Source organism: Panthera pardus, unplaced genomic scaffold, assembly GCF_024362965.1.
Source record: "Panthera pardus isolate Hobbes unplaced genomic scaffold, ASM2436296v1 HiC_scaffold_27, whole genome shotgun sequence".
Classification (NCBI taxonomy): Eukaryota; Metazoa; Chordata; class Mammalia; order Carnivora; family Felidae; genus Panthera; species Panthera pardus.
In genome coordinates, this window is record NW_026526843.1 from 16523358 (window position 1) to 16667536 (window position 144179).

The 144179-nt window shown below is 40.6% G+C and overlaps 2 protein-coding genes and 1 non-coding gene across 16 annotated transcripts; all 3 read left to right on the top strand.

Moving 5' to 3' along the window:
* The first annotated feature begins 12652 nt into the window (after positions 1-12652).
* Positions 12653-59262, top strand: FMR1 (fragile X messenger ribonucleoprotein 1). 14 transcript variants are annotated; one of them, XM_019435736.2, is made up of 17 exons: positions 12658-12963; positions 22949-23001; positions 26117-26210; positions 28657-28728; positions 28999-29147; positions 29827-29920; positions 30006-30122; positions 32326-32496; positions 32587-32665; positions 36268-36377; positions 37362-37496; positions 38037-38099; positions 40389-40475; positions 42973-43168; positions 44710-44892; positions 45603-45685; positions 58944-59262. In XM_019435736.2, the coding sequence occupies exons 1-17, from the start codon at positions 12913-12915 to the stop codon at positions 58980-58982; spliced, it is 1776 nt and encodes a 591-aa protein (XP_019291281.1). In that variant the 5' UTR covers positions 12658-12912; the 3' UTR covers positions 58983-59262. The 14 variants fall into 14 exon arrangements, with proteins under 14 accessions (XP_019291290.1, XP_019291275.1, XP_019291286.1 ...); XM_019435729.2 differs by lacking the exon at positions 58944-59262 and adding an exon at positions 48294-50703 and having other exon boundaries at positions 12659-12963; positions 44746-44892; XM_019435728.2 differs by lacking the exon at positions 58944-59262 and adding an exon at positions 48294-50703 and having other exon boundaries at positions 12660-12963.
* A 13464-nt stretch (positions 59263-72726) lies between these two features.
* Positions 72727-106792, top strand: FMR1NB (FMR1 neighbor). Its single transcript, XM_053891528.1, has 6 exons — positions 72727-73126; positions 86955-87074; positions 91570-91710; positions 93087-93183; positions 104997-105148; positions 106626-106792. Exons 1-5 carry the CDS (start codon positions 72805-72807, stop codon positions 105112-105114), a joined length of 798 nt encoding a protein of 265 aa, XP_053747503.1. The 5' UTR covers positions 72727-72804; the 3' UTR covers positions 105115-105148; positions 106626-106792.
* Positions 106793-122753: 15961 nt separating this feature from the next.
* On the top strand, positions 122754-122881 carry LOC128773999 (small nucleolar RNA SNORA70). The gene has a single exon (XR_008418479.1). It is a non-coding gene; the product is annotated as a small nucleolar RNA SNORA70 (small nucleolar RNA).
* Positions 122882-144179: the final 21298 nt, after the last annotated feature.

Sequence of the window (144179 nt, forward strand, 5' to 3'; positions counted from 1 at the left end):
ATGTAATCAAATGTAACCGTATTGATAAATGGAGCCACACGTGTGACATGTACCGTGCCAGTACTACTGTAGACGGTGACAGCTGGTAACCTCTTCAAATAACCTCTTAGGAATCACAGGCATGAGAAAAATACCAGGAGATAGAAGATGGACGATATTTCACACTTCAGTAAGGATGTACAGACCTCCAAGCTTAGTCAATTCCTGAAGGAACTCTAAACACGATTCTTACTAAACAATCGTATGCTTCTGAAGGACTTTACTTACTGCTCTCCAGGTTAAAGTTCACTTAATTTTGCCAGCTCAGTGAGCCCAACTAAATGATCAAATCAAGGTCTACTGTAATTTAGAAACATTTCCCTGGCATTAACAGCCCTTCTTGGAATACTCCTTGACGTGTGAAGAACAAGCCGGTTATGTGTGTTGCTCTCCAGAGTGAGACAACGTTCTGTGTGAGTTTGTGACTGGTGATGGCAATATAGGCAGAGGACTACGTCCACAGCCTAGTCCTAACATTGTTGATACAATACTCATGGTATGCACACACTAGTTAAGCTTTTCTTTTTTTTTTTTTTTAATGTTTATTTATTTTTGAGACAGAGAGAGACAGAGCATGAACAGGGGAGGGGCAGAGAGAGAGGGAGACACAGAATCCGAAACAGGCTCCAGGCTCTGAGCAGTCAGCACAGAGCCCGACGCGGGGCTCGAACTCACGGACTGCGAGATCATGACCTGAGCTGAAGTCAGACACTTAACCGACCGAGCCACCCAGGCGCCCCTAGTTAAGCTTTTCACATAGGTTATCTCATTTAATGCTCACAGTGCCCCCAGTGAGGTACACACTATTATTATCCCCATTTTACAGATAAGGAAACTGAAGCACAGAGAGATCAAATAACTTGCCCAAGAAGACTGGCTAAGGAAAGTTCTCTTACCCCTAATTCAGATAGTTTGAGAAATCTATCTTTTGGTTAATTTCATCTGTGCATCACTGGGACACTACCATAGCCCCACCTCCTTGAAAGTTACCCTTTTCTCATGCTACTGGTCACTGGCACTTTGAACTTACACAGAATCAACATTCCCTCCACATCTCCCACAACGTATATGTATAACGAATGACAATCGCTATTTCAACATTAAGACTAATCCTTGCTTGGGATGCCTGGGTGGCTCAGTCAGTTAAGCACCCAACTCTTGATTTTGGCTCAGGTCACGATCTCATGGTTTATGAGTTCAAGCCCTGTGTCAGGCTCTGCGCTGACAGCATGGAGCCTGGTTGAGATTCTCTCTCCTCTCTCTCTGCCCCCCCCCCCCACTCACATTCTCCCTCTCTCTCTCAAATAGACATTAAAAAAAAAAACACTAATCCTTGCTTTAGTTCTTTGAATACGTGGGTGTCAGCATTACTCTTTCATTGTAGCCAAACTTACTCATGCTCTTCCTAGTGCTTATCTATTAAATGGCTCATTTCTTAGTTTTGTACCTCAGACTTCATATAGGTTAGGTGCTCCATGAGTTAGAAGTTCATATGTCTATAGGTTATAGAAAAGCCACCTTAAGAAGGCCCAACCAAATAGAGGTTTATTTTCCTAACACAAGAAATCTGGTGGTAGGTGGCTCCTGGCATTGGTTCACTGATGCTATCTGGCCCTCCCCTCATGGTTTCCCTAGCTTTAGGTAGCAAATCCACAATCAAGGCAGATATTATGGAAGAGTCCACACCAGCCAAATGTGTCCCCTCTTTTCAAAAAAGCTAATACTTTCTCAGAAACTTCCCAATAGTCTCATGTTTGCATCTTACTAAAAAAAAAGAAATATGTCATGTGGCCATTTCAGTCTTGGGGTGGCTGGAAACATGCATACGTAGGTTTTCTGGCCTCTGAGGTGGGGCAGACAAGGGAGAATAAGGCTGGGAATGGAAGTGGAGTTAGCCAACCCGGTGCCCGCCACACATTGCACGCTTATTTGTTCTTAATGGATAAAAAGAAAATAATATAATTATCTCATAATGAAGTAGATACTGAACTGACCTTGAAAACTAATAGTTGTACTTGTGCAGGCTTATTGGTGATGTTTGGGCTATGAATAGGGCTCCTGACATTCAGCCTCAAGGTGCAAGAGAAATCCCAACTCAAATGTCTAATATTGAGCTCTGACATATACAGAGCTTATAAGTTGTCACTCCCAGCCTGACAACAAGAAAGATGCTAAGCAAAAAGAGAAGCATTGACTGTTATTAGACCCAGAGAACTCAGGTCACAGGGCAAACCACGAGCCCAAAATGTGGAGAGGCAGGTGAATATGGAGAATCACAGCAGAGATTACCTAAGGCAGAAGCTGCTGGAGCCAATTATTGGTAGGAGCACTGAAAAGGTGGTTTAGATGAATTGCTTGAGGCTGGGTGTAGACTTGGTTGAGAGTTAAAAACTCCTGAGGCACCAATCTTGGGGGGACGCCTATATTTTCATGGGCTTTGCCTCCAGGAACCCACCAGGTTCTCACAGTGAAGATCAGAGAAAAATTCCCTCCTGTTTCCTGCAGAAGGTGGGGAAAAGCAATCATTCTAAAATACAGTCTGTGTTCTCCATGACAAAAGCCTGCCCTCCGAAGGAAATTACTTACCAGAGCCTGTCCTGACCTGAGAGAGGGGCTATATGCCAGTACCGGTCCCCTCTAGCCTTCCTGTATCACCTACAGGGAGAAAAAAACTAAGAAGTGCTTCTGAAGAAGACACCCCAGGGACTCAGGCCCTACTAAAATTTTGGGAGGTAATGATAAGATGATATAATGCTTCCCCTCCCTAACACCTTGCCACCACACCAACAGGGCTCCAGTGTAACAGTGCAGTAGAACTGAGAGAGCTGAGAGACAGACTATGTAAGAAGGAGTTCTTAGGGAAACCCAAAGATAACAAAGGTCACACATACAAAAAACAAGGACACTAGAGGAAACTAAAGCATCTGCCACCCACAGCTGGAACAAATAGTAAGCACAGCTCAGCTCCTACCCGAATTAACATAAAACCTCAACCTAAAATCCTAATTAACTCAGTTCCTATTACCCAATACATCAGGCCTGAATTCCAACGAAAAGTTGAGAGGCATGCTAAAAGGCAAGAAAAAGTCACGGTGTGAACAGTTAAAGCAAACACAGGAGTAAGACTTAAATATGACACTGGTTTTACAATTATCAGATAGGAAATTTAAAGTAACTATGATTAGTATGTTAAATATTTAATGGGAAAAAGGAGACAACATGCAAGAACAAATCAGTGGTCAAAATCAGATACCATATGCTCAACTGGTTTCCAGCTTACAATTATTGCAATTGTCTCTAATCCTGTTTTTCCTGCCCTTATACTTTAAAAGTTCCAGCATTACAGTTTTAGTGTAAATTTGAGGAGCAAAAATATTTTCATGAACATCAACAGTAATGTAACAAGCAGGAACGGAATGCAGTAAGAAAAACACAGCATCAGGGGGGCCTGGGTGGCTCAGTCAATTAAGCATCTGACTCTTGATTTTGGATCAGGCCATGGTCTCACGGTTGAGATTGAGCCCCATATTGGGCTCTGTGCTGGGCATGGAGTCTGCTTAAGATTCTCTCTCTCTCCCTCTCCCTCTCCCTCTCCCTACCCTTCTCTCTCTCCCTCTGCCCCTGCTCCTGCCCCTGCTCAGTGTGAGCACACTCTTTCTCAAAAAAACATTTTTTTAAAGGAAGAAAATATTGCAATCACTTCAATATTACTACCAAAGATGTATAAAACTAAATCTAATATTGGCAACATATAACATAAACTCAATTTGAGTAACACTGTACAAAACAAGTATCCTATAATCTTGAAATGTGTTAAAGGCATGAAAATCAAGGCAAAACCAAGTAACTATTGTAGATACACAGCAATTGAACGTAAAAATATTATGGTAGAACTGGACCCTTTGGCTATAAATAGCTTTACTGAGATAACTGGCCAAACTTGAAAAGAATACCAGGATTAGACAGTAGTATTTTTATTGTAGCATTTTATTCATATTTTATTATCAATGCTAATTCCTGATTTTGATGGTGGTATTCTCTATGTAAGTATTTGGAAGTAATGGGCATCAGCTCAGCAGCTTACCTCCTAATAGCTCAGGGAAAAAAGGACTCTGTATTGTACTCAGAATTTTTCTGTAAGTTTGATACTGCTTGATAATAGAAATAACTAAAAATGTATATGTATGAAGTATGAAAACGAATGAATCAGTAGTGCAGAGGGATGAAATCTCTAGGCAAAAGAAAGAACCAAAAAAATGATAGAAATGAATAAAAACATATTGTCACAGAAATGAAGAATGCCTTTGATCGGCTCATTGGTAGACTGGGCGTGGCTGAGGAAACAGTCAGTGAGCTTGAAGATATGTAAACAAAAACTTCCCAAAAAGAAATGCAAAAAGAAAGAAAACTTCTGGAAGAAAAAAAACCAAAAGAGAATATCCAAGAATGGGGAACAACTGCAAAAGGTGTAACACTAGCATAATGTGAATAACAGGACAAAAAGGAGAAAAAAATATTTGAAGTAATAAAGGCTGAGAATTTTCCAAAATCAATGACAGACAATAAACCACAGCCCTGGAAAGCTCAGAGGACATCAAGCTTAATAAATACCAACAAAATCCACATGTAGGCACATCCTGTTCAAACTGAAGAAAACTAAAGACAATACTTGGAAGAAGTCAGTGGGGGGTTACCTATGGAGGTGTAAGGAGAGTTACCTCAGATTCCTCATCAGAAGCCATGCAAACAAAAATAGAGTGCAGCAAAATACTTAAATTGTTGAAAGGGGAAAAAAAACCCTAGAATTCTGCATACAGTGAAATTATCCTTCAAAAGTGAAGAAGAAATAAAAACGTTCTCAGCTAAAGACAGAGAATTTGTAACCAGTAGGTTTACCTTGCAAAAAAACATTAAAACTTCTTTGGAGAAAAGGAAAGTGATGCAGGTCAGAAACTCAAATCTACATAAAGACAGGAAGAGCTTTTGAGAAGGAAAAAATGAAAGTAAAAAAAGAAACTCTTGTTTTTCTTAGTCTTAATTGATCTAATACATGTAACTGTTTTTTCAAACCAATAATAGCAACAGTGCACTACTGATTTTAGTATATGAATAAGTGAAATTAAATGACAAGGCAGAGAGAAGAAACGAATTGGAAATACTGTATAACAAGGTACCTGAACTACCCATGAAGCTATTTGGTGTCATTCGAAAGTAAACTTAAATTAGCTGTAAATATATATTGCAAATTCTAGGGAAACCACTAAAAAATGTTAAATAAGTATAATTGATATACTAAGAGAGGAGAGAACATAGAATCATATAAAATGCTGAATTAAACTCAGAGAAGGTGGAAAAAGAGGAAGATAAAAAAAGAAACAAAAAACAAGTACAATGGATAGAAAACAGTTACAAACATGGTAATTAACCAAATTATATCAGGGGCACCTGGGTGGCTCAGTCAGTTGAGTGTCTGACTTCGGTTCAGGTCATGATCTCACAGCTCATGGGTTCGAGCCCCACGTCGGGCTCTGTGCTGACAGCTCAGAGCCTGGAGCCTGCTTTGGATTCTGTGTCTCCCTCTCTCTCTGCCCCTAACCCACTTGCATTCTGTCTCTGTCTCTCTCAAAAATAAATAAACATTTAAAAAAATTTAACCAAATTATATCAATAATCACCTTAAATGTGAATAATCTACAAAAATGAATTAAAAGATGGAGACTGTCAGGCCACCTGCATGACTCAGTTAAACGTCTGACTCTTAATTGCAGCTCAGGTCATGATCTCATGGTCATGGGATGGAGCCCCGCATAGGATCCCCTGCATGGGATTCTCTCTTCCTCTCTCTCTACCCCTCCCCATCTTGCATATGCACATGCTCTTCCTCAAAATAAATAAACATTTTTTAAATAAATAAAGAATGGAGACCATCAAAGATATAACCTCATGTTTTCTACACAACATCCACTTTAAATATAAATACAAATCAATTAAAAGTAAAGGGATGGAGAGAGATATACTAGACTAACACTAATCAAAAGAAACGTGGAGTAGCTATATTAATTTCAGATAAAGTAGACTTCAGAGCAAGGAACACTATCAAGGATAAAGAAGGGTATTATATAATGATAAAGAGGTCAATTCTCTGAGAAGACATGAAATTTCTCAAGGTCTGTGCAGCCAACAACAGAGTGTCAAAATATATGAGGCAAAAGCTGATAGAACTACAAGGAGAAATAGACCAATGTATTGTTATATTTGAAGACTTTAACACCCTTCTGTCAGTAATTGATAGATTGAGCAGGCAGAAAATCAGTAAGGATATACCTGAACTGAACAGCTCCATCAATCAACTCAATGTAATTGACATCGACAGACTACTTTATCCAACAGCAGGAGGATACACTTTCTTCTCAGGTTCACATGGAACATTTACCATGACAGTCCACCTTCTGGTCCATAAAACATACCTTGACAGATTTGAAAGAATAGAAATCATAGAATGTCTGCTCTCAGATCACAATGCAATTAAAATAGCAATCAATAACAGAAAGATAACTGGAAAATCCCCAAATATTTGGAAATTAAACAACACACTTCTAAATAACACATGCGTAAAAGGAGAAGTTTAAGAGAAATTGAAAAATATTTTGAGCTAAATAAAAATATAGGACTTATCAAGATTTATGGGTTGTGGCAAAAGCAGTGATTGGAGGAAGATTTATATATGAGCAATGGACAACTGAAATTTGAAAACACAATACTATTTACTTCAGCACCAAAAAATGAGACACTTAGGCATAAATGTCACAAAATATATATAGTATCTATATGAGAAACACTACAAAACCTTGACGAAAGAAGTCAAAGAAGATCTAAATGGAGAGATATTCCATGTTCATGGATAGGAAGACTCAATATTGTTATCATTGCTTTCCAACTCGATCTATAAATAACACAATTGCTATCAAAATCCCAGCAAGTGGGGCACCTGGGTGGCTCAGTGGGTTGGGCATCTGACTTCAGCTCAGGTCATGATCTCATAGTCTGTGGGTTCAAGCCCTGAGTCGGGCTCTGTGCTGACAGCTCAGAGCCTGGAGCCTGCTTCAGATTCTGAGTCTCCCTCTCTCTCTTTCTGCCCCTCCCCTGCTTGTGCTCTGTCTCCCTCTGTCTCAAAAATAAATTTAAAAACATTAAAAATTTTTTTTTAAATCCCAGCAAGTTATTTTGTGGATATTGATAGATTGATTCTAGAATTTATATGGAAAGGCAAAAGACTCATACTAGCAAACAGAATATTGAAGGAGAACAAAGTCGCTGGACTGACAACACCCAACTGTGAGACTTACTTTAAAGCTATAGTAATACCATACAGTGAGTATGGCATTATTAATGAAAAAATAGACAAATCAATGAATGCAAGAGAGAGACCAGAATTAGACCCATACAAATATAGCCAACTGATCTTTTCCAATGGAGCAAAGGCAATTCAACGGAGAAACAGTAGTCTTTTCAAAAAATGGTACTAGAAGAATTGAACATCCATATGCAAAAAAAAAAAAAAATCTACACACAGACCTAACACCTTTCACAAAAATTAAGTCAAAATATATCATAGGCCTAAATGGAAACTGTAACACTATAAACATCTAAAAGATAACATGGGAAAAAATCTAGGTGAACTGAGCTTTGGCGATGACTTTTAGGATACAATGCCAAAAGCATGATCCATGAAGAAAAAAACTACTAAGTTAGTTGTTTTTAAAATTAAAAACCTCTGCTCTGTGAAAGACACTGTTAAGTGAACGAAGAGAAGCCTCAGACTGGGAGAAAATATTTGCAAAACACAATCTGATAAAGGGCTGGTATCGAAAATATACAAAGAACTATTAAAACTCATCCATAAGAAAACAAGCCAATTAAAAAATGGGCAAAAGATCTGAACAGAGATCTTATCAGTGAAGATATACAGATGGCAAATACAGATATAAAAAGTTGCTCAACATCATACGTCATTAGGGAATTGCAATAAAACAAGATTCCTCTAGACACCTATCAGAACGGACAAAATGCAAAACACCGATAATACCAAAAGCCTGTGAGGTTGTGTAGCAACAGGAACTCTCTTTCGTTTCTGGTGGCAATACAAAATGACACAGTGCTTTTGGAAGACACTTAGCAGTTTCTCACAAAGCCCAACATAGTCACCATACAATCCAGCTATTGCACACGTAGGTATTTACCAGAATGAGTTGAACACTTACATCCACACAAACCTGCACATGAATGTTTAAGGCCGTGTTTTTCATCATCAGCAAAAACCGGAAGCAACCAAAATGTCCTTCGACAGGTGGATAAACAAGCATGTACATCAGAGGATAGAATATTATTTCTCAATAAAATGAAACATGCTATGAAGTCATGAAACGAGGTGCAGCAATCTTAACTGCATGTTGCCAAGTGAAAGAAGCCAATCTGAAAAGGCCCCGTACTGTATGACTCCAAGCACGTGACATTCTGGAAAAGGCAAATCTGTGGACACAGTAAAAAGATCAGTAGTTGCCAAGGGTTAGGGGGTTGAGCTGATGAATAAACAAGTGGAGCACAGGGATTTTTAGGGTGGTGGAATTATTTTATATGATACTGTAATGGTGGAGGCATGACATCACGCATTTGTCAAAACTCATACACCGTACAACACAAAGAGTGAACCTTAATGTCAACTATGGACTTCAGTTAACAACCATGTGTCAGTATTGGCTCATCAGTGACAACAAATGTATCACAATAATACAAGATATTAATAACAGAGGAAACTGAGAGGGGGTGTTAGGAAACTGATATGGGAACTCTCTCCTATTGCCTCAATTTTCCTGTAATTCTAAAACACAGAGATTATTAATTAAAAAAAAACATTTTGTTTCTAATATCTAGTTTGAAGGAGAGGTCAAAGTGAGGTGAAATTGTCAGAGAATGCGTCATGAAAGAAGGGAAGCTTTAGCTGGGTCCTAGAGGATACATAGGATTTCTAGAATTAGAAAGGACAAAGGGCATTTCAGCTGGGATTGAGGCATGAAAAAGACTCAGAGGGCTCAAATTGCGAAGGAGCAGGAAATAACACAGAATAAATCAATGCAAAGACAACAGGCAGCAATTTAATGGAAACTAGGGGCTAAGGCAAGGCTAGAAGTGCTGAAGCATCAATTCCAATATCAGATAAACACGGGCATGGGAGCAGACTTGATCTGAGTCCTCAACACGTATTCATTCATTCATTCATTCACTCATTCATGCATTCATATGCATTCATTCATGCAGTCAATATTTAGTAAGCACCTCCTATGTTCCAAACACTGTAGTGTTTAGGCACTGGGGACAAGCCGTGAATAAAAGAAACAAAAATCTCTGTTCTCACCGAGCTTACATTCTAGTGAGAGGAGACAGAACTCACCTGGTGTTTTGAAGAAACAGCAAAGAAGCCAGTATGGCTGGAATGGAGTGAAGGAGGAGGTAGAAGGTGAGACAGATAAGACGCCAGAGTATGTAACGCACTGAGTCCAGAATAAATAAGCACTTTAGCTTTTACCCTGAGACACTTAGGGAAGAACTTGGAGGGGTCTTAAGTGGCAGAGTGTCTTGACAGACACCTGAATAGGGTCACGGTCTCTTCTGTGTTCAGAATAGACAAGAGGGTAAGAGTGGCTGCACGGAGACCAGAGAAGCTGTTACCCTCATCCAGGTAAGAGAAGATGGGGGCTTGGAACATGGTCTTAGTGGCACAAGTGGTGACAAATGGATTGTAGACTCCGAAAGGATTTGCTGATGGGACTAGGTGTGTGTGAGAAAGGGACAAAATGATTTGGCTTTAGGCCTGGGAAACTAACTTGAAGAAAGGGTTGCCAGTGACTGAGAGAGAGAGAGGATATGAGAGGAGCAGGCTCACAAACAGAACTGAGTCCGTGTCTGAATTCAGCTAAGCTGTCTTGAAACGGGGCGTTTCAAGAGCTAGAGATCAGAACAGGCTGAGACGGAGTTAAGCGGGCAAGACTAAGAGCACGTACAGGAAGTGAGGCTAGGCAGGTATTCAGTCATCAAACATTTCCTAAAATCAACCACTTCGTGTCAGGAATACAAAGAAAACTAAGACATCTTCCCTTCCTGGAAGGAACTCACAGTCCGGTGAGGGAAACTGAAATACAAATAAGTGATCATAGTACATCAAGCATCCCAGGAGAGGTATTTCAACATTTACCGAATCCCTGCAATGTGCCAAGCAGTGTGGTGAGGAAGCAGGAGATATGTACAAAGTTCTGCGAGAGCACAGACACACACAAATTCTTGCAAAGGTTCGTACACACATTCACAAGGGTTTTCACCACAGTGTGACAGCAGGGAGTCGGCAGTAACCAAGATGCCCGGCACTAGGGAGATGTATCAGTAAAATCTATGGAATACTCAGCAGCAGGAAGAAGCAAAAAACTAGGTGTACACACAGCAATGTGGATATAATTCGAGAACACAGGGTTGAGCGAAAGCAGTGAGAAAAACATTTCCAGTCCAATACCATCTCTGTAAATGTAAAAGCATACACAAAACACTGCAGGTCTTAAACTATCAAGGAACTATACCAACACATTGCAGTTGGTATCTAGAGGAAGAATGAAAGTGGGTATTAAGATGAGGGAAAATAATAATATAAAATAATGTAAATGGGACAGGGGCCTGGCAGGGACTGATGATGATAATGTGCTGCGAATTGAGGAGCAAAGTTAACTGAATTCCCTGCACCTGAGGTAAAATAACTGGCTAATAGGAATCCATCTGAAAACCCTAAGGAGAAGGGTGGTTCTGGAAAAGCAGAAGTGTGTGAGTAGAGACATGGAGGCATGAAAGTGAATCATAGGTTCAGGGAACAGCACCAGGTTTAGCATGGCTGGTAGAGGTTGTGAAGAGCCGGTAGCATTTGAAACTCCTGGGTGAACTGAATAACACCCTACACGTGCAGGGTATGACCATTCTAATCAATCTGTCCCCTTTCACTACATCGGGGTGAAAGAGCATATGCTCTGCCCCCGTCCAGCCGTCCTGCGGTCTTCACATCTTGTGACTATTCCAGTGGGTCACTCCTGTGTACTGTGGCCTCAAGGAATGTGGCCCTTGATCCGCCGCTGTAAAACTGGAGCTCCACCCCAGTGACACTGCTGCTCTGGCTAGGAGTGGGGTGCGAAGGGAACCGGAGGCCCAGGCGTGCCTCTAATTCTGGGGCATCTGCCTGGGGTCCGTTCACCCCACCTCCACCAGCTCAGGGCTGCCAGTTAACTCTCTCTGGTCACATTCTAGCTGGAGTCATTTCCCAGCTCTGACTACCCCTCCCCGACCCCAGACTGGGTCCTGTCCCACTATTCTAGGGGTATCTAGTTCTTCATAGCCCTTATCACAGTTGCAACTCGACATTTACTTTTCTGATAATTTAGTTATGTCCACCTATGCCTCTGGATTCCCAGTTAAATGCTGGCAATCTTTTTTTGTTTTTCTCTTCACCAATTTCTCACTAGTACTTATCACAATGCCCGGTATGTGGTAGGGGCTCAATAAACTTCTCAGTTGGATAAAAGCCTTCCAAAAGAAACCTAGGTCAAAGTGGATACAAGGACAGTGCAGAAACAGAAATGAGAAAAAGCTGGGGTTTGTTGTACTGTGGGGTGGGGGGGGCGGGTAAAAGGGGAGAGCTGCAAGGAAACAGGTGCGCTGTCCCTGGTAGACAGGTCACCTGACTGCTGTACAAACGCCCACCCCGCCGCCCTGTACAGGGTGGGTATACAGTAGGGGCAAAATAATAGGAAAATAAACTGTAAAGGAATTAACAAGTGCTTAAGACATTCTTTTTTTTTTTCTTTTTTAAACGTATGTCAAGTAAAAGTATGAAAGTGAATTGACGGAAGGGAAGCACGTGGGTCAGTGCCGGGTCTGAGGGAGGGCTAACATTTGCAGAGGTCCTGACACAATCCGCTGTGTCTCAGAGGACACAGGATGTCTCCACAGGACAGACCAAAATCTCTTGGGGGAGGGGGCGGCGTTATTCTCACCTTGCGCCTCTAAGGGCCACACAAGCCTGGGTCACCGTGGTTGCCACTGTAACTAGTTCAAAGTCGTCTTCGATCTAATTCTTCACCTTTAAGCTTGACCCATACTCCACCTCCAGCTCAATTAGACTGTGCCCCACTTAAAAAAAAAAAAAAAAAAGCCTCCAACCCAAGCCAGCCGAGACTTCGAATAAGTGAATACACTTGATCACTACAGGAGGATCTTTCCCACGCCTCCACCTGACCCTCTACAGGAATAGGCGCTCTGGCCCTCGCCAGGCGCCACGAAGCGGCGCGACCTCAGCCCGCGGAGCGACCTGTCACCGCCCTTCCCGCCTTCCCGCCTCCAACGAGCCCGCGCACGCCTAGCCCGCGCGCAGTACGTGTGGCCCGGCCCCCAGCCTGTTTCCAAGCAGCGCGCATGCGCGCGCTCCTGGGCCCGCGGGGAGAAAGAGGGCGGGGCCGAGGGGGGCCAAGCCCGCGGGGGGAGGGGCGGTGTCGGTCACGTGACGCTGTTTCACTGTTTACACGCGGAGCGGCCGGAGCTTTCGGCCTCAGTCAGGCGCTCGGCTCCGTTTCGGTTTCACTTCCGGTGAGGGGCCGCCTCCGAGCGGGCGGTGAGCCGACGGCGAGCGCGGGTGGCGGCGGTGACGGCGGCGCCGCTGCCGGGGGGCGTGCGGGAGCGCGGCGGCGGCGGCGGCGGCGGCGGCGGCGGCGGCGGCGGCTGGGCCTCTTGCGCCCGCAGCCCACCTCTCGGGGGCGGGCTCCCGGCGCGAGCAGGGCTTTCGAGAAGATGGAGGAGCTGGTGGTGGAAGTGCGGGGCTCCAATGGCGCTTTCTACAAGGTACTTGGCTCCAGGGCAGGCCCCATCTTCGTCCTTCTTTCCCTCCCTTTTCTTCTCGGCCTCGGCGGGAGGCAGGCCTGGGGCCCTCTTCCCGAGCGCGGCGCCCGGGGGTCACGGTGCGCTCGTTGGGATGTTTGGGAGAGAAGAACCGGACTTGGGGCCTGTAGGAAGCCCCTCGAGCCCCGCTGCCTCTCCTATAAGAGGCCCCGGCGCCTATCGGAATGAGAGCGGGCAAGGAGAAGAGCGTGTCCTCTCGGGGGCCGAGGGAGAGCTGGGGATGGGCCAGGGCCGGCGGCAGGTACAAGATCCCGGCGGGAAGGGCCGGTATCCGCGCGAAGTGACGGCGACGGCTTATTTCCCTTTCCTAAATCTCCTCTCACCGTGGGATCCGGGCCTGACGTGTGGGTAGTTGCTGAGTAGCTGGGGGCGCTTCCGTCGAGCCGCCTCCTGCCTCTCACTGAGGGTTTGAGATCTCTTTTGGCTTGTCTTTTCCGGTGGTCCAGCGTTGGGACTTCGGAGAGCTCCACTGTTCTGGGCAAGGGGTGTGAAGAAAGAGGAGTAAGAAGCTGTAGTCGGTACCGAATCACAATGGCAACTGATTTTTAGTGGCCTCGCTTTGTGGATTTCAGAAGAGATTTTTGAGATCCAAAAGTTTCAGGAAGACCCTGACATATCCGAGTAATGCATTAGAGAAGTTTGTAATCTTGAATATTGGCGGCCCCCTCCCTTGTTATAAATGCGGCCAGATTCAGGAATACAGATGCTTCAGCGTCTGAAAACATTATTAGCAACTCTGCTACTTAAGGAAACAATTTTTAACCCTCCAAAGGCCTGAATATATGCCATGAAACTTCAGGAAATTAACTGAGAGTACATTATTACTAGAGAATTTCAATTCGCGAATAGAAATAATTGTTTTGTGCTCCAAATACTTGACTATCTTTTCTCAATGTGTAATGTTGCAGTGGACAGTATTGTTGAGGTTTTAAATAGGCATGCATAGTAGTAATGTGGGGTTTTCTCCTTTAAGTTACATCATTGCAGATCTAATATCTTACATTTTCAAAAGGAGGATTTAAAACATTCTTAATGTATCAGTAGGGCATCTGTTGGTAGTAGTCACTGTAGATCTATAAATTCTTGTTTTCTCTTGAATGTTTCTCTGTAACTCCTATAAGTAAAATTCCACTTTAGTATTTTGGCAATAGAAGGTACATATGGAAGGAAGTGTGGAAATTAGCTATTGTCATTGTCCAACACATTTCTTAAATTTATTATAGCATAACTGAAACATTTCAGAGAAGACTCAGTTGTCTATGGGAAAATTAACAAGTGACTTCATACGTGTGTATTTACCAATTCTGTGGAGATATTTGGGATCAACGTATTTCATAAGTGCATAAAGTATGTAGACACTTTTAGCCAAAAGATAAAGCCCAACTATGAAAGGAAAGGAAAAACCCAACATTTATATTGTTAGTCTCACCAATATAAAATTGTTTATGTTGACTCTGTAGTCAAAATGTTGGTCTGCATTTATTTTAGTGATCCATAATAATTTCTGCTAGTTAGTGTGGAATCAGTCTGGTTCCTAGATGGGTAGTTTTGCTCACCAGATTTGTGGTGCCGACTGTAGTCAATATAAGCCAGGGGTTAATGGTTGGGCAGTGTTCTAATAGATCTCTGATATTAGCTTAGATTGGACACCACTCTTTACCGTCTTTCAGTGGAGTTTGCCTGCTATGAGAAGGCAAGTAGCACATCCTGGTCTTGAAGGATTTATTGTTCCCTTCCAGCAACCTATCATTTGCTGTGGTGATTTTGCTTGCAAGCTGATTGGACTATAATAAGAAATGCCCTCTATCTTTGCTCTTAATCCTCCGTTTTAGTTGTGTGTGTGTTTTTTTTTTTTAACGAATTTGCTTAATATGAAGGTAAATAAAAAGAATGGGTTGTCCCTTAGTTTCTTGAAGGGAAATGTGAAACATCAAATACGTGTAGAGAAATTGCTATTACGTTTACTTAATTAAAGTTTATTTTTAAGAAAACTTCAAATGGTCTGTGCTGGTACAAAAATAGTTTCTATAATGAAGAGGTTTAACTTTTCATAGGACTCAAAATATTGTCAAGAATTGTAAAGCAAAAAGTAAATCGAGTTGCTTGTCCAGTGAGATGGACAGAAAAGATGGGAAATAAAAGACCAATAAAAAATGAACTATTACGGAGAAACGTTACATTTATGAAAAAGATAGGAACCTGGTTCATCAAGAAAAGCCTTTAAAAACTGAACAACTCCAACAACTTCAGTATAAGTGAATTCACACTTCTATTTGCCTAACACAACCACCATATTGCAAGGGATGATTCTCTATCTTCTGAGCACATGGTCCAAGTTTACAATATAAACTGGATAGAGTATAGCTGCAAATATTTGGATTCTTTTCTCTGCAAAACAACTAAAGTTCAAGATTCAGAATTAACAGAATCATGAAACCGAAACTCTAAGATTGGAGAATTCTTTTCTATTTTTCCCTCTAGTGTTTATTCTTAAGAACTTGAAAGTTACATTTAGTAGTTGTCAGAGCCACTACTTTTATGCTTACTTATTCCTTTGACTTGGAAAAAGTCTCATGTACAACTTAGAGTCTTATGTTATTTAAGACATGAGGACACATGAACAAATGTCACAAAATCTTTCCAAAGCATCTCCTAAACAAATAATTTTGAAATAGGTTCTTTATTCTAGGGGCATCTACCTAAAATAGTGTAGTGGTGGCTTTTGTTTTGTTTTGATGTTAAGGGTTTCTTTGGGGGGGGGGATGAGAGTTCTAATGTATTGAGAATATAGAACGAATGTCATTCTGATATGAATGTACTAGTATATCCTAAAGTTCTTAGGTTTTGGGTACTAGTATGAATATTACTAAAGATGGATAAATCATGTGTTCGAAACATAAGATAGTTTTCTGAAACTATAGTGACATCTGATTCAATATTGTAATACGGTGTGAATATGCTAAATTGTATTCTTATTTTTAGATTTTAATTTAATACATCTTATGTTTTTAAGTTTGGTATCTGAGGACAGACTTTAATGTGGTAAGTAATACTGTTGAACTAGCCGCTATCTTATGACAAAATGTACAATCAGGAAGAGGTATTTTTAATGAAGACATTAGTGGCCCAACATGTCATGTTAGCTACATACATAGCCTGCTAGAAATCAGTGTTTTACTACAAATAAACTTGCAGAAGGCATTATTCATGTTTATTCTGAAGTCTCTACATCTAACTTTGCATTATAGGTGTTCTATACTTCAAGGAAGTGGGTTTTTCAGGTCAACCACATTTTTTTTCTTCCCCGAGTCTAGCCTTTTTAGGGTTTGATGTCTTTGTGGAAGCACCATTTTTCCCCTTTCGAAGTGTGCATTTTCCAACTTCATGCTCACACATTCTAGAAACCTCCAAATTATTACTTAAATACAAAACTCAGTAGTATAATAATTGGGTTTCTGGTTCCTGTCCACTGTGGGAATGTGTTTTCTGAGATGGCTGTGATCATGATCATGACTGTTGAGAGGTACTGAGAGCTTTCTAGGTGCCAGGCACTATTCTAGACACTTTACATCTGTGAATAATTTATTTAATCCTCTCCCACAATCCTGAGGTGCTATTGTTATTCCCATTTTGTAGATGAGGACAGAGATGTACAAAGAGGTTAGGTAAGTGATTTACTACTGAGCCTCATAGCTAGTAAGGGTTCTCAGGTTCGTGATCTGAGATCAGATAGCATCATTTCTGAAATGATGAAATTTAGCTTGAAGAAATGAACTGGACTTGATTTCCTGCCCTTTTTAAAATTTCATTATAACCTTCCGATTGTATCTTGTTAGTGTAACACCTCCTTAGTACCATTGTAAGAGTTGCAAGGTGATGTTACCACTTTTTACTGTTCATACAAAGATGCCATGACATATGCAGCTTCTGTATCAGCTTTTTATTAAATTACCTCTTGCATCTTGATATTTTACTATGTAATTCTTCCTGTGAATTCCTACTAAGGAAAGAGAAAGTTGGAAATCTTTGACCTCACTATGAAATTGCTTTTGTCGTATGGAGCATATAAGAACTGAAGCATTAAAAAGTTTGAATACATACGCACACAGGAAAGTTAATACTATTCTCTCTACCTGTGTGCTATCTTAGAGTCAAGATGAATCAGAAAGAGTGCATTTTTCTCAGAATTTGTGGTAAGTGCCCAAGTAAAGTCAAGTAATCCTGGACATGTGCTGTGGTTGGAGAAGGGTTGTTGATGAGGTTAATTGTGCTTTTCCCTTTCTGTTCATTCCTTTATGTTGTTAGGGCCCACATTCAAAGGGTGACAAAATGATAACCCCACTCTATATGTGAAGCCTTGGGTTTGAATTCTATATCCCTATGCTCTGGTCCTGTGGGCTTTCTTTAGGAGGGACATTTTGCCGTGCTCTACATTTTCTCTAACGAGAATTACCATCGCACTACATGTGTTGTCTTCAGTGATGGTGTAGTAGCTGTCTTCTGTGGGGGTCAGGGGCTAGCACTGAAGTACATACAGGTTGTCTCTATGATAACCACTCTTCTGACTAGTGACTAGTGAGTTTACCAAGCGAAGACGTGTGAGTTGGAAGGTAAGAGTTCACCCAAATAGGGATGGACTTCTTAGCTTCATCAGTCCTGGTAGTGTAATGTTTGAATTGTCATTGCACACTTTTGGTAAGTATGATTTCTGTTACTGCTTCTTTGATCTAGTTGCCAGTTAAGTTGGGGATCCCATAATGACTTTTTGATTTCTTGTTTCTTCTCCTGATGAGGAGCCTGTGTCTGTCTTTAGCACTGCACTTTAGCATCTTTCTCAAACCCTAAAGGTTTTCATTACATCTTGTCTTCTCAGAGTCTAAATAACCTTTCAGTATTTAGTATCTTTGAGGAAATAGTCTTTTCTTTCTGTATCCCAATTTTTAAATCTTTTTTCTTTAGTGTGCTTTTGTTGAGATGTAACTTTCTGAACTGCAAGAGTATTTATGGTTCTGCATCTTTTTTTTTAATTTTTTTAACGTTTTATTTATTATTTTTTTTGAGAGAGCACGAGCAGGGGAGGGGCAGAGAGAGAGGGAGACACAGAATTCAAAGCAAGCTCTAGGCTCCGAGCTGTCAGCACAGAGCCCGACGTGGGGCTTGAACCTACAAACCGTGAGATCATGACCAGAGCCGAAGTCGGACGCTTAACCGACTGAGCTACCCAGGCGCCCCTGTGGTTCTGCATCTTTCATAAAATACACCCCTCTCTGCTTTACCTCTCATTTATTTAGTGCCAACTGTCCAGGCAGGCATTGTGGTAGGCACTAGACATGTGCGATTTCATTACAACACCCTTATAAGGCAGATCCAGTTCCCCTGTATCCATTTGTTACTAGCAGTTGAGGAGTCTGAGGCACAGAGACCACTTGGAGACTTTCACAGCTTATCTGGTAGAACCAAAATTTGGAGCCTAGGTCTCCTTCACAGCAAAACTTTTTTTTAAATTTTTTTTTATGTTTTATTTAATTTTGAGAGAGAGAGAGAACACACAGGAGGGACAGAGAGAGAGAGAGGGAGACACAGAATCCGAAGCAGGCTCCAGGCTCCAAGCTGTCAGCACAGAGCCCGATGCGGGGCTCGAACTCGTGAGCTGTGACTGTGAGATCATGACCTGAGCCGAAGTCGGATGCTCAACCCACTGAGCTACCCAGGCGCGCCCCCTTCACGGCAAAACTCTTAACCACTAAGTTTCCTGAGTCCCGTAAGAGCCCTGGCTCTCAGTACAGTGCAGCTCCCTTTGTGCATTCTATTCAAACCCCTTCCGTCTGTCGTCTTTGTAACCTCAGGGATCCCCCTGAACGTATCTTCTCCCCTGATACCAACTTTGTTTGGTGTAGATAGGTGGGGATTACTAGTTTTCCAGGTTGGTGGTGGGTAGGGTGGTAATGCTCCGGACGTGTCCACGGAACGAGGGTGTATGAGTGTTGGGGTAAGGGAAGGGTGGCCAAAAGAACGGTTACTGGAGAATGTTGAGCCGCAGGAAGATGGGACCCTGGTTGGACGTGAACAGGTTAGTAAAAGGCCTCAGAAGTCAAGGAGATGTTTCTCCTGGGTGTGAGAGCAGGCCAGATGCAACCAATAGTTTCTTCTATTCAGCTTGTTACAGCAGCAACAAGAAGGTATTCCGTGCCTTCTGTATTTACTTAATATGCAAACAATGACTAAAAATGACTGATTTTGGAATAATCCTACAAACATCCACATACAAATAAGCCTCATTAACTAGAAAGCCAAGGGCTAGTAGGCTGTGATGATTATTCAAATCATTTCTGACACTCTACATCCAGAATTGCTTTCAAAGCCTTTGAAAGCTTTTGGTTGTTAATAGTCACAACAGTTGCAGATCTTCCTGCTTCGAGGGAACGTTTGATTTTTAGGAACTAGGCACATGTGGTGAATGAGTATGATTAAACTGTGCAATAACTTTTTGGCAAAGAGAAAAATAAAAATAACAGCAATAAAGCAATGAGACTGACCTTTAGAGTCAGTAAGGTGGATTTGAAAACAGTCCCCAACATTTGTAAAAAAATGCTTTTAAATCAGTGCCATCCAGTGGAATTTTCTGCGATGTCGGAACTGATGTCTACCTGTGCCGCTCACTACAACAGACACTAAGGCATGTGTGGCAATTGAGCATTTGAAATGTGGCAAGTATGACTGGGAGACTGATTTTTTATTTTATTTAATTGTAATTAATTTAAATATAAATAGTCACATATGGCCTGTGGCTGCTATGGTAGACAGCATAGTTTTAGAATAGAGCAATGGTATTGGAAAGATGCCTAATTAAGTGAGAACAGTTTTTCATTCAGCTGTAACAAGGTTCTCTTGCCTGACTAAAGGACTTAACATTTTCTGCATAGTATACAGTAAGGAACTAATGTTAATTACTGCTGCGGCGACATGCAAACATAAAACTTGAGACAAGAATGAAAACAGAAGCAGGACACCTGGGTGGCTCAGTCAGTTGAATGTCTGAGTCTTTTTTCTTTTTGTAAGTTTATTTATTTGAGAGAATGAGCGAGCAGGAGAGGAGCAGAGAGAGGGAAAGAGGAATCCCAAGCAGGCCCCGTGCTGTCTGCGCAGAGCCGGAATCGGGGCTTGATCCCACGAACCACAGGATCATGACCTGAAACGAAATCAGTAGTCATAGGCTTAACTGACTGAGCCACCCAGGTGCCTGGAGCGTCCGACTCCTACTTTCGGCTCAGCTTATGATCCCAGGGTCATGGAATTGAGCCCCATATCGGGCTCCGCATGGAGCATCGAGCCTGTTTAAGAATCTCTTACTGTCCCTTTGCCCCTCTCCCCCAGCTCATGTGTGCTCATGCTCGCTTGCACATTCTGTCACAAATAAAAAAAACATTTTTTGTAATTGAAAACAAATCATGCCCCTTCTTGGTGAATAAGGGATCACCTCGTAATAAGAATCTTGATTTGAGTCTTTGATGGATTCCCTCCCCTCAAAAGTGGATTGTATTGACTATCAGGTAAAGAGAAAGCAGGAATGGGGGGGGGGGGGGTCTGCTATTCCCATTCTAAACTAAAACATCATGGTTAGTATTAAACTAGAGTTTTCAAAAGATGCTGTAGAAAGTGCTCATGATTTAAATATAGCTGAGGAAACATGATGGGAAGAAAATATGGATTCCTCCCCACCTTTAAATCAGCATCTATAGAAATATATGTGCATGCTGAATTTAGAAATAATAACTTAGCCATGTTGGGTATAGCAGAACACTTGGATTCCATTTTATAGTCCCTTTTGATCTTATAAGGGAACTTTTTTTTAGCATAGCTTCGCTTTTATTCTTTTCAACATAATTGCAGAAGACTGGTGTCTCTGTTTATGTAGCTTCCATATAAAAGTTTTTTAGGGCCCTGCTTCACCTGCCATTGTTTTTCTTAAGAGCAACTAATTGATACTTGACTGATACATTTTAATTTTGTATCTGGAGAAGTGTAAGTTTTTGATTAAGCCTTTAGCTTCAAGCCTTGGAAGACTTTTACCAAGACATTTGCCTTGGATCACTTGTTTGTTTATAGTTTTAGGTCTTACATTTTGGTCTCATACATTTTTAGTTTTTTGTATGTGGTCTAAGAGTCAAAAACTTCTTTTTCTGCACATGGATATCCAGTTGTCCTGGCAGCATTTGTTGAAAACGCTATTCTTTTTCCCTATTAAGTTGTGTTTGCTTCCATGTCCACAGAGGATTTCTTTCTATCACACCCCACGCTGTTTCTCCAGCTCAGAGTCTTTGTTCCTATTTTCCGTTAGGCCTGGCATGCTTCTTCCATCTTCCGCTCCCTTTTGTGTTGCGGAGTCTTCCTCAGTCTTCCAAGTTTGATAAGAAAACTCACCTTTACTTTGTCTTCCCTGATGAACACAACACACACACACACACACACACACACACACACACACACAATCTTTTCTCTATGGGTAGGATAGGAACACCTTGGGCAATGGTCCATTTCATTGAGTTCTTAGTAGGTCCTCTGAAGTCTGAGAGTAAATAAAGTAAGACCTTAGGAAGCTTACCGTTAGTGGGGAGACGAGCAATAGTAATATAGTGGGGTGAGTTTATAGTAGGGGTGAGCATAGGATATGCTGTAAGAATGCAAGGACGGAATGTAACCTAGTCTGGGTTTGCGCATAAGCGGTGGCATCTGAACCAAGACCTAAGAGACTAATAGAGGTAGCTAGATGAAAAGAGGGAAGGACAGTGGGTAAGAAGGAACAGCATTTACTGAGAAGCCCAACTAGTTTCGCACTGCTGGATCCGCAGCCTCCAGGGATGTGAAAGATGAAGCTTGGAGAGGTGAGGGGTGGGGCCAGGTCACGCAGGGCCTTTTACAGCCAAAAAAGGAGTTTGGCCATAATCCCACAGGCAGGGAGAAAGCATGGAAGGAGAGAAACGTGTACAGAACAAATTTGAGTAAGAACCTTAAATCTCTCAAGCCATTATAAAATGAATTAAGATATAAAGCCCCTTTGGGTTTCTTTATGCTTTATCCTACTCCTCTAATGGTCAAAACAAAAACAAAAACCTTTCCTGCACCTATTAAAAACTTAATTTTATAGAATTACGGACAGCATGCTGCTTAAAGAATTCTTGATAATTAGTTAGCTATTACTTTAGTTATGTCATTTTATAGAATTAAAGAACAGGCATGCTGATTAAAGAATTCTTGATAATTAGTTAGCTATTACTTTTGTTATGTCTTTCTGCAGATTACTAGCAATTGCGTCATCAGATTTAAAAGATTTAAACCTCTACTTTATATTACTGTGTTTCCCTCCAAGTGCCTATGAGATTGAGAATTTAATTAAACTCTGGTAATTGGACTTTTTAGTGGCATTAGCAGCATATTGCCGTTCAGGAAAATTTAGTGTGCTTGTATATACCTAGATTTGAGATTATACTTAGTCATTTGCTATTGTAGTCTCCTAAAATTGTATTAAAGAGAAGAAGATAGGTTACAAGAGATCTATACTGGCTGGCATGTGGTGCTGGATCAAATTTCTTAGTTTTCAATAATTTTAGCCTGAAGTGCACCTCGAGGTACGTACTCAGTACCTGCATTGTAATTTCCAATTACTTCACTCCTTAGATGCTGACCTCTGGAAGAAGCAGTTTTGTTTTCATGTTTTGTTTTAACTAATCCATATTCCTAGGACCTAGCACATAGTAGGTGGCCAACTAATAGATGTGATCCATGAATGAGTCATCCTCACAAACTGAAGCTTTCATTTGAAGCTCCATTTTATTCTTAAACAGAAAATGTTTGGTGTCTCTATAAAATTTAACTAAAAACAAATGATCTTTAAGCTTATAAGTTAATGTAACTGGTGTCTTTCTTACAGGCTTTTGTAAAGGATGTTCATGAAGATTCAATAACAGTTGCATTTGAAAACAAGTAAGTGTCTTATTTTAAGGTTCAGGTTCCTTAATATTTCATACTAATTATTCTTTTTGCTCCTCATTTTAAAAAATTTGAGTCTAGTTTGAGTGTTTTTCAGGAATGGATCTTCATGTTACTCACCAGGAAGATCCTGAAAAACTCAATATTAAAACCAATGGAATGACTGTTCCTGCTGTTAACCTCAAAGATCCCTTTTGTTTAACCTTGATCCCTACATCCCGGTCCCCTTGAATGTAAGGAAAGAAACCAGATTCTTCTGTATTAGTAACTTTGAGTTTGGATAGAAATATTTGTGATTGTTACAACATGAAAATGGATTCATGGGTATTGGTAAAATTGATGAGGGTTTTATAAAGTTAAATGTAAAATCGATGGTCTAATTGTCTAGTATATGTTATGAGGAATAATCATGTTTACTCATGAACTTATATCTGTTTCATTTATAATCAATAATAGCAGTGACCAATCTTTTCTGCTAGAAGAGTAAACAGAAATACTTAGGGGCCTAGGAACATTAGCTATACGAAGGTAACTGTGGTATAGATGTTGGCATTTTATAGGAAGAGACAAGTCTCTTGACTGAGTTTTTTTTTAATACTAATAAAGGGTATTTTCAGAGTAGCCATTCAAGATTCTAAAGTACATATGAACTCTGTAGCCAGAGTGTAGATGTGGTCATGATTTTAGGATTATGTTGAACTCTGAAGAATGGTCCACAATTACAACATTTTGGCTTCTGTGTGCCAAGAGAATTGATAGCATCTCAAAAGCAGTTTGTAGATCCATAGAGAAAAAGATGAGTGGTTGCTTAGGGCTGGAGGGGATGGGGAGTCCTAACTAAAGGGCATGGGATTACCTTTTGACGTGAAGAAAATACTGTAATATTGACTGGTAATGGTTGCACATACATGTGAATATACTGAAAACCGTTGAATTGTACATACACTTAAGTGGATGGATAATTTGGTATGTGAGTTATATCGGTAAATCTGTTAAAATGTATCTGACCCAGACATACTGCAATTTTATCGTTAGCAGATTCTTTGAGCTACCAACAGGACAAAGTAGTAGTAGTCTCAGATGCCTGCAACACATTTAGGGGGACAGGGATAAAAGGATTTAGAATATTGAACCCTATTCTCAGCTCTAGACACTAACCTCAGTCCAGAATATAAATTTGAATAACAGAGTAACTTTTTCTGAAGGCATAGAGCCAAAAGCTCCAGAATTTGCCTCTGCTGCTTCAAGTATCCATGGATTTGCATGGTTATACACTAGACAGCAGCATCACACTTTTAACAGAAGAATCTTTGATAACATGAGAGTAATTTTTTTGTAATTATACTCTTATCTGCTTGCTCCAATCACTAGACAAACACTGTTTCCCATAAAGGAAGAGTTATCTTTATTTGCCACTCTTTTAATTTCTCCTGTAGTCTTTAATCTAAGTGTTAAACAAACACTCGTTTCCTCTCTGCATTCAAGAATGTGTCTGGTTAATGCACTGTCTTATTAGATCAGTTCTCTTTTGTTTTTAATCAGATTTCTATTATAAATCTAAAATTACTCTACATTTGGACCTCCTTATTTTCTTCTATACTATATAGCTGCATAAAAGTTTTTCTTCAAACTGTCATTCTGGGGATTTGAAATAAATCAGCTGTATTCTTTGTGTTCGTGGAATATGTTTGAGATTCACCGCTGGGTTTGAGCACATCACTAGGGTTTGATAGGTCCCTACCAAAGTAGTCTCTGCCCATCCTTGGGTGTTTCCTTTTTGTTTTTCTGTTTAAGAAAAACTAATGTTTTATAGAACTTCAGACTATATCTACTCTTTCTTTTCCTTTCAATCATAAAGAAAGTCCTATTGCCATAATACCAGCTTATTTTAGATGTTATGTTTTTACTTTCCGTATTTCACATTTTTGGATAAAGAATTTGAATTTTTATCTCGGTACATTTAGGATTTAAGATAATTCTTCCTTCTTTGGAACCAAGAAAACTATATTTTGTATTATATGTTTTTGAAAACACACTTAGCAATGAATTTGTGACATGTTAAAAGTCATTAATTTTCAGTATATATAAAAAGGCTTTTCTGAAGTAAAGACAGCGTTTTCTAAAGTGTCATAATTTTCAAATGTGTATAATTCAGAGAAAGGGTTCAGTCTAATATAGACCTAATCAGATTTCCATAAATTCTAACTTAATTACCTACCCTCCTATCTTCTATATGGCTCTTCTTTTTTTTTTTTTTTTTAATTAGCACTTTTCTCAGTAGGATTTTACTAAGAAAGCTTAACAACAACAACAAAAAAACCAGAAATGACTGCAGCAGTTGAATCCCTCCAGTGTTTCTGCAAAGTTTGTCTTTTAATATTTTATATCATTTTGGATATAAAAGAATAACCTGGTGTTTTTCCAAATTGTTCCATATCATCTTAAATTTAAAGACATAGGCAAGTTACCAAACTCCTGTAGGCTGTCTTCATCGGGTTTCTGTGGTTTAGCAGACCTTACCAGGCCATGCTGATCAGCAGCCAGCTATCCATGGCAAGAATTGACCACCTCGTGGGATCTAAAATTTAAAGGGGGAAAAGTGAGTTGTGAATTGCTAATGTGCTGACTGCCCCATTTTGCTTGGGAATTAGAGGGCATTTAGGACCAGTTCCTGTGGTCCTTAGAATGTGGTTAAAATTCCTTTGCAAGTAGAAGTATGGTGATGATGTTATTAACACTTACGTATACTAACATTTAATTTAAGCATCAAAAGAAATTGCTGTTGTGGCCTTGCATTTAGCACTCTTAGAGGTTGAAATTACTGGAAGAAAGACTTGTTTGGAAAATTGTAATGTTGATCTGTTGTGTTTAGAGGAGTATTCCAAGTAGAACTACGAGGCTGCTGTGCTGCATGCAGACTTTGTTGAAATGTCTCTACGTTGCCATTAGGCCCTACTCAGCAAAATACTGACTATTTTAAAAGCATTTGCTTCTTTACACTAGAAAAACGGAGGTTCACGTTTGGCCGAGAGTTGATGGCAGTGTGGTGGTCATTGTTTCCATTAAACCAGAAAGCGTGTAAAATAATTATGTGTTTGCTTATTTGCAGCTGGCAGCCAGAGAGGCAGATTCCATTCCATGATGTGAGATTCCCACCACCCGTAGGTTATAATAAAGATATAAATGAAAGTGACGAAGTTGAGGTAAGTTTCCCCTGCCTTTGAGGAGTGGGAGCGTTTAATTTGCCGGAGCCTTTTGCACCCCTTCTCTTTAACACTGTTTAAAACTACCTTGAAAATTACAGCTGCGATGGACGTGTGCTTTTGACAGCCGAGTTGAAACACTATGTGCTGCTTAACTGGCTGCTTGAGCAGCATTCGGGGCGCATCTTTAGAAGTCACCACTAATTTCCTTTGCCTGCTGGTACTTCTTTTGTCCCTTCCTTCAATCTCTGAATCTTTATTAAAATAATACATTGTTAGCTGACAACTTTGTCTCCATTTTAAGCAAAATGGATTAGGAAAATTAGTAGTACAAAGGAAAAAAAGTCATGCCTTGCCTTGTAGTAGAGCAGCATTCTAGAATTTCTTTAAGTAGCAGCGAATCCTCCCAGTGTATTATTAAAAGCCCATCTATGAGTTTTAGTATAAACACATATAGGGAAAAAATCTTTTCACTGAGCATGCTGTGAACCTTGTGTTCATGTGCCATTCATGTCTTTGACTAAAATGTGCTCTGGAGATATACCACGTTAACAAAAACATTGTGTTTATAATTTCTCTAGCCACTGAAAATGCTTTTGGGACTTAACAGCACTTGGAGTCTGCTTTATGTTGTAGTTAGTCTGTGTTGTTTCCTTCCTCCCTCTCACACCATTTTAAGCTGCTTCTCTTCGTTCTCTACCATGCCTTGTTAATACTTGCAACTTCGTGAATATTTGTGGTATGAAGGCAGCGGCTAAATAGACATTTATATACAGGTAAGGTAAAGTGTACTAGGTCCTTGAATTCTTATTTCCTGTGCCAGGTACAGGTGGTACACGAAAACTGAAGAGTCTCCTGCCTTTGAGGTTGCATTCTAGTCAGAGTAGCTAATAATTATGGCAGATTAAGTTCTAAAGTTCTTCTCCTTCTAAAGTGGAAATAGAATCAAGTACTATTTATTTGCCAAAAATGTACTCAGTATCTACCAGGTATAAGGAGCTGAGCTTGGTTTTGTGAGGTGTCCTAGTAGGAAACACTAACACCATCAGTACCTGAGGACCTTTAGCTGTCCACTTCCCCAGGAGATTACAAGCTTCCTGAAGGCTAGGACATTTGGTATCTCTGTATCAGAAGTGCTCTAATAAAGTTTAGAGGGACAAAGGAGACTTTTTTTTTTTCCCAACTGAGTCACATGACAGGTGGTGACCAATAAGATACTGTAGCCTCATTGTGTTGCCCAACACTGATACATACCTGACTATATTGTATAACCATTAACTTAGGTTGTAAAAGGGACACAAGACCACTGGGTCTTTTCGTGTGTGTGTATAAGGAATGCTTGAAATAGTGATGGATTAAGGGAACTTTTCTCCCCAACTTAGTCACATGGCTCGTGGGGACCAATGAGGTGCTGTTCTCAGGATGACCTCACTGCATTATATAACAATTAACTGAGGTTATTCCTCTGGCTAGAGCAGAACTGTGAAGAAGTGATGGGGGCAAAAGAGAAAGGTAGGTTGAGTTAACTTGTCACTGCATTGTGTCACTGTTAAATTCAGTTGCAAAAGGGAGACGAGTTGGAGCCTTGAGTTACTCATTAGCCTTAGGCTCTATACCTCTCCTCACCTGTCCTCTCCTTCCTATCCCCCTCGTCCTCCCTGTTTGTTCCTTCTGCCTCTGAGTATTTGTCTTTCTCTCTTTTCATGTATACTGTGCTGTCTCTTTTCCTGTTAACCTTGATTTGCTAGTGTCATCACCAAAGCTTTCATGCTGCACATTGTAAGTGAACTTTGAGATCACTAGAGAGATGGGTTAGAAGAGCTATCCGGTATGTGAGAGCAGGAAAATGGTATCCAGAGGATTGCCAGCATGGAGTTGTCCAATTTTTGGAGTTCAGGGAGAGGGAGGGGACAGGAGACCAGAGAGTGACCCAGGTTCTGTTTGCTTCGGCCTCAGGAGACATGACTGCCAGGGTGGTATCCTTAGCGGGCTGAGTGGTCAGAGGCCTCACTCATTTAGTGACCATGCAGCCGGCAGCAGGCCAGGGCCAATAACTTCCAATCACTTAGGTACTTATTAGAGTAAAACAAAAACAAGTTTGTACATTTTTAGATACGTTTTTGTAGCTCACAAAGTATCCAAGGAAAGCATGCCCGGGTTTATGAACAGCCAGCTTTTCTTGAGTATTCATATGCAGAGAACTGATGATTACTGCCATAGAACAAAGAAAATAGGAAGGCGCTTTGTACAGGGCTTTCCCCAGTTAATCAAGTAGTTTCTGATTATGTATCTATGTCTAGATGTAAGGTTGCAGTCTACTTTGAGGCATAAAACATACGGGTTTGAAAGACACCTGGCTCATTTTAATAATTTTTTTCATTGTCTGATAATCTGTAGATTTCTGAATGTTAATTATGAAATAATCTATGTTGTAATTTTTGTGTAGGTTTATTCCAGAGCAAATGAAAAAGAGCCTTGCTGTTGGTGGTTAGCTAAAGTGAGGATGATAAAGGGTGAGGTAGGAAAATGCATATTTAAAATTTTTTATACTATTTTCCTTTTCTCAACTCATGTATTCTATTTCAGTGTGGATTTCTATTTTAAAGTGATATGTAACTTGTCATTTCATTAAAATGTTTTCTCCACATGTTCAGTATGTTTCATGTGTGTTAGTTGATCAAATACAATTTTTTCCCTCTAGAGAGCTTAAAGATAACTGAATTAGGTATAGCCTATTGTTCTTACTTCAAACATTATGACCAAGCATGACTTTATCTATTTCTCTCAGTTTTATGTAATAGAATATGCAGCATGTGATGCTACATACAATGAAATTGTCACAATCGAACGTCTACGATCAGTTAATCCCAACAAACCTGCCACAAAAGATACTTTTCATAAAATCAAACTGGACGTGCCAGAAGACTTACGACAAATGTAAGTTGGTATGCAAGAAATGCTGAGGACTTACAGGTGATATGCAATTAATTTAAAAGAATATAAAGTTTAAAATAATAGAATTCAAGTTTTAAATTCAGTGAACTTGGGGAAAAAATGGCTTGCATTTGTGTGTAAATTTTTGTGCTTTCCGATTCATATACATTTCCTTCTCGCCTGTAAGTTGGTCAGCAGTTTTTCTTACAGAAAAGAAGCAACCAAACAAAATTGGGTACCCTGCAGCTATCCTCAAAAGTTTTCAGCAGTTAACTCAAGAAAATTACTGACTAATCCTACATAACTGAAATAAGAAAGCTTGGCAGAGGAGAGTAACTCCCCTAAATAATGTCACCTTTGGTAATCTAAGACCACAATTAATCTCTTAAGAGCATAACTGGTGTTTTCCTTTCTCTAATCTCAAATGCTTGATTGGGCTGAGTATTACAGAGATGTACAGCAAAGGAACCTTTCTCTTTAATCTCAATTATTGGAGTGGACTAAGTATTTCAGAGATGTACGACAAAGGGGCTAAACTTTTAAATGGATACAGCATATTTTGCATGCATTATGTTTTCCATGATTTCACAGTTGTACTAGGTGCAAATCTCTGCTCGTATTTATGCTAGTAGTTGCTAATCCTACATCTTAGCTTCACAGTGGATATTCTTTTTATTTCTAGGTGTGCCAAAGAATCGGCACATAAGGACTTTAAAAAGGCAGTTGGTGCCTTTTCTGTAACTTACGATCCAGAGAATTATCAGCTTGTCATTTTGGTGAGTGTTTTTGACTTGGCTATTTTGGTATATTTCATTTGGAGTATTTGCTTTGATAATAATGGTATTGATTTATATCCGTTAGTCTATCAATGAAGTCACCTCAAAACGAGCACACATGCTAATTGACATGCACTTTCGGAGTCTGCGCACTAAGCTGTCTCTGATACTGAGGAATGAAGAAGCCAGTAAGCAGCTAGAGGTATGTGGCTTTCCCTAACGCTGCTTGTAAGGCTATCTAGAAATGATAACTGTGGAGTCATAAAACTTGAATATGGGCAGGTTGTCCTTTATTTACTGTTTCTTAGCAATTCCCTATATTTTATATTTGGAAAAATTAAATTCTACAAAGCCTAATCATACTAAAGTTTTTCATGCCTGAGGCTTCAGAGTTAAGTAGCAGTTGATGTATATTAAGGAACTTCTGGTCAACTCACTTTGTCTAGAAGTTCATCAAAGCTGCTAATAAAATGAGGCAATGCTTCTTCCATATAACATGTTATCATATAAGTACTAGAGAGTATTTAAATATCTAATCATATTCCTTTCATTATGTATGTTTATCTCTGTTTAAAAGGGTATAGAACTTCTTCATTCTAATTGGTTGTCACTCTTTAAAACTCCTGTCTTCAGATTCCTGCCAGAGGCTATTTCCCTAACTTACTATTGCGTCTCTTCAGGTGCATTTTATCTACTTTTATTAATCCTCCAGTAATTTCCATCACCATACATTTATTTTCATTGATAACTATCTAGTATTTCCATTCATTACCATAGAAACTAAATGGATTTTAATGTCCCAATTCGAGGTATTGTCAGATTCCAGAGTTCCTCATCATTATTCATTTCATTAGAGGGAAAACACCATGCAGTTAAAACAATAAAGAAAAAGAGTTCCAAATTGCATTTTAAGAGAGAAGGTAGTTAAGGCTGTATTCTTGTAAATAGCCTGTGAAACTTGCCACCTTCCCACTTGATGCGTGATTGCTGAACTCTTACAGGAGAGGAGACGTTCCTGTCTCCTCTTGCTACTTTGTTGTCCTTACGGCCATGGAGGTCTGTTTAATTGGTTTTTACTCTCATTCTTTATTAATGTCCCTGTGTTCACCCATTTGTGGTTTCTTTAGCAATTCTCTCATAACTTTTTAGGCAAGAAAAGCCTCCTTATTTTCCTTGTGAGTATTATGGAAAACATACTCCTGCCTCTTCTTAAACATCTAATTCTTCTTAAATGATCTGTTACGATACCTTTGGCTTACCATTTATCAGAAAATTATCAGTGAAAAGAATGAACCAGGACTCAGAAACAAGACTTCTTGAAAAGCCCTAGGAATATTTGATACATTTTGTTACTTTTAATCTACAAAATGGATATTATACTTTTAAAATTGTTTACAGTAGTTACACTCATACATTCAAGTTAGCAGGTACGTTGAATCCTGAGAAATTCGTGTGCATGCCTATCTTTCCTCACTACTAATATTAAAGAGATCCACGTATTCAGATACGAAATTTCCATTTTTCAACATGAGCCACTAATATGTTTGGTTTTCATTAATGGCATGCTAGAAATAAACATTACATTTTGATAATGCTGTTTAAAGAGAGCAATTATCCACAAGTTTGGGGTCTCCGTGTAAGTTCAGTCATGACTGAAGATTTGAAAGAATTCATCATACTTGTGGATCCAGATCACAAGGTCTTACAGACTCTGATCTCTTTTTAGGTTGCACGTGCATATTGCAAGATAAGTTGTAAATCTTTGACATTCTACAATCATTTGATACAATTTTTTATGATTCTTTTCTTCAGGTTGGGGAGGTGGGGGTAGGAGAGTATTGTTTTAATGTCATCGCTTCATCAGAGGGATATCTAGACCACAGTATTTAATGATAAGTTACAGAAATGGTGCAGTTGCCAGGGAAAAAAAAGAACAAAAAAATATGTATATGTACTGATATCCTTCAATAAAAATGAAGTGAATACAATTTTCTGAAAAGATGTTAAAACATCTTTTTTTACTTAAATAACATTGAGTCTGTCAGATCCAGTGAGCTGGTTTTTATTTGGGAACATTTGATCTGCTTCTTAAGTATAACATGGTTGATGTCATTGGTTAACTAAGGCAGCCCTGCAAAAGGTTTTCAAAAGTTACCTTGGAAACTTGTCAACAAGCCCTTTGCTATTAACAAAAATCTCTCAGATGGCATTGACCTTCAGTAACCCAAAAAGTATTTATGCTGTTGCGGGGAGGGCGGGGTGGTTCTCAAACCTTGAAAGTTTACAACTGAAAGTAATTTATAGGCCCCTGATACGTAGAGTCAAGATAATTTACATGGCTGACCTAAATACAGTTGTCTTAATAGTTGATAAAGCATATTAATCAAATGTGCATTTCTCTTCAGAGTTCAAGGCAACTTGCCTCGAGGTTTCATGAGCAGTTTATCGTACGAGAAGATTTGATGGGTCTGGCTATTGGTACTCATGGTGCTAATATTCAGCAAGCTAGAAAGGTACCCGGGGTCACTGCTATCGATTTAGATGAAGATACCTGCACATTTCACATTTATGGAGAGGTAAAATTTTACTAAGTAGTTTTTTTCTAAAATAAACAATATTTCATGTGGCTCATCTTTTGTCTTAAATCTGTTCCCCTTTGCTGTTAGGATCAGGATGCAGTGAAAAAGGCTAGAAGCTTTCTGGAATTTGCTGAAGATGTAATACAGGTTCCAAGGAACTTAGTTGGTGAGTCAGAAATTACGTTGACGTACACTACAAAAGCAACAGTTAAACAATTTAGTTATACCGATAGAATTCCATGTTCACCCACTTGGAGAGTCATTTAATTGAAGCTTTATCTTTGAAGTATGATCTGTTGTTACAGTGTACAGAAAACATTTGATAAATATGCTCAAAACTGAGAAGGTATACAAAAGATACTGCTTTGCTAATTCAAACCTACTAGTGCCTGGAAGGATAAATTTTGCACAGCCTCTTCGGTGTGTATCTTCTATATCTTAAATATATTTCCTTAAAACAAATGATATTTGAGGACTTTACAATTTGGAGGAGATTGGTATTTGATCTCTGATGGGCTATGAAATGATGGCATTCTTAATTATCTCTGGGTTGAAGATCTGAATGTAGGTTACTTAAATCTAGTAAGTTGCAAAGCTAAAAGTAACTCCGAAGGTCTCCGGGGCTTTTTGCAACATTAACAGTAATTCTCCATTTGGGGTTTGAGTGCTATTGTTTGATTACTATCACCATCACAAGTACCAGCAAATACCAGAAACTCTTCACCAGTGCTCTCAAATGCTGCAGATGTCTTTAGCAGAACATAATCAAAATAAGGTGCAGTTTTTATCTAGAGCACTACCTACGTTTTTAATTTATACGTAAAATTGGGACATACTGCCTATACATTTTTTATTTTCTGAACTTGATATCACAACCGATTATAAAAAGCAATGCCAGGTCTTTGGAAAGTTTAAAAAAGTAGAAAATAAGGATTTCCTATGCATTTTGTTCTCATAGTTTCAGTCCTGCTTAGCCTGCTTTTATTTTTTGTCAGCATAGAATTATAAACATCTTCCTATGCCATTAAAAACACTGGGAATAATATTCTTCTCCTGAAGAAAATTTGTTAAAGGATAAAGACTGGTAAAGTTAATGCAGAATTATTAATTCAACTGTGTTGGACAGACAGCTAAAGAATGTGATGTTATTGAGATAACTTGGACACCAGTTTTATGGATAGCACTGTCCTGATTTCCTAAGAATAAGTAGGGTTTTTAATGATACTTCTTTTCCTTTTGTTTACAGTTTTTCAAGCCATTGCATACCTTTTGTAATTAGAAAAGTTCTCTTAAATTTAGGAATTCTTATAAAATATAGCCAATAGACTGCTTTTTCAATAATTACCAAACAAAAACTTAGGTGTGAGATTCATTGAAGTTCATTTGGGGAATGGCATGATGCCTGTAGGGGAAAGTTCTCAGGTGTTGGATTTAGATTTCGGTCCCTCCTTCACTTTTTGGTACCTATTTAACCTTATAACTAATTCAGCCCCCTTGACTCTTATTTTCCTTACCTCTAAAAATGTCATAATAGTGTCCACCTCACAGGGTTGCTTTGATAACTAAACAGGAAGTTGTAGGAAGAAAGCTAGAGATAGATATACATTACCTTATAAGGTCTGCACGTAGTAGGGAACTCTGTAAATATTACCTCTCATTGAGAACAATTCCATCCAGTTCAGTAGAGCAGAATTGTAGTAAGCTGTCAGTTGGTATTTGGAAATAACTGTGTGATGCAGAATTGCATTATCTGCTATTAAAAGTAGGTTCTACCTGTGGTCTTACCTAAAGAGAAGAGGGTCCCAGAACTGACCTTTCAACAGAAAGAAAGCCTGCTGAAGTATGATCAGCCTGGGTTTTGTTTAGTTTCTAGTGAGTACAATAAGACAGTTCTGTTTTAGAGATTGTCTACTACAATACTGGGAATGTTGAGAGTTTTCAGAAAGCATTTTTGTAAAAGATTTGGCCAGGCAGATCTTTAGGGAGATGTCTAATTAGTATTGAATGAGTTTTCTTGGAGTCACACTGTATATGATTTATGATCTCTATTTTTCACAAACTCTAGTATGTACACGGATTGTCAATTCTTTTCTGAAAATTTGCTTGTTTTTCACCCCACTTTGACAGTGAATTCGTTTAATTATTTTGTTAGCTATAGTTAACACACAATACTCAGGATGGTTAAGATATTAATAGCAACATGTGACAAACTCATTTTTCTTTCCTAACTCGTTTAGATATTTATTAAAATCAGCATTCATTCACGAAAATCCAAATTTTCTAGATTAAAAATGAACTGTGGGATGACTCCATACAACTTCTCTCTCCCCGCTCCCCCCCCCCACCTCTTTCATTTGAAGAGAAGAGAAGCAGAAATAATTGATGAAAGGACCTACCTATGTCAGGAATCCTGATTTAGTGTCAGTTTTGTTCCCTGACCACTGACCAATCAAAAGAGGTTATGAGGGTGAGTGAGGCTGCAAGATACGGCTAGAGGGCCAAGGTTATGCTGATCAGATGAACCACAAGATCCTACTGTGAGGCCTTTTCCCTAGGTTCTGATATCTAGGATTAACTCCAAGCAAATTTGGGCTTCCAGTTTTTCCCCTATTCCTGCCTTTGCTAAGGTGGTAGAGCAAGCACGTGATGGACCTGGCCAGTGTAGGGGTGCCTTAGGTGCCTTGGGAGGGCCGGCTCTTAGAATCCCAGGTAATTCACATGTCAAATTCTAAAACCAGTACTTCTTTTATTTGTAGTGTCTTGCTTTACACTAATGCATGCCGATGGCTATGAAAGCAGTCATTTCCCGGTTAAGGCTATGATTGATTCAGTTTTACAAAATGAGGGGAAGAGTGCCTGTTAATTACTGATATTTGACGTCTTTGGAGTTTTAACAGATGTTATTGAACAATAGTTAATCTCAAACTGGTTTAAGTTTTCTCATTGTGATTTTGAGTTATCTTAAAGTGCGACTTCCTAATCTTTCATTCTGTGACTAATAAAAGATGAAGAAATCGTACCTCACCTTTTAATATACTGATAAAATCTATGAGCGATGCACAGAAGTAATATCATGTTAACACATTGGCCTCAAGAATGTGCACTTCTTTTAGGTGTTTGTATAGCTGCTTAAATCACTTTGAGACTTGGAGTATCTTTTATAAATGTGCCATATGAAACTCTAAAAATATTTACCATGGGCAGAAAAGCAGATTTAAATCAGGTACAGATAGAACTGAAATTGTTGAATGAATAAGCAAATGTATTTTCTAGTATGGGTCCTTTCCCTTAATTCCTTTCACAGAATTTTGCAGAGTGATACATGCCACTGTAGCAAGTTTCAAGTATACCCTTTTATGCAAAATAGGACCCTATCTTTGAACTTCCTTAAAGATTCAAAATTACCCCATCAGTTCATGAGATGTAAATACCTCTGACACTTTACCAAAATAGTTTAAACAGTGACAAGTTAACGAAACAAACCAGTTGAACTCTTTTTGAAAAGAGTTTCTGTTTTGGTTCGCTTTTGAAATCTTACACTTTTTTAAGTTTATTTATTTAGAGAGAGCCGACATGGGGCTTGGACCCACGAGCCGGGAGATCGTGACCTGAACCGAAATCCAGAGTTGGATGTTCAACTGACTGAGCCACCCAGGCGCCCTGAAATCTTACAGTTTTATATATAATGTGATAGTTTACAGTGGAGAGTGCTTACTGGTTTGAGATCGATTGTAAAACCAAACATGAATTATTCACTTCTTCACTTAGGCAAAGTAATAGGAAAAAATGGAAAACTGATTCAGGAAATTGTGGACAAGTCAGGAGTCGTGAGGGTGAGAATTGAGGCTGAAAATGAGAAAAGTGTTCCCCAAGAAGAGGTATGTTGTAGTGCATGTGTTTCTAGTCTGTCTGATAAAAGGTTTCTTTTTAAGTGCATTTACTTTGAGAGAGAGAGAGAGAGAGAGAGAATGATCAGGGGAGGGGTAGAGAGAGAGTGAGAGTGAGAGAGAGAATCCCAAGCAGGCTTCTCACTGTCAGTACGGAGATCGACTCGGGGACTCAATCTCACAAACCACAAGACTATGACCTGAGCCAAAAGCAGGATGCTTAACCGACTGAGCCACCTAGGAGCGCTGTCTGATAAAAGTTTCTTAATGTTTTATTCAACATGTACATTTGAGGCCTCTGTAATATGCACGTACTGGGAATGTAAGAATTCTGACAATTAACTATGCCAGTCATTGTCATAGTTGGAGAGTGACTTGGGACTAGTTACTTGAATCCCTTGAAATCTTCTTAATCTTTAAAATGGATGGTCATAAAATATGAAAGAAAAAAAAAAAAGAATATGAGGCACTTTTCAAATATTACTTAATGTTGCTGACAGAGACCAAGCTGGGACACTGGTTAGGTTTTCTGGCTTTCATCCTTTGGCTTTTTGAGTTTGTGTGTATGTGTGTTTATTTTGTGTGCTTTAAATTTTTATCTGGGCGTAGCATCTCTTCCCAGTCTTTAAATGTTATAATCCTCACTTTTACCTTCATGAATATATGCTTTTTGGTAAAAGTACTTGTGTGGGTTGGGGGAGGCAAGGACATACTCTTCTGTACAACAATACTGTTTGAAATCCCCCCAGATTGCCATAATTTTCGCATATTGTCGAATCTTCTTTTGTGAAAGGTTCTTTTACCTGATGCTAAATCTTTTGGGCGTTTTACTGCATAATACTTGCATTCTGTAATTTTTTCTGCCAAAAGTGTTTATGATAATTTATATTTGTAAAACATGGTCATTGATACAAAAATGGAGCTAAATACAGTCTTTTAAATTGGTCATTTTTTCCTTTTGTGTTTTTTACCAAGGAAATTATGCCACCAAATTCCCTACCTTCCAGTAACTCAAGGGTTGGACCTACTCCCTCAGAAGAAAAAAAACATATAGATATAAAGGAAAACAGCACTCATTTTTCTCAACCTAACAGTACAAAAGTCCAGAGGGTAAGAAATATTTATCACTTTGAATTATACTCAAAGTAATTTCTTTGACCCAGATGTCACAATTGGTGTTTTAGGTGTTTTCTCTGGTTAGGCTTATAAGGCTACGTCTGTTTTTTTTTTTTGTTTTTTGTTTTTTGTTTTTTGTTTTGTTTTTGAAATCCAAGTGCCAGCTTATATGAGAGATTACAAACCAAAGTGTTACCTACTTCTCAGTTTATTCACAGTGACAAATGTGATGCTATAAACATAAAATATGGGGTTACATTTAGTGATCACATTTTTCTTTTGAGGGTGGTCTTTCATTTTTTCATGCTGTATCTCTTGAGATTTTACAGGTTGTGGTAGCTCAAAATGTACCTTCTGTTAGATACATTAGTTACTACTTAGAGCCATATTTTAGAAACTGGTTTTCAATATTTGAACTAACCTAACTGTTTAGAAATGGGTTTAGAAGTCCTACAGTGAAAGTCCTGCGTTCAGGCTTCTGTGTATCATTTGTTATAGTTAATGACATCACTTGCATTCCTTATACTGCTTTAGGTGTTAGTGGTTTCATCAATTGTAGCAGGGGAATCCCAGAAACCTGAACTCAAGGCTTGGCAGGTAGGAAAACATTCCTTGAAAAATACATTTTAATTTTATATTTCAATGTTTATGCCCCTTGTTAAGAGAGACTACAAATGATCATCAGGGTTGGGGGATGGTGGAAGAGTGTTTGGGGGTATGTTCATCCATTGCCCTGGGGTGAGAGCTCAAATTCCTTCCTGTTGCTTGTAAGGCCTTGCTTTGACGCCCACCTGTCCACTGTCACCTCTTATCGTTCCTCCCATTTGCCCTCCAGAGCGGCTTGGGCCATACTGAAGTAGAGTTCTCTGAACACTGTTCTCTCTCTCTATGCATTTGTTTCCTCTGCCAGAGCGCTCTTTCCCCTTCCAACTTGCCACCTTGCTTTGACCTTTTTCCTTGTGCAGCTTTCTTTTGTGTACTTGCCACAGGTCCCCTCCCTCCAGAGCCTTGCCCCCTTCTGTGTTCCAGTGTGTTCATCCCTCTCGCAGCACATACTACATAGACATTGGTGAATCTCTTTGGCCACATCATGAGTTCCTTGAGGACAGGGCTCCCTAAGTGGCCAGAGAGACCTGTTTATGGGGAAAATGTTATGACTTACCAGAGATTAAAAGCAAAAATGCCATTTTATAAAGGGACATATAACCACAAGTGGATCGGATATTCCTCTCTGCTGGGGAGCCCAGTTCTTACGCCAGTCAGGGAGTCCCTTTCTCCGGGTGTCTATATTGAAGGCCACCATTGTGCTCTTGCCCATCTTTGTTTTAATTTACTATTCTGGTCCACTAGTGATGTGCTCAAATTAGAGTGGCACTTGGGTACAACAGTTTGGACATGGGGAAAAGGGAAAACGTTGTAAAATTATTTGCTGCAAAGTTGATCAGACTAAATCTGTGGCATAAGGTTTTAAGGTTTATTTTGGTCATACATGATCCAGAGGGAAGAGTGTAGCATTTCATTATATGACATTTTGGAAAATAATAAGATTTAACTGCTTCTGTAACGACATCAGTCGGGGAAAAAAACAGTCAAAAGTGTTTGTGAGGAAAGGAGATCTGATTCATAGTCCTGATTATTTCAGTAGTCTATGTGTTACTCAATGCAAACAAAAACCCATATGAAGCCCATGGGTCTTCTGTGGCACCTGACTCTTAGGTGATCGTTGCTACTAGGAAGCGGTGCCTTGCCTACCAAATGAAGGTCATTCTACAAGCAGTATTTCCTAATTGTTCAGTTTTGTTCCCCGTCAACAGCCAGGTTCATGTGGAAGGGAAAAGAAAAAAACCTGTTCCAGCCTCACATACATTTAAGATGCTGTCTACTGAGCAGGCAAGCAAAAGCAGTCACACCTATCAAATGAATGCTCTTTTTCAAAGAGTGATACTTACTAAAGAGACAGCGTCTTGGCTTTTCATACTTAGAAACTTTGCCTAGAAAATTATATCCTCGTCAAAGCCACCGTATGGTTTACTATAGTCATGTGTGAATATCAGCAATCATATGTATTTCTTCAGTAGTAAAATGAAGTATCGTCAAACTTTGAATGTCATAACTGCCAGGTATTAGTTTGCACGACACCTATAACTTGTGACTAGAAAAAATTTTTTTCTCATTTGTACTGATGGGCTAGCAGTATAAAATTTTAATATACTCCTTTTTAAAAATATATCTCTATATGAAAGTAGTACCATTGAGAAAAGATCAAATTTTCCATATGATTCTACCTTTTACTATTTTTAGAGTACAGTATTAAAATGGATCGAAATGCTAAAGTTTGTGCTCATCAATCTGCCTCTGCCCCTCCCCATCCCACACAGAATAATTAGTTCCTTTTAATTTATTCTAATTCTTTTTGTTTGTGTTTTGTTGGTACTCTTGACTTGGTTAGCAAGATTGATTTAGTTTTTACTTCTGTGCCCTAGTATTTAACTTTGAATTTCTCTTTAAAGAATCTGATCTAGATAAAACCTGTAGTATATTAATTATTTTATTTTATTTTAAAGTATCTGTTTTGTTTATGCATCTCCTGTCAGAGCTTGTATACTTTGGAATTACATAATTTGTGATTTTGCCAACATTTAATAGTAGTCTTTAAAACACAATAATCTGTTGCACTCAAGAGGTTGCCATATTGATTTATCATTACAGTAGATGTGTAAAATATACCGACTACTTTTGTTTCTAGATGTTGCTTTATATTTTCAACAAACATTTACGTGCCTACTGTTTGTCAGGCCCTGTGCTAGGAATTTAGTCATTATTTGCATTTTTTCAGATTAATCCATTATTAATATTATAGGATCATTGTTGCCATTTATTTTTCAGGGTATGGTACCATTTGTTTTTGTGGGAACAAAGGACAGCATTGCTAATGCCACTGTTCTTCTGGATTATCACCTGAACTATTTAAAGGTGAGAACAAGAAGAATTTTAACTTCTGATCCTTTTGTGCTAACATATAAAAACTCCACAGTCTATCTTTCATCAGTGAAGGTTCATTCTAGCCTATACATTACAATGAATGACCTGTAAAAGGTAATAGAGAAAATACTCGCTTTGTTTTGCTTATTATATTATATTCTTTCTGAAAACAAAAGTCAGTTTTCTGTCATCATAAATCTAAGGACCGGTATCCCAGTTCTCAATGAATTCCCTTATTTCCCATTATTCTTCTGTTTAACCCTTACACTCAATTTAGATACTCCTGTACATAGCCTTTTCATTCAGTTGATCCTTTCTAGCCTTTGTGACTTTTTTCCAGGCTAAATTTTGTGTCTGTAACACTTGGCTTTGTTTGTCCCTTTTATGTCATTTATCAAGGAAATCCCAGTGTTTTATGAAGTCCTATGTTTAAACGTTTACCCCCTTGTATTTTTCTCTATGCTCCGTTATACAGAATGTAAACAATTTGTGTCTTGTTGATGCTCGTTGTAGTTAGTATTTGTACACTTATGCCTCCTAGATTGCCAACTGGAAATCAGGAAGTAGGAGGCCACAAGGTATAGTGGAAAGAGCACTTTAATTGGCAGTGTAGTGATTTGCTTCTAGTCTGTCTTCTGCCATGAACTAGCTTATGTGACTTTAGGCAAGTCACCTCTCCCTATACCTGATGGTTTTTAAAATTTCTTTTGGCCTGAATGTTCTATAATTCAATGAAATGGAGTCTTACCCATGTCACTGTTCTAATTTCTTCTTTATATCCATATACATCAAAATTACAAGTGACTGGTACTAAATAGTATTTTAAAAATAATCTAACTTCCTATTTTATTTATGATGCTATCTTAACATTTTTGCTGATTTCTTGAAAGAAAGAAACAGTTTTGACTTGGATGCAAATAAGGAAGGAAAAAGTGCAATAGCTAGGCATTGCATTCCTCCTTCTGGTGGTCAGTTACTAATTGAAAATGGGAAGGTTTCATCCAGCAAGGTTTGCATGGGTAGGGTACCCCGTTGGTTTGCTTCTTTGTTTTTGTTTTAAAGTGTGTTTTATTTGTAATCTGTTGTATGTGTTTCTTCATATTCTTAGCTTACAGAATTCCAATGACCTGGAGAGTTAGGGTTGCACTGTAACCAATCCCTTGTTCTTTTGACTAATGTTCTTTTTTAGATCTTTTTACTTACTCTTCACAATTGAATATCTTTGGTTATCAGCAGCTGTCCTGTTGCCATTCTTTCCATCACCAGATCTTCCCTTGATTGGGCCTGGCATCTCTCACCAAAAGGTGACTGCTTTGCCCCAGTGGGATAACCTGGACCACCATTCTGTTTTGCAAGATACACCCACCCATTCCATGAGCTATAACTATACTCTTGGAGTAAGCCACTCACGCAGTCTCTCCTTTGCTCAGGTCCTTCGTAAAACAGAAATTCTGGTTCAGAGCACAGATCAAACTATCTGCCCTTTCCTTTCCAGAAGCTTCCACAAGCAAGATTAAGAACTTAGCTTAACACAGGGGCTTATCCAGTGACTGTCCACGTAGACAGTCCCTGTGATGGCCTGTGCTTTACTCAGACACCCGGTACCACTAGAGTTACAGATCCAGTTCCCTAAAGCCAGTAAAGGAGATGTGTATGGGTAGATTGAAGGACAAGGGTTAGAATTGGGACTTTATCTGGATATGACAGAACCCAGCATATCCGAAGCCCTGTGTGTAATGGTCTGTCAGTGGACCCCGGGTGTATATTTTGATCGACATCAATACTGTTCATTGTACTTGTTCTAGCAGGGCTGCAGTCTTTAAGAGGTTTCAAGGCATGATGTTAAGACCGAACTTGTTTGGTCAGCTCTTAAATAGTCGTCCCCCCGCCCACCATATAAGGCATGTGAGCATTTTTCAGTTCATTGGAAATAACTTTTCCTTAATTGTACAATTGCATCCAAAGATGTACCATAGGATATTTTCTTTGAAAGCAGACGATAGCTCAAACTCAGTGCTTCATAAATTAAGATATTAACTGGCAAATATATTTCAATTAAGATTATTTACAGTGTGTGATTTTTAAGGTTAGCTGGGTAAGCCTTAACTGTCATTTGCCTGTATTTTAGAGTTGCTTTATTCGATATCCTGTCATCAAGAAGTCCCCAAACTAGCGTATCTGTGCGTTAAGAGATTCTATTGGATTGTAGCGCCAAATCAAACGTCAAATTCTATTCAGTAGAATTTTAATGCTGAGTATTTTTGTTATATCTCTAATCATGATCATCAATAATCTGTTATCTATAGTAATTTTTCTTTGTAAGGAGACCATTCAATTTCCTGATAATTCTGTGTAACAGTGTTTACTATAAATTTAGAGCTGAAATTGAAATATTTCCAGTATATTTTTTTATCTGATGAAAAGGAGAAAGGTATTATTAAGTAAAATGTCAAATTATTTTTACTGTTATCTTGTATATTTTAAATAGGAAGTAGACCAGTTGCGTTTGGAGAGATTACAAATTGATGAGCAGTTGCGACAGATTGGAGCTAGTTCTAGACCACCACCAAATCGTACAGATAAGGAAAAAGGCTATGTGACTGATGATGGTCAAGGAATGGGTCGAGGTAGTAGACCTTACAGAAATAGGGGGCACGGCAGACGCGGTCCTGGATATACTTCAGGTACAAACTAAGCATTTTACTCAGTAACTTTATCTGTTCCTAGACTTAATAGCTGCTAATCTCTAATATTCATTAGAACCCCATTATAACGGTTTCTCACTACATGGTTTCCAATTCACAGTGGGTCAAATTGTGTTGCAAGAGACCTAGACTTAAAAACTGATGATACCACACACAGTTTACAGGGCAGGTGTGAGTTCTGTCCACGTTCTGACTGGGGATAAATCTGCTTTAAGCCCTTGTGTGTTGATGACTTTCTTAAGGCCTTTCCTGATTTTATTACTGTATAGCCAAAATTTTTTTCATTTGTGTACTGTGGCTCATTTTTTGTCAGGCATGTGCTGGTCATACTTGCTGGATGGACTGTGTAAATCAGGGCTCTGCATCCTATGGCTCATAAGGGGATTTTGAGTGTCATGGCCAGAGTCAGCCCTAGGCACAGTCAAGAAGCAGGCAGAGTTTCTCTTTGCCTTCCCAGCTCTTCTGTCAGTGCTTCTTTCTTCTCTCCCAGTACCTTTCACTGAACAACACTGTCCCCACCTGCCAGTGCCTACTGTCTTTCTTGCTCAACTGTGTATCTACTATGTAACTTGCTAATAATGGTATAAGGTATAATCCATCTCACAAATATTTGCATTTCAAAAAGGAACTCTTTAAGATGGAAAAGCCTTCAAGATCCACAGGAAAGAAGCTATAATGGTGAAGCTATAATTGGTCATTAGCTCCAACAGAGGAAGAGAGAGAGGTAGTAGAGTTGATATTCTGGAGTGGGGGAGAGAGACACCTACTCCTAAGGCCAACCTTGAACCTAACCCCTAACCCCTCTCCCAACAGTGTGTTCTTTTTGCTGTTGGAGTCCCACCTCACCGTGGAGCTCTTTTCCCCCACTCCCATCCCCTATATCATTAACCCACCCCTCACGCATAATGAGTTTATCTTAATAATGCCTTTATTAATGATAAATTATTCCAGTGGGAGTGGGAGGGAAGGTTGTGGACCAGGTGAGCACATCCCCCTTGAGCTAAGTTCAACCCCTGATTCCACAAAAGACCCTTCCCTGAGACAGTTGCCATGGTGGTCTTTGCCACCCTCTCAGAGGTGAGCAAAATGTATGCATTCCCCTCTGTCCCTGGGCCAAACCTTGTTAAAAGGAACTCTCTTTATAGAGGTTTTGCTTATCAAGGTATTGCATTTAACTGTTGTAGACAACTTTTCCTCCAGAGAGCGCAGATGTTTAAAGGAGCACAGCTGTTTAATGATGTGGCATACTCAGGTTTGAACTTAGATGGTTAATAAAATACCTTTTATTCTTCTTAACGAGAACCAAAAATGTTTAAAACCAAAATTACGTCAAACATTGTGAAACCCTTCATTTTGAATTTAAGATAATTAGTTTTACAAAATGGAAGGTGATCATACTCTTTGGGCTTATAAATTTGGGAAGAGTATTGGATTACCCCTGAAACGTCTCTGGAAGCTTCTGTTAACCTAACTTTTTTTTTTAAGTCGGACAACGGTATATAACTTTTAACTCTCGATAGGAACTAATTCTGAAGCATCAAATGCTTCTGAAACAGAATCTGACCACAGAGATGAACTCAGTGATTGGTCATTAGCTCCAACAGAGGAAGAGAGGGAGAACTTTCTGCGCAGAGGAGACGGTCGACGGCGTGGTGGTGGAGGAAGAGGACAGGGAGGAAGAGGACGCGGAGGTGGCTTCAAAGGTACAGAGGTTTCCATTTCCTTTCTTGTAATTTTTTTTCATTTATTTATTTCGAGAGGGAGACGCGGCCAGGGTGGGGCAGAGAGAAAGAGGGAGAAAGGATCCCGAGCAGGCTCCACGGTGTCAGCACAGAGCCCGATGCGGAGCTCAACCCACGAACTACAAGATCATGACCTGAGCTGAAACCAAGTCAGACGCTCAACTGATGGAGCCACCCAGACTCCTCAGTTTTCATTTCTTAATAAATAAAGGTGAATTGTCACAACTGTCTGAAGTTCTGTGAGAAACCTTGCTGATTCAAGGACGTGTCACTGAAACCCCATTTCTCCTGTTTTGTACTACTGGTCACCTGATGAAAGGCTCAGCAGTGATCGACAGAACATTAGACAGCCTTCCTATGGCTTGGGTGGCATAAATATACGAACAAACACTGGTAACTAGTTCAGCTTCTTTGGGGATTCTACACATAACATCTGATCGTTAGCACTGGTTGACCAATAACACAGTGGATGCAGAATTGTAATGCCTTTGAAATATCGTCTCCTGGGTAGCATGCTAGATTTCTAAGCATTGTGTGGCTGGAATCACTAGGTTGTTGATTATATATTTTCGATTCCGGGGTCTGAATAAGTTAAGAACATAGGGATAAAGAACTTCCAATAAGCATGCCAAAGTCAGTAACTGTTGATCCTTTTGAAAATGACCCTATAGGAAACGACGATCACTCCCGAACCGATAATCGCCCGCGTAATCCAAGAGAGGCTAAAGGAAGAACAGGAGATGGATCCCTCCAGGTAAAGCTGTGCGTCTCTTTACCTCTAAATTATTTGAATTGCTGCAGTTTGACATGTAGAAGTTGGTTTTGCTTGATTTTTAAACATGTTCAAAAGTTGCAATACTGGTACACGTGAAGTATTTTCCTTTCAACATCACAACTGTGGGCAATCTTAGATCTTTGTGACAAGTGTTCAAAGAAGATTTCTCTAGAGAATATGCAGTCTTAAGCATTTGTGAAGACTTTGAGAGCCCATTAGGACCACATTACCACATTGGTGGTTCCTCCCAATTCCCCTGAGCAAAGGAACATCCTGGAATGTAATGAGAGAGAAACCCAGGCAAGCCCTGTGGATCCCTCCTCCCCTGAGGTGCAGGGCTAGGGGGTCCTCTCTAGAAAGTGAGGAAAAGAAGGTGTCTGTCTCCTAGGTAATAATCGTGACAGACAGGGCTGATCATGTTCAGCTAGTACATGCTGAATCTGTCAGCTGCTTGTTCATAGCCAGTCTCTATCCTGAGAATCCCACCTCAGTGGGTCATCACCTACACTGAACCCATTGTTAAATAATTTTTAAAATTACCCGAGCTTGTCTGGCACCGTTCCTGAGTGCTTTGTGTGTGTGTTATCTCCTTCAATCTTACAGCAGCCCCCTGAGGTAGTTTCATTTGTCTATTCTATAGGCGAGTAAACTTGAAGCTTAGAAAGATTCGGTCCTTTGCCAAGAGGTCCCATAGTTAGCGTACAGTGGAGTGATATTTGAACCCTGGTGTCTGATTTCCAGAACCCATATTCTCCTCTACTTCTTTAACTCCTAATTCATCTTTTTTTTTTTAAGTTTGTTTATTTATTTTGAGAGAGACTGAGACAGCACCCAGCAGGGTAAGGGCAGAGAGAGAGGGAGAGAGAAAACCCCAAGCAGGCTCTGCACTGTCAGCACAGAACCTGACGTCAGGCACGAACTCACGAACCGTGGGATCATGACCTGAGCCGAAACTGAGAGTCGGATGCTCAACTGACTGAGCCACTCAGATGCCCACTTTAACTCTTAATTCTTAATCCAAGTAGTTACGGTTCCTTATTGACTACGGATTGGTTTGGGAGCAACACCCAAAATTAGTGAGATGCTTTTTAACAGCAGAAACTTCTTGACAGAATAAGACCTAAGTAGGTGTTAACTGTTGGCAAGTACTTAAGGAGCAGCGTAGAAAAGACCTTAGGCCTAGATAAAGAGGTTGCTGGAATACTGTACATACATGGGCTTTACAAAGATGTAAGGCATTTATGTGCCAATCTTGTCATTACCCACTTAAAGTGACATGTTGGATGAAGTTGGCAATCTGATCGTATGAGTTGAAAAGGGTGCATATTCATAATTATACTTCAGAGTAAAACAGAGCATCAAATAAAAAGGTTGCATTTTTGTGTAGGGGAATAGATCCAAATCAAAGCACTAAACCCTTGACAACCAAACACTTCAAAATATACACTGAGGGGCGCCTGGGTGGTTCCGTCGGTTAAGCGTCTGACTTCGGCTCAGGTCATGATCTCACGGTTTGTGGGTTCGAGCCCGGAGTTGGGCTCTCTGCTGTCAGCACAGAGCTTGCTTGGGATGCTCTGTCTTCCTCGCTCTGCCCCTCCCCAATGCTCGAGTGTGCGCGTGTGCTCGCTTGCTCACGTGCACGCGCTCTTTCTCTCTCATAAATAAACATTAAAAAAATACACACCGTAACCAACAGTTAAATGCACTTTGAAATTACGGCAAGCCATTCTGACATATGTAGCATTTGCACTTGAAACAGATCGATATTTCTAGTTGTTTTAAGCCCATTGGTCAATATTATCTTCTTTTTATACAGCATCTGGAATTCTGTTAGCAGTGTTTTAAGTGTTCCGTGTTGCTACTTAAACTGTTATACAAATCTTAGAATATCATTTCTGAATTACCTTCCTCTTTACACGCATCTTGGGAGTCCAGTCCTTCCACGCGTTAGTGTTATCAGATTTCCCTGTACCGTTACTATTCTTCAGACAGAGTTCAAATTGTACGATCATCTGCCCTGCCTTACTGAACAAGCTATAAGAAACCAACACAGATTTTTCTACTGTAAGACAGTGGGAGCCTCAGTAGAGAAAGTTGATCAGACCCATGGTAGATAATTAAGGTGTAAACTAAGGCTAGTTACCACCTTCGTCGAGTTCTGCCCTTGGTAAAGGTGAAATAGGAAGGCATCACTTTGTGTCCCTCTTGGGTTCCACAAACCCATTCTTTTGAACTCTGGTATTATAAGTATGTATTATCGTAATTGGTAATAGTAATTCATTTTAATTATTTCTTTCTCACCGTTTTCTTCTGCTTAGAAGAAGACACGGTAGGATTGTGAGTTTTTGTCTAACTTTGGACGCAGTGAGATGACCAGTGTGTTCCAGTTAAAGAAGAAGAGTGTTTTAAAATCATAAACTAAATAAAGCTCCTACCTGACCTTAATTTCTTGCACTTCTTCTATTCTCACCCACATTTCCCCTTTTAACACGTGGAACTTACACTTCAGGCTTAAATTTCTTGTCAGGCCAATTACAGATTACAATAGGATATGGTCTGTGTATATAACAACTATAACTTGTTTTAGATCAGAGTTGACTGCAATAATGAAAGGAGTGTCCACACTAAAACATTACAGAATACCTCCAGTGAAGGTAATCGGCTGCGCACGGGTAAAGACCGTAACCAGAAGAAGGAAAAGCCAGACAACGTGGATGGTCAGCAACCGCTTGTGAATGGAGTACCCTAAACTGCATCATTCTGAAGTTACATTTCCTATACCATTTCCATAACTCTTATTCCATATTAGAAAACTTTGTTAGGCCAAAGACAAATAGTAGGCAAGATGGCACAGGGCATGAAATGAACACAAATTCTGTTAAGAATCTTATTATTTTTTTTTTTTTTGGTATTGGCCATAAGCAACAATTTCCAGATTTGCACAAAAAGATACCTTGAAATTTTGAAACGTTGCTTTTAAGTATACTTCAGCACTTCAGGGCAGGATTTTAGTTTGGTTTATTTTTTAAAGTACTGAGCAGTGATTTTTTTTTTGTTAATTTGGACCATTTTCCTGCATTGGGTGAGAACTCGCCAGTACATTTCAGTTTTTCAGAATAAATAGCTTTTTTGGTAATCACTTCCGTTTTCAATCTCCTATAGAAGTCCATGAAATACTATGTCATTTCATGTCCTGTGTCAGTTTATGTTTGGTCCACTTTTCCAGTATTTTAGTGGACCCTGAGATGTGTGTGATGTGACGTTTGTCATTTTCATTAGCAAAAAAAAAAAAAAAAAAAAAAAAAAAAGTTGTATGATCTGTGCCTTTTTTATATCTTGGCAGGTAGGAATATTATATTTGGATGCAGAGTTCAGGGAAGATAAGTTGGAAACACTAAATGTTAAAGATGTAGCAAACCCTGTCAAACATTAGTACTTTATAGAAGAATGCATGCTTTCCATATTTTTTTCCTTACAGAAACATCAGGTTAGGCAGTATAAAGAATAGAACTTGTTTCTGTTTTTGTTTTGTTGCACTGAAGTTTGACAAATAGTGTTATTGAGAGGGATGTGTAATTTTTCTGTATAGACAGGAGAAGAAATAACTATCTTTTCATTTGAGAGGCTAAAATGTTTTCAGCTAGGAACAAATCTTCCTGGTCGAAAGGTAGTAGGATATGCCTGCTCTTTGGCCTGATGACCAATTTTACCTTAGCCTTTTTATTTTGTCCTCCCCAAGTTTTGTGAAGTTTTTCATATTTTAATTTCAAGCTTATTTGGGGGAGAACAGGAAGGTCATTTTCGTGTGTGCATAATAATCCTGTGAAGTACAGGTACTTTGTCTAAGAAACATTGGAAGCAGGTTAAATGTTTGTAAACTTTGAGATATTAGGTCTAATGTATAAGAGGATTTGGAAAGCAGACTAGAATTGGTTAACAAATACTTTTCTTTAGTTTTTTTTTTTTCTTTTGTTTTTTGATGTGTTGGGTTTTGGTTGTTTTTGAGTCATTTTTATGAATGAAATTTACTGAGGAAAAATACGTGAAGGACCTTCACTCTTAAGATGTTATATTTTTCTTAAAAAATAACTCCAAGTAGGGGTACCACTGAATCTGTACAGAGCCGTGCAAACCGAAGTTCTGCCTCTGATGTCTTTTGTGAGTTTGTTTCTTTGAATTTTCATTTTACAGTTACTTTTCCTTGCATACAAATAAGCATATAAAATGGCAACAAACTGCACATGAGTTCAAGAATATTAAAAAGTCTTTTAAAAGTATTGCCAAACATTAATGTTGATTTTTAGTTATTTATTCTGGGAATGTATAGTATTTGAAAACAGAAATTGGTACCTTGCACACATCATCTGTAAGCTGTTTGGTTTAAAATACTGTAGATAATTAACCAAGGTAGAATGACCTTGTAATGTAACTGCTCTTGGGCAATATTCTCTGTACATATTAGCGACAACAGATTGGATTTTATGTTGACATTTGTTTGGTTATAGTGCAATATATTTTGTATGCAAGCAGTTTCAATAAAGTTTGATCTTCCTCTGCTAAATTGATGTTGATGCAATCCTTACAAATGATTGCTTTTAAAATTTTAAGATAGGAAAAGAAATCTATAGAAAGTGTTGTTACAAAATGTAACTGTTACCACTGGAAGTTTCACATGTCATAGGAAGTTAGCTGTTCTCTACCAACATTCAAGAACTTGATCTTGTTCAATAAGGTGGAAAAAAAATCAAAATGGTACAAAAGCACATTGTGCCATTACAATATGCACTAAGTCTCTTTTTTTACAAAGGCTGAATTCAGCAAGGCGCTAACTTGCTTAAATGTGAATTAACTAACTTCTATAACTGTAATTTGATTCACATGTTTTCAAATGGAGTTGGAGTTGATTCGTATTACAATATTTGTGTGCTAAACGTGTATGTTTTTCAGTTCTAAGTCCTGATGTTTTTAAAATCTTATTAAAGTTTCAAAAATCTGAAGATTGTTTATCTAGATGTAAATTTTTATTAAAAAGTTGCACTTATGAAAAAGCAAAAAATTAGTCTGACAGATGTTTGCTCCTGGTCTTAAATTTCTAAATATAACAAAACTTAGCACTGTCGGGGCGGGGGGAGTTATTTATCATGCAAAGCATATATGCCTTGCAAATAATGTTTTATGTGCCCTTAAAAGGCAGAAGCATGGCTATTGGAAAATGGTTCTCCATATTCCCAGTTAAAGATTTCAACACATTAATTACATAGGGTACCACCAAACCATATTAAACACATACTCCTGTCTGTGCACGCATAAATATATCCTTCCACTTGGGAAATACTAAATGTGTCTATGTCGTTTAAGAAAGAAAGCAAAACTTTGGATGTCAGTATCTCCATAATAAATGACAGGTTTGTAGGTAGAATGTGCCTGAATTGCCTATTATGGTCACTTCAAAAAACTGGCACAGCCTAGAAAATAGGGTAGAAGTGGAGAGGTGATAGAGTCAAATCCAAAAATGATTTAATAATGCAGGACAGTGCCGACAGTGATGTCCTGCCTCTCCCCCTCACCCCCCGCTCCCCTCTGAAAAATCTTGGTTTTCTGCCTCTCTGGTTCTCTGCTAACTGTGCTGCCCAGTTCTGGGCTCTTCCAGGGCCAGAAGAGCTGAACACAGTACATTAGATGTGGTGTAGGCATAAACAATCCATGAGTGATTTCGTTGGGATTTTCTGGTTTCACCGTGGTTTTCAGTGCTACCTTATGAATAGCCTGTTTACGGCATCAGCCTTGAGACTCAACTTGGCTCACTCAGGCATTTCTCTCATCTGGTCATGATCTTAGAGCTCCTGGTGGGTAGCAGTACAGTGCCCTTTAGAGTCAGTATATTGACTTGATCCCTGTTGAGTCCATTTGTCCCTCATGCCTCCGGTAACCAGTTATTTTGAAATCGCCATTAGCAGATGCTAGTCTTAATTGCTCAGAAGGCTTAACAGGTACCAGTATTTAAATCTTGAACATCTTTTCCACTGTATGTTTGTTTCGGACTGTTTAAAAATTTTATTTGGGGCTATTTAGAAATTTTCTCTGCCATTTCTTTCTGAGAACTTGCCATGAAGAAATGGGGAAATCCTTTTTTTTTTTATGCTAAGGAATTTTGTTCATGGGAGAGGCATTAAAACTTTGCAAGTTGCACCTGCTAAATGATTAAAGCGTAAGCTTCAAAATTTAGCGCTTGAAGGTTTTCCCACCAATTTGTGTATACCATACACTGGATTGCAGGGATAGGTTGAAAATTGGGAGGAAGACTGAGCGTCAACAGAATATGATTACACAGAATCCTGGGAATTGGGGCGTGTGATGATCATTCAGTGTAGTTTGGAACTTGGATGGCTTATGCGGAGAGGAAAAAAATTCCAGTGTTACTTCTTCAGGTATAAAGTCACTTTGGTAAATACTCAGGGCATCTTTGTCAGATTTCCCTGGAAATCAAAACCTGTAAGATACTGCATCAAAGAACAGAGTACGTGTACATGATAGAAATGGACATAGGCAGTTATTCTGTGGAAAAGGGAATTGCTGGATAGATTCCACACTTAATCAGGGCATAGACTAACTCTGTGATAACTGAGTAAGCCATTTCATCTTCATGTTTCAGTTTTTCCGTGGGCTAAATAAATGGTTGCTAAGGTATCCCAGCAGCAAAGTTGTACATGCATTAATAAGGATTCGTGTTTTATATGGAGAAAGCTACAGAGAGTCAGTGGTAATGAACCACCCACCAGATTTCATCTGGTTCTCATTAAATAGTTCCTGAGTAATTACTATATAGCAGGCATTTCACAGGCTTCTTGGGGATACAGGAATAATTTCTCGGACCTTCAAGAAGCTCACTGTCAAGTGGGAGAGCTTGAATGAATGGGCAGTTTCAGCATATGGTACATTAAGTGCTAAAATGCACAGCCCGAGGTGGGAGCACATAGGGGGACCTGCCCAAATTGGGGTGGTGTGGAGCCTTAGTAAAGAGCTTCTCGGGTGAAGTGAAATATTTTTATTTTTATTTTTTTTAATTTACATCCAAGTTAGCATCTAGTGCAACAATGATTTCAGGAGCAGATTCCTTAATGCCCCTGACCCATTTAGCCCATCCCCCCTCCCACAACCCCTCCAGTGTATATACTACGTCTTCTTTATCCATTCATCCATCCATGGACATTTGGGCTCTTTCCATCCTTTGGCTCTTGTTGATAGTGCTGCATAAACATGGGGGTACATGTGTCCCTTCGAAACGGCACACCTGTATCCCTTGGATAAATACCTAGTAGTGTAATTGCTGGGTCATAGGGTAGTTCTATTTTTATTTTCTGAGGAACCTCCATCCTGTTTTCCAGAGTGGCTGCAGCAGCTTGCATTCCCACCAACAAGGCGAACGGGATCCTCTTTCTCCGCATCCTCGCCACACCTGTCGTTGCCTGAGTTGTTCACGTTAGCCATTCTGACAGGGGTGAGGTGTTTTCTCATTGCGGTTTTGATTTGTATTTCCCTGATGATGAGTGATGTGGAGCATTTTGAAGTGAAATCTTCCTTAAAACAGATTGGAGGAGGAGTTAGCCAGATATAAGGGTGCTGTGGGCATTAATGTAGGCATGAGAAAGTCTGTGTTCGGAAAGCTTCCAAGAGTTCTGTGTGGCTAGGACACAGAATTTGAGGGAGAGAGAGGTGAGACGAGGTATTGTCAGGGACGCTTGTGATGCCACGTTAGAGGTTGGACTCTAGGGAGCCTTGGAAGAGTCTTAAATGTTCAGATTTCCACTTGAAGTGTGGGACAGACAGGATTGCCCCATGACTCCGGGAGCCCCTGCCAAGTTACCTTGTAACCAGCTAGCGGGAGGGACTGGGCCCAAATAACTTCCAGGAGGCTCCTCTGCCCCACAGCCCAAATCCAGCTTCCCACAAGGTCACGGGCGCTAGCGGTGTGTGTTCCCAGACACCTCCCCTGACAGCTGGCAGTTTTAAGCCCCGATTTGATCCTCTGCGGACAAAGCCGTCGTTATCAGGCTCGCCCTGTGAAAGGGTAGACTCCCAGAGAAGAAATAACCTTCCCCCGGAGTACAGCCCCAAGGTGCAGCCAGCAACGCCGTGACCTTTACATGTCACTGCATCAGAAAATGGGCATCCGTGTGCCTCTTCTGGCTGGTAATTTTCCCTTCGTAAAACTTCTTCCTTCTGCGTGGTGTTGTGCCGTGTGCCTTCACCCGCTGTTTCACAGATGGTGCCCGGCATGAGGCAAACACCGCTTATTCCAGCTCTGGCTTTTTGGAAACTGCAAAAGGGATCATCTCAGCCGTACCCGGGTAGAGACAACCTTCCCAGGGCTAGCAGTGGGAAGCCTGGCTGAGCAGAAAGCACTGGTGAACGTGGCATTGCCGTGCTCACTTAGGCCGTTCCGCGTGCCTCACGGGCCCTGGAATGTCGTCCGTGCAAGGCGGGTTGAAACCATTTGGTCCCTCTGCATTCCCAAGGCCGCCAGCCCCGTGAGCCGGAAGAAGAAAGAAATCGGGGGGAAAGAGCCCTTGGCTCCATATGCCATTAGAATAGTTGGTGAGGCATCTGACTCTGGTTTCCACTCAGGTCGTGATCTCGCGGATCGTGGGTTCCAGCCCCATGTCCCGCTCCGTGCTGACAGTGCGGAACCTGCTTCGGGTTCTCTCTCTGCCCCTCCCCTGTGCATTCTCGTTTCTCTCTCTCCCTTATACTATTTTAACAAAAAGAATAGTAGATGCAATCTGACCTCCTAGACGTGACACCTGTCACTGTGCAGTGTACCACCCAGGGGCTTGTGGGGGGTGGGCCTGAGGTACACTGACAGGCAAATGGACTTGCGCCAACAGTCATCCCTTGAGGCTTGTGCCGCTTACATGGTGAAGAAGCTGCACCCATGCGGTAAGTGACACTGAGTGGCCGGCATTTGGGGTTTACCGCAGGATTCCCTTTTGCCGAGTGAATTGGCTGGTCTGACCGATGGGGAGAGAGCAAGCGTGCCTGCCCTGTGCTTGAATCGGATGCTCATAGAAATCAGTTTCACACAGCCACAAAGAGGAGACATTCCTGAGGCGCTAAATGCAAAGTGAGACGCTTGCTGAGGTCACAGGGCTTTGAGGCGCTTTGCTATCCTAGCATGGTTATATGAAAACCCTGGGCACCCGTGGTAACTGGTGACCAAATGACTTTAATCCAGGGAGTGCTGGAAAAGCTGGTGGCGTCTTACCCCAGGAAGACCTCCCTAATTTTACTCCTGCCAGGGATAGTCCTCTGGGGTCTGAAGTAGGCCCCATCCAAAGCAGGGGAGATGAGATAAGGGGCCCTGGAGGGGCCCCAGGTCTCAGCAAAAGTGGAAAGGCAGGAGAAGAGCACTCTTTTCGGAGGCTCCCTCAGGCCGCTTGTGATGGCTCTGGGTCTGGATCAAAGGGGTCCCTAGATAAGGACATAGATGGGAAAAGCAGAGGCTAGTGGGCTGATAAGTAACCCACATCACTCTGAGGAGGTTACAGAGAGAACCTGGGGAGGCGTGCAGCAAACAGTAACTGATCTGAGATGGGGCATTAAAGAGGACCCTATGGAGTAGAGAGCTGATGCAAGGAGGTCCTAGGTGGGGGGATTCCTTTTGGAGACGCAGGCCATTCGTTTTCCCCACTGGCTGGCTAGCAAATCTGCAAAGCCTCTCACGCGTGTCCTTGGAGAAGCCTCCAGAGGACGACGCTAAGTGGTGAGTCCCATCTTCATGCTGCTGAAAGAGACCCTCAAAGACTCCCCGTCTCCCACAGGCCTCTGTGCCACCCCAGAAACTGATTTCCTAGTCCAACTGCTCGAGGACCCTTCAAATCAGATTTGAGTTCATTCAAAAGCAAACTTGGCCCCGGGCCCGGTCCTCTGCCCTCTTCAAGGGGATTGTTGGATTTCTGTCCTGGTCCAGGTAGCGCGGAGCAGAGGTATGGGGAGGATTCAGCAGACAGGGACCTACCAGACACTGGAGGCCGAGGATAATGGTTTTGGGACCGGATAAGGGCACGGTAAATGAATTTCCCCGGCAGGATTTAAGATTGGTTGCACTTACAGCCAAGAGACTCGGCACAATCCCTGCAGATGCCACGGGTCCCTTTGTCGCCCTGCATAATAGGTATGGGTATGCTGGTGCGCCGACCGGCGGAGTGGGTGTGAGTACTGCCATCTTTCCGCGTGAAGGCAGGGCCTCTCGTATCCCAAAGCCTGCCAGGATCGTGCAGTTGAAAGAGTATCACATATCACTAGGTGAGAAAGAAAACACAAGGCTTCTCCGTTGCCAGGAGGGAGCGGGAGGCCACACCGTCTTCCAATTCCCAGCCCTCTCTAGCCAGTGAGGAAATCCAGTGTCGGTGGCCGCTGATCGCAGATCGTTGTGGTCTTAATAGCGGCCACCGTGGCACTCAAAGCATCTGATATGCCAACGGGTGGCTGAACTGAGTGTGGCCATTGCTGGCAATCGGTGTGTGGCCTTAGAGCTGCACTGTCCAGGTCTTTGGCCACTAGCCACATGTGGCAGCTTCGTTGAGTGCTTGAAACATTGCTGGTCTGAATTGAGAGGTTCTGTTCAGTGTAAAATATACAATGGATTTTGAAGACTTAGTCTGAAAATTATGTTACTAATTTTTTATATTTAAATACGGAATTGTTAATATTTTGGATCTATTGGGCTAACTAAACTATCTCCCTAACATTAGTTATACCTGTCTCTTTTTATTTTTATTTTATTTTCTTTTTTTTGAGTTTATTTATTTATTTTGAGAGAGAGAGCAAATGGCGTTGGGGCAGAGAGAGGAGAGAGAATCCCAAGCAGGCTCCGCACTGGCAGCACAGAGCCTGACTCTGGGCTCCCAACTCACCAACTGTGAGATTATGACCTGAGCTGAAATCAAGAGTCCGATGCTTAGCCAACTGAGCCACCCAGGCACCCTTCTTTTTATTTTTAAAAATAGGACTACTAGAGGGGCGCCTGGGTGGCTCGGTTGGGTGTCCAACTCTTGATTTCAGTTCAGGTCACGATCTCACAGTTCATGGATTGGAGCCCCACATCAGACTCTCCCCTGGCAGTGCAAAGCCTGCTTGGGATTCTCCGTCTCCCTCTCTCTCTGCCCCTCCCCCACTTGTGTGCACATGCTGTCTCTCTCTCTCTCAAAATAAATATATAAACATTTCCAAAATAAATAAATAAAAATTAAAATAGGACTACTAGAAAACGTTAAATTACATATGTGGCTCATTATTTTTGGGCGGGATGCCTTAGACATTGCGAATATCCTCTTCTCCAGATCTCTCTAGGAAGAAGGGAAGTCATTTTGCTTTTACCTGGCAGAGCATGAAGTTTACCTTTACTGTCCTGCCTCAGGTCTTTTGAACTTCCCCAGTAATACTTAAAAATTGCAATATATCAGTAATGAGTTGGGCAGGTCCGTTCCATTATATTGATGAGTTTTTTGCGGTGGCCCTCACAGCTCTCTATGCATGCTCTCTAAGCACAGCTGTTCACAGGTGGCAAGGCCTTAAGTGAGAACGGAGACCAGGACCAGGCCACTTGAGTGAGCAGCTTGGGGGCTTGAGCGGCTTTCCAAAGAGCTATTCCACAGCCTAATAAGGAACAACTGTTGGCCTTGCAAACACTAGCAACGCAAAAGGAGCCCTTGTCACCTGTTTGGCCCCTTTGGGTATTAGAAACAGCACATCCTGCACCCAGGAATGGTATTTCAGAACCTGTACTAAGCCATCAGACTGGGAGCCAAATTACATTGGAGACCCCTTGCAGTAAAGCCACAGAAGCAATACAGGCAGCACTAAAACAGTACCTGCCCCTACCCCACCCCCAACTCATTCTGATTCCATAGAGGTTTAAGTATCTGTGGCCTGTCTCACATCTGATGCCCCTGGCAGTAAGACTCTGCCAATATATATAGACGGGTCATCTCTCCACTACTGAATGGTCCGTGCCTTTTGAATGACAGTTATTGGGTCTGGTGGAGACAAATTGTCTCACTGAAGAAAAAAAGTGTGATTCTAAGCTCCAACATTCCCATCCTGTGATGGGCTGTCACTACACCAAATTCCATCAGATTAGGGGCATCAGCGAAGGTCCAGTGGGAAAAATAGAAATCACAGCGGTGCTTTTAACAGAAAATTTAATACAGAGCATGGTTAAGCAGACATTAAAGGACTGAAAATTCAAAACAGTACCATTAAGGTGACACAGAGGTGGGGTCTGTAGGCCTGGGGGAAGGTGATGAGGCTCAAAGGAAAGGCCCACAGAATTGAAACCCAGACCTCTAGGAATGGGTGCTGTTGGTTGGTTCTGGTACCTTGGTAACTCACCGGAAGACCCCCATGGGGCTGGGACCTAGAGCACTGAGGAGGGAGTGCCAGCCAACTGGTTGACGCTGGTGTCTCTGAGGAGACGTGATGATACCGGTTCTGAGAGAGGAGGGAAATCTGGAAATGGAATTCAGCTGCTGCTAGTGGAGCAAGCCGTTCCTGCCAGAGGGAAGACCCATGAACCGTGGGCTTCCAGTCTCCCTCTAGAGCCTCTTATCGGCCGAACCTAATAGGCAGTACTGGCAACAGAGAAATGTGGTGTGCAGGGCCCCAGCCCCGACCCCAGCCCCAGGCTCACGGAACAGAGCAGAGCAGAGAACGGAAGGATAGTTTGGAACTGAAAGACAGTAGCTCAATGATCGCTAAAGTACAACAAGCTGAAAAAATGTGAAATGGAAATGATACATCTGATTGGGGGTTAAACCAACTCAAGAAAAGGTGGCCACCCACTCGATAGGTACTGAGATGCCCCCATTATCTGCTTTGCCCGAGTTACTGGCTTCATAGAGACCTCCATTTTGAGACTTGGTACCATCCAAGGAGACATGTTTTGCTGACGGCTGAACAAGTTCAGGAAAATACTAAGCCATCGGTTATAGTGACGGTAAGTGTGCACCACCCGTGGCATTAGTTGTTCTGCACAATGGGTGGAACTGGAAAGCACTGCTTTCAATGAATTCTCCTCAATGAATGGAATATACCTTTTCATAGACTTACAGGCTGTGGCTCATGGCCTCACTCGAGTCAGGCCATTAGGCGACCCAGGATGAGACTGGTAAAGTCATACCCGATGAAAAATACAAATCACCCACAAGCTCAATAAGTCACATATGTATTTGTCTCCTAGGAAGGGCCACATCCCGAGAAAAGCAAAGCATCTGCATGAAGTACGTCAACTGAGCCCGTGAGACATCAGTCAAATCCGTGATGACCTACCAGATCTATGTCCAGACCCACCACAGTAACAAAACCACCATGAAGGGCTTTCACTTGCCTTACAAAGAAGCTACTGACACTCCCAGAGCCTGCACACCCTGGCAGCTTCGTAAGCATTTAATTCAGGGTGAACTCGGTCGTACTGCAGAAGACAGGACTGATTCATGCTGGAAGATACATCCCATAGGCCTCCTGCCCTTACATCGTTTGAACATGCTCTCTAGGTATAAGGTTGCATTTCACATCCTCCAGTCAGATAGCCCTCATGGATTTAAGGCTGTGACAGACTACCTTTGCCACATGCCAGAGAAGGTCAAGAGAGACTTCAGACCATGATGCAGATCTGACATTTAAGATAGAAGAGGAAGGAAGGAGGGTTGGGTAGGAAGGATCTTAGACTGTAATACAGGTCCAAACAAGCTTCAACCAGGCTGATGGGAAGTTCTTGAGCCAGAGTCACCTGTTCCGGGGATTCTTCCACTTGTAGGAATGGATCTGCATTAGTACCTCCACTGTGCTCAATTATTGGCTGGAAATTGTCTACAGGAAACATGACCTTGGCACAAACAGCAGTGGCTCCAGAAGGGTAGCAACTGGGGCTGTCAGGCAATTAAGCTCGCCACAACAGATTGAAGTGGCATACTTGTGGTGGCACCACACTACATAATAATAACCGCCCCCCTTGTTTCAGACCTGCATTGACCGTAGTGAGTAGCTGGAAAGTTTTTACTGAAGAGATCCTGGAAATGTCGATGAATACAAATTTGAAATGGGATCCGGTATCCTTTCCCAATGGGGAGACAGCTTTGACACTGGGTTTGTCACATACCTCTTCAAGCTCAGGACACTCCTGTGGTTCTTATCCTCATGCAATAAGTCCCCTTTGCACTGTAGCCATCTTCCTTGATTTCAAGAGATCGCCTTTGGTAAGGGAATCGTTAGCCCTGGGTCTGTCTGGAGCTTTTCACTCCAGGATGTAAAATAAGGCCTGGTTCTTTCCTGAGGGGAGTTCATGGACCCCAACTGGTTGGGCATGGACAGGTCCAACCCTGGGAAGCAAGTAGAAGATCGAGGGGCAAAGGACTTCTCTTTTCCTAGTCCAGATATGGACAGACTACACCTGTCTGGGGCAGTGATCACAGCGCCAACTATCACAACCCTAGATATGTCACCCTCAATTTGATTTGGCTATGAGGGATCTTACCAGCCCCTCACTATCAAGCAAGGCCTCTGCTATTACTTCTACCGGGCAAGGGGACTCAGCCACTCTTTGCCTCAGCTTTCTATACACATGTGTCCATGGCCTGTGATGTCCGTGCTAAATGGGTGCAGAGATTCACCTTGGACCCAACTCAAAGCAGCGTTTGTGTTCTTCTCGCCCACTGTCGGGACTACTTTTTCTGTGTAGTAAGACAGCCTCCTGTTTGGATCCAGGGTTACCTGCTCCCTGACAATAGCCATGCAACCCTTCAGTAATCAAAGATCCACTGGGCATAGGCTATATATGCCGAGCTTCTGGTGCCATTAGCAGGATCTACCTGGGGGCTTTGGGGGGCACAGTTTATCACCACCTTACATGGGTTGTCCTCCCACCAAGAGGTGTTTCTAAGGCTCACCTGAGGAGATTACCAATGAGTTAGCTGGGGTTTCGCTCCTAAAGATATTCTTGATTCCCTACCTCTGCTTGTGTTGGATACCTGCATAACTTTGTGTTATTTACTGACTAGGCAGTGTGCACTGTGGCCGCCAGCTCCTGCTGTTTCTGGCTGAATACCTCACTGCAAGTGAAGCTGTCCAACATTAACTATAGGAGCTAGCCACAGGGCTCTAAACCACCGCCTCCCATCTAAGGCCTCCAGTTCTCATGCTGAACTTTGTATTATTATTTAGGACCCTCTTCATTTTACAACGTCTTCTTTGCCACTGTCACCAACTCCAGAAACCCCATTGACAAATCCAATTGGTTTCTGGGCCCAATGGGAAGGCAGGTTTCACTGTGGGATAATGACGGAACATGAGATCGCGTGCTCATCTTGCTAACACTTAGGCTCGTAAGTTATCCCAATCAAACCTATTCTTGTGCCTGTTGTACATGACTCGTGCTTTCTTTCACTCACCTTTCAAAGATGGATTAAAGGAAACAAGACTAGGGGCAGGGAGGCCAGGCTGTTGGAATAATGAGCCAATGCAGTGACAGTGAGAATGGAGAGGGTAGGATCCCTAGCATAGTTAGGAGATAGGATCAGTGAGACTTGGTGTTTATCATGTGTGGGGAGAGAGAAAGGGAGGAAACTAGGGTTATGATTCACACAGTTTGGGCTTAATAGTTTTCTTTTAGAGGAATGAGGATTTATTCATTCAACTAACGTTGTTTAAACATACGCCATGAGTCAAGCCGTGTATTTGATGCGGGAGATGCAGAAGAAAATGACACTGGGAAAAGAAAAATTAGCGTAAAATAATAGATAATTACAGGAACAAATGGATATCGTGCCTCCTCATATGATGCACTGAGAAGGGCACAATTCACTCGATGGTGTTCCTATTTACAAAATTACTAAGCTTCGTCTAATAATGTGGAAACATCAGACAAGCTCAAACTGATGGACACGTTACAAAATAAAAGGCTCGTACTTGTCACCATTATTGAGGTCATAAAGGACAAAGAAATACTGAGGCACTGTTTCCAATCAAAGCATACTAAAAAGACATGACAGTTAAGCGCAACCTGTGGTCCGGCACTGGATCTTGAACCAGAAAATACCGTCATCTTCTGTTACAAAGGACATTATTGGGAAACTGGGTTATGAATAGGGTCTGCAGATTACGTAATAGGACAATGCTACTTTCCCATTTCTTATCATTGTACTGTGATTGTATAAGAGAGTGTTCTTGTTTTTAGGAAATACAGGAAGTATTTAGAAGCAAAGGGGTAAGGCATGAACTGAAAGACGTTTCAAGCAGCAGCACAGCGGCTAAGCACGCTTGGACTCTGAGGTCAGACTGCGGGAGTTCTAATTCCAGCACCGTTGTTTACTACCCATGAGGCTTTGGGCAAGTTACTGAACATTCCTAGGGATGGCGTGAGAGTGGAAGGAGCACATGTAAAGCACTCAGACCTGTGTCTGGCACGTATGCGTAATCAATGCTGGCTGCATTTAAGCTATTTTGTCTCTGTCCTGTAACTACAGAGAGAAATGGGGCCTGGCTCCCTAGTTCAAGGAGCCATGGTCTAGTGGAAGAAATAAGAAGGTTAACAGATAAAAACAAATGCATGCAGTGCGTGCTCTGCTAGGGATTTGAGCGGAGGGTAACTGAGGCTGGGCAACGAATTCTGCAGGAGGAAGTCAGGAGAAGTTTCACAGGGGGGCTTGTGGTTTGAAACGGATCACCAGGGGCGAACAAAGAGTTTGGCAAGGATGCACTTTTCCCACTTTTGTCAGGCCAAGGGCCTCATCGGTGCAAAAGCACAGAGTTGTGGCAAGGGCATTATGTACTAGGGTGTAGTGTGGGTGATGCGGAAGGGCCAGCACTGACTGCCAGTCAGTTGACACAGGTTCAGATCCCAGCTTCAATAGCACCTGCAGCCTCGCACAAATCACACAATCTCTCCGAGCCTCAGTTGCCCCGAAATACGGAAATATTAACATTCACCTTGGGCCTGTTAGGAGGATTAATGTCATGTGCTTAGCACAGTACCCCGTACATAAAGGATAGCTGTTAGTATTAATGCTAGTGTTAGGCATCTCTAGGGTTCACCACCTTTCCTGATTCCTCCTTCCCTCCGGGCACAGGCCTCCTCTGAGTGAAGGCCGGCCCTGTTACTTCCTTTGGCCGCTGAGGTGAAAGCAGAAAGGTACGTGTCCTTTCTGGGCTGAAGCGTTGAAGAGCCAGGATGCTGTGATTCTCCACGCTCTGTTCCCCCGACACACTGTTACCCGTGTCGGGCACGTAGTGTGAGCAGGCAATAAACCTTTGTTCTTTAAGGTACCACAACTTTGGCATCTTGTTATCTCTAGCCACCCTCATAAACCTTGAAGAATCAGACTTTTCGAGACCCTTTGGTGTTCCGTGCCAATTCCAGTTAGGGGAAAATAGGCATTCTTGGTGCACCACCTTGGTGCCGGGATGATAAAAATGGATAGAAGATTCAGAAGCATGTGTGTTTAACAGGAGAACTGAAACTCAGTGTAAACAAAGAAAACTCATCCTATCTTGCAAAAGCTCAAACAGTGAGTGGAGGAGGTGTTTCACATTCACGCACCATAGGATTAATGGCGTTGTGACCTGATCTTATAGGAAAGTTTCAGAAGGGGATATAAGCTGGTCCGTCAGGAAAAGTCTCATGAAGAAGTGATATTTAGGCCGAGGCGCAAAGGAAGAAGAGCACAGGACGGAAAAGCATGTGCAAAGGCGGCAGACAGCATCGGGCGTCTGGGCAAGTTAGGTGTGGTCCTAACGTGAAGGAAAAAGTACAAGAGCTGAGGCTGGGGTGGCCAGCGAGGTGCGGAGCAGGTGAGCGCTCAGGAACCATGAACCAAGGAAAGGAATTTGGGTTGTCAGACAATAAGCAGCTGTTGAAAGGTTTACTAAGCAGGAGAGTGACACGATCCGCTTTCTGTCCCTACAAGTACGCAGTGGTCACAGTGTGGTGAATGGATCGGCGCGGGCAAGACTACAGGTAAGAGAGACGAGTTGAGACTATCCAGGAGTCCAGAGGTGACGAGGGGGAAGCAGTGGAAACAAGAGCATTGTGGATCTGTCAGGGTCCCCAGAGAAACAAAAGCCATGAAAAATACGTACAAGGTACAGATTTATTTTAAGGAATTGACTCATGTGATTGCGGGAGCCGGCCAGTTCAAAATTCATAGGGCAAGGCCAGCAGGGTGAAAATTCAGGCCGGAGTTGATGTTGCCATCTTGAGGCAGGATTTCTTCTTCAGAGACACTTCAAATTCGCTCTCGGTGTCTTCCAACTAACTGAATAAGGCTCACCCAGATTATTGAGGGTGATGTCCTTGACCAAAAGTCAATTGACTGTAGATGCTAACCCACAGTTATGAAGTACGTTCACAGGGACACCTAGAGTAGCGCTTGATGGGATAACTGGGTTCTATAGCCTGTGGCCAAGTTGACACAGAAAACTAACCGTCACGCATAGTTTCAGAGTTAGAGGAGAGAGCTTTTCTGGATCGAATGAATGGGGATTGAAAAATATGGAGGACTCAAAGAAGACTCCCAGATTTCCCACTTAAGCAACTGGATAGAAGGCAGTACTGCGGACTGAGACAGCACATAGCGGAGAAGGTGCAAGTTCGTGATGGATAATCATTCGGTTTTGGACGTGAGAAGTTTTAAGTGCTGTATGTTAGCCAGACAGAGATGCCTAAGTGGGATTCAGAGGAGAGATCTAAACTGTAGTTTTGTAAATAATCAGGACATGATGGCAAGTCAGTTGTAGGAGTGTATGTGATCATTGGGGGTGGGGTGGGGGTGGGCAGTGTAGAGTGAGGAAGGAAAGAGAAGGCCTAGCAGAGGGCTCTGAGGAGGGCCCAGAAGAGAAGGATCCAGCATAGTAAATGAAAAACAGCAGGCAGACAGGTAGGAAAATGAGGAGGCAGAAATCTGGGAGCTCCAGAGCTCCAGAGCCTGCTTCCTGAAGGAGGGAACCGACATATGGCCATCATTTATACTGTAGCCAGGTATCTCAGTAGGAAGAATCATTCGACTGCAGTGAGTTGCGGGTTAGAACCATGAGACCGTATTGGTTGAGAGAACTCTTAGGAAACTTTTGCTGGTTAAGGGAAGAAGTCATGCGGGTCAAAGCTAGGACTGTTTAAGCAGAAATAGAAGGGAGGAAAGGGACTGAGCAGTATTTTGAAGCAAAATCAACAGGCCTCTCATCAGGACATGAGGAATAAAGAATCCAAGATAACCCAGAGACTGTAAATCGAAGGAATCGGAAGAAGGATGAGAACGTGCACAGGCAAAAGGAAGTCAGGTGGAGGCATTGGTTTGGGAGTAAAAGATCTAAAGGTCAGGTTTGTACATACTTCTAGGTGCGGCAGGATATTTATCCCGGACTCGCAACATACTGTATCTCTCGTATTCGTCCATTCCTCGGAGCCTCTGTTTGGGCTCCTCCACGAAAACAATCTTTCACATCTTGTTTGCCTGAACATTTTCTATTCAATCTTCAAAACCTAAATTAAATGTCACTTTTCAGTTGCTTTCACTGACAACTTTAGGCTGAATTACTTGCCCTCTCTTCTGTGTTCCTATAACACTCTGTTCACACTTTGGTTTTTAAGAGCATTCATCGCATTGTGTTATACTTGTATTTTACATGCCTGCTTCCCACGCTAGAGTGGGGCTCCCAGAGCCCAGGGCCTCTGACTTACCCCATCTGGTTGTCCTAGAAGCAACAACATTGAACTTGCTTTGTTGATCTCCACTTTGGAGCTTAGGACAGAGGTGAGGCTGGATATATAAAAGTTAAAACATCACTGACACAGAGTGATCACCAAAGAAATGAGAAGAAGCAGATCACTCAGGAAAAAAACCAGCACAAATAGGTAGCAGTGGGCTAAATCTCAGGGAATGCCTACATTTAGCCAATGGGATAAGGATTAGAAGGACATGAGAATTGTGCTTTGTCACAGCAATTATCCAGGAAAATATATTTATTCAGTGGATACTATGTGCCACGCACTGTTTAGGCACTAAAAATACATCAATAGACAAGATAAGCGAGATTCCTGCTCCCATAGAGCTTATTGTACCGTAGGGACACATGGCTTCCCTCAGAGAAGGAGGAAAGTTAACAGTTTCAAATGTTGCAAAGTGTTTGAGGAAGACAAATACTTCAATGGCCTTCGGAAGGCAAAGGAGCCATGTAGCCAGTTCCATTCCAAGGGTAATGGCCAAGAGTTGTGATGGAATGGAAGTCAGAGAAGTAGAGGAGAGAATTTTCTGAAATTTCGTAGGCCCCTGAGATGCAGAAAGTGAAACAGGTGGTATAATCAGATGATGGGCGCTCCAAAACAGAGGAGATTGACCACAAGCATTGAAACCGAGGTCTGAGGTAGCACAGGGATCTGAGGAGTTTACTGGCTCCTTCTCTTCACCCGGAAATGGAAGGAACAGTACCTACCACAGAGGGTTTCCAGGCCAGCGATGAACCCAGGAAGGCTTAATCAGTAGGAAGCCGAACTTCAGCTGATTCAAGGGGAAGGAAAGCAGTGAAAAGGAAAAGTGGGAGGATTCAGAGTAGTTTCTCTGTGTCAGGACGGAGGTGAGTGGAGAGGCGCAGGAGGGCCTACGTGCCGAGGCACAGCGGAAGGAGCTGGTAGCGTGCGGGTCGGCAGTGGGAAGTGCCTGGGTGCTGGAAGTCCCGATCGGCTGGATGTGAGGCCGTTGAAGGTGGGAGTGCCTTGATCAACATCCAACGTGTGCGGATGTGCCTTCCCACACGACAGAAACCAGAAAGCTAAAAACCACATTTCCCAGATTCCCTTGTAGACGGGGTTTTAGATGTGATTTAGGTATGACCGATTAGACAAAATTATGTTGCGCTTGAATTCCGGACTGAGCCGGATGGGGAGCGAAGTGGCATGCAGGGCACCCGTTTTGCTGGTGAGGGTCTGGAGTCAACAGTTGTGGCAGCAAGTTCCTGATCCCCAGATCCCACCTAAAGTAGTGTTTTCCTAGAACCAACAGTTCTGGAAGAGACTTCCTGAGGCCCAATGTCTCAACTAGAGGAAAGGTAGCAGTTCCTTTCATTGGATGACAAACATATCTCACACCAGATATGCTGGAGTAGGTCACTTTTTTTCCCCTAACACTTCTCTCCTCTTTATTTTTTTAAATCTTTGTTTATTTATTTATTTTGAGAGAGAGAGAGAGAGCGAGCAGAGCAGAGCAGGGGAGGGGCAGAGAGAGAGAGGGAGAGAGAGAGAATGCCAAGCAGGCTCCGTGCTGTCAGCGCAGACCCCAATGTGGGGCTCGATCCCAGGAACTGTGAGATCACGACCTGAGCCAAAATCAAGAGTAGAACCGTTAACTGACTGAGCCCCCCAGGTGCCCCAACACTTCTCTCTTCTATATGACACAATTACTTTCAGTAATAATCATTAAATGAAATGAAAACCATAAATGGCCAGGAAACAAATGCAGGAAGTGTGAAAAATTTCTTTTATTGAACTTCATATCTATAATCAGGCCAGAAAAATTAATAAACTATAAACTAAATATTAGAATTAGAGTACAAAAAAGAGAGAAGAAAAAATAGGTTAATACCTCTTAATTACATTAATAACTTTTTTGGAGAAAAAGGGGAACAAACTTACATATATATATTGGCCTGTTGCAGTAAGGAATAATAGCATTCTAGTTTAACAAAAATCGAGTAACAAGGAACAGCAATGCACAAAAAAGGATGCATGTCAATTGTAAAGATTTTCAAACTCAGTAAAGTCGTTCAAGAATGAAGTGTTATTTCATTTATGAGCTAACATTTCCACCTACTAAACAACCCCATTGTATCTCCCAGTTGATATTCTATTTCAGTATTATAAATTTTAAATACACTTAAAACTTCCAAGTAGTAGGGGCATCTGGGTGACTCAGTCTGTTAAGCGTCACACTCTTGATTTCCACTCAGGTCATGATCTGACGGTTCCTGGGATTGAGCCCTGCGCTGAGCTCTGCTCTGGCAGTGAGGAGCCTGGTTGGGATTCTCTCTCCCTCTCTCTTTCTCTATCCCTCCCCAGCTTTCTCTCTCTCTCAGAATAAATAAACATTAAAAAAAAAAAACACCTCTGAGTGGTATCACAAATGACAGAAACAAAAGAAACTCAACTTCTGTGTTCCTAAAACTTTTTTTAAAAAATGTTTTATTTACTTTTGAGAGAGTGCAAGTGGGGGAGGGGCAGAGAGAGAGAGAGGGACAGAGGATCTGAAGCAGACTCAGGGCTGACAGTGGGGAGCCCTATTTGGGGCTTGAACTCAGGAACCGCAAGATCATGACCTGAGCCAAAGTCAAACGCTCAACTGACCGAGCCACCTAGGCGCCCCTGTGTCTTTGTGTTTACAGTCACTGGGCTATCATTGCTTAAACACACAAGTATTGGAGACATGGACTGTACCTGAAGTGAACTTGAATGATTTTAAACTGTGATGAACTCATTCTCAAAAATGAGCATATGTTGTTGGGTCCAAGAGGTGTTAGGGATTGCCTAACTGAAAGTTCTCCAAATTAACTTCCATGTAAATACAATGTTGATTAAAGGATATGTAATGAAAATGTGCCCAATTGAAGCTTACATATTCATTATTACAACTCAACAGTAGTCACAACAATTTGTTTAGAATATAGTCCAATAAGTGATTTTTTTTTTCAGAAAATAAGCCAGACAGAGAAAGTAAATACTTTGTGGTATCATTTATATATGGAATCTCAAATTTCTAAAAAAAAAAAAAAAAAAAAAGTCAAACTCATAGAAAAGAAACAGAGAGAGAAAAGTTATTGGCAGGAGCTGGGAGGCGGGGGAATTAGGGAGAGGTTGGTAAAAGGATATAAACTTTCAGCCATAAGATGAATAAAGTCTGAGGATCTAATGTAAAACATGGCAACTATACTTGATAACACTGTATCATCTAATTGAAATTTGCCAGGCGAGTAGAACTTAAATGTCCTCACCAAAAAAGAAGAGGAAAGAGAAGAGAAATATATAAGGTAATAGGTGTCTTAATTAACTAGATAGAGGGAATCCTCACAGAGTATATCAAATCACCATGCGTACATTTAAAATATCTTAAGTTTTATCAATTGTACCTTAATACAGCTGAAAAAGAAGAAGTTTGGCCTAATAGAACAATGAAATCATTTCCTGAAAACCCAGTATGACACCAGCTAGGAGAAAGCGCCCTGAAAGTTTGAGGTACTTACTGCCTTGAAGGATGTGTTGTACACTCTGAACTAGGGCCAGTGAGCAACATACTACAGTGTGGTTTCACCCGTAACCAGACGCGGGGGGCTAAGAACTAAGGGGTGGTGGTGAGACGTACCTAACGACCCACTTGCAAAAATTTTGCGCTTTGCTCCTCATTCCCACAATTCTGGTTTCAGCTCTTTTAGAAACTCGTTATCTAAGCGAGGGCTATTTCTTCCAGGGAACCCAATCGTGGTTCCACTGAACTAGAAGGTGGGGCTGCCACTTCATGCCACTAGGCAAAGCAGCAGAACAGGAGAAAGACTATATTGGCTCAGGTGATTTATCCTGACCATCGGTAAGTACTATATACTAGTACACTCCATGCATAGTGTACAATGTATACTACGTTATAGGAATGAACCGCCCCGTGTTTCCATTTGCCTAGTGAGACATCCTTTACGTTGCTTTCACTGTAACAATGAACGTCTTTGTACATGTCTCCTTCTCCTTTTACACGTGGATGGCGGGACAGATACCTCAAAGTGGAATTTCCGCATCACAGACTATGCGGATACTTAACTGTACAAAGTGTGGTCAAATTGCACTCCAGTGTGGTTGTAACCCACTTACATCTCTGCCAGCAATGACCGAGTTTCTATTTCTGCATATTCTTATGAATATTTATTAATTTTGCCAATCTGATGAGCGTAAAATGATACCTCATTGTTGATTCATTTGCATTCCCCTGATTGCCCGAGGTTGAGCATCTTTTCGTGTCTGTCTGTGGTGATATTTAAAAAATAGTGTCAATTCTCAATTTTCCGCAAGAACAGTAGCCACATTCTGAGCAGTGCTATGTACCATCTCATGAAGCAGTTCTTGTATTCATGCCCATGCAACAGATTTTCCTCCCTAATTAGGTCTGGGTTGACTAGTATCAAATTTAGCTCCCTTGAGATTATAGAATGAAAAAGGAAAGCCAGTGCAGAATTTTAAGTCTCCATCTGATAATCTTCAAAATGGACACTTCACATGGCTTTTTGTGTCCCCAATCTTGAATTAGTGTTATGTAATCCAGGGATCGCTCAGGCATAATCTTAGGGATTTTGTCCCTCTGAGTTCTTGTTAGTAATTTGGGTTCCTTTTTTTTTTTTAATGTTTCTTTCTTTTTGAAGGGGGGAGGGGCAGAGAGAGGGAGAGACAGAGGATCTGAAGCAAGCTCTGTGCTGACAGCAGAGAGCCCCACGTGGGGCTCAAACTCACCAACCGTGAGATCATGACATAAGCCTAAATTAGACGCTTAACCGACTGGGCCACCCAGGCACCCCAGTAATTTGGGTTTCTAATGGTATAATGCGGCATGCTTAGGAGTATTGCCCTGTTGTAGAACTGCCACGTCTCCCCAAATGCTACTGTCAAGGACGAGTCACAGTAAGCCAGAGCCGGAAGGAATCTTCACGATCAGGCTGCCCATAGCCCATAATTTGCAGCCGGGGAAACCAAGGCACAACCTGTGAAGCGGTCAAGAGCTGAGTGCCCAACCCGTATGCTCTAACCGAATCCCCTGAGCCCTCCGGGTGGCTGTGTGGTGCCCGGTCACACGGTCACTTTCCACATGTGCTGTGACGTGAACAGGGCTGCTGTGGGAAGCAACTGTTCATGGGTCTCTCAAGTTGCTGCATCTCAGGGAAGCCTTCGTCTTTTGTCTCTGACCCAGTTGTCTCGCACCTTCTGCCAGCGTCTATGAAACTGCAGCAGGCTACCTCGTTACTCCCAAGCAGGGTAAAAGCTCAGATACTTCACAGTTTCTCAGAGTTGCAAGCAGTAGTTTCAGAAGCTCTTCATAGTGTTGTGGGGGACAGGTGTCTTCTGGTTAAATTAGTTTGGGAAAAGCTGAGGCCAAAAAAAAAAAAATTATAAGAAATACAAGGAAGGAAAAGCAGGTTCTTTTCCTGTCAGATCCTTTAATAAACTAAAGAGCCTTAGAAGTCGCTCGTGGATGTGGGGGTGGGGTGGAGCAGGCTAAGTTTCAAGAATTATTTGCATAGAAACCTTCCTCCCTCTTTCCCCGTATGGAATGCCTATTAACATTGGAGAGAACAGTAAGAACAATACAATAAAATCCGTAGAAAACCATTTGGAAAGCCCAAGTAAAATATTGTAAGAATAAGGGTGGAAATGCAGTTGAGAGGGGCAGTTTTCACATTCCTTGAAAACTCGAATGAGGTAAGCCAACAGGTACCAGCCTCAGCTACATGGTCCTTTTGCAGGTGGACCAAAACCTTGCAAGCCACTGGGATGTTGCCTGAGGGTGAGATTTTAGCGTCAGAGGGGGGCTTAGAGACCATGCTAACTCTCTCATTTGCACGTTGCAGCACCGAGGCCGGCAGGAAGGCACTTAGGGCCGCCCAATTCATTGGTGGCAAATGATGGGAATAAAATCTAAGTGCTCTGAGGCACTCTTTAGTGTTCCTCACACAGTCTTCGTTGTCATTTTGTCCTGTTCCATTTATTTGTAACTAAACCTTAAAGTCTCTGAAGGCAGATATCATTTTGTTCCACGTAAAAGCTCCTACTACAATGCAACAGCCTATGGAATGCCGACCACGTTCCCTATAGTCGCTATGCACAGCCCGCTCTGCCAGTCCAGCTTTCTGCCATGAAAGGAATGCTCCATATTGGCACTGTCCAATATGGTCACGAGAAGCTACGCGTGGTTACTGAGCACTTGATACGTGTGTGACTGAGGAACTGGTTTCTTAATTCCACTTTTATTTTTTTTAATTTTTTTAGTGTTTATTTTTGAGACAGAGAGAGACAGAGCATGAACGGGGGAGGGTCAGAGAGAGACGGAGACGCAGAATCCAAAGCAGGCTCCAGGCTCTGAGCTGTCAGCCCAGAGCCCGACGCGGGGCTCGAACTCACGGACCGCGAGATCACGACCTGAGCCGAAGTCGGACGCTTCACCGACTGAACCACCCGGGCGCCCCTATTCCGCTTTTCTTAAAGAAATTTTATTTTGGGGGGGGAGCCTGGGTGGTTCAGTTAAGTGCCAGACTTCAGTTCAGGTCATGATCTCACAGTTCGTGAGCTCGAGTCCCACGTCTGGCTCTGGGCTAACAGCACAGAGCCCGCTTCGGATCCTCTCTCTCTCTCTCTGTCTGAGAAATAAACACTAACAAGTTATAAAAAGTTAAAGCAAAAACAAAAAGAAATTTTATTTTTTAAAAGGTTTAGTGCACACACGCATGGGGGAGGGACAGAGAGGGAGGGGAGAGAGCATCCCAAGCAGGCTCCCCGCTGTCAGTGCAGAGGCAGCGCTCGAGCTCACCAACCCGTGAGATCAGGACCTGAGCTACCGCGGCCCCCCTGTTCGGTTTAATGTTAATGAATTAGAATTGACATTTAAACGGCCACATGTGGCTAGTGGCTACCGTCTTGAGCCCCGCGGGGACTAACCGTAGGGACCGCAGAGCCCACAGCGCGTCACAGGGACTGAATCTGAGGGACAATCAGCAGCCAAGGCTGGAGCCGGAATCTCGCGAGGCGTTGTGCCGTCTGGGACGAGCGGACGCGCACGCGGCGCGGGCCTCGGGCCCCATTCGTTCGTCCCTTCGACGGCGTTCCACAAGCGCTAGCGGGCCGGGCCTTGATTGGGGGAGGGCCCCAGGCACCACCCCCGCCCCGCCCATAGCCGTCAGAAAGGGGCGGGGCCTGGGGACGACGGTTGGCACGCGCGGCCGAGGGGGTGCCACGCCAGCGTCGCCGCCCGGGGGGCTTGTGGGAGACGGGCCTGCCGTCCGGAGGCGTCGTCTCGGCGAGGCTGCCGTCCGGAGCCATGCCTTCTGACAGGAGGTCGCTGCGGAAGAGGACCAGGTCGAAGATCGGCTCGCTGAAGGGGCCGCACTCCAGGGTGATAAGCTGCGACGCGGGGTGCACCGGGGAGACCCCGGCCGACGAGTCGCACCCGGGAGGCAGCGTCCCCGGGCGCGAGGATGGCGCGACGGCCGCGCCTCAGGCCGGCTGGCGGGCGTCCCTGGGCGCCGTCGGGGCCTCGACGCGCGGCGCTCTGCTGAAGCTGTGGGCCCACCGGTGCCTCGGGCTGCTCTTGCTCGCCTCGTGCGCCCTGCTGCTCGGGCTGTGCTACTACGTGAGCGCCTGTGAGTCCCCCCCGCCCCCCGCGGGCCCCCTCACCCCCCGGCCCCCCGGCCGCCGCCCTGGCCGGCCGCGTCTGCGCGTGTACCTTCGGTGGGACGGGTGGTTCCCACGGAACACGGAACCTGTGTCGTGGACCCGGCTTCTCCCGCTTCGCGTCGCGTTCTCGAGATTTACGCCCGTGCGAGCAGGCGTCGCCCCTTCTTTCTGTTCAGTGGCCGAACGATATGCTGTGGTGTGAATATTTCGCATTTCGTGTCTCCGTTTCTCACTTGGTGGGCGTTTGGCTCACTTCCGGGTGTTGGCTGTGGTGGCTAACAGTGCCGCGGATGTCCCCGTACAAGGTTTCGCGGTACCAGGTCTCTCGGGCCTGCCCCTGGGAGTAAAATTGCTGGGGCATGTGGGAATCCCGTGTTGAATTCTTTGAGGGAGTCCTAAACTGTTCTACAAAGCGATTGAACCGTTTTACGTGCCCACGAACGATGTGCGAGGGTCCCAAGTTCACCAGCATTTGGTATCCTCCCCCTCTTTGGTTATCACCGTCCTGGTTTGTATAAGTGATATCTTACTATGGATTTCGTTAGTATTCCTGTAAAGACTAATGATACTGAGCATCTTTTCACGTGCTTTTAGACATTTGTATGTTTGGAGAAATGTCTGTTCGTGTTCTTTGGCCATTTTTAACTGGATTGTTTGTGGTTTTGTTATTGAGTTGTAAGAGTTCTTTATATATTCCGGATATGTGAATTGGAAATATTTTCTCCCACTCTGTAGGTTGGCTTTTTACTTTCTTGTTAATGTGTTTGTTTGTTTGTTTGTTTGTTTGTTTTGGTGGACAAAAGTTTCTAATTTTGAGGAAGTCCAATTTGTTTTTTTAAATTATTTTGTCACTTGTGCTTTTGGTGTCATATCCAAGAATCCATTGCCAAATCGAAAGTCATAAAGATTTATTTCTATGATTTCTTTAAAGAGTTTTGTGGTTCTAGCCCTTCTAGGTAGGTTGTGGATCCATTTTGAATTAGTTTTTGTATATGGTGTGTGTTAGGGGCCCAGCATCATTCTTTCTATATGTGGATATCCAGCTGTCTCGGCACCATTTGTTGAAGAGACTAGTCATTCCCCGTTGAATGGTCTTGCCACCCTTGTTGAAAATCAGTTGACCATAGATTTATGGATTTATTTCTGGACTCTTAAGTTTTATTCTACTGGTCTGTGTATCTATCCCTATGCCAGTATCATCCTCTTTTGATTACTATAGCTTTGTAGCAAGTTGAGAAATTGGGACATGTGAGTTCCCCAATTTTGTTTTTTATTCGTAATGTTTTGAGCATTCAAGGCCCCTTGTAATTCCATGTGACTTTAAGGATCAGCTTTTCCATTTATGCAAAAAAGCCACTGAAGTTTGTTTTTCTTTTAATTTTTTTTATACATCCAAATTAGTTAGCATCTAGTGCAACAATGATTTCAGGAGTAGATTCCTTAATGCCCCTTCCCCATTTAGCCCATCCCCCCTCCCACACCCCCTCCAGGAACCCTCTGTTTGTTCTCCATATTTAAGAGTCTCTTAGGTTTTGTCCCCCTCCCTGTTTTTAGATTATTTTTGTTTCCCTTCCCTTATGTTCATCTGTTTTGGATCTTAAAGTCCTCATATGAGTGAAGTCATACAATATTTGTCTTTCTCTGACTGAATAATTTCGCTTAGCATAATCCCCTCCAGTTCCATCCATGTAGTTGCAAATGGCAAGATTTCATTCTTTTTGATTGCCGAGTAACACTCCATTGTATATATATACCACATCTTCTTTATCTATTCATCCATCCATGGACATTTGGGCTCTTTCCATACTTTGGCTATTGTTGGTAGTGCTGCCATAAACATGGGGGTGCATGTGTCCCTTCGAAACAGCACACCTGTATCCATTGGATAAATACCTAGTAGTGCAGTTGCTGGGTCGTAGGGTAGTTCTATTTTTAGTTTTTTGAGGAACCTCCATACTGTTTTCCAGAGTGGCTGCACCAGCTTGCATTCCCAAGGCCACTGAAGTTCTGATAGGGATTGCTACGAATCTGTAGATCACTTTGGGCAGTCTTGCCATCTTAACAATATTAAGTCTTTCAACCCATAAATATGAGATGTCTTCAGCGATGTTTTGTCGTTAACCTCATTGGGTACATTTTATTCCTAGATATTTAGTTCTTTTGAATGCTGCTGTAAACGGAATTGTTTTCTTAATTTCCTTTTTGGATTGTTCATTGCTGGTGTATAGAAGCACAATTGATTTTTTCATGTTGATCTTGCAAATTCAGCAGAGCTGCAGGGTATAAGATCAACATGCAAAAATCAAAGTACTAGCCTCCATTTTACCCTCCCTTAAAGCTCTTCCACCTCTAAACTCATCTTACTAACCCCCCTTACCTCACCTCTCAAATTCCTTTCTCCATCACCTCCCTTCACAGAGACCTTTCCTTGCTCACTTCCCCATACCAAGGCCTTTCCTTCTTTTATGGTTGCCTCCTCTGCCTCCTTTACTCTCATAATTGGCTTCCCTCTTTCACCCTTTTCCTTAAGGAAGTTCTTTTCTTTACTTACACTCCTAAAAGCTTTCTCTTCATCACCGCAGTTCACAAATGTCTTCCCTCCATCATTATAGCTCAAAAATTCTTCTCAACTTTCAATCAAGGTCCTTTCATTCTTCACCTCCCCACAGACTTTTCTTGGCTCACCTTACAGGCCTCCTCTTCCCTCATTCAAAAGCTGGTCTTCTTAATCTCACAAAGCCCTTTACTTCTCTCACACAAGGTCTTCCCTCCCTCCCCTCCCTTCGAAAACACCTTCATTCACATTGTCCTCTCTCTAACTTACCTCCACAAAGCCCTTCCTTCCCTCAGTCAAAATCCTTCTTTTATCTCCTCATTTACCCTCCTCCAGGCCTTCTTCACTCACTGTCCTCTTAGATGCCTCTTTCAGCCCTCCAAAGCCTCCCCCCGCATCTCCCCACTCACAGGTTTCTCCTCCTTCTCCACTCAAAGGCACTGTCTCCCTCTTCCCCCAAGTCTTCTTTTCCTTCATTTTACTCCGTGGTCTTGCTGCCTCACTCTCCTCGCTGAAAGTCTTTCTCAGTTCCTTCTCCAAATATTTCTTGCCCCCACTCGAATACTTTTCCTTTCCCCACAGCCTCTCTCCTTAGCTCCCAGTCGGCCTTCTCAAAAGGGCCTTCTCTACCTTACCTCCTGTGGCCTGCCCTCCCTCCCAACTCCCTCACAGTGGTATTCTGTCTCCTCATCTGTACAAAGGCCTTGGCTTTTCCACAGCCTTCCTCCCTCTCTCAAGCCCCAGCCTCAAGCCCAAAGCGCTTTTACCATCCCCACCTCTAATCTCAATGACTTCTCTCTCCCTGCCTGCTCCAGTGCCTTCCATCCCCCCAGCCAATGTTCTCCCACAGTCAAAGAAGGAGGCAAAAATTGGGCAGGGGCATTGTAAGTAAATGGAACAAAGGCTTCTGTATACTGTGTCATAAAGTTGTGGGTTTATAACTTTTGGTGAAGGATGAAATTCAAAGTTAAATAATGTATATCCTGTGCATTCTTTTATCAGCTATTTTACATAAGTTAGGAAAATATGATTTCTGTTCTTTGACAAATATCTTAAGGTACTTTTTAAATGATTGCTTGCAAATCATATTACTTCAAATTATTCATTTTTCCTACTATTCATCTAAAATACCGAAGTATTTCTGAATTACTTTTACTGTATTTGTAAATGTTAGTTACAAATACATTTGAGAGCCTTACAAACTGAGGGCTTTTTCATTCTCTGAAAAAGAAAGTTAAAAAACAAAACTATAAATTGTACATCATGTTTTTCTTAGTCTATGAGTTCTTCATTTTCTGTTTCTATTTTGAGTAGAACTCTTACAAAAAAAGAATACTGTTATTCAGTGTGATTTCTTTATTTCCATGGGGACTTTTTCCAATATAGGTTTAACATGTTTTCTCCTAAAATAATCCATGATTCATTCTTTATATTGTCAGATTTCCCAGATTCTGAGGAGGTGATCTATGACTAGATGGATTAAGTATCATTTTGCATTTTGAATGATTTAACTTAATGAATGTAACTAAATGCACTGTGTTATGGGTGGAATTGTGTCCCTTCCTTCCATAAAAAAAAGTTGGAATTTTAACCCCAAGTACCTGAGAATGTGACCTTTTTAGAGAAGAGGTCTTTATAGAGTTAATCAAGTTAAAATGAAGTGAGCACTAATCCAATAGGACTGGTAGGTATCCTTATGAAAAAGGGGAAATCTGGACACAGAGTTAGACATTCATAGAGGGAAAGACCAAATGAATAAACACAGGAAGAAGATAGGCATCTACAAGCCAAGGAGAGAGGCTTTTTCTTCCATGCCTCAGAAGTAACCAGTCCTGTTGACATCTTAATTTTGGACTTTTAGCCACCAGAACCGTGAGATAATAAGTTTCTGTTGTTTTAAGCCACCTAGTTTATGGTGCTTTGTTACAACAACCCTAGCAAACTAATAAACACGGAAGGGTAAAATAATCTGGCCATAGGCTGGCGTTTAATGGTGAAAGCAGGGCATATGATCCTAGAGCTAAAATTTCCCTTCTCCTTTCTAGACAGACCCTTGTGAGTTCTCTTAGATTTAATGCCACAAATGGAAATTGAAGTTGAGGGACTTGAGGTAGCTCAAGTCTGGGATACCTCCAGTTTTGTATTGTCATTTGGGCTCCCAAGCCACTTTGCTTTTCAGGTTATATTTATGTAGAAGGCATATAGGCTAGTGGCATACAGGATGAGGAGACTAGCGGATTCGGGACTGGGAGTTTGATCCCCTCCTCCCCCACCAACTCTCTGTAACCTATTGGATCAGTCCTCACTGCACATCTTTTTCAGGGAAATTAAAAAAAAAAAAAAAGATTGACTAATAGGTGGTATTTTCACAATGCTTTAGCTCCATGGACAAAACCATGGGACTGGTTTCTGTGTTATATTAGAATACTTCATTTATCTGCTATCCTTGGGGAGTGAATGAGGCAGTGCACATTGAGAGAGGGTCTGGCTACTGGCCATGTACCTCATTAAGCACCAAGCTTGCTCTTGCCTTAACCATTTCTGTACGTGGTGTGGTTGGAGGAGCTCTGAACTAAGAGCTAGGAAACCCAAGTGGTCTTGATTCTGACGTTGACTTGCTGTGTGACCTGTGATGAATCACTTTTACTCTTTAGGTTTCAGTTACCCTGTCTAAAAACTGAGATTTCACTAGATCAATGTTTCTCCTGCCTCAGTCACTTGTATAACACCTGCACAGCTCTTGGTTATCTTAACGTTACCAGTTTTTCATATTTTTTTAAACTGCCTCACTTTTTTACGTAAATATATTTATTTTATTTTATTTATTTATTTTTAAATATATTTATTTTAAAAGGACACACTAACTGTGTAGCACAATTATAATGGAAAGCTGGTCATATTTGCTATTAAGAGAATTATTTATAAAAATAAATATCCTGAAAACAAGATAATATGTTATTAAATTTAAAATTATAAACAATAAAAATAAACAAAGGCACATAACAACATGTTTACTCATTTTACATTGTACTAAGCACTTTATTTATGACTTCATTTAATCCTTCTAATCCTTCAAAATAAATAGTATCCCCATTTTGCAGATGAATAAACTGAAGCATAGAGAGGTTTACTGACTTGAAGCTCACCAGCTAGTATGTGGCAGTGCCAGAATGCAAATTCAGGTCGAGGCCAAAGCCCAGAAAGACTGCAGCATAGGTAGACCCTCTACTTACTAAAGTCCCAGCAGAATCTTCTCCAGTGTGATACCATTAGCCATCAATATGCCATTAGCCACTGCTCCCATTCTGTCTCCTCACCATTTAATCCAGTTCCTCATCTGAGAGACCTCCCTGCAGAGCAGAGCTGGCAACATAATCTGCATAATGAAAAGGTGGGATCCCTTGTTCAAAACGTATTACACATTTCAAGAACATCGAACCAAGAGTAGGGTCCTTCTAAGAGCCAGACTGTAGACTACACAGGTCTCATAGCCATAGAGCCTGCAGCTTTGAGTTTGTTTGTTTTCTGAAATGTAGTTAGATTTTCAGTCTTTTATTTTTTAACAGGAAAATTAAAAATAAAATTCTTTGCGACTGGGAAACATAATTGGTTCTTTACCATTTCTTGCTGCCATTTAAGGAAGCTGGCTCCTAATCTTTTGTTTGCTGAGCATGTTAGTGAATGTACAGATGCAAATTAGAGGCAGAGAGGATGGAATTATTCTGCATATGAAAAGCAATTCAGGATGGGGAAAGAGTCTGGAGCCTAATAGGGTGGAAAGGAAGATCTGAGAAGACTTGGGTGAGGGCTGATGGGAGATTTTGGAGAGAGAAAAGGACAGTTGAGTTGCTCCCAGGGATGAAAGAACAGAGATGTTAAGGGGGATTTTATAAAGGTTTACCATGCAGTGAGTTATGTCAACCTTGTTTGGTGTCATGGTAGTTTTGATATGCTAGTCATATGGTAAGACAGAGAGAGAGACACACACAATTGTATGTATTTCTTTCTACACTTTTAAAATAAATACATAAATAGTAAAAATAAATACATCCATAAATATACAACTGTGTTCCTCCTGAAATCAACTCATGTAATGCTGTTGGTACGGGATATACTGCTCAAAGCAACTTGTAAATAATTGTCTTTCAGAGTAGGGAAGAAACCAGTGGTAGAGGGCAGGTTAAACATGCTGCAGAATCTTGGTTCAGGCTGCCACTGATGGTGCCTACCTGCGTAAATGTTTAATTGCTTCCTCTATTTCAAATGCCCGTTGAAATGACTAAGAGATCTATAATGGTTGAAAACCAAGGGAACCAAGAAGGATGCCATCTGCCATCAATATGCCAGAAATTTGGAGGGATTTTTGAAAGATAGAGAGGAGGCCAGGCCAAATACTACTGAGAAAAGTTGCAGCGTCCTTCGTTTCACGTCAGGCTAAGGCCAAGCTTGTCTGGTAGGAGCTGGAGGCTAGGGTACTTTGAGTTGGGGATAATCTCTGTCCTGGAGGGACTCCAGAAAGCACACCACCTGTAGAAGATAACCTAGAGTGGAGACTCAGGCCACAGTATGCTATTACTGCCAGCCAACACTTCCTTCAGATGATGCTGGGACAGTCAGTTGGGGAAGGGGAGCGCCAAGTGAACAAATGGCGGTGTCTGGTCCTGTCAGAGCCACTTGCGATTGTAGTTCCTTTCCTATATGGTGTAGGACAATGAGCCCTCTACTCTGTTGAAGTATGCCTGGCAATACTAATCCCATTTTTTGTACCCTGTGCTGGAAGCACTCTTCCAAGACCTTTGTGTGCCCAGCTTCTTCTAATCCTTTTTTTAAGCTTAAATATTATCTCAGCTAGGCCATCCTCTAGTTAAAGTAGGTCCCCTACCTTATACTGTATTGATACGACTTTCTTTGTAGCACTCACTGCAATTTGTAATTATTTAATTTGTTAGTTTACTTATTTTTTGCCTGTTTTCTCCACAGTACTTTAAGCCCCATGAGGGCAGGGTTCTTTTTTTTTTTTCTCCTTTTTTTTTTAATATGAAATTTATTGTCAAATTGGTTTCCATACAACACCCAGTACTCATCCCAACAGGTGCCCTCCTCAATACCCATCACCCACCCACCCCCTCCCTCCCACTCCCCCATCAACCCTCAGATTGTTCTCAGTTTTTCAGAGTCTCTTATGGTTTGGCTCCCTCCCTAACTTTTTTTTTTCCATCCCCTCCCCCATGGTTTTCTGTTAAGTTTCAAGGGCAGGGTTCTTATCTGATTTGTTCACTAATGTATCCTCCAAACCTAGAATATAGTAGGCATTAAATGTGTATCTATTGAATGAGTAGGAGTTAGGAAAAACAAACAGAACAAAATCGGTTATTTTAAATATTGTTAAGATGTGTAATATACAGTGAAGATAAAACTGTCATGAATGAACGTTTATGCATAGTGTTAAAATACATAAAACAGATGGTTTTAGAAATTCAAGTAGAAATGGACAGAACCACACTTGTGGTGGGAGACTGTAATACGTATCTTTTAGTTCTAGAAAAAAAAATAAGGATATTGAGCATTTGAATAATACACTGTAACTTGATTTAACATGTATAATAAAGCTCATATTCATATAATAAGGTTCATATCATAAGAAAGTACCCTACAGGCTGAGAATACTTACTCAAGTGTATGTGTATGGAAATTGCTCTCATTAAAATGAGAAAGAAGAATATTATCATTGATGTAAAGGAGATTTAAAAATTATAAGTGAATATTCCTATAATTCCATCCTAATAATAATTTTGTAAGTGGATGATTTCCTAGGAAAATAAAAATCTAAATTGGCTCATGAGCACAAAGAAGTGAAATGTTATTAAGGCACTATTCCCTCCACAAAATACAGTCAGACTATTTATGGATGAGTTTTCACAAACTTTTAGTGGATCAAATATTTCCTATGCTGTTTAAATAATTTCAGTATAGAAAAAAGATGGGAAGCTTCCCATATTATTTTATGAAGTAAATATAAACCCCATGCCAAATCCTACATAGATAGCACAAAAGGAAAGGCAGACACACTTTACTTAGGAATGTTGATCCACAAATCCTACATAAAGCATTAGCATTTGTGGGCTTTATTTCAGGAATGCAAGAATATTTTTTTTTGTCTGTTCAGAATTTTTAATTTAATTTTTTTTTAATTTACATCCAAATTAGTTAGCATATAGTGCAGCAATGATTTCAGGAGTAGATTCCTTAATGCCCCTGACCCATTTAGCCCATCCCCCCTCCCACAACCCCTCCAGGAACCCTCTGTTCTCCATATTTAAGAGTCTGTTATGTGTTGTCCCCCTCCCTGTTTTTATATTATTTTTGTTTCCCTTCCCTTATGTTCATCTGTTTTGTCTCTTAAAGTCCTCATAGGAGTGAAGTCATATGATATTTGTCTTTCTCTGACTAATTTCGCTTAGCATAATACCCTCCAATTCCATCCATGTAGTTGCAAATGGCAAGATTTCATTCTTTTTGATTGCCGAGTAACACTCCATTGTATATATATATACCACATCTTCTTTATCCATTCATCCATCCATGGACATTTGGGCTCTTTCCATACTTTAGCTATTGTTGATCGTGCTGCCATAAACATGGGGGTGCATGTGTCCCTTCGAAACAGCACACCTGTATCCATTGGATAAATACCTAGTAGTGCAATTGCTGGGTCGTAGGGTAGTTCTATTTTTAGTTTTTTGAGGAACCTCCATACTGTTTTCCAGAGTGGCTGCACCAGCTTGCATTCCCACCAACAATGCAAAAGAGATCCTCTTTCTCCACATCCTCGCCAACATCTGTTGTTGCCTGATTTGTTAATGTTAGCCATTCTGTCAGGTGTAAGGTGGCATCTCATTGTGGTTTTGATTTGCATTTCCCTGATGATGAGTGATGTGGAGCATTTTTTCACGTGTCGGTTGGCCACCTGGATGTCTTCTTTGGAGAAGTGTCTATTCATGTCTTTTGCCCATTCCTTCACTGGATTATTTGTTTTTTGGGTGTTGAGTTTGATAAGTTCTTTATAGATTTTGGCTACTAACCCTTTATTGGATATGTCATTTGCAAATACATTCTCCCATTCTGTCAGTTGCCTTTTAGTTTTGTTGATTGTTCCCTTCAGCGTGCAGAAGATTTTTGTTTTGATGAGGTCCCAATAGTTCATTTTTGCTTTTGTTTCCCTTGCCTCCAGAGACGTGTTGAGTAAGGAGTTGCAGCAGCTGAGGTCTAAGAGGTTTTTGTCTGCTTTCTTCTCTAGGATTTTGATGACTTCCTGTCTTATGTTTAGGTCTTTCATCCATTTTGAGTTTATTTTTGTGTATGGTGTAAGAAAGTGGTCCAGGTTCATTCTTCTTCATGTCACTGTCCAGTTTTCCCAGCACCACTTGCTGAAGAGACTGTCTTTATTCCAATGGATATTCTTTCCTGCTTTGTCAAAGATTAGTTGGCCATACGTTTGTGGGTCCATTTCTGGGTTCTCTATTCTGTTCCATTGATCTGAGTGTCTGTTCTTGTGCCAGTACCATACTGTCTTGATGATTACAGCTTTGTAGTATAGCTTGATGTCCCAGATTGTGATACCTCCTGCTTTGGTTTTCTTTTTCAAGATTGCTTTGGCTATTCGGGGTCTTTTCTGGTCCCATACAAATTTTAGGATTATTTGTTCTAGTTCTGTGAAGAATGCTGGTGTTATTTTGATAGGGATTGCATTGAATATGTAGACTGCTTTGGGTAGTATCGACATTTTAACAATATTTGTTCTTCCTGTCCAAGACCATGGAATCTTTTCCCATTTTTTTGTGTCTTCTTCAATTTCTTTCATAAGCTTTCTATAGTTTTCAGTGTATAGATTTTTCACCTCTTTGGTTAGATTTATTCCTAGGTATTTTATGGTTTTTGGTGCAATTGCAAATTGGATCGATTCCTTGATTTCTCTTTCTGTTGCTTCATTATTGGTGAATAGGAATGCAACTGATTTCTGTGCATTGATTTTATATCCTGCAACTTTGCTGAATTCGTGAATCTAGCAGTTTTTTGGTGGAATATTTTGGGTTTTCCATATAGAGTATCATGTCATCTGTGAAGAGTGAAAGTTTGACCCCTCCTGGCCAATTTGGATGCCTTTTATTTCTTTGTGTTGTCTGATTGTGGAGGCTAAGACTTCCAAAACTGTGGTGAGTAACAGTGGCGAGAGTGGACATCCCTGTCTTGTTCCTGACCTTAGGGGGAAAGCTCTCAGTTTTTCCCCATTGAGGATGATATTAGCATTGGGTCATTCATATGTGGCTTTTATGATCTCGAGGTATGATCCTTCAATCCCTACTTTCTTGAGGATTTTTATCAAGAAAGAATGTTGTATTTTGTCAAATGCTTTCTCTGCATCTATTGAGAGGATCATATGGTTCTTGTCCTTTCTTTTATTGATGTGATGAATCATGTTAATTGTTTTGCACATATTGAACCAGCCCTGCATCCCGTATAAATCCCATTTGGTCGTGGTGAATAATTTTTTTTAATGTATTGTTGGATCCTGTTGGCTAATGTCTTGTTGAGGATTTTTGCATCTGTGTTCATCAGGGAAATTGTTCTATACTTCTCCTTTTTAGTGGGGTCTCTGTCTGGTTTTGGAAGGAATGCAAGAATGTTTTAATATTGGGAGATATATTAATATTTAACAATTAATAGTCAGGGGGAAATATCGTGGCAGTAAGTATTAAAAACATTTGATAAAATCCCACTTCCATTCTTAAATTTTTTTAACATTTATTTATTTTTGAGAGAGAGAGAGAGAGACAGAGCGTAAGCAGGGGAGGAGCAGAGAGAGAGGGAGACACAGAATCCAAAGCAGGCTCCAGGCTGTGAGCTGTCAGCACAGACCCTGACGCGGGGCTTGAAATCATGGACCTTGATTGAGATCATGACCTGAGCCGAAGTCGGACCCTTAACCGACTGAGCCACCTTGGCACCCCCCCGCCTTTTAAAAAAATTTTGTTTCACATTAAAAAAATTTTTCCCCACTTCCGTTCTTGAATAAAAATGAAAAAAAAAATAACGAGAAAATTTGTAGTAAACTAGGACTAGAGCAGTGTACCCTTAATTTAATAAAAAATATCTATCCTAAGCCAGTAGCCAAAATTATACTTAATGATGAAACACTAGTGCTTTCACATTAAAGTCAGGATCAACTGTAGTGTGCCCATTATCATAGCCTTTTTTTTCTCACCATGGTTTCAGAAGTTCTAGGCAATGCAGTGAGAGAAAAAAAAGAAATGAGCTGTTAGTATTGGAAAGAAAGGAGGCATATATTTAGTGATATTTATTTATATATATATATATATATGCACTATATATATATATCATATATATATATTATATCACTATATATCACTCTATATTTAGTGATAATATGATTATGAAGAAATGAAATGAACTTTCATTTTGAGAGAGGAGAAGAGAGAGAGTGTGTGTGCACATGCAAGAGCAGAGGAATGGCAGAGAGAGAGGGAGAGAGAGAATCCCAAGCAGGCTCTGTGCTGTCACATTTGACATGGGGCTCAGTCTCACGAATGTGAGGTCATGGGCTGATCCAAAATCAAGAGTTAGAGGCTTACCTGACTGAGCCACCCAGGCACCTTGGAAATCTTAGAATTTAGAATGTTTTTCTAAACATGACCTGAAAGGCAGAAATGGGAAAGGAAGAGACTGATAGATTTGATTACATAAAACATTTAAAATTTTTGAACTTCCCAAAACATCATAAAAAATATAAATGTAGCTGATTACCTTGAAAAATATTTTTAACATATGTGGCAGACTGAAGGTAAATTTCTCTACCATACAACCAATTTATGGAAGATGTAAGCTCACCGATAACTTAAAGGTGCAAATTAAACCAAAGGAATACCATTATTTTGGCACCAAACTGGCAAAGAACAACAAAAAGTCTAGAGTGCAAGAATATTGGTACTTGCCTGCACTACTGGTAGAAATGTACCTTGGGGCAGCCTTGCTGGAGGGTAGTGTGGCCAAGATCAAGAGCCATTCCCTACCAATTTATCCTAAGGAAATTTTCATAGCTGTTTGCAAATATATGGTTCCAATGATAATCATTGCAGTTTTCTTTCTGTTTTTTGTTTTGATTCTTGAAGTATAATTGACATACAACATTATATTAGTTTTAGGTGTACAAGATAATGATGGGATATTTGTGTATATTGCAGAATGATCACGGTAACTATAGTTAACATCTGTCATCAGACATAGTTACAAAATGTTTTTTTCTTGTGATGAAAACTTTTAAGATCTACTTTCTTAGCAACTTTATGCAATACGGTTTTATTACCTGTAGTAAGCATGCTGTACATTTCATCCCCAGGACTTATTTATTTTGTAACTGGAAGTTTGTGCCTTTAATTCCCTTAATCCATTTCACCTACCCCCACTGCCTGCCTCTGGCAACCACCAGTCTCTTCTTTGTATCTATGAGTTCTATGCAGTGTTCTTTATAATATGAATATCTTGTGATTAACAAATGTCTTTCTATGGGGAGATGGTTAATTCAGTTGTAATAGAGCCACATAATGGAATACTGTGAAATTATTAAAGATAGTGTTGACAAATATTGAATGATATGGACAGATCCATGCTATGTGAACAAAGATAGATATACTTTCCTCTTATATAGGAAGGAATCGTGCAAAGAAAACTAAATGCAGTTTCTTTGAGGTATTGAGGAAGAAGGAAAGGAAAGTTTTACATTGTCCAAGGCCTTGATTTTTATCAGTAAATACAGAAGGCAACATATATGCCAAGAGGTTCTGTGATGGGGTCTGATTTAGTTGGGATACATACTGTTTCCAAGTTGTTAATTGATAGGGCCTCTGAATATCAATGCTGTTTGTCAGAGGCAACTTCACTATTGTAATTTAGTTTACAGCACAGCAATGGGATGTGTTGGTAGATGGCTTAAGAATGTTAAAATTAATTAATTTTTTAAATTTAATACTTAGTTTTTCAGTTTCACAGCAGAATCACATTCTGATTATTAATAGTACCTAAGCTGTTATGAGATTTAAGTATAATATCTTAGCTCTTAGGCTTTCCATAGTTAATTTAAGCAAAGGATAGTTACTGTTAAAGGACCATAGAGAGTGATCAATGCTTTATATATGTTGGGATTAATAATTTCACTTTTTCTTCAAGGTCCTCAAATTCTGTGTCTTCAAGTGAATATAATGTGTGGAGCAGTGAAAATGCTGATGGACAAACTCCAGAAAAAACTTCTGCATGGGAACCTCTGTTCAATTTTTTCTTTCCAACAAGTAAGTTCTTTTTTTTCCCCTCCCAGTGTCCTCATTTTGTAAAGAGTAGTTAAATGGTTAGGAGGCAGTGTGGTCTATTGGCGATGGAGTGAGATAGACCTGGGTTTTAATCCTGACTCAACCCTTTGCCGTAGGCAAGATAGCATCTGTGAACCTCAGTGTCCTCAGCTTTAATGAAAATATTTACCACAAAGAATTGTGAGGATGACCTGAGACAGTATTTTTAAGACATTTCATAAATGCAGGTTACTCTTTATAGAAATACTTTTCCTTCACAAATGTCTAAACCTTACACAACTTACCTTAATGGTATTGCCTGAAATTTAGTCACTGACCCAGTATTGTGAAATTAATGCCTTCTATATCATTAATCAGGGTACTGTGTGGCTCTGATGTTATGGAATATACCAGATGTTTTCCCATCAGTTTTAATGATAAAAAGTTCAGGTTTCAAGTCACATCATCTTTTTGTGATTCTGTATATAATGTGTTTATCAAGCACATGATGACCCCTGAGAATTATTAACCACAAATAAACATGTTTCATTTTCTGCAACATGTGGTACCCTTTCAAGGAGAAGCTTCAAATAAATTGACATATGTGAATTACAAAGATGAAGCTTTTATTAAAAATCATGTGGAATTTATTCTAACAGAATTTGATGTACATAAGTAAGCACAAAATTATATCCGTTTGTTTAATTTCAGATTCTGCCACTGAATTCTTCTGTGATCTTGCAGAAGTCTCCTCATTTTTCTCTATACTGGTTTCATCAAGTACAAAACAGGCATTATAATACCTACTACTAATGAGAATAGCAAAATAAATGAGCCCCTTAAGTAAATTTTAAAAACCACCATGTTCAAGTTGAGTGAAGAAAGAGAAATTTGAGGGCTGCCTAGCTGGCTCAGTCAGTAGAGCCTGTGACTGTTGATTTTGGGTCGTAAGTTTGAGCCCTACATTGGCCATAGAGTTTACTTAAAAAACATAAAAATAATAAAATCTTTAAAAAAGAAAGAAATTTGAGAAGGTGTTATGTTGTGAAGCTAAATGAATGGCTTAGTGAGAGTGCCAAAGTTGGTCATAAACAACAAATGATGATTTAAGCTTTTTTTTAGAAATGTTTATTTATTTTTGAGGAAGAGAGAGCACAAGCAGGGGAGGGGCAGAGAGAGAGAGGGAGACAGAATCTGAAGCAGACTCCAGGCTCTGAGCTGTCAGTGCAGAGCCTGACACAGGGCTCAAACTCACAAACTGTGAGATCATGACCCGAGCCAAAGTCGGATGCTTAATCAACTGAGCCACCCAGGTGCCCTGATGATTTAAGCTTTAGAGCTAATGAAGATAACAGACATAAACTGTTCCATAATTACCTCTAATAACAACATTATACAAACAGTGAAGCCACCTTTTCACTCTTATGTGTATCCTAAGAAACTTAACAGAAGACCATGGGGGAGGGGAAGAAAAAAAAAGAAAGAAGAGATTAGAGAGGGAGGGAGCCAAAACATAAGAGACTCTTAAAAACAGAACAAACTGAAGGTTGATGGGAGGTGGGAGGGAGGGGAGGGTGGGTGATGGGTATTGAGGAGGGCACCTGTTGGGATGAGCACTGGGTGTTGTATGGAAACCAATTTGACAATAAATTTCATATTTAGAAAAATCAAAATTAAAAAAGTAAATAAATAAAAACAGTCTAAATAAGAATATCTGCATTTCCAAAATATTCCTTCAACCTGGCACAGTAAATTGAGTCAAAATCAATTGTATGAGATACCCAACAAAATCAGACGGTTCCATTTTAAGAGAAACATCTGACCCAGGTTGATTCAAATCTTTAAAAAACAGTGATTAATTATTTATAAAATGTATATGCTGTTTCTTTGGAAAGAATAACTACAAGTTCATAAAATGGGAAATACTTTTAACCAATTTATTTCCTCTCCTGTATAATTGAAAAGGAACACTCTTCCCACTTAAGCACTAAAAAAAAGTCTGCTGTTTTGTCATTAGGCTGTTGTTCGTAAAAGATTTATCTCTTGCACATTAAAGTGATAACCTTGAGATAGATTGACAGGGAAGCTTGAGAGGTCACACAGTCCTTCTCTCTTTGGACAAAATTATATACTTAACACCTGGTAAAAATTTTCTACCCTTTTTGTTCTTCAAAATACAATGTCTCAGTAATTTAAGTCTGAAAGTTAATTTTAGTATCTGGCATAAAGTCCATCAGATCCAACTGCAGTATAAAATAACAGAAGCTCAGGGGCACCTGGGTGACTCAGTCAGTTAAGCACCCAGCTTTGGCTCAGGTGTTGATCTCACGGTTCATGGGTTCGAGGCCCGTGTTGGGCTCTGCGCTGACAGCTCAGAGCCTGGAGCCTTCCTCAGATTCTGTGTCTCATCTCTCTCTGCCCCTCCCCTGCTCACACTCTGTCTCTCTCTCTCTCAAAAATGAATAAACATTAAAAAAATTTTTTAACATTTATTATTTTTTTGAGACAGAGAGAGACAGAGCATGAACGGGGTGAACGGGGGAGGGACAGAGAGAGAGAGGGAGACACAGAATCTGAAACAGGCTCCAGGCTCTGTCAGCACAGAGCCCTATGCGGGACTCGAACTCATGGACCGCAAGATCATGACCTGAGCCGAAGTTGGACGCTCAACCGACTGAGCCACCCAGGCGCCCCCCATTAAAAAAATTTTTAAATAACAGAAGCTCAGCATTAGATGAGATCTTAATCATCCAGTCCAGTCTCTTTTGTGATTTAAAATCTCTTCTATGATTTCCATTCCTGGAAAGTGATCTTTGAATGATGCCAATAGCAAAGAATTCTGCACATAGTAAGTCCATACCATCTCTGACCGGGCCCTGATCATGGTATTCCAGATGCACTCCAGCCTGGGGAGGGAAGTCACTGTGGGCCGGGTAGAATTGAGAATAGATTGCCTAGTTTATATAACGACAAAGTAGACCAAACTCTCACATGTCTAAAATGTTTGGGAAATGAATATGCAGGGCAACTGGTAATGCATTAAATTGGTGGCCTTGCACAGGTTACTTTGATCCTTCATTTCTTTATTTCCAGAATGGGGGTTGTAAAACTCATTTTGAGAGTTTGTTATAAAGATTAGAAATAACGTGTGTAAATCAAGGTACCTGGCCCAAGTAGGTGCCTAGTGAATGGTAGCTATTATTATTTTTACCTTAGTTTCGGGAACTGCAAATCTTTAAAAAAGAGGAATATAATAAAATATACCAAGAGATAAAAATATGCTTGTAAACATCATACTGTTCTTTGCTGATGTTCAAGTGCTTGAGAGTGATTATAAAACATCAGTTATTACTTTTCTAAGTCTGTAGTTGTTGACAGTATTGAAGATTGAACGGAATCTATGCTGGCCGTAAGCCATACCGTAGAAGTTTTCTTTTTGAATAAAAATCTGGTATCTGCCGTTTTGGTTGTCATTTGTTTCTCTTACAAAGCAGGATGTTTAAAAGAATCAGCTGTTTGAGCTTGCAAGTCTTATTTATTTATTTATTTATTTATTTATTTATTTATTTATGAGCTTGCAAGTCTTATAGATTCTGATATGTATGAATTTATTGCAGTTGCATGAATCTTCTTGTTCATGCCATAAATCATTGCCTGTTCAGAATTATAGAGTCATAACTTAAGGTCAAAAGGAAGAATCTTAAAACATACCGTAGTGCCAATATGGTAAGTGTTCACAGAAAGTAGGTCAATACCAATAGTATCATTTACCTTACACTCTAACAGTAAACTGAATTTTACTTACATTCATTTTCATTGACACATTCAGTGAGTTTCTGTAGCTTAGTAGAATTGAGTGAGAGGATATTCATGGTATTATGTTATTAACAAGGCATTAGTTTTAAGGACATTTGGTATGTTCTTGTTATTTAGCTCCTTCTGTGTTATATTTGTATTACTACTACTCAGCTTATGATCTATAGTCCTTTTAAAACTACCTTACCAATGACCTGTTAACAATTTACATTTTTCTGCCATTCATCTAGAATTGAAAATGTGATGTTAAATAACTTTGTGGTAATTTTTAGCTTAACTCTTTTTTTTCAACATTCATCACCATTTGTACATGTCATTCAGTCTTTAAATGTACCAGTTTGAGGGGCACCTGGGTAGCTCAGTCAGTTAAGTGTCCAACTTTGGCTCAGGTCATGATCTTGCAGTTCAAGCCCTGCATCAGGCTCTGTGCTGACAGCTCAGAGACTGCAGCCCACTTCGGATTCTGTCTCCCTCTCTCTCTGCCCCTCCCCAGCTCATGCTCTGTCTCTGTGTTTCTCTCTCTCTCTCTCTCTCTCTCTCAAAAATAAATGATAAAACATTGAAAAACATTTAAACGCACCAGTTTGAATATTTTTCTTTTTTGTCTTGCAGTAATTATTTAATTAAGGAAAGTGCTTATTAACCATACTGAATTATTTTTCTTGGATTTTGTTGGTAAAAGCATGCATTCCAAAGCAGAATCAGGTGGTGAAGGCTTGCAATGAGCAGCAAGATTACAACAAGACTGAATGTTTGGGATATAAATGCTGTTACTCATCCTTCAAGATCAGTAACATCAACCGTTTTGTCCCATTAAAGGATAGTAAGTTCATCCTCTTACATTTATTATATTTATGTTTTTAAAAATTGAAGAAATAGGTCACAATGGCATAAGTTTAAATTTGGATCTCTTAGCTTAACACCTAAAGGGGGGATCCCAGCCCTCGAGCAACACTGTCTGTAAAAGTCCAGAGGTGGGCAGGCCTCAATTCATCAACAGTTTCGGCTTAGCCTTTGATATGACTTTGGCAGTTCAAAATTAGTCTCCTCTTTTCTTTTGCTTTAGTCGATCTCTGTCTTGTTCCAGAGATTCCAGGCTCTGTGAGATCTAACCTTCAGTGCTTGGAAGAAGATACCAGTTGAGCATGCCTTAGCTTATTTTTCTCTTCTCACCTTTTCTTCCTACTTGAGTAGAATTCTTCCCATTTATCTTGTCTTCAAACATAACGTTCAAAGTATGTAACGATAGACTTGCATGTTCCTTGTTAAGGTTTGTTTATTAGTTTCTCTTTGTTCTATTGTTTTTGAATCAGGTTCTTAAGATTTGTTTTTTCTTTAAAAAGTTTTGAGAACTAGACCATCTGTTTTTGCTCCTGCATTTGGATTGTGGGGACATATTACCAGTTGGTCCCATGATGGACATATTAGATATGATTAAACACTAACAAATACTACAAAAAGGATGCATGCAAAACAATGTCTTAGGTTAATATAGTCCCTATTCAATTTACAGGTCTTTGTTGAACATCTAGTATTAATAATGGAAACCGAAACCTGATCATGAATACAGTATTACAGTTTCAGCACTGTCACATGGTGTTTATAATTCATTCATCAGTTTAGTCTTTATATTATGTGTGAAGAAACATTCAGCCTTTGCGGAGGGAAAAATTGTACCGTGACTTATAATTCCCCAATCATATTAGAATGCATTTCCAAATGAATATAAGAATAAAATATGCTTATTCACCTGCAAAGTCTTGATTTCTTATTTAATGTTCTATAATTTGAAGTAAACATTTAAGAAGCCATTCCTTTAACAAGTCAACTATTCGTAGTTTAATTCCCTCCTTGAGTGCCCTAGGATGTATAACATATGGCCAAGAAAAAAAACACACTTCGGCCATAGGAAGAAATATATAGTATGAGTCATAATAGTCTGTTAAGAAAAACAGTAGGATCATTTTGTTAAGGCTTCCTTAGGGAGGCATGTATTTCAAGTGTAGCTTTTAGTTGTATTTCAAGATTTCATAAACTCCTGCTACTGATAGAGTAGCAAAGATATTTACCTGTCATATAAGAATACTTCTCTTTTTTGCTTCGTTCACTGATAGTTGTTTATAAAGGCTTTATGAAAGAGCTCAGATTTTCTTCTCTTGCTTAAGTCATAAAAGTAACAGAATATAATTAAACCAACAGAGCCTACACAGATGTTCCGGATGTTTGGGCTTGGTGTGATCGGCATGATCATCCTGGGATGTGTGCCCATTTTTTGCTGCTCTCTTTGGCGGAGGAGGTAGGCAAACATAAACTTTTATTTGCTGATTGCTGAGTGTATTTGGATATTTCTGTGTAGACACATTTATTCATATGCACTAGAAACACGGGGATTATGTTTGGGTCCCTTTTGTTTAAAAGAAGGTAGCTTAGGAAAAACATAAAATAGAGTTACCATAATATTTTTAAATTTTTTTAAATGTTTATTTATTATTCTGAGAGAGAGAAAGAGTGAGCGCGAGCGAGCAGGGAAGGGGAAGAGAGAGAGGAGATAAAGAATCCAAAACAGACTTCCAGGCTCTGGGTTGTCAGCACAGAGCCCGATGCGTGGCTCGATCCCACGAGCTGTGAGATCGTGACCTGAGGTGAAGTCGGACACTTAACCGACTGAGCCACTCAGGCGCCCCAAGTTAACCATAATATTTTTAAATACATGTTATTTTCTTTTTCCATAAATTTAGACATCCTCTTGGAAGGAAAAATACATTAGTGATCTGGGAGCCTGTGAGTGGAAGTGGTTATTAACTGCAAATCAGAAAGGTTCCTAGAAGTGTTATCACCATCTAGTAAATGGTCATCTACCATTGGGTCTTAAAAGCTTTGGTCTCTCTTCAAACCAATTTGCATCATGTTTCTTCTTAGCATCTTATATAAAATCCCCGTGGCCTGTCAGCGTGATACCTCTAAGGTTTTTTTTTTTTTAATTTTTTAAAAATTTAATGTTTATTTTTATTTTGAGAGAGAGAGAGACAGAGCGTGAGTAGGGGAGGGGCAGAGAGAGAGGGAGACACAGAATCTGAGGCAGGCTCCAGGCTCCAAGCTGTCAGCACAGAGCCTGACATGGGGCTCAAACCCACGAGCCGTGAGATCATGACCTGAGCTGAAGTCGGACGTTCAACTGACTGAGCCACCCAGGCGCCCCTATACATCTAAAGTTTTTAAAAAAAATAGCTCACTACCTCTTGGAACGGTGGGTGTGGAGACAGAGCAGGACCAGGACCAGGGTGGTGTGAGTGAGGCAATTAGAGCACAAAATTTAAGGAGACACTCACTCTGAAGTTTGTGCAAGTGGAGGGTCAGCACTAGCATGACCCTGAGAGTATTTCCTTCAGTTCTCTGGTAAAGAAAAGCTACCAGTTGAAGAGTAAGCATCTTTGATGTTTTTATTTGAGTTAATAAGAAAGTAGTGGTATTTGAGTTACCAAAACGTTGGTTAGATTTCACAGGAAGATTGAGACTATACACAAGTTACCTTATTTTCCATAAAGATCATTAAGTCTTTTTTTTTCTTTTTTGTACCTTTTCCTTGAGTTTGATGAATGTGTTATATTCATCACTGTATTTTCAATCCATAGCACAGTGCGTCATGTGTTAAGGTGCCTAATACATTTTTGTTGAATAAATTAATGGTTGAGCGAATACAGAAATATAGTGGATGGCATTGACTAGCCTGGAAGGCAGTCCTATAGTAATTTAAACTTCTCATCACTCACATCATTTTCTCAGACCATTTTGAAGATACAGTAGAGTCGTAGCCTTTCAACTCCTCCCATTTGCTATATGACAGTTCTTCTGTCAGTTTTCACTTAGTTTTGTATACTGAGTGTGTAATCCCTGTTCTTAGGCCTCTCCCATTTTCTTTGTTCCCACAAGTAATTGAGAATAGGAGTGGAATTTTTTTACCCTTCCTTCTTCAGAGTCTGATTTCAGAAAAAAGATAACCATGAACAAAAATGAAATAATATTTGCTAGCAAATGGTGGCTAGGATTATGCCATGCAGTCTAGATGTCTGGTATAATAGGCCTGGTGTAATAATTTCATTATGGCTCCTCCACTGTGTCTCTGCCAAGGAGTTTTAAAGGGATGTTCAGGTACGCTGGATTTTTCTTTAAAATTAATTTCAAAGAATTCTTCCCTGATAATATATTTTCTTCTTTATATATAGTAAAAACTGTTCGAGAGATTTGAACAGTGTGAATTGTGTATTTATTGAACACCAAAAATTTGGTTTTCTATAATTTATTTATTTATTTCTGAAATTTATTTGTTTCTTCAGACATCCTGGGTTGTTTTTTGCAACCCCAGAGTATGTGCTTAGTGCTTGCTGCTTAGCTTAATTTCCGGTAACAATGGGTGTGTGAGGGTGGATGGGGCACTGTCAAGATTTTCCTGGTAAGCTGATTTTAGAGGCAAGGAGAATAATTGTGTTCGAATAAAGACCCTATCCTTGATACCAAACAAGGAGCTTAAATGGAAGCCAAAGCCTGCTAACCACTCCTTTCTTTTTGGGGTCGAGATATCTCTTTAGAACTATCCCCTTAACTTGCTTCCTGTTCTTCATTTCCAAGAATAAAGAGATAGATAAAATATTACAGTAGGTAGAATAAATGACCCATAAAAGGGAAATAGATGCAGCAGTAAAATCAATATGTAGTGGTTTAAAAAAGAAAAGGAGGTAGCCAAACACAGTTGTTTATCTAAATCAACTAACTAGGGGCTAAAAGCCAGAAGCAGATGTGCAGTAACATGATCTGGGCCTGTTTGTTGGAAGAACTCTTGAGGCATTGGAAGAAACTATTAAGCTCCTCCTCCTGCTGGGTCCTGTCCTTTACATTAAATATACGTTCCTTCAGATGTTGTAGCTCTCCCCTCTCGGCCTCCAGTTGTAAGCCAAAACAAGTGATGTTTTGACGTTCCGTAGCTCCTACAATTTGGACGGTGTGTTTTATTCACAGATCGCCTCAGGAGCTAACAACTGGCAAGGGTTAGAGGGATGAAACATGAGAAGTAATATGAGCAGGTGGGAGAAATGAAAGCAGTTTGGGGGAAGAGGATAATCACTTTCCAGAGCCAAATGCATTTTATTCTTTTGGTGTCTAATTCGTGCTTTCTACAGTTGAGCATATTTAGTTATTGCTTGTGCTAGGCATTGTGGACGATACAGAAATGTCTGAGACATAGGCCCTACTTTCAAAGAGCTTAAACCTACCTTAAAATAAGCCCCAAGCATGACATGTTAAATAATAACATATGATGGAATATAATTAAGGATTAAGAGAGTGGTGGCAATAACTTACCAAAGTTTTGAGGCAGTGGGGATCAGGATGAATGGGAGAGGGCACAGTGGGCTCTGTGGTGGAGGTACTATTTGAGCTGAGTTTTGAAGGGAGGACAAGATTTGGAGGGGGGGCTCCCGCATAATTCATTACATCCAGATGGAATCTCCTCACTATAGACCCCTTAACTGCTTGTCATTTCTAAGCAGAAGTGGCTGAACTTTGCCCCTGGAATAATCTGTAATGTAATCTCTAGTTTACTTCTACTTGACTCAAGTTCAGGTGAGGTGTGAACCAGGTACACCGAGAACTCAAGCCAGCTTGAATTGGTTGCACATGTACAGAAGAGAGCAGACAGCACTAGTGAAAGAAAGGCTTTCTAAGAATTTTCTACTAATAGCCTTATTAAACTTGCATATAAGATGCGTTTTGAAATTCATTACGTCTTCAAGGTTATGTAAGATCTATTTTTATTCTCATTAATAGGGATCAGAAACCTCGTTAGGTTTCAGTGTCACTGGCAGGCTTAAGACTTACATAGAGATGAAGGAAGGAGGAGATCAGGTGGATGAGGATGAAAGGAAGCAGGGGAGGGGGCTCTAGTGGGAGAGAAGAGAAGAGTGGTGGCTGAATTGTTCCCGTTACAGTAATAGAGTGCCAATAATTGTAGTCTCAAGTGCCACATTTAGTTTCTAATCTTTATCTGTTTTTAGATAAAGTTTAATCTTTATACATAGACCAGTTAAACATCTGTGTATTATATAGTGATATGATACTTGAGTGTGTACATAGCTTTGGTAAGGTGGAAAATTCAAATATTATAATACCATGCCCATTAAACTCAGATGGAGTGCATTTTCTTGTGTTTCTTTCTTCCTCAGATTGGATTTGCAACTTTGAATTAAGAAAAAATCCAGAACTCAGTCTGAAAATGACAAAACTATGTTTTCTTTCAACTAATAAAAAGCCATGTTTTTTTAAGATTGTAGATCATCTGATACACAGATGATGTAAATAGCACATCCCCCATACACTTTCAATGTTGCTACTTGCCAGATGGCTGTTACTGAAAATTTCTACATTTAGACAAATCCTGCTGCGTGATTCTCTGTATTATAATGTGGTTTTCATTATGCAGATAGTCTTAATACCACTTACTTTTTAGAATGGGAGGTAAAGAATTGGGAATAAATGTGTCAAAGATTGCCTAAAAATCATCACCCATTGAATTTTAAAAATAGGCATTCACATTTTCAAATCTCCATGTTTGTGTGTTTCATTATACTGTACAACATAATTAGTAATGTTATTTTGAAAAGCTTTATGCAGTAATTAGCCAACTGCTGAAAGGTTTGAAGTTCCTAGGATTATATACATGTGAATTCAGAGAAAGGAAATAAAGTCTGTAAATTTTAAAAGTATGGCTAGTCTGTAAGAACTTTGATAAAATATGATCAGATGAGAATGTGAGCAAACTGGAACCCTGCTCTAACATGACTCACTATAGATTTGAAACTCACATAAAGCCAGTTCTTCTTGGACCCTGTTCAAGGTAATTTAGTTACTGAAATAATAAGAGAATCTCATTATATGCAGATTATATGTCTGAAATGTTCCCATAAGAGAAGTCTGGAGTAGTAGGTACTATTAAAAAGAACATTTTGTTGCCAAGTAACTAATAACCTCAATGCAAAATGCAGTGGCCTTTTCTCAGTTCCCATCCAACTTGACCTTTTGGTCACATAGAACACTGTTGATTGCTCCCTTCTTGAAACTTTCGTTCCTTGGATTTCATTGTTCCCTTTACCATTCTGATTCTTCTCGGTTTGCTTTTCTTTGTTGTCTCAACTGTGGTTATTTCCCAAAGTCTTATTCTCATCTACCAGAGAATATTACAGGTATGTAGCAGAAAGAACATGTAAAAAAAATCTATGTTCTAGTATGTTCTAGTTCTGCCTTTTTTACCAGTTTTATACTGAGGTTAACTTCTTTTGGTATTGGTTTTCTCATAAAATTAGGGTAGAGAATTGAGTTAGATAATTTCTAAGGTTCTTTCTTTTTGGCGTTTAAAAAAAATTTATGGGTGGGGGGGGCAGAGAGAGAGAGAGAGAGAGAGAGAGAGAGAGAGAGAATCTTAAGCAGGATCCACGCTCAGCACAGAGCCCTATGCAGGGCTTGATCCCACGACTCTGGGATCATGACCTGAGCCAAAATCAGAAGTCAGACGCTCAACTGACAGAGCCACCCAGGCGCCCCTAAGGTCCTTTCTGATCATAATATTCTGGGCTTCTCTGAGTGAATGAGTCTTTTAAATCTGAATCCTGAAATCCTTACCTCTACCTATTCCATATTTCCAAATGCCCTCATGAATTAAATGTTCTGTTAGCACCTTAAATGCAACATGTACAAAAGCAAATTTATCTTTTTTTTTTTCTCTCAAACCATCTCCCCTTGATAGCTGTCCATTTCTTTCAGTGATTTCTTTAGTCTCCCAGGCTAGAAACCTTAGAGTCATCTGTGACTATTTCCTTTTCGTTATTTTTAATATGTAATCTGTTCTCTTAGTCTACCTGTAATTTTTTGGTTTCCTTTGGAATGAGTCTGAGATTTGGCTCTTCTTAAATTTATTTATTGTTACATTTATTGTTACCTTAGTCCAGGTCTTATGGTGTCAATTTCTGTCCTGGGTAAGTGGTTTTAGGAGAGGAGCAAAAACAAACAAACAAACAACAACAACCCCCCCCCCCCCCCCGACCAAGGTGTATTATTCTTCTAGGGCTGCCATAACAGAATTTCAGAGACCAGGCAACTTGAACAATAGACATTTATTTTCTCACTGTGAGAAATCATGTGTCCATGATCACAGTGCCAGCTGATTTGGTTTCTGGTGAGGACTCTCTTCCTGGTTTGCAGTTGGCCATCTTCTCACTGTGTACTCACATTGCCTTTCCTTGATGCATGTGAGAAGGAGAGAGAGAAAGAGTAAACTCTCTTGTTTTTAATTTAAAAAACTGAAAAATCAGTTTTTATAATGACATTAATTGTACTGATTGGGGCCCCACCCTTATGACCTCATTTAAACTTAATTACTTCCTTAGAGCCCCCTATCTGCAAATTTAAACACTGGAAGTTCAGCCTTAAATATGTTGAGTTTTAGGGACACAGGCATTCAGTCCTATAACACAAGGCTAGTTGGCATCCAAGGGCATAGAAAGGATTGAGAACTGCAGAGGACATTGGAATGAGGTGTTCAATCCAAAGAATTTATACAAGAAAGACTGTAAGTAACTAGGATGGGACTGCAAGTAGGGTTTGGAAGATGGCTAGGAGCTGAGTCCTGGAGAAGGTTCCTGGTACTTTGATAGGAATATATGACTTTGCCCTTAAGAAGGAAGGAATTTGTACGGGTACTTGCCAAGCCAATTTGAACATATGCCTGGACTCCTAATCTACTCTCCTTCTAATCTATTATGTAATATCCTGCCAGATTCATCTTCAAAAGATAGTATATTATTTCATTTCATTATATTATTCAGGAACTTCTAATCCATTCAAGAATATCTGGATTCCAGACCTTGTGTTAGGTGGTGTGAAGGACAAAATGGTGATTCAGATCATACTCTGCTCTCAAGGAGCACATAGTCTCATAAGGACTATATACAAATCCCCAAAGTAAAAAGTCACACTCCATAAAAAAGTTAAAGGTAAAAACAATTAGCATGTTGGCCTTTTCTGGTTTATGTAAATTTTTCAAATACATTGTCTTAATATGACCTTCAAAACAGAGGTGCAGGGAAGTTTGGTCTCTTGCTCAAGATTACATGATAGAGCAAGGATTACAATCTATCTTCTGAGTTCCTTGCTTTTTGTAGTATAGAAAACAGGAAGAAAAGAAATGCAGATAAAAACACAATGGCATTTTGTTGCTTCAAGCCCACTCAAAGGGCTGTGGCTTTCAAAGTTTTCTATTTTAGACTCACTCTATAATTCCAATACCATTTCTTATAACACTACATGTATCTTTTGCTCCATCCAGGTAGCTATATTTGTTTTTCTTGGTATACCCCAGGCTTTATTCTTGCCTCTGTTCTTTTGCCCACGTTGCTCCCAAATCTTAGGATTGTTCTTCTTCATCCTCTTCATTCATTTGAATTCTTTCTTTACCTTCATATTGCAATTGCCCCAACTCATCCATGAAGTGTTCTGCAAAGGCTCCTGACCCCAACTTTTCTCTTTTCTCCCAGCCTAGCCTCCTTCTGGACTTGTGTTCTTAACCACATAGTCTAACACATAATTATCCTTTGTTTCCTGTTATTAGTTTTCTTTCTCTGGCTAAATTGTAACTTCTGTGAGGACAAGGGGCTAAGCTTCATACTTCTTTGAGTCTAGAGCTGTGGTTCCCCAAATGGGGTCCCTGTACTAGTCTCACTATCATCCCCTGGGAGCATGTCAGAAATACATGTTCTCAGGCCCTACCCCAGACCTACTGAATCAGAACTCTGGGGTTAAAGCCCCAAGATTTGGGTTTTAACAAGCCCAACAAGTTATTCTTATGTATACTCAGGTCTGAGAACCATAGGTCTCTAAGACTGTTTGGTAGGCAACTCAGTAAATAATGATTGGAGTAATCTAGTCAGTCGTTTTGGTGGATTTTCTACCTTTTTGATGTTGCAAATGATAAATTTTTTGTCTATAAAATTGATGTTATGTTCTTTAACTGTCTTAAAGAATTTGTATTTATATCAATGAATTAGAGTTTGTTAAGAAACATGGAAAAGCCAACCTATTACCAGTATTTATCATATTCTAGTCTGTAGATGGGTTCTATGGAAGTAACCTTGGAAATATTTAATAATATAGATTCCTAGGCTGTACTCACGAGAATCTGATATAATAAGTGGGGGATTTGGACCTGAAATGTGTATTTTCTAAAGCACCCCAAACGAATCTGATACATAGTCCATTTAGAACTACACTAGACTCTCCACTTCAATCCTTTTTACATTCATTCTTTCTGCAAACATTTATTGAGCTCCTACTTTGGTCTGGGAATTTGCTAGGTGTTGTGTTCTTCTTCTCTATCTGATCATCTCCCTGGGCAGCCTCGCTGTCCATGTTATGAGCCATCTAAGCCCATAGCTTCAGAGTTCTCTGATGTACTCAATTCTGAGTAATCTTTCCTGTATTCTGTATTGGCCAGCCACTTTCATGCCCATATCCTGAATCTTGTCATTCATCAAAAATTGAACCTCTGAGGAGGGCCTGGGTGGCAGTCGGTTAAGCTTCTGACTCTTGATTTTGGCTCAGGTCATGATCTCACGAGTTCATGGGTTTGAGCACCACATTGGGCTCCTTGCACTGACAGTGTGGAGCCTGCTTGTAATTCTCTCTCTCTTCCTCTCTCTCTGCCCCTCCTGACATGCTCTCTCTCACAAAATTGGTAAATTCCACAAAAAAATTAAAAAATTGAACCTCAGTGTCTGAAATTTTAAACTTCAAATCTCAAACTATTCTTTGACCATAGGTGCTTTGTCTTCTAGGTTTTTCCCTTCTTTTACTCTTGCTACACCTGTTCTTATTGAGACATCCAGGTTCTTTAATTCTGTTTTCCCCTGGTTTTCTGTCTTTTAGCATCGTCTGATTTCTTTATCCAGCCTGGATTCTATTGTCTGATACATGAATCCATTCTTTCCAGTTCCTTTGTTTCATTAAAATTGAATCCACACCATTTTTCTGTTTCTAGATCTAGGTTCCTGGGAATTCTTAGAGAAAAAAATCTCACAACTATATAGATATGCATCAGAAGAAATTCCCATTGTTTCCACTTAGTGTTTCCAGCCACACCACTCTGCTTGATGTTTACAAAGAACATGCTTCTTCACCACTCTGATATTTTCACACAATGTACCACCCACTGATTGAAATGCTCTTATATTATCTTCCCATCTCCACTCTTATTTATCTGGCTCACCCCACTCTGAATGCAGGCCTATGCTTAAAGTTCATCTCCTCTAGGAAGCTTACCCCAAACCTCCGCCCCAGACTGGGTCGATCTGTTTCCTGTTTGTTTCCTACCAATCTCTGCTTACCTCTATTTAGATTATCTCAATGTGATACAATTATCAGTTTATATATCTCTCTTCCATTCTAAATTTTAAGCTCCTTGAGGGCAGGACCCATATATTATTCATTTTTATGTCTCTAGTATTTAGAATGGTGTTTGTTTCAGGAATGAGCAAGTGTGTTAATGAGTGAATGCATATGAGATAAGTCGATCTGTACATTTCAAGTGTGAGTATGCTGGCCACAGTATGACATTTTATATAAAAAGAAGAAAATCACCTCTAGGACTCTGGACAAATCATTTCAACCCTACTTTACCCCTTGGGCATTCTCATTAGATATTGAGTAGAATATCTAACTTTGGATCTCAGTAACAAATGTTAGAAGGCTGAACCTAAAACCTAGTTCTCTGCAACCTAGACTAGTACAGTACATTTTGAAATAATAAGGTCGTGTTGCATTTTTCTTTGTCAGTTAAGGTGAAATTTAGGCCATTAAATTTAAAATAAAATATTTGTATAAAGAAAACATAGTCACTTTATTTATGTGAAATAAAATATATTGAAGTCACAACATTAGAAAAAAGTGTAAGTCCCCAATTTCTTATCTAAAATTCTGAAATCCAAAAGGTCTTCAAACCTAAAGCTTTTTTTGTCTTTTGGCAGCAAAACCTGAGCTGACCTGACCTGACCTGAGACATTTTTAGTCCTTGCTTGATGCTTAAAATGAATATTCATATATTTTGTTGTAGAAATATTACTCTGTTTGATCATGAGATGTTGCCCCAGACTTCATGGGAGTATCATGTAATGTTCAGTATGTCATGTCATATTGCCTTTCTAAAACCCCAAATATTCTGCATTCTGAAACACATCTGGCCCCAAGAGACTGAGAGCTACAGAGTTGTTTCAGCTATTATTATTTTTTTGATACTGAAGTTAATAGCTCTACCAAGAGGCCATAGGTAAATCATAAATACATTTTTGGCCTTCACCCACTATTTCATTTATGCCTGGATATTTTTTTTTATGATTTAGAAAAAAGTATTTATTTGCTCCATATCTATTCTTACCTAGTAGAGCTCAGTGACAACCTAGTAATGCAATTTGAGGGGAGAAAAGTGAATATTACCTTCAAAGTCATCATTTCAGGGGCAGGCTTAGCAATCTCTGGGCCCCACATGCTAAGAACCTGGTTGCTCTGTATAGCTAAGTAGCACCATCTGGAGCCAGGTGTCCTCTTCTGTACACTACCTAGCTTTGAGCTGAGGATAGGACTATGTATCTGTCATTCCCTGTTGGTAATATCATATGCAAATGTTTCTTTCTCTTTTGGGTTTCCATCCATACTTTTGCTTTGAGCATTTTCTAGTTTTTCTCCTTGGCTTGTGCTTAGGTCTTTAGAAAGTGAAAGCTCTTGGGGCACCTGGCTGGCTCAGTCAATACAGCATGCACCTCTTGATCTTGTGGTTGTAAGTTCGAGTCCCACATTGGGTGTAGAGATTACTTAAAAATAAAATCTTTTAAAAAAAGAAAGTGGAAGCTCTTATAAATATCAACTAACATTTCCAGAACCCTCATTGGGTACCAGGCTCTCTGGGATATATAAAGTTACAAGGTAAAGCTCTAGCCTGAAGTTATTTCCAAGCTCTGAGGGGAGAAAAGGACAGGTTTGCATAGTGAATGAGAGATTGTTTTTTAGATTTAGGAAGGTCTGGATTTGAATCCTGGCACCACCAAAGAGCATTCTGATGACCTCATGCAAGTTACTTCCCTTCTCAGTGCCTCAGTTTCCCCACCTGAAAAATGGAAATGCCTCATCAGGTCATCATGAAGATTAAATAAGATCCTGCACATGAAGTGCTTATACACAGGTCTTGGCACATGGAGAAGTCTATCACACTTGTTGTTATTAGTCATTATCTGCTAATGCTGCAGTGGTCTAATGGAAAGAGTGCATTTTAGAGTCAAACAGACCTTAGTTCAAATGCTAGCATCTCCATTTACTATCTGTGTGTGACCTTGGGTGAGTTATCTTACTTCTCCAAGCCTCAGCTTAATTATTTGGAAAGCAGGAAACACAATATCCATCTTATAGGGTTGTTGTGAGGATTAAGTGAGATCAAGTATGTAAAACACCTGGCCAAGTTCTTAGCCTGTGATATATCAGCTCTCTGGCACCCCCAACCCTGACTGTACAAATTCAAGGAAGTACAAGATTGAATTCCAAATGATCGCAATAGTGAGTAAAAGCGCAAACTTGTAAAGTTGTAGAAGATAATATAATATGAGCTATTACTATTTAGTTTTGATATTCGTAGGAGGGAAGAATCCCTATAAGCTAGGAATAAAAGGGAAGGCTACCTAGGCAAATAACATAGAAGCTAGGTCTTGAAGGGTGAGTAACATTGATGTCAGCAGAGGGAAGGTAGGACAGCATTCCTGTTGTGGAGGATCAAATGATCAAAATGACGCTATACAGAGTGATAGTAATGGTGACAATGATAAATATGAGTGAGCCAGGTACAATGTTTTCTATCAGATTTGCTGAATATGGTGAGTTAAGCAGTCAGGTGGGAATGTGTAAAAAGAGTTATGTGGGTAACTAGCCTTTTCCCTGTACCCCATCATTGTTTTCTTTTATAACCCACCATTGTTATTGTTCTATCACTGTTGAGGAACAAGGTTTCACTTTGAACTTTTAATTTTACAGCAAATGGGCCAATCCTTTAGGAAGGAAAGTCAACAAAATTGTAAAGGGTGTGAAGAAACAAAAAAAGAAACTAAAGAAGGATGCTGAGATGTTAGGGACAGCAGCAGAAGATGAGTAAAGTTTAGGTGGTGGAAAGCAGTGAGAGAACAAAGGTAACTGGCGGTAGGATATAAAATTGAAGTGTTTAATATTTGATTATTGTTACCACCATCTTGGTTCAATGATGTAGATATTTTTTTACCCTACAAATGTTTAGACCACAGGATTATCAGGTTCTGAAACCATATTATCACTAGGGATATTTGGATGCAGGAAGGTGGGCAAGAAGTGTGCCAAGTTGTTTGGGTACAACATTATTTGGTTCAGCCCTTCAGAAGAAACAAATGGAATCTTCTTGCTTTGACTCTGAGGATCCATGAAAGATACCTTTGCTAAATAACAATGGTTATAGTTCCCCATATGTATTGACCATGGTACATATCCGGGGGAAGGAGGTTCAGGAATCTGACAGATCTGCAATTGAATCCTGGATTCTAGCTGTTAGTTTCAGCTCCCTGTTTCTCAAACTTAAATAATTCAGTATCATAAGTGATTGAGAGAGTGGATCCCAGAATCATACGCCAGGGACTACCTGGCCCTCAGGCTTACAGATCCCCCAGGCTTGGCCTGTGTTTCCACCTCCCAAAGTAATTATGAAGATCCAACTAAAAATAAAATGGTTGGTAAGAAAAGAGGTATACTTTGGGGAATAGAATATTGGAATGGGGGTCAGGAGACTCAGGCCACTAACTAGTGGCATTTTCATGGGCAAGTAAGTTAACCTATCAGCAACTTGATACCATCAGCTGAAATGTTTTGTGTAGCTTAAACAATATAATGTATGTGAAGATGCTTTGAAAATTATAATACAATACTCAAATTTAAATTGTTAATTTCTAGCCTCAGTTGCAGAGGAGAGGAGTGGAATAATAGACTGTTGATCTTAGTGTCAGGAGACTCTCGTTTTACTCTCAATTCTGTCATTTTGTACCATGGGAGCTTGAGCAACTCCCTTAGCTTTCCTGGGCTTCAGTTCACCAAGCTGCAAAATGAGAAGTTTGGACTAGATGAATAGGAAATGTGACTTATCTAAAAAGAATTGAAATCCTTACAACAAGGTAGTTGTATATACATACATATATATATATATATATATATATATATATATAAAATGATTTATGTAAGGTAATACATAAGTATATATAATAATAATCATACATGTATATGATTATACATACCTATATATTACTGCTTTGTATAAGTTTAATGCAGCACATGCATGTGCATATGTATGCACACACAGACACACATATATGACATAAATAGACTAACAAAACAATCTCTGTGTGCTATTTACTGGGGCATGGAAGTTCACTTTGTTATTCAGAAATTTTCATTGTATTTGCCACAGTGTATTTTGTCTTTACACCTCACAGATAGTACACTGGCAAACTGAAAATACATAAGTTAAACATAACATTGGATACAGTTTGAGAACTCTGTTGCAGTCATTTCCTGTTCTAACAAAGTGTGATGTATGTATACTAGTCCTTTCGAGTTGTTTAACTCTACTTTACTTTTCTCCTGTAGCATTATTTTCCCACTGAGAAGAATACAAACCATTCCAAGCAGAAGAGACTGTCCCAGTCATCTCAACCCGATGGAGCATTTTAGAAGGACAAAAATTTGTTCTTATTTTTGTCATGTTTACTTACAAATATGAAATAAAGTTGATAGTTCTGTTTTTGTGCATCAAACCAGGATCTGAATTCTTCTCATTAAAACTAGTTTCTACAGAATTAAAAAAAAATGTATGAAAAGCACCGGTGGCACTTCAGGTCCTATGTAGTGATTTTTGCAACTTGGGTTGTGTTATCAAGATATACTTCTGTTGGTGTTAAATAAGGCAGAGATTTCATGTTGTTATTCACCTTCTATTCAGTGAGGTGGGACAATGAGAGGAAGGGCAGGTTTGGCAGGGGAAGATGAATGATTTTGGGATAGGCTGTTTGAAGTGCTTATGGACCATCAAGGTACAGATGACTAGTAGGCAGTTATATATAGTTTATATATAACTAGTAGCCAGTTATATATAAATCTATGGGTCTGGAGCTCAGGGAAAAGGTCTGGCTGGATATAAAAGGTTAGGAACCATCAATATAAAGATGATAATTGAAATCATGATTTCAACCAAGAAGAATAAAAAAAGAAATGACTGGAATAAACTGTAGAGGACCATAAGCATTTAAAAGATTATCAGAGAGACCTGAGAAGTATGAAGAAAAGCAGGAGAGTGCTGTTGGGAGGAAAAGTTTTTCTATACTTTTCAAAATTCTTTTGGCTGGTCTAAATTAAATTGACATGAGACAAATTAACAGGAGAAATAAAATTTAATTATATACATACAGAGGCTCCATAAAGAATTTGAGGCCTATAGATAGTCAGACAATTGAGGCTTATATGCCATTCAGAGCTACGGAGAAATGTGGTAGGAGTCTGGGACTTCAAAGGGAAGAAGATAATTGACAGGTAGATGAAAAAGAATAAATGTTGGGTCAACAAATGTTTTCTGGGCCGTACAAAAACAATGGGATATGGAGAGAAATTTTAACAAACAGATTTTGCTAGGATCCTCTCTGGCTGCCACACCTAGTTCATATTATACTATAGTTATCTATGGTAATAGCTCCCTTTCTGGAGCAGGTCCTCTATCTAAATTCTTTTAGGCAGTTAGCAGGAAGGCAAAAACAAACAAACAAACAAACAAAAAAAACCCCAAAAAAAACGAGCCTTCTGTTTCTTAAAAATAATCAGCCTAAAATAATCCACATGCCAAAGAGACACATTTTGGGGCGCCAAATTTTGCTCCCCTACAGAGCAGTATAATGAATTCCAAGAGGCTGGCATGTTTCAAGGAAGAGGGAATGATCAACAGTATCAAAATTCTGATTCATTTCCACTGGATTTGGCAACATGGAAATCATTGGTGACTTTGGCAATAGCAGTTTCAGTGATGAGGTAGGAGCAGAAACTAGATAAGTTTGAGTTGCATAGTGACTGGGAAGTGAGAAAGTGAAAGTGTGGACAGCTTGTTGAAGAAATTTGGCTGTGAAGGGAGTCAGAGAAACAGTGGTATAGTAATGGTAGTTTAGGATAGGGAGAAAATCTTCAAGATAGGGGAGTAGGAGAACATGGAATGTAAAGGCTGGGGGTGTGGGGAAGTTTCAGCCTGTCCTTCTGACCCCCAATTTATCCTGTTCTGTTTTTTCCATTGCGTTTATCACCTGTGAACACACCATATAATTTAGTTATTTATTATGCTTCTCATTTATTATGCTTCCCCTGCCAGAATATAAGCTCTCCTAGGGCAGGGAGTTTTATGTGTTCAGTTCAGGGATACATCCCAAGTGCCTAGGACAGTGTCTGGCACATATTAGGTGCTCAAGAAATAAAATACCTATTGTATGATTGTATTGAAAACAAAATATTTTTGTGGTATTCTTCACTTTTGCTATGATTATGGGTGCTTCCAAGGCAAACGGAAGTCTTAGGAAAAAAGCCAAGCTAAACTGTACAACAAATGATGACTAGAGTTTAGTAAACAAGCGGTTGCTTTTAAAGCCATTCCCCAAGAATCCGGTACTGCTGCTCTAAAATTTAAGAGCTGCATTTAGGGAAAACTAAATGAAAAAGACCAACCAAAGAAGTTCTCTGGGTAGAAATAGGAAGTAATAAAACAACTCATAAGGAAACAAATAATTTAGAATGTAAGATTGAAATTTTAGTAAAAGCAGTGGCAATCTGTGAATACAAACATAGTCTGATGCAGTACTTTGAAAGCTATAGATGGGAATGTCTGCAACTATTCTCTGACAGATTAGAAACTGGGTTGCAGGGGACACTGACATAGATTACCATTAAGCGGTAATGTGAGGGGAAAGAATGTGAGCTTAGAGTGGCGGTCAAACAACTAGATATGCAGAATAAATGCTGGCCCCGAGATGAGAAGTTGAAGCGATTGTGGGTTGTTGTTATTAAAGATTAAAAGCCAAAAGGATCCTCACAAGAGTAGGAAGGAAATAAGGTTGTTCAGAATGCTATCTCCAACACCAGTGCCTGATACACTACTAAATCATGTCTGACATGGGTGACCAGGTCCTATAAGAGGTAGATTGGTAGGTCATAAGCGTGTGACTAACATGCAGACTTTAATAGTCACAGAGTCATTTCCCTTAAGCCATTACCGTATCTGTTCCAAATGAAAAGACACTAGCTACAGAAGAAGTACTTCTGATGCAGAGCCTAAACTTAAACTGATTAGGGTGACTGCTTTAAAATCAGAGGTGATACACTTTCTCCCCAACTCCACAAAGACATTGAGACTTTAAACCAAGAATGACCAGATGGTCAAAAACAAAGCTCTTTCTCCTTAGCCCGTGGCCAACCAGACATTGGTAGAGATCTGGATAGATGTAAAGTTCAGTAGTTTGGAAAATGAGGAAAAGATCTCTCTTAGATATCAGCATCATGGACAATGGAAGACATAAAATGTCTTCTTTATAAGAATACATGTTTTATTCATTATGGAATTTTGTAAATATTTCTTGGCTATGGTCTAAATGATGCACAACTTTCCCTTGGGACGACTAGGAAAACTGATAATACTTACTATGGGATTGCCAGGCTGAATTTAAAGCCTCACACTACGCTGTAATATGTGGGTTAGCTCCTGCCTGCCTCAGATTTCAGCCAGAGGGCTTGCCAAAAAAATGTAGCTGTACATGGGTTATAACTTCAGGGTAGAAAGAGCAGAGGGAGGTGAAACTTACTTGGAAAATATTTAGGACTTAATGGAAAATTGTTTAGGAATAGCAAGACTAGCTCTAAAATGTGTGGGGCCTAGTACAAAATGAAAATACAGGGCTTCATGTTTACAGTTCTTAAGAATTTCAAGAAGGTGGGATGCCTGGCTGGCTCAGTCTGAAGAGCACCAGCTTTTTTTTTTGCAATTATTATTTTTTAATTTTTTAAAATGTTTATTTTTGAGAGACGGAGAGAGAGAGTGTGAGTGAGGAAGGGGCAGAGAGAGAGGGAGGCAGAGAATCTGAGGCAGGCTCTGTCTGCACTCACAGCAGAGAGCCCAGTGCGGGGCTTGAACCCACAAACTGTGAGATCGTGACCTGAGCCAAAGTCAAGAGTCAGACGCTTAACCAACTGAGCCACCCACGTGCCTCAGAAAAGCACCAACTCTTGATCTCGGGTTCATGAGTTCAAGCCCCACATTGGGTGTAGAGATTAATAATAATAATAATAATAATAATATATAATAATAATAAATAATTTCAAAATGGTGACAGCAGAACATTAACCGAGCACAGGGCCTTTTTAAGAGCTGGGCCTGTGTATGACTGCACAAGTTGTATGCCCATGAAACCAGCCTTCAGGAATAGTTGTCATATATGGCAAATTGAGTTGTCATATATGGATCCCTCCCCAACCTTCACCCCTACCAATGCCCAAAAAGTGATAGAGAAGTTAATGGAACTCAGTGTCAAACTTAGCAACTAAAAATCTATCTTTAAAAGCTTTATGGCAAGGTCAGTACCTGAAGGGAAATGTAGGCAATGGCCAGGGCCTACAGATGGCAGAATGATTAGGGTAAGGGTTTGCACTCTTTAGTTTCCCCTCATTGTTCCCAGAGTCAACAATGGGGAGTCAACAATTTTTAAAGATGAATATTTTAAAGATGAATATTACTGAAATTTCAAGAACACATAATCCCAATCGTACACAAATTGATCCATAAAGTAGAATAACAGAAAAAGCTGCCCATCACTTTTATGAAGCTAGTATGCTATGGATACCATGACCAGAAGAAGATAGTGCAAGAATATATTAGAGAATACAAGAGACCAATTTAACTTAAGGACATAGATACAAAAATCCTACAAGTTGTGTGTGTGTGTGTGTGTGTGTGTGTGTGAGCGCGCGCGCGTATGAAAACCAATGGTGTATTTGTTCCAGGAGTACAAGGATGTTCCAATCCTCAAATGCATAAGAATATAATTACATTAATGAACTGAAGGAGAAAAATTACATGATTTTCTGAAAAGGTACAGAAGAAAGCAATTGACAAATATCAACACCCATTTATGATTTAAAGAAACCTTAGAAAACTAGAAATAGAAGGAAACTCCCTTAACCTTTTAAAAGTAAATACAATAAACAGTAAGTATTGATGAAGACAACTTAGAGGTGTTCCCTTTAAGGTCAGGAACAGGGCAACGAAGCCTGGTGTCACAGCCACTATTTTGTTTTGTTTTTGTTTTGTTTAAGTAAACTCTACCCCCTACATGGGGCTTAAACCCATGACCCCAAGATCAAGAGTCGTACCACACGCTCCAGGAACTGAGCCAGCCTGCCCCCCACCCCATAAAGCTGCTATTTAATATAATACTAGAGGATCTAGCCAAAGAAATCATTTAATAGAAACAAATCTCTTTTAGGGGAGCTTAGGTGGCTCAGTCAGTTAAGCCATTCGGCTCTTCATTTCAGCTCAGGTCATGATCTCCTGGTCATCAGATGGAACCCCCTGCGTCAGGCTTCAGGCTGAGTGTGGAGCCTGCTTGGGATTCTGTCTCTCCTCTCTCTCTCTCTCTCTCTCTGTCCCTTCCCTGCGTCTCTCTCTTTCAAAATAAATAAATAAATAAATATTAAAACATTTTCTTTAATAAAAAAGGAAACATATCTTTTAAAGACTAGATGAGGAAATCTGTCATTTGCATACAGTGTCATCATTTACATAGAAAATACAAGAGAATTAACAAACAATTGGGACTAGTAAAACAGTTAAGAGTGCTATATCCAGCACCTAGAGTCCATAACAAGTCCATTGCATATCAGTTTCCCTTTACTTATTGCTTCGAGCAAGGATAACCACTGTTCTGATTGTCCAGAACTGAGGGGTTTTCTTGGATGCAAGACTTTCCATGCTAAACCCAAGACAGTCACCTTAGCTATGGCTCTGATTTCTTCTTTCCCCTTATAACCCCTGGAAATTTACTTTGCTTTCAAGCTAGTCTATGTACTAAAATTTGTTTGGGTATTATATTTTATCCAATATTCCTAGATATTTTTAGCATAAGGTATGGATCTACATCAGCTCAATCTGCTCTTTTGTCAGAATTCTCTTTATTGAACCTTTAAGAATAATGAAATGTTTAATGACATGGGAAAATGTTCATGTGTAGAGTGAAAAAGATTACATAACTGTATAGTTGAGTACTGTTTTTATTACAAAATATGTCATGTATTCATGTCTTTGAAAATTTTGAGACAGCTAATAGAATTTCTACAGACATAAATGACTTCAGTGTCTTTTGAAGGTGGATTATTGTGGGTAGGGGAGAAAAATCTGAGGTTGAGCAGTTTGGAAAAGGGGAAGGATGGTAGGGTAGGAAAAGCAAACTGGTGAAGATTGGGACAAGTAGCACAGAGGGAATGTTTCCATTGTAGTGAGAGGGTTTGTATTTTAAACATTTATGACCCATATCTCTTTCTCTTTTTTCGCGTCGTATGACTTCTCTCACACTGGAGAGAGAAAGTGATCAACTGTTATTCCTCAGAGCCTTGGATCCAGATTGCATTGTCTTATTGAGCATGCAACTAGGTCCTTGGAGCAGGCATTTTAAACAATCGCTTACTAAGGGGATTTTGTAAAATCTATGCTTCAACCAGGACAAGTTAACTAAAATATATTTGAATGTTAAATATTCTTAGAAAGGCTCTGATATATGTCGGGTTTTTTTTCTTTTTATGGTAATAAAGCAAATAAATAGCTGTGAGTCCAGACTCAAAACAGCTTTGATGAGTTGTCAGGGATTTCTTGGTCATGAAAATGATGGAGATCTGCTCTTGGAATTTTTAGGTATATATGTGTCACAATAGGGAAATCCCGTCTGAGGCAGTTTAGTCTTTTAAGAGTTAAACACAGGTTACATAGAGAGGAGTGGGTGTGTATAACTATAAAGGAGTAGCACTAGGGAGATCTTTGAGGTGATGGAATAGTTCTGTATCTGGATTGCAGTGATGGTAACAGTGAACCAACACATGTGAAAAAATGAAAGAACTATGCACACACATTGTACCAATGTTAATTTCCTGGTTTTGATATTGCACTGTAGCCATATGAGATGTACCCACTGGGGAAAACTAGGTGATGGATATGTGGGAATCCTCTGTTCTATCCTTGCAACTTCCTGTGAATCTATAATTATTTCAAAATAAAAGTTTTAAAAATTAGGTCTTATAGACTAGCATCACCCAGGAAAAGCCAACAGGACTCCCAGATATTCTGTCTACTTTGTCTTAGTTGAACCCCATGGTTGGGAGAAGAGGTTTGGCTGACACATCTGTGTGTCTTCCTGAGTAATGTGTTAGACAATGAAAAGGTAAATATAGCCTGAAAATCCTTGTTCATCTTCACTGTTATATAGGCTAAAGTGTCTTGCTGCAGTTAGAGAAATGACATTCCAAAACATTCTTCTACAACAGGTTTATTTTGACAGTTTAGTCAATGACCAGTTGATTCACTGAAGGGTGGAAAAAATCACCTAATGAACTGAATGATTGATCAGTCAGAATGTTAAGCCCTTCACTCTGTATAGACAGACATGGGATGCATATTCATGATAAAATTGGTTACAGAACAGCTTTTAGACAATTTGACTTACAATTTTTTAAAATAGAGGGTCATACTTGGAATAAGCATTAAAAATGACTAGTTCATTGGAAAATGGACTTTAACTGTCTAAGCTAAGTTTAAATGTAATAACATTTAGAATTAGAAAAGACGAAAAATTGTCTAATCCAACCACTTTATTTATTTATTTATTTATTTATTTATTTAATTTTGAGAGAGAAAGAGTGTGTGAGCAGGGGAGGGGTGGAGAGAGAGAGAGGAAGAGAAAGAATCCCAAGCAGGCTCCACTCTCAGCATGGATCCTGATGCAGGGCTCAGTCCCATGACTGCAAGATCACGACCTGAGCCATTATCAAGGGTTGGATGCTTAACCAACTGAGCCACCTAAGCACCCCCAGTCACCTCATTTTATATGTAGCAGTTTTTATCTGAGTGAAAACTAAGATTTAGACATATCTAGACAGCCATTTTCATTGGTTCATTACATCAGGCCTGGGGCCTGGTTAGGTGTGTGTCTGGCCACTGGGGGCAGAATCTTAGTGATGGACCGGTGAGTAGAGTGTCTGTTCCTCTGATTGGCCCCATAGACTAGGCCAGAGTCCTATGGAGGGAAGAGCATTCTTTCCATTTCTCCTTGGAACATAGCATGTGTTAAAAAGAGAAGAAATAATAGGCATAATAAGTAAAATATGTGGTATGTTAGAATGTAATAAATACCATAGAAAAAAGTAGAGCAGAAGAGGAGGGGTTCAGGGTGGCACTGACAGGAGGCACAGGTTGTGCTACTGAACAGTCAGGATAGAATTCATTAAGCAGGGACAATTTGAGGAAAGATTTGAAGGACTTAACTGACCTGGTATCTAATGGAAGTGGATTCCAACAGAGGGACAGCTACAGCAAAGGCCACAAGACAGGAATGTGCCTGGCATGTTAGTGGAACAGCAAAAAGGCCTGTGTAGCTCATTCAGAGAGCAAGGCGAGGGGTATGAGGTGAGGAGGTGAGAGTGGTGGTCAGGGCCAGAAGATAGATGGGGTCTTGTTGGCCATGATGAGGACTTGGGTTCTCTGTATGAGATGGGAACTGGTGTGGGGCTTTGAGCAGAGGAGAGATGGGACATGGCTTGTGTTTTAGTAACATCACTTAGGCTGTTGTGTTGAGAATAGACTGTAGAATGGCAAGAGGGGAAGCAGGGATGCCAGTGGTGAGCCTGTTGGAGCCATTCAGGTAGCTCAAACCACAGTGGAAGCAGGTGAGAAGTGGTGTTAAGAAGGTCTGATTCTGGGGATATTTTGCAGGAAGTGTTGATAGGATTTCCTGACAGATTGGATGTGAGGTGTAAGAGAAAGAGTAATCCAGGAAGAACTGAAAGGATGGAGTTGCTGTCAGTACTGATCTGGGGAAGGCTGCAGGAGGAGCAGGTTTGAGGGGGATGATCAGGAATTAGCCATGTTGAATTTGAGGTGATTATTATATATTCAAGTGGAGATGTTGACTAGGTCATTCGATAATAGCAGTCAGGAATTCAGGGCTGCAAGTTAACCATTTGGGAATTGTCAGCCTGTAGATGGTATCTAAAGCCACAGGAGAGAATGAATAAGATAAAGAAAAGGACCAAGGACTAAGTCTTGGTACATATCACAGTTGATGTGGGGAAAAAGAGGAGAATCAGCAGACAGGGAGTATCAAGTGAGGTAAGAGGGAAACCCAGAGTGTATGGTGTTTTGGAAGTCAAGGGAGGGAAAAGAGGAAGATGTGATCCACGGCCAAATGCTGCGAATAGGTCAAGATGAGAGCTTACGCTTGAAGGCTTGTCAATTCCGAGGTCATTGTAGAATTTGATGAGGGCAGTGTGGTGGAATGGATGGAGTGAAAGCCTGCTTCAAATGAGTTTAAGAAAGATTAAGTAGAGGAATTAGAGATAGCAGATATAGGCAACTCTTTGGAGAGGTTTTGTTTCAGAGAGGAACAAAGAAATCAAGCAGTGGTTGGTAGGTGGTGGGGACTGAGATAAAGTGTGGTTTTCTTAAGGTAATGTATTTCATAATTGGAAAAAAAGGTATTTCCCCATTTGAAGTTTATTGACAAAGGCACAATTAATGCAGATCGTGTTGAATGAAGACATGACGTGTCAAATGGAAAAAGAGGAAGTAAAGCAGTGGTTTTGAAAGTGAGGTTTTGAACAGCAAGATCAGTATCACTTGGGAGATATGTTAGAAATGCCAGTATTAGCACCCCCCCCAAGACGTACAGAGTCAGAAATCTGTGCTTTAACAAGTCCTTCAGTGTGATTCTGCTGCGCACTAAAATTTGAGAGCCACTGGTGAAAGCATTATTATCAGGTGAATGTACTTCAAAATCATTAACAGAGAATGTTTCCATTTCTTCATTAAGAGCAGAAGGTATACTTTTTGCCTCCCCCTTCCCATCTCTATGTTGTTCAAGTGTCTTTGCCCTAAAAGAAGTCTTTGTCTCTCATGGGAGAAATAAGAGCATATTTGTATGCTGAGGGGAATGATCCAGTACAGAGTAAAACATCGATGATATAGGAGAGAGGTTGTAAAATTGTCAGGGTCATGTGCTTCAGCAGATGAGAGTGGAGGGACCTGATGCAGAAGTGGCGTTAGACACGGGCAAGCAAGACTCATCTACAATAAAAGGCAAGGAGGCAGAGAGACAGCAAAGGCCGTGGCAGTGGGAGTCTCTGGAAGTTCTTATTGCTCTGGTTTTCTCAGTTACGTAGGAAGCAACATCATTAGTTGAGAGTGAGGACGGAGGAGTTTTGGCAAGCTTGGCATCATATTCTGTGAGCAGCACTCTGTAGAAACAGCTGCTCTCAAACATTGCTTGTGGGAGTATGGAATCATTATCAAATGACTCCTGTGGAGAAAGGTTTAGCAAGATTTTTATCCCTTGACACAGAAGTCTCACTTCTAGGAATTTAGCCTGAAGATATCCCTCCACAAATGCAAAACAACATAGGTATGAGGTTATTTATTGCAGCGTTATTTGTAGTAGCAATATATTGGAAACAACCTCACTGACCATTCACAAGGGACCAGTCGATGCACTACCATGCATCTGTAGAAAGAGTAGGGGAGATCCCTACAAGCTGATGTACAGTGATTTCCTGGCTATATTATTAAGTGAAAAATGCAAGGTACAAGAGAGTTTATATAATATGCTACCTTTTGTGTAAGAAAGAAAAGGGAATGAGAATATATACTTGTTTTTACAAAAAGACACATAAGGATAAACTGGAAACTAAGAAAAATGATTATATAGAAAGGGTGGGTAGAAATAGGGTAAAGGAAACATGGATGAGGGTAAGAATTCTCTGAGTATCTCTTAGCATGGTATTCTTAAATAGCCTTACTGAGATATAATTCAATACATAAAGTTCACCCTTTTAAAGTGTACAATTCAGTGGTTTTTAGTACATTCACAAAGTTTTTCATAATAACCACCATCTAACCCAGAATATTTTCATCAACCCCAGAAGAAACCCCATACCTATTAACACTTACCCTCTTGACTTACCTTCCCCAGCCCCTGGCAACAACTGATATACTTTCCGTGTCTATGAATTTGCCTATCCTGGATACTTCCTATAAATGCAAGTCTTTTGTGTCTGGCTTCTTTCACTGAGTATAGTCAAGGTTCATCCGGGTTGTAGCATATGTCAGTACTTCATGCCTTTTAATAGTTCAATAATATTCCACTGTATGGATATACCACATTTTGTTTATCCATTCATTAGTTTCGTGGCCATTTGAGTTGCTTCCAATTTGGGGCTATTATGAACAATGAACTTACAAACTTTTATGTACAACTTTTTCATCTCTCTTGAGTATATATCTAGTATATACCTGGAATTGCTGAGTCATATGGTACTACTGTTGAAGAACTGCCAAACTAGCAATGCATAAGGGTCCCAGTGTCTCCAAATTCTCACCAACATTTGTCATTTTCTGTCTTTTTGACTGTAACCGTTCTAGTGCATATGAAGTGGTAATGCACCGTGGTTTTGATTTGCATTTCCCATGTGGTTGTTGAGGTTGAGCATCTTCTTAGGTGTTTTTGGTCAATGCTAGATCCTCTTTGGAGAAAAGCCTATTCAGATGCTTTGCCAAGTTTTTAATTGGGTTATTTGTCTTTTCACTCTTGACTTATAAGACTTCTTTATGTATTCTGGATAAAAGTCTCTAATCAGGTACATGGTTTGCAAATATTTTCTCCTCTTAAGGAAAGGTTCCATAAGGTTGTCTTTTCACTGTCTTGATAGTATCCTTTGAGGCACAAAAGTTTTTCATTTTGACAATGTCTAATTTGTTGATTTTTATTTGGTTGCTTGTACTTTTGGTGTCATATTTAAGAATGCATTACCTAACCCAATGTCAAAAAATTTACTCGTAAGTTTTCTTGTAAGGCTTTTATACTTTTACCCCTTACATTTAGGTATATGATCCATTTTGAGATTATTGTTCTATATGGTATGAGGCGGGGGTTCAATTCAAATTCATTGTTTTGGATGTGGGTATGCAGTTGTCCCAGCACCGTTTTTTGAGAAGACTATCCTTTCCCAATTTGACTGTCTTGTCACTCTTGTTGAAAATCAATTGACCGTGAATGTATTTATTTCTAGGCTCTCAATTCTATTCCATTAATCTTTTATTTCTATCCTTATGTCTATACCACACTGTCTTTTTAAAAAATATCAAAGTGGATGGAACTGGAGGGTATTATGCTAAGTGAAGTAAGTCAGTCAGAGAAAGGCAGATACCATGTTTTCACTCATGTGGAACTTGAGAAATTTAACAGAAGACCATGGGGGAAGTGAAGGGGAAAAAATAGCTCCAAACAGAGAGGGAGGGAAGCAAACCGTAAGAGGCTCTTAAATACAGAGAACAAGCTGAGGGTTGATGGGGGATGGGAGATAGGGGAAAATGGGTGATGGGCATTGAGGAGGGCACTTGTTAGGATGAGCCCTGGGTGTTGTATGTAAGCAATGAAACACGGGAATGTACCCCAAAAACCAAGAGCACACTGTACACACTGTAGGTTAGCCAATTTGACCATAAATTATATTTAAAAAAAATAATAAACTTAAAAAATTTTTTAATTAAAAAAATTTAAAAAATACTAATCTATTTATTTTTGAGAGAGAGAGAGAGAGAGAGAGAGGTAGCATGTGAGCATGAATGGGGGAGAGGAAAAGAGAGAGGAAGAGAGAGAATCCCAAGGAGGGCCTGCACTGTCAGTGCAGAGCCTGCCACAGCACTCAAACTCATGGAACCGTGAGATCATGACCAGAGGGAAAATCAAGAGTCAGAGGCTTAATGGACTGAGCCACTAAAGTGCCCCTGTACCACACTGTTTTGATTACTCTTGCTTTATAGTGAGTTTTGGTTAGGAAGTGTGAGTCTTCCAACTGTTTTTTTCCTTTTCAGATTGCTTTGACTTTTCCAGACCCCTTGTATTTCCATTTGAGCTATAGTGTCTGCTTATTAATTTTTGTAAAAATGGCAGCTTGGATTTGGGTAAGGATTTCATGGACTCTGAAGATAATTTTGGGGAGTACTGCCATATTAAAATATTAAGTCTTCCAATCCCAAGACAATCTCATTTATTTAGGTCTTTAATATCTTTCACAGTTATTTCCTTAAAGCTTTCAGTGAACTAGTCCTGTACCTCCTTGGTTAGTTTTATTCCTAAGGATTTTATTTTTTTGTTGCTATTGTAAATGAAATTGTTCTCTTAATTTCATTTTCTTATTTTTTATCGCTAGTGAATAAAAATACTGTTGATATTTGTATATTGATCTTGTCTCCTAAAACCTTGCTGAACTCATTTATTAGTTCTAATAGTTAGTTTTAGCAGATTACTTACTATTATATATATAAAAGATAATATCTTCTATGTATAGACAGAGATAGAAAATATGGTTTTGCTTCTTCCTTTCTAATATGAATGCTTTTTATTTCTTTTATTGGTTAATTGCCCCTTCTAGAACCTCCAGTATAACACTGAATAGAGGTGGAAAGAATGGGCAGCTTTGTCCTGTTCCTGATCTTTAGGAGAAACATCCAGTCTTTCATCTTTGAGTACAATGTGCAGTTTTTGTAGATATCCTTTATCAGGTTGAGAAAGATTCCTTTTATTCCTAGTTTATTGTCAATGGGGTGTTAGATTTTGTCAAATGCTTTTTCTGTGTCTATCAAGATTATCATGTGGTTTTTCACTTTGTTTTATTGATATGGCATATTACATTGATTGATCTTTGTATGTTGAACCAACCTTGCATTCTTGAGGTAAATCCCATTTAGTGAGGTGTATAATCCTTTTTATATACTGCTGGATTTGGTACTTTGATGAGGATTTTTGTGCCTATATTCATAATAGATATTGGTCTGTCGTCTTTTTTATTGTGATGTCTGTGTCTTTTTTTATCATGAAAAAATTCAGATTTAGCCAACTGGACTCAGTTTAGATGATCCAGTTTTGTTGGCAACAGACAAAGGATCATAGTCAAGAGACAGTCAAACATATGCCTTCTTTTCTCCAAAGATCCTGATCAAGGTGTTGACCTTGGCCACATCAATGCCATAGAGCTTCACAGCTTCACAGCCTGGTACTTGTTGGTCTTGACATCCACCATGAACGTGTGTTGTTGCCTTCCATTTTCTTTATGGCTGACTCAGTAGTCAGGAGGAACTTGATGATGGCATAGTGGTCAAGCTGGTCTCTCCTGGGGGTGTTCTTTCAAGGATATCTGGGCTGCCTTCAGAGACACAGTGTCTTGGGTCATCGGAAGGTAAGTGACATGTGGATATATATTTTTTGTGACTGTGGACACCTTTCAGCACCACTTTCTTGGCCTTCTAAACCTTTGCCTTGGCTTCAGCTTTGGTAAAAGGCGAAAGATTTATATGCTCTGAAGAGAAACCAGAGTATTGGCTTCAGCTTTGGGAGGGGCAGGGGCCTCCTTCTTCACTTTCGGTACCATCTTCATGAAAGGGCTATGTCTGCTTTTGATATCAGAGTAATAAAGGCCTCATAGAATGAGTTGAGAAGACTTCCCTCTTCTCCTGTTGTCTGGAAGAGATTATGAAACTCAATGAAGCTATCTAGACCTGGGCTTTTGTTTGGGGATAGTTTTGAAATTACTAACTGAACCTCTTTTTTTTAAAGGTGTATTTGGATTTTTGTATTTCTTCTTGAGTTTCAGTAATTTGTACCTTTCTAGGAATTTATCCCTTTCATCTAAGTTATCTAAGTTTTTGGCATCTAATTGTTCATAGTATTCTTTTTATTTATGTATCCTTTTTTTTATTTCTATAAGGTTGATAGTAATGTTCCTTCTTTCATTTATGATTTTAGTAAGTTCAGTCTTCTCTCTTTTTGGTTGGTCAGTATAGTTAAAAATTTGTCAGTTCGGTTGACCTGTTCAGAGAACCAACCTTTAGTGTCATTGATCACTATTTTCAACTTGCTATTTTATTCATTTCTGCTCTAATCTGTATTGTTTCCTTCCTTCTGCTTGCTTTAGGTTTAGTTTGCTCCTTCTCTTCTTGTTTCTTAAGTTGGAAGATGAGGTTATTGGTTTGAGATCTTCTTTTAATATAGGTCTTCACAGCTATAAATTTTCATCTAAACACTGTTTTAGGTGTACTTTATAAGTTTGCTATGTTGTGTTTATTTTCATTCATCTCAAAGTATTTTGCAATTTTCTTTGTAATTTCTTCTTTTTAAATTAATTTTTTTAAGTTTATTTTTGAGAGAGAGAGAGAGAGTCAGAGAGAGAGAGAGAGAGAGAGAGAGAGAGAGAATGAGTAGGGGAGGGGCAGAGAGAAAGGGAGACACAGAATCCGAAGCAGGCTTCAGGCTCTGAGCTGACAGCACAGAGCCCAATGCAGGGTTCGAACCCATGAACCATGAGATCATGACCCCAGCTGAAGTCAGACGCTTAACCAACTGAGCCACCCAGGCGCCCCTGTGATTTCTTCTTTGACCTTATGGTTATGAAGGAGTGTATTGTTTAATTTGTACTCTTTTAATATAATTTTGACTTTTGAACCATGTAAATATCTAACATATCCAAAGGTAGAGTCAAAAGATATTTAAGAAAAGCAAATCTTAAGTTGAATGCATATAAAAACAAATGTTCCTAATTTTATCAGGTTGATAACTTAATCACAGAAGACAGAATTCAAGTAGATTTTGATTCTGACCAATCTCAGTTGGATATATCCTAAGGATATAAAAATCAGGTGATTATATAATTATGGTTTGTTCCCATACTTTTTATTTTTTTATAATTTAGTTTTTAATGTTTATTTTTGAGAGAGAGAGAGCAAGTAGGGGAGGGGCAGACAGAGAGGGAGACAGGGGAGCCAAAGCAGTCTCCATGCTGAGAGTGGAGAGCACGATGTGGGGCTTAAACTCACAAACAGTAAGATCATGACCTGAGCTGAAGTCAGATACTCAACCAACTGAGCCACCCAGGTGCCCCTCCCCATACTTTTAATTTTGTTTCATATATTTATCTATATATTTAATTTTGTTTCATATCTATTTGCTGTCCCCAATACCATACTATCTCATTATAGCTGAATAGTGGGTCTTGATATCTGATTGTGTAAGTTCCTCCAGCTTTGTTCTTTAAGGTTGCTTTGGACTTTTGCATTTCCATATAAATTTAAATATCAGCTTGTCAGTTTTCATAACAAACCTGCTGCAGTTATTTAAAAAATGTTTTAGTTTATTTATTTATTTTGAGAGGGAGAGAGCACGAGTGTGAGCAGGGGAGGGGGAGAGGCAGAGAGAGAGAGGGAGAGAAAAAATCCCAAGCAGGCTCTGCACTGTCAGCACAGAGTCCAACATGGGGCTCGAGCCCACAAACTATGAGATCATGCCCTGAGCCAAAACCAAGAGTCGGTCACCTAACTGACTGAGCCACCCAGGTGCCCCAAATCGGCTGTAGTTTTTATTGGGATTTCATTGACTCTATAAATCAAGGATGAATTGACATATTAACAGTGTTTCTCATGGGGGCCCAGTGTGCAATGGCTGCAAACAGTAGCCTCCTTGGTAGTGTATGCAGCCTATTGATTGTATGGGTTGCCCTAAGAGACCTTGGAGACAGCCCTTTCCAGTAGACATTGATGTCTGACCTCACGCTATCACCAATTTAGGCTCCAGACAGGTATGAGGTGTGCCAGGGTCCACATTAGCCAAATCATCATGTCCTTCTGTACCAAGCTACAGAACAAGAAGCATGTGATTGAGGCCCTACACAGGGCCAAGTTCAAGTTCCCTGGCTGCCAGAAGATCCACTTTCCAAGAAGTGGGGCTTTACTAAGTTTAATATAGATGAATTTGAAGACATGGTGGCTGAAAAGTGTCTCATCCAAGATGGCTTTGGGGTCATATACATCCCTAATTGTGGCCCCTTGGACAAATGGTGGGCTCTACACTCATGAGAACCTCGGCACTGCCCCCCTCCCTGTTCATGCCACCAATAAATCCTACTTCCTGTCAAAAAAAGTGTTAACAATATTGAGACTCTAACCTATGAATATAGTATATTTATACATTTACATAGGTTTCCTTTAATTTTCTGTCAACAATATTTTCTAGTTTTCAGTGTAAAGATCTTACATATCTTTTGTTAAATTTATTCTTAGGTATTTGATTGTTTTTAAGTGGTACTGTATATTAAACAATTTTTTTTACTTATCCTGATCTATATAAATTAAATTGGTTTTTAAACTTTGGCTTTATATCAACATTGTTAAATACACTTATTAATTCATTGTTTTAGATTCTTTTGGATTTCCTATGTAAACAATCATGCCTCATGTCAATGATAGTTTTTTATTTCTTCATTTCGACTCCTTATGCCTTTTATATGTTTTCCTTGCTTGATTTAACTGTCTAGGACCTCCAGGACAGTGTTAAATAGAAGTGTTGCTAGCAGATATCGTTGTCTTATTCTTGACCTCAGGAAAAATTTAAAAAGTAACAATTCAAATAAAAAACAATTTTTTTGGTAGTTACTATTTATTCAGACTAAAAAAAGTTGCCTTTTCTTCCAAGTTTGCTGTGAGTTATTTTTAAAGTCAAGTGGGAGCACAGTTTTATTAAATGCCTTTTCTGCATCTATTGAAATGATCATATAATTTTCTAGCTTTTTCTTGTTAATATGCTAAATTCCACTAATTGATTTTCTCATAAACTTCACATGGTACAGATGTATTATCATTGCTAAATATCACTGGATTAGATTTATACATATATATTATTGTTTACAATTTTCATTTCTTTCTTAAACCACTTTATTAAGTTATATTTGACATGTTGAAAGCTGTACATATTTAATGTATATGACTTGATGAGTTTGGGGATAAGTATGTACCTGTGAAACCATCACCACCATTAAGACCATAGACATACCCATCACCTTCCAAAGTTCCTTCCTGCCCCCTTCATTATTATGGTTCTGTGATTTTCATTTCTTGTAATTTCCCACAAGTTTTGGTTTATGCTGGCTTCATAAAACATGTTGGCAGATATCCCTTTTTTCTGATCTCTGGAAGTGTTTGTGTAAGATCAATGTTATTTCTTCTTTGAGTGTTTGAAAGAACTTATCAGTGAAGCCATTTAGGTATGAGGTTTAACTTTGTTAAGAGGTTTTTGGGGGGAGGATTTTTTTTTAAGTTTTTGAAAATATAATTTATTGTCAAACTGGCTTACATACAACACCCAGTGCTCATCCCAACAAGTGCCCTCCTCAATACCCATCATCCATTTCCCCTCTCCCCCACCCCCCCATCCACCCTCAATTTGTTCTCTGTATTTAAGAGTCTCTTATGGTTTACTTCCCTCCCCTTCTGTTTGTAACTATTTTTCCCCCTTCCCTTCCCCCATGGACTTCTGTTAAGTTTCTCAAGATCCACATATGAGTGAAAATGTATGATATCTGCCCTTCTCTGACTGACATATTTCACACAGCATAATACCTTCCAGTTCCATCCACGTTGCTGCAAATGGCATGATTTCATTGTTTGGCGGGGGGATTTTAATAAGAAGTTTCATTTCTTACACACATATAGGAGTCTTTCTTCTTGTGTCACTTTTTTTAATTTTTTAATTTTTTATTTTTTAAAATGTATATCCAAATTAGTTAGCATATAGTGCAACAGTGATTTCAGGTGTAGATTCCTTAGTGCCCCTTACCCAGTTAGCCCATCCCCCCTCCCACAACCCCTCCAGTAACCCTCAATTTGTTCTCCATATTTAAGAGTCTCTTCTGTTTTGTCCCCCTCCCGGTTTTTATATTATTTTTGTTTCCCTTCCCTTACATTAATCTGTTTTGTCTCTTCAAGTCCTCATATGAGTGAAGTCATATGATTTTTGTCTTTCTCTGACTGACTAATTTCACTTAGCATAATACCCTCCAGTTCCATCCATGTAGTTACAAATGGCAAGATTTCCTTCTTTCTGATTGCTGAGTAATACTCCATTATATATATCTATATATGTATATATATAGATATATACACACACACACACATTGTGTATATATACACATACATTGTGTGTGTGTGTGTGTGTGTGTGTGTGTGTGTGTGTATACACATACATCGATGGATGAATGGATAAAGAAGACATGGTATGTATATATATATATATATATATACACACACACACACATTTGGGCTCTTCCCATACTTCGGCTATTGTCGACAGTGCTGTTATAAACATGGGGGTGCATGTGTCCCTCTGAAACAGCACACCTGCATCCCTTGGATAAATACCTAGTAGTGCAGTTGCTCTACTGGTTGTAGGGTTGTAGGGTAGGTCTATTTTTAGTTTTTTGAGGAACCTCCATACTGTTTTCCAGAGTGGCTGCACCAGCTTGCATTCCCATTCTTGTGTCATTTTTTATTGAATTGTGTTTCTCAAGAAATTTGTCTGCTTCTGTGAGCACTGCTTCTGACCCCTTCTCTCACTTTTGTTTTCCTGGGTCACCCAAGTACACTTCCTACCATGTCTCATTTCCATCCTTTCTGCTCTCCATTCTTCTTTCTAGCTATTATCTATCGACCTATCTTTTAATGCACTAATCCTGTTTTCAACTTTGCCCAACCTGCTGTCAAATCCATCTGTTGAGGTCTTAGTTTTAGTTATTTTATTTTCTGTTGCAGGCTTCCCATTTGGCTTTTTATTACAGTTTCCGGTTCTCTGGGGAAAATTTCTCTCTTGCCATGTATTTTCTTGAACCTCTTCATCACAGTTCTTTCAGAGTGTGTGTGTGTGATGACTCCAGTATCACCCGTGTTTCTGTTTCTATCTTCTCTCTATTGCTCCTGGTCTTTATTTGTATGACAGTAAATTTTGATTGAGTGCCCAAAATTATGTATGAAAAATTGTAGAGGCTCCAGATCATGTTATCCTCCTCCAGAGAGGATTACCCCTCTCCTCTGGGCAGGAAACAGAGATTCAGATCGGCTTACTTCAACTAGAGACTTTGCTGACTCAAGGCTAGTTTGCAGTTTTTATATGTCCAGGTTTGCCTCTGGTTCACCCCCACTTCTAGGGTGTAGGCCTCTAGGAATTCCGCGTAAGAATCAGGGTTGTTTGCTACAGCTCTTTCTTCTTGACGGGTAATAACCTCCTCTTTTTCTCTCCCCAACACTGTGAGCTTGTTATAAAAATGCTCTGCCTTGCCGATGTTTTCTGCCTGACTTCTTAGCCTCATTCTGTCTGCGCAACTTAAACTGTAAATGCCTCTAGAAGAAAACCGGTTCCAAGTGTTAGATTCTATTCTGTGTCCTATCTCTCTAGGATCTTGGTCTCTCAACAGTCTTGGCAACTCCAAACTTTATTGTTGGTCTTCCTAACCCCACGAGTTAACCTAAAGTTGATCTGCCGGCTTCTTTGTTTCATGATCTCTGCCGAAAAGATCTTGAGGGAAAAGTAATGTGCAGAAAGTAAGGCTTATCTTAATGAGCCTCTCTTTTTTCTTGATCTGGTCTCTCAAGTCTTGGCTGCCTCAGTAGTCCCTTGATTCCTTCCCAAAAGATTTTTTTTAAAACCCAACTTTTCTAGCTTTTCTTATTGGAATATTGATCTGCTAGAAGGCTGCTCTACCACAGAAGTCTTCTGAACTCATGATTAAAATGTGTGTGTATGTGTATTCATGCATTTCCCTCTATCTCTGTACATTGATCAAAAGGATATAGGAGCGGGGTGCCTGGGTGGCTCAGTCGGTTGAGCGTCCGGCTTCGGCTCAGGTCATGGTCTCACAGTTTGTGAGTTCAAGCCCAGCTTCAGGCTCTGTGCTGACAGCTCAGAGCCTGGAGCCTGCTTCAGATTCTGTGTCTCCCTTTCGCTCTGCCCCTCCCCTGCTTGTGCTCTGTCTCTCTGTGTCTCTCAAAGATAAATAAACATTAAAAAAAAAAAAGGAGATAGGAGCAAAAACTCTCCAGTAGCAGTGAGCACACCTACCACTCAGATCTTGGCTTCTATACATCATTTCCAACTAAGATGAATCAGGTTTCCTTGAAAAAATAGCTAATTTCAAGGAAAGTACAAGATGAGCCTGAGTATCTTGCTGGACCAGAAATTAAGAAAAAGATCAGAGGGGCGCCCGGGTGGTCTCAGTTGATTAAGTGTCCACCTCTTGATTTTGGCTCAGGTCATGATCTCACGGTTCGTAAGTTCAAGCCCTGCATCAGGCTCTGTGTGCACAGTGTGGAGCCTTCTTGGGGTTCTCTCTCTCTCTCTGTTCCTCCCCCTGCTTGTGCTTTCTCTCTCTCAAAATAAAAAACTTAAAAACAAGAAAAAGAAAAAGATCAGAGAATGATGGGAACATGTCATAAGGACACAGAAGCCAAACTGAAGGGACACCAACTAGCTAAGCCTGGAATAATTTGAACATCAAAAATTATGATGGTAGGGGTACCTGACTGACTCAGTTGGAAGAGCATGCAACTCTTGATCCTGGAGTCATGGGTTCAGGCCCCATGTTGAGTGTAGAGATTACTTAAATAAATAAATAAATAAACTTAAAAAAATAATGATGGTAATACCTTATAATACATTGAGTTATGAAAATTCATGAATCCATGATAATATTTAAAATCAGAGAATAAAAGAGGAAAGCTCTGTTTTTGTTTTTATTTTTACAGAAGGATGCCAGCTATTAAATGTAAAAGGAATGGTTTAATTAGAAAATTGCTGTTGTCCGACTTCGACTCAGGTGGTGATCTCATGGATGGTGGGTTTGAGCCCCAAGTCCGGCTCTGTGCTGACAGCTCAGAGCCTGGAGCCTGCTCCTGATTCTGTGTCTCCCTCTCTCTCTGCCCCTCCCCTGCTTGTTCTCTGTCTCTCTCTGTCTCTCAAAAATACACATTTAAAAACTGTAAAATAGATATATATTTAAAAAGTGAAAATTGCTGTTTTATAACCCTCAAAATATTGAGGGTTATAACCCTCAAAATAATTGGTTGAGGTAAAGATCATCAGATGATGCAAATATGACTGGGTAAAATGTTCCTGGGAAGTCTCAAATTATCACTCCACAGATTACTTTTAATAAAGGGGAGAATGTGCTCTTGCAATGGGAAATTCCAGTGGTCACCACCTTAACCAAGGAGTTAAGCCCGGCAGTGCCAGTAATGGTTTGGCCTGACACCGAGTGCCTTCAGTATGACCCAGTGGGAGGTACACGATGTCATTTGTGTGATGTTCCTGCTGGAAATGTTTTACCTGAATCTCATCATGAGGAAACAGACAATTCTGTAATGTGGGGAATGATGAAGGACAACTGAGCTGGAGTCTTCAAAGGATTTGATGTCATGAAGGACAGAAGGAGTCAGGAGGATTGTTCTGGATTGTAGGACCATAAAGAGATACAAACTAAATGCTCTGAATGTCTTGAGTGTATCCTGGATTGTAAAAACAGAAGCCACAAAGGGCGTTTTGGGGACAATAGAAGAAATTTTAGTAAAGGCTAAATGCTGAATACTGAATTTCTGCTGATTTTTTTGGAGTGTGCAAATGTAGTTAAATGAAGGGATCTTATTCTTGGGAAATGGATACTGAAATATTTCATGGGGAAGTGTCATGATGAAAGTAACCTACTTTTCTATGATTTGAAAAAAAAGGAAATGTGGGTGTGTAGCCAGATGGACTGGGTGTAGCAAGATGTTAACAGTTGGTGAACACAGGTGAGGGGTATTTGGGGTTGAAAATGAAAAGAAAACCCTTGTAGCTTTTTACTGTTTTTTTTTTTCAACAAAAATCCACAAGATGGCAGTAGAGGAACACTCTTAAAATGTGTTTCTCTGCAGCCTTCTATAAGGTGACCTTATTATCTGAAAAGCAAGATGTGAAATCCAACAAAGGATTGTTTTTGCTTTGTGAACACATTTATATGAAAAATTATACATAAGTATGAACACAAAATGCTATTTGGCTGTGTCATTCTATGAATTGTTTTTATTCAAATACCATTTTGTTAAATTTGGTCCAAACTGTATCTGAAATGCTGTGTGTATGGGCATTTCTTTCTGGTGAGAATATCCGCAACTTTCACCACGTCTCAGAGTAGTCAGTTACCACCCCCAAACAGAGAAGGTTGAGGGGTTCAAGAAAGTGGCACTATGTCAATGCCTCAATGACATTAGAGTTGGTGGTAGTTTAAACCATTTTTTCTGTAATAAGTTCTCTGAAAGTGTTTGAGTTTAATGCAGTGCCTTGGCAATGAGTATTTGTTAAATGGATTGATGTAGGAATGAACGGATATGGATGGATGCAAGTCAGAAGACCTAGGTGTGACAAAAATAAACTCAAAATGGATGAAAGACCTCAATGTAAGACAGAAAGCCATCAAAATCCTCGAGGGGAAAGCAGGCAAAAACCTCTTTGATCTTGGCTGCAGCAACTTCTTACTCAACACATCTCCAGAGGCAAGGAAAACAAAAGCATAAATGATCTATTGGGACCTCATCAAAATAAAAAGCTTCTGCACAGCTAAGGAAACAATCAGCAAAACTAAAGACAACTAATGGAATGGGAGAAGATATTTGCAAACGACATATCAGATAAAGGTTAGTATCCAAAATCTATAAAGAACTTATCAAACTCAACACCCAAAAACCAAATAATCCAGTGAAGAAATGGGCAAAAGATATGAACAGACACTTCTCCAAAGAAGACATCCAGATGGCCAACCGACACATGGAAAGATGCTCAACATCACTCATCAGCAGGGAAATACAAATCAAAACCACCATGAGATACCACCTCACACCTGTCAGAATGGCTAACATGAACAACTCAGGCAACAACAGGTGTTGGTGAGGATGTAGAGAAAGAGGATCTCTTTTGCCCTGCTGGTGGGAATGCAAGCTGGTGCGGCCACTCCGGAAAACAGGATGGAGGTTCCTCAAAAAATTAAAAGTAGAACTACCTTATGACCCAGCAATTGCACTACTAAGTATTTATCCAATGATACAGGTGTGCTGTTTTGAAGAGACACGTGCACCCTAATGTTTATAGCAGCTCTATCAACAACAGCCAAAGTATGGAAAGAGCCCAAATGTCCATCGATCAATGAATGGATAAAGAAGATGTGGTATACATATACAATGGAGTCTTACTTGGCGATCAAAAAGAACAAAATCTTGCCATTTGCAACTACATGGATGGAACTGGAGGGTATTATGCTAGGTGAAATTAGAGAAAGACGAACATCATATGACTTCACTCATATGAGGACTGTAAGACACAGAACAGATGAACACAAGGGAAGAGAAGCAAAAATCATATAAAAACAGGGAGGCGCCAAAACATAAGAGAGTCTTAAATATGGAGAACAAACAGAGGGTTACTGGACGGGTTGTGGGAGGGGTGATGGGCTAAATGGGTAAGGGGCATTAAGGAATCTACTCCTGAAATCATTGTTGTACTATATGCTAACTAACTTGGATGTAAAATAAAGAAATAAAATTAAAAAATTAAAAAAAGAAGACCTAGGTGTGAATATGACACTACATGTCCCTCCGCCCTACCCTACTCCCCAAACCCACATACCAAAATCACATGTATTTAGCAAAATATTTGTGGTCACATAAAGCAATTCCATGCCAAACAGAATCTGTTGTTTGCATCTGTTTATTGTTTTACTTCCCAAAGAAAAATAGTTTATTGGTCAATGGAGATGCTAGCCATATAAAACTTTCTCTTTATAAACAATTATCAAAGGAGTTCATTTTTAATTTTTAAAATATTTATCCCCCCCCCCACATATATATACATGAGAGGGGAGGGGCATGGAGAGAGAAAATCACAAGCCCGGTCCGTGCTGTCAGTGCAGAGCCCAATGGGGGGCTCCAACTCATACACCGAGAGATCATGACCTGAGCTGAAATCAAGAGTCAGATGCTTAACTGACTGAGCCACCCAGAGACCCTCAGGAGTTCACTTTTTCATGACAACATAAACCAAGCTTCTTGTGACTACAGAAAGCTTCTACTGTCTGGTGAGTGTCACCTGTGCCTCTTGGTTTCCTTCTAAAGTTCCTGGTTTGGATCAGGGCTCAGTTTCCACAGATTGCAATATGAGCCACATAACACTCTTCTTTTGATTAACTAACCAAAGAGCAGGCTTTGTTTTCAGTGGAATTGAAAAACAACCTGGCAGATAGCTGTCTTCAAAACTTGCATATTGACTTGATTGTAGAAGAAAATCCCTGCTAAACATCTTGATCTGGCTATCTGGGTGGTATGCGTTTTTTTGTTTTGTTTTGTTTTGTTTTTACTATCTGGGTGGTATGGATTTTTTTTTAAAGACTCATGTATTAGAATCAACCAAAGGAAAATAAAATGCCCATTTGAGCTGTGTTGGCAGTGTGCAGTTGGTTTAAAGTATCATTTACTGAATTCTTATCATGTTTTTGCTCTCTCAACTTCATTAATGTTAGAGGATTCTTCGTTGAGGATTATGAACTAACAGTAGTTAGCAATGTGACTGCAAGTGAGAGACGAAATAGTAAAATAGGTATATCTTTAGAAAGGAACTTTTAACTTCTTTCCCCCTGCACCTTCAAAGATGTTTTTTTTTTCTTTTATGAGAACATAGTCTGAATAACTAACGATATAAAGGGAGCATATGTTGGCACAATCCTCTGAGACCTACATATGCTGAATATAATTGTTGCTCAGTATAATCAATTCTGTCATTCATCTTGAACAGACCCCAAACCAAAGAATGCCAATTAATTAACTTATAAATTATATCCTTTCTACATTCAAAGCTATTTACGATATTAAAAGACCTGAAATGGAACAATAAAAATAAACGTATAAATTTAAAAAGACAAATTGTTTAGAAGGAATGAGATAACTGTACGAGGAATATGGAATGACTTCTCCACAGCAGAGAGCAGAGTTAGCTCTGAGCTTTCTGGTTCCCAAGCCAAAAAGGCAAGCAGGTTGGCTCTGTTGTTTGTATTTATGCTTGTATTTATACTAAAGGAAGAGTATTACAAGAAATTTATTGTATGGTATCTTGGGTAAGCAACATTGAGTGACATATTGGACAACGTTATTGATTAGACGTTTACAAAAGACACAGAAACCTTTGACTGAGTATTTTCTCCATTTACCATCTCTAGAAACACAGACAAAATATCCAGTTACAATTCAATCACTGAAAAACTTTCTTTGGAGAAACTGAGGGTATACAGTGCAGGAGTGCATATTTTCCTGAAGATCCAAACCAATTGTTTTCAAATCTGGCTGCACATCAGAATCAACGGGGAAGCTCTTAGAAATTCAGATTCCATGGTCCATCATGCATCTCCAAAGATTCTCATTCTGAAAGTCCGGGTTTGGGTCCAAGAGCCTATAGTTATTGACGTATCCACTCATGCACATCCTGGTTTGGGGACTACTGATCTATGATACACAGTCAGCATAGTGTGTTTTCCTCTAGCATCTATTTTATTTGAAGGTACAAAATTAAAACCAAAATGTCCTATGAAAACAAGCAGATGAATTATGAATCAGAATTCCAATTTTGCCTTCATTTCTGAAATCAAACATGAGCCTGAGACCTTTAATGCTTGCGACGGTCATTTGGGGCTGTGTTCCCAGACCCTGAGGAGACAGAGTTCATGCCTCAGTACTGTTGAAGTATTTACGGTGTTTAGAGCACCTAGGGAATTGCATCAGTCAGGGCTCAGTGCCTAGAAAATCCTCGGAAGGACTCAAAGATTGAGGATCCGGAGGCACCACTGTAACTGGGACCCAGAGGCCAGAAGATGCTGCTCCAGCCCCTGCCGACAGTGCTGCTGCCTCCACTACTTCTCAGTGACACGCGACCAGCAGTGACGACGGCAGCAGGAAGGTGGTCTTCGCCTCGCTTCCACCTTCCCAATCTTGTGCAAGTGCATCTCAGTGGCTGTATGGAATTCGCATCGAGAATCCTGGATGTAAGAGAGCCTGGGAAATTGACTTTTTTGTTTTTCCATCCCCGTGGTCTGTAGGCAGGTACATGGAAGAGGGCAGGAATGGAAACTGTCCAAGGACAGTGTCCAACACAACCATGAGTCAAAAGTGCTTAGCGGCTGGATGTAACCGGCTAGGGAAGGCCCTGAGAGTTACAACAATGGAGATATTGCCGTCCATTTGTAAAGCCGAGTGAGATAGTCTTTTTAGACACTGGCTAAAATGGGAATTAATTTTTCACTTTTATGGAAGACATTCTATAGATGACTCTGTCCCCCAAATGGCATTTGTTATTGGCACTGGCATCTGAGCCAAATAACTACAAGCGAGAATTTATAAATCACATTTTTTCCCCAAATAATAAGTTGTTTATGAAAAACTTTTCCTTGGGGGTGTCTGGGTGGCTCAGTCGGTTGAGCATCTGACTCTTGGTTTCGGCTCAGGTCATGATCTCACAGTTCGTGGGTTTGAGTCCCACATCAGGTTCTGCACTGATAGTGTGGAACCTGCTTGGGATTCTCTCTCTCTCTCTCTCCCTCTGTCAAAACAAGTAAACTTAAAAAAAAGAAAAGCTTTTTCCTTCAGTATGTATGTGATTGAATCTGAGTTATACGTGAATTGCTATCCTGTTACTTTGCTTCGCGTGCATGTGTACGAGTGTGTGCGTGCTTCCTGGAAGGCTTTACTGAGGTGGGAGATAGGCTGGCGATTCCCCTAGGATTGTCCAGACATGGGCTATTCAAGGCTGACTTTAGCCTGAGTGTATTTGTGTTGGTGTGGTGTCAGAAGGGAAACTTCTCTGAGAGGATGTCTTTAACAATAAATATTGAGCACTTGTTCTCTGCCTAGCATTGTGCTAAATGCTTGCCATATATTATTTCTCTAATCCTTACAGCTCCTCAAGGTATGTGTTACTACCCTCATTTTACAGATGAGAAGACAAGCACGAGGAGGTTAAATGACTTTCCAAGGTGACAGAGCTAGTAAATGGCAGAGCCAGAATTTGAACCCAGGTGTCTAAGGCCAAAGCATCACTGCCTTACGTGACACCGAGGAGAACTGCTGAGATCTCTTTCCTATTTTACTCGTATTATCCCCTTAGTTCCCCCATTTTGGCCCAATGTATGACCAGACTCTGCAATGGTGAGGGTAATAGTGCATTTAAGGGGGGAAGGGAACATTTTTAGTATGAGTTAAGATACCCACCCAAGGATTCAGACAGGCCAAAAGTCTCCGGTTTTTATTCTGAGATTGTTCCAGCACAGATGTAAGACAAGAATCCTCTTATTTCCCCCTCCTTTCATGCAATTTGCAGTATCTGATTATGGGGTGAGGCTATATATACCTTCTGTGTATTCCTATGATGCTTGGGATTTAGTGAAATATATTGGGGAAAATAATAACAAGGTAGAGAAATAACATGCATTTGTCCAGTGTCTTGTCTGAACAAATTCTGAGTTAAAGAACTTTCTCTCAGAAAACCATGAGTATTGAGGAATGGCAATTTGTTGCTTGTCATTGGAGTGATGGCAACAGAATTGGAGTGATTTCTGCTCATTCTCTCACTTGTTATCCCATAATTTCACCATCCCAGTTTTGTTTGTGGCAAAGGACCATACATGGTCAAAGAGAGCAATTTCTATCCATGAAAACACATCCAACTCAACAATACAATAAGTACAGTTGCCCTTATCCCACAAGCATCTGGTAAAGTGCTTCTCAAATGAGGCACCGTTTGTTTGAAGAGAGATTTTTTTTAATGTTTTTTATTTATTTTTAAGACAGAGACAGAGCATGAGTGGGGATGGGGCAGAGAGAGAGGGAGTCACAGAATCCAAAGCAGGCTCCAGGCTCCGAGCTGTCAGCACAGAGCCCGACGTGGGGCTCGAACTCACGCACTGAGAGATCATGACCTGAGCTGAAGTTGGACGCTCAACCTACTGAGCCACCCGGGTGCCCCCGAGGCACCATTTGTACTTTGGGAGGGACCGTTCTTCTTTGGGAAAGGCTACAAGTAGGTTGTTCAAGCGTTTCTGACTTCAGGGCACTAAGTGTCTAGAAGCCCGGACTCCGTTCTGGAGAGGCAGAATGGGCCAGGGCTCTGCCTCATCCATGCTGTGACTCAGAATAGGGAAGGCTGATTTTCTGTGGGACATTTCTCCAGGGAAAACTGCCTGAATCACAGAGAATTAGTTTGCTTAAAATAGAATCACCAGATAAAATATGGGATGCCCAGTAAAATATTAATTGCAGATAAACAATGAACAATTTTTTTGTGTAAATATGCCTGCTAAATTTAACTTGAGCACCTTGTATTTTTATTTGCTGAAACTGGCAAATAATCAGGCCACCCAAACACAAGGTCAGTTGCAGATCCATTGACTCGATGAGTGGTAGATCTGCGACTTGAAGGCAGGCCTGTTTTTTTTTTTTTCTTTTAATTTTTTACAATGTCATCTCTATGCCCAGTGTGGGGCCTGAACTCACGACCCCAAGATCAAGAGCCCCACGCTCTACCCACTGAGCCAGCCAGGTGCCTCAAAGGCAGGCCTGTTTAGAGTAACTTCAGCTTGCATGTTTGCCACTGCTCTGTATTCCGTTATATCTTTATTAAGCAGCTTGTATGTGCAAAAACCACGCCCTGCAGGATGCAAAGATAGAGGCATCATTCCTGCCTTTAAAATATTTGGCTTCTCCATAATGCGAGAAGACAGCTGGGAAGAACTGTGTATCAGGGTTACCTTCTCTAGGGCCTACGGTGTGATAAAGCTGTATCAGTTTATGTTCTAGAAGAATTTTGAAAGCTTAAACAAGGAACTATTTCATGCCTGCCTCTGATGAAGCTTGTAGAAACATTCAAGTTATTTTAGGGAGTGAGCTATCCGTAGAGGCAGTACCTTCCTGGGAGTGAGTTCCCGCTCTTCTTTGGTTCCAGGGATAGCTGATTAGGAGGCTCGACCAAGGTCTGAAGCTTATGTTTGTTAATGGGTTACACATGTTGGGCAGGGCGGTACTGCAGATGAGAATACAACCCATCCAAGTAGCTTTCTCAAGCTAACCAAGTCTTTGCTAACAATTCTCAGGATTTCAAAAACTGAAGAAGCACTTTTTAACATTTAAGCCTTCATCTTCGCATTTGCCTTTTTTTAATGAGGCTGTGTATATGAAAGTGCTTTGCAAGTTGGGAAAGATATTTAAATGAAATAACTATAAATACTATTTTGAGATCTGTATTTTATTTTTTTTTAAATTTTTTAAATGTTCATTTATTTATTTTTTTGAGAGAGAGACACACACAGAGCACAAGCTAGGAGGGGCAGAGAGAGAGGGAGACACAGAATCCGAAGCAGGCTCCAGGCTCTGAGCTGTCGGCACAGACCCCGACATGGGGCTCGAACTCACAAACTGTGAGATCGTGACCTGAGCTGAAGTCAGACGCTTAACCGATTGAGCCACCCAGGCACCCCTGAGATCTGTATTTTTTTTTAATTTTTTTTTTAACATTTATTTATTTTTGAGACAGAGAGAGACAGAGCATGAACAGGGGAGGGTCAGAGAGAGAGGGAGACACAGAATCCGAAACAGGCTCCAGGCTCTGAGCGGTCAGCACAGAGCCCGATGCGGGGCTTGAACTCACGGACCGGACCGTGAGATCATGACCTGAGCTGAAGTCGGACGCTTAACGGACTGAGCCACCCAGGCGCCCCATGAGATCTGTATTTTAAATGTGAAGGGATAGGCATCACAGAAATTAAAGTTACAGAGGAGTTAAACAGGTGAGTAGTTGGTATCATTCTGCATGTACGATTTTGTAACTTGCTTTATTCACTCAGCATCATTTTTGAGATTTATTTGTGTTGATACATGTAGATCTAGTCCATTAATTTTAACTGTAGCGTAGTATTCCACTGTATGCATAAAACACAGTTCTATTTATCTGTTCCCCTACTGGTGGATGATGAGGTTGTATTCACTTTCTGTTTTGCTGTTGCAAACAGTACTACAATGAATATACTATAATGTACATGTCTCCTTGTGCACGTGCATGAAAGGTTTCCTAGGACTGAAACCTACAAGTGGTCAGTTTGATGCTAGCTGTGCAAATTAAAAATCACACACATATAGAGACCAGAATGAGAACATTCATGGGGATATTTACTGTTGGACCCATTGCTTCAATAAACTGGAAGACAAGTAATTGTATATGGGTTAATAAAAAGCATGAACTTAAAAAAAATAAAAAGAACATTCATGGGAAAAATACACACCAACTTCAAGAAAGTGGTTATGGGGCACTTGGCTGACTCAGTCGGTAGAGCATCTAGCTCTTGATCCCAGGGTTGTGAGTTCAAGCCCCATGTGGGGCGTGGAGCCTACTTATAAGGAAAAAAGAGAGAAAAGGGGCACGTGGGTGACTCCGTCAGTTAAGCGTCTGACTCCTGATTTCGGTTCAGGTCATGATCTCACGGTCATGAGATGAAGCCCCGCCATGGGCTGTGTGCTGGGCGTGGAACCTGCTTAAGATTCTCTCTCTCCCTCTGCCTCTCCCCTACTCATGCTCTCTCTCTCTCTCTGTCAACGACAACAACAACAACACAGAGTGGGTTACTCTGGAAAAGCAAAAGGAGGGAAGACATGGGAGGGGGTTGGAGCTGGAGCTATAACATTTTATATCTTAAAAAACAGAAAGTTCAGAAGCGTATGTGGCAAAATGTTAACTTCTGTTAAATCTGGGTGGCGAGTACCTGAATGATGTCTAATTTTGCTTACTATAAATATTTAATAAATGATAATGAGAAATGAAGTTATAAAACTAAAATGATAAGTTGAAGGAATTCAGGACATCATCCTCCGTATCGGATGAAGAGTATAGAATTCTCCTTCCCTTTGCCCAGCATAGGGTCACTTCCTGACGTTCCAGACTCCCAGAAACAGGGTCATGCTTGTTCAAACCGAAGCAAAATATACCAAAATAAAAAAGATGTGCAGAGCTTTCCTAAACACATCCCTGGTCAGTCATATTTCATGCTCTCTGATGGAGATCAGGATCCAGTCGCAGATCTTCTGGGCTGAGTGGTTTAAAATGGAGGCGTGGCATGGTAAAACCGAAAGAGCTGGATTTTTCCACTGGCAGTTTCTTAACAAGTATAGTGACAAATCACACGGGGGAGCTCTGGGCCAAGGGAACGAGGAGAAGGTGCTAAGGGAGGAGGGATATTCTGCCCTAGAAACAGACACGAGCCCTGTCTGAAAGCGGTGTCTAACTAGCTTTCTTAAGCCACTTGCTTTTTGAGCAAGGGTGAGCGTTCTCTTGCAATTGCACAGCTGATCTGAAAATAAAAACGCAATAGGAATGTTTTAGCAATTCCTCGATCCCAAAGCCAAACCGGATCAAAACAATAGGTAACTAGGGCCCAAATGCTAAATCTCAAGAGTAGACATTTTCCCCCCTAATTAAATACAAGGCTATGTCCCTATTTGATGTTACCGGCCAGGAGTTGTAGGGGAAATTACTCAACGCTGGCACATAGATATTTGATTAAGAAATGTAATAACGTTAAGAGACAAGAATAGAGGAGTCAGATCATTTTTGTTTAATGCGTAAGAATATACAAAAAATAAATAAAACTTGCTTTTTGGTCTTCCAGTAAATTAAAAGGATTTTCATTGAGGGGCACCTGGGTGGCTCAGTCAGTTACGCGTCCGACTTCGGCTCAGGTAATGATCTCATGGTTCTTGAGCCCAAGCCCCGCATCGGGCTCTGTGCTGACAGCTCGGAGCCTGGAGCCTGCTTTGGATTCTGTGTCTCCCTCTGTCTGCCTCTCTCCCATTCACACTCTGTCTCTCTCTGTGCCTGTGTCTCTGTCTCTCTCTCAAAAATAAATAAAACCAAAAAATGTAAAAAAAGAGACAGGAATAGAAAGCCAAGGCCTCTATAAGCAGGGAACAAAAATCACATTGGTGCCCAATCATAAGGTGATTTAACATTAATCAGCGGTCACTAAGTAATTAATGTAACCTAGCAAACCAGGGAGTAGTTTATTATGGTTTGCTGATCAATGCTTAATCAATGCAGAAGCCATTTTACTTTAGATAAAACCACATTCACGTGGAAATTTTCTGCTTTATATTTTACTGCCAAAACGCATCCCCCACTGCGTTTCACAGATCAGCTTAATCTACCAATATTAATAACAGAGGTGAAATCAAACACGAGATCCCAGCCAGTCATGCAAACTACTTAACCAGCACAGAATTAAGAAGGAGCCCCGTGTTTTCCTCTCCCTGGAACCCACACACAGCAGAGGGCCTTGTTCTGGTTGCTGATCTGACCACCTAGGAGAAATTTGCTAAAGCGGCTTTTGTGCAGCGGTGGCATCATCGGGGCCTGCCGCTGCTGTGCTTCTTTGCCAACAACTGCTACTGAGCATTTGCCCCCTTCCCTGCTGCTGCCGGGGCCCGGATTAGACGCGGGGAAGCCAGCAGCCCTGACAAGTTCATCTGTTGGCGCGGCAGGCAGGCCGGAGCCACGCAGCACGGCAGAGGGAGGAACCTTAGAAATCATGTTTGAAGTCGGAAGGGGAAGGGGAGGAAATGGGACCCGAAGTCAAAGCGCTGGACCGCTCCGGAGAGGGAGCCCTTTCTGAGCAGGCTGGGGAGACAGGGCCACTCTTCCCATGGGGACAGTGTGGGAGGCAGACAAGGTTTTTGGTTTTTTGCTTTTTTTTTTGTTTTTTTTTTTTTTACTGTGACATAAGGGTTCTCCACCTGGCACTGTGGGCCGATTTCTCCTTGTTGCGGGGGGCTGTCCTGTGCTCTGTAGGAGGTTCACAGCATCCCCGGCCCTTCCCCTCTGGATGCCAGTCACACCTTCCCCCACTCCACCAGATGAGACAACCAAGATGTCTCCAGACATTGCCAGCTGTTCCCTCCCCCCACCCCGCCCTGCTGGTGTAGCACACGATGGCCTTGACAGCAGTCTGCATTGTGGGTTTGGGTGAGGCACACGTGGGCTAATTCACATCTATTACGAGTTGACTTGTGTCTCCCCCCAAAAGATATATTGAAATCCGAACCCTCGGTACCTCAACATGTGACCTTATTTGGAAAGAGGGTTCTAGAGACGCAGGGTTGAGATGAGGGAGGTCCTGTTAGTGTAGGGTGGGCCCTGATCCATGACCGATGGATGTCCTTGTAGGAAGACAGCCCGGTGAAGACAGAGACGCGCACAGGGAGAAGGCCACGCGAAGATGGCCACAGACCGGGGTGAACCCAGGGAAGGCAAGCAGCGCGGAAGCTAAGAGAAAGGCGTGCTAAGATAGGGTGCCCCGCCGACACCTGGATCTTGGATTTCTAGCCTCCAGAAGTGTGAGACAATAAATTTCTCTTGTTTAAGCCATCTGGTTTGTGGTACCTTTTTTATGGCCGCTGTAGCAGATAAATACAACATCCTTGCTAACGTGGGTCTGTTCATGAAATTGCGTCGCAGGGAGGATGTTTTCAGGCAGGGGTGTCACAGGCTTGCTAGCTCTCTCCGGGCCCACGTCTGCTTCCTTGTGCTGTGTCTCATCCCCCCCTTCTATCCCTCTCCTGTATCTTCCTCTCCCATTATTTCATCCAAACACGACACTCGCCAGAGGGTTATGCTAGGCAAAATAAGTCGGGCAGAGAAAGACAGATACCATATGATTTCACTCATATGTGGAATTTAGGGAAAAAAACAGATGAGCATAGGGGGGAAAAAGAGAGGCAAACCGGGAAACGGACTCTTAAAGATAGAGAACAAACTGAGGGCTGCTAGGTGGGTGACAGGCACGAAGGAGGGCACTTGTTGGGATGAGCACCGGGCGTCGCACATAAGTGATGAGCCACTGGGTTCTACTCCTGAAACCAATATTGCACTGAATGTCACCTCGCTGGAATTTGGATAAAAACCTGGGGCGGGGGAGAAAACCTCAGAAGCCGTAGAGTAAGCATTTTTCTTATTTCTCTGACAACAGCATTAGTCTAGGGGAACCTCCAATCCAACCAGTCTTCCGTGCTTGTGGTCAAACAGTGGCAAAATTAGTTTGGATCTCAAGTGCCCGGCACTGCTTCTTTCGGCCCCCCTCCCGAAAAACTGTGGCTCGGCCCCAAAATTGGCTTCAAGTGAGGTTGTGCTCACTTAAGAGACAGAGGAGAGATGATTGTAAGGGCACTGGGCGAGGGGTTGACAGTATAGATTTTCTTGCTTTTAGAACTTGAAGTCTAGGGTCTTTTGCATGTTCGGAACTACCCTGGCCCTTGGCTTCAGGGTCTCCCCAGGTTGGTGTCCTTTGCAGCTTTCAGTCCCAAGACCAGGGAAGACGGGCAGACAAAAGGGAGAAGCCAGGATGGGAGGCTGTGGGCCCCTGGAGTGGTCCCTGCCCCCACCTGGCCTGGGGCCTCTTCGTTTAGCTCTTCCCGTGCCTTGGTAGGGCCAGCTGGTCACACAGAAAAATTTGCTGTTTCAAAGTAGAATAGAAGTGTCAGTGAGAATAATTATGTGGAACAAAGTTCTACTTTCTTTCTCAAAAGTTGGGGTGTAGGGACACGTGATAGCAGCTCCCACATCACGTGTGCTTTCCAGACCTGCCTCATGGCATCGTGGCATCTACCCTTGGGAACTGGAGGTGAGGAGACCCGTTTCGAGACGACATAACCGAGACTCAGGGAGGCGAAAGGGTTTGCTCTAAGCGTGTACAATTGCGAGGAGTAGGGATCGATTTGAGTCTACTCTGGCGAGGGAAGGACTCTTTTCACGTCACCACACTGGTCCTTGCTGGCTGGCCCTGGCCTCTCCTGCGAGGCCTGGAGGTCTTGACAGTGTGGATAAGCGAAGCTGCCTGGAGAATCTGGATACATTGGGCAGAACACTGACCCCCCAGATGTCCCTGTCCCGACCCCCAGAACCTTACGTGGTGTTAAGGATCAACTTACGTCCCCCACCACCGAAGATATGTTGATATCCTAATCCCAGATATCGCAGAATGTGACCTTATTTGAGAATGGGGTCGCTGCCGATGTACTTAAATGAAGTCAGATCGGAGCAGGGAAGGCCCTTAACCCAGTATGACTGGTGTCCTTACACGAAGAGAGAATTTTGGACCCAAGACCGTAAGAACAGTGAACGCCATGTGATGATGGAGGCAGACATTTAGGTGCTGCAGCTGCAAGCCAAGGAACACCCGTGACTCCCAGGAGCCGGGAGCAGGAAGAGGCAGGGAAGTCTCCTCCTCCGGAGCCTTTGGAGGGAGTGTGCCTGATAACACCTTGACTTTCAGCCTTCCAGCCTCTAGACTGGGAGGCGGTACATTTTTTTTTAATGTTTATTTCTTTTTGAGAGAGAGACAGAGCATGAGCAGAGGAGGGGCAGAGAGGGGGAGACACAGAATCCGAAGCAGGCTCCAGGCTCCGAACTGTCGCACAGAGCCCGACGCGGGGCTCGAACTCACAGACTGTGAGATCACGACCTGAGCCGAAGTCAGACGCTTAACCGACTGAGCCACCCAGGCGCCCCGGAGACAGTACATTTTGATGGCAGCCCCAGAAGACTAATACACATGGGAAAGGGACTCTGCTGATGTGATTCAGAGTACAAATCTTGAGATGGGGAGGTTTTCCTGATTGATTGGGGGTGGGCCCAATATAATCACAGGGGTCCTTGTAGGAGGGAGGCAGGAGGCTCAGAAGCAGAGAGATTTAATGATGCTCTGCTGCTGGCGTTGAAGGTGGAGGAAAGAGCCATAAGCCAAGGAATACGGGTGGCCTCTGGGAGCTGGAAAAAGGCAAGGAGGTGGGTTCTCTATAGCCTCCAGAAGGAACATAGCCTTGACGACAACTTGATTTGAGCCCACTGACACTCATTTTGGACTTCTGACCTCTGGGAATACGGGATAATAAATTTGTATTGCTTTAAAGCGCTACGTTTGTGATAATTTGTTACTGCGGCCATAAGTGATGAATACACTGGAAAAGTTGGCAGCCTTACCTGTGGCCGGCACCCGGCACCCGGCACCCGGCACCCGGCACCCGGCACCCAGCTGCTCTCTTGGACACTAGGCTTAGAATGAGGACCTGCACTATCTCACTCACGTGTCCCTGGGTATATTCTATGAAAAAGGAACATAGCATATTTGCAAAGCAGATGTTTCTCCAGACACTGACAATAATATCTAAAAATATAAAAAGAGAAAGGATAGTACAAGATGAGTGAGAAGAAATGTGTGATGGGTAATAACACCTAATAGGTGTAGAGAACTTTACATTTTGAAAAACGCTTTCTCCTAGATGATTTCCCTTCATTTTCATGATGGCACCGAGGTGAAGGCAAGATAGGGATTCCATCATGTGCCTGAGAAAACAGAGCTTCCGACAGGTTAAACTACTTGCTCAAGATCACAAAGCTCCTAAGTGGCAGAGCTGGGATTTGAAGAGAGAATTTCTGATTCTAAGGAGAAGCCTTCTTTAGCCAACATAGTAATGTTTGGTTTCAAAAGAATTGTATAGGGGCTACAAATTTGATAGTCCACACAACTCAGTTGCGCAAGTTAGCTGACGGTTTCTATAAGCGAATTTAGCTTCTTACGTCCTGAATGTTCCAGATAGCACAACGCATAATCTCAGCCACTTTTAGGTCTTAGCTCACATCAGCGTCCTCCTCACTCTCTTCCGCGACTGCCTGCTAGGTTACAGGAGGCCTATAAAACTTTATGGCGTGGGGAAGGGGAGAGGCATGCCAGCTGCTGGTGGGACATATACCATCCCCCATGGCTCTTGTCCACTGTCACCTCCACGGAGCACTCTCTGACACAGTTGCATCTCCTCCTGGCCCCCCACCATATGGTCTGTGACATTTTATCGGGCACCGTCCCATTTTCACAACCATATGACTCTTTTGGGCCCAC

Coding starts and splice junctions, on each gene's coding strand:
- FMR1 (XM_019435728.2), top strand. CDS start 12,913: ATGGAGGAGCTGGTGGTGGAAGTGCGGGGCTCCAATGGCGCTTTCTAC. Junction 30,123..32,325: donor AAGCCAGTAAGCAGCTAGAG/GTATGTGGCTTT, acceptor ATTTCTCTTCAG/AGTTCAAGGCAACTTGCCTC. Junction 37,497..38,036: donor ACAGTACAAAAGTCCAGAGG/GTAAGAAATATT, acceptor ATACTGCTTTAG/GTGTTAGTGGTTTCATCAAT.
- FMR1NB (XM_053891528.1), top strand. CDS start 72,805: ATGCCTTCTGACAGGAGGTCGCTGCGGAAGAGGACCAGGTCGAAGATC. Junction 73,127..86,954: donor GTGCTACTACGTGAGCGCCT/GTGAGTCCCCCC, acceptor CTTTTTCTTCAA/GGTCCTCAAATTCTGTGTCT. Junction 93,184..104,996: donor TGCTCTCTTTGGCGGAGGAG/GTAGGCAAACAT, acceptor TTAATTTTACAG/CAAATGGGCCAATCCTTTAG.